At 43.0% G+C, this 132,663-nt stretch overlaps 1 long non-coding RNA gene across 1 annotated transcript; it reads left to right on the top strand.

The window, feature by feature from the left end:
* Positions 1-11,853: 11,853 nt before the first annotated feature.
* On the top strand, positions 11,854-66,418 carry LOC307213794. The gene is made up of 3 exons (XR_013837693.1): positions 11,854-12,330; positions 37,435-37,555; positions 66,306-66,418. It is a non-coding gene; the product is annotated as an uncharacterized lncRNA (long non-coding RNA).
* Positions 66,419-132,663: the final 66,245 nt, after the last annotated feature.

Below are 132,663 nucleotides of genomic sequence, written 5' to 3'. Positions count from 1 at the left end.
AATGATTGCCTTAGCACAATGTTGAATTCCGCTCACAATGCTTAAAAAGGGCTATAGTTTCATATTACAGTTCTAATTTGTGGTGGTGGAGGAGAATTTATGTTGAAAATACAGCCATTGTCCTTTATTTTTAATAGATGCAAAGTAATAAATCCACAATCCCGCTAGTATAAATTAAGGGGGATAAAGCCTCTTCTATTTGATGAGTATTTGAAATGAGAAAGCCTTCCTTCCAAGTATATAAATACGGAAATCAAATAAAAGTGCTGCCAGCAACTGGACAATGCTAATAGAAAAAAGGGACAGCTAATTAATATCAGTGAGAGGACTATGCAAACTCATGAATCCTAATTTCTTTGGCTATAATCCTCACTGTTTCAGATAGATATATGCATATACACAACAAATTCCAACCACATCCTTGGGATTTTGGGTGCTTTCAGACTGTCGCTATTTTCGGATGGGATCCGATCACATGCTGACAAATTCAGGTTGCATAATCAAAGCTGATTTGCTGCTCTTGTGCAGCAGACCCACTTCTTCCTCCAAAACTCAGACTTTTTCCTTAAGGAAAGTGACGGGGAAAGGCACTGGAAAGCGTGGGATAACATTTGCTTCACACAATGTCATTTAACCTTTCTATAAACAGTCTGACTAATGTCCACACAGGCAAATGAGGATGAATGCTCAATAAACAGCTCATGTGGAACTGACCTTTGCCACAGTGTGCTGAACTGCAGACTTTGGGCACTGTCCAGAGGGGTTATCTCCTGCACAAGGTCCAGTGATGCATATGAGAGTTATTCACTGAGTGTGCTCCCATGCAATTCCTATGCATTTCAATGGGATGCCAGGTAGAGATATTCACAGTGGATTTCATTTTAATCCAAATGTAAATCAAGACAATTTTAAATACCCAAGGACAGAATGAGGATGAAGCATTGTTCCTTGATCTTTGTCAGCGCTTGATAACTGTACAAGTTCCTTTTGGGCACCTCATTTCATGCCATCCGAATACCTATCTATGCAGACGCACGCTCAGAGAACACAGTTCAAAGAGCGGTATACTCAGACATTCGCAAGCCATAACCTTCTGGAGAATTTCAGTTTCTGTGGAGCCAAGGAACATTAGGAAGCCAATTCCTCCCAAGAGCACGTTTATATCAATCTAAAATTCATTTTGGCTGAAATATTTATGATTTTTGGAAGGGAGGGGGCAGCGCCGGAGTTCGGCTCAGTCAGATCAAGTTAGCTGAAGCTGCCAGTGTTGACAGTAGTCGAGATCTCCCTGTCCCCTACCTCCCTACACTTAAATGTGCGTCTCTCCCAGAGTCCTTCCTTAATGCTGTAACATAATTCATTAGGACAGCTTTAATGAGTTGATAATTAGTCTGGAGGGAGGGGGCGAGGGGTGGGGGGAGAGAAATGCTAGACAGAAAGAAAGGAAAGGAGGCTGGGGCAGCATAAAGAGTCCTGAGAGAGCTCTTTGTCAACAAAATGGATCTGCCTCGCAGGCAGTAAAACTTTCAAATGACCTTCATGTCAAAGTATTAGGCTGCTGGTCTTTTTTCCTTTTTTTTGCTAGATGGTATATTCATAAACATAAAAAAATACACATATCATTCAGAAGGCACTAAAGTGTGCCTGAAAGATGTGGCGCAGCCCCTCCCTTCCCCCATTTATTTTTAAGGAACTGAGGTAGCCTTCATGCAATGGAAGGGGGAAAGTAACATCTAATATTGCTGCTTTTCATCTAGACTGAAAAATGACATTAACAGCAGGCTCGTCTTTGTTTTCTAGGTTGCCAAACAAGGCACTAAAATGTACACAGAGCTGAATAAATTTGAAGATAATGGGAAACAGATCTGAAGCCACAGAGAAAGGAGGTTTTAGCTGACTTCACAGAAAATTGCCCATTTGGGTTTTTGGACTGTGGGAAAGTTAGAAAATGGCCACTCTGGCTATTTTTAATATGCGGTGTAGAATATGGCTGGGGATATTATAAATAGAGCCTAGGGTTTGTTGGTGGAAGACAGAAATGCCTGGTGTGCTCTGGTCCATGGGGTCACAAAGAGTCGGACACGACTAAACGACTAAACAACAACAACAAGGGCTTGTTGATCAGAAGGTCAGCGGTTCGAATCCCCATGACAGGGTGAGCTCCTGTTGTTTGGTCCCAGCTCCTGCCCACCTAGCAGTTCGAAAGCACTTCAAAGTGCAAGCAGATAAATAGGTACCACTCTAGTGGGAAGGTAAACAGCGTTTCTGTGCGCTGCTCTGATTCACCAGAAGCAGCTTAGTCATGCTTCATCTGAGGACCCTAAAGGAAGCAGACAATCTCATATGAGAGGAGGTAATCCTTGAGATACTCTGCTTGTAAGCTATATTTGGGGTTTTAAAACAGGAGTGAGGAACTTTTACTGTCCAGGTATTTTTGGACTCCAACTCCGATAAGCCCTAACTAGCCTGACCCCTGGTCATGGATAATGGGAATTGTGGTCCAGCAACATCTGGTAGACCACAGATGAGCTACCTCAGTTTTAATACCAAACAGAGTCTGTATAATTCAGCCAACACTGCTGGTTTTACATATCTGGCCATTTCCCTTTGCTTTCAGCGATGGTGCAGGACCGACTGATTCCTGCTAGTTGAAACAGGCAAAATGAATTTTTATCTGATATAAATAAATCAGTGAATTGGTGGGCAAGCGAGAATGAGAGGTAGAGAAAAGGAGGAAATGGCGTCAAAGCACAGAAAGGCTGTGACACTTGCGCTAAATTGAAGTCAACGTACTACTGTCAACTTGGGAAAATACCTCTTATCTAAATTAGCTTGAGGCAGGGTTTTTATGGCAGTTATAAACCCCTGGAAGTTTGTATTTTTAATGGAGGCATTGACAAACCTTAATTATAGCAGTGCAAGTGCCTTTCTAAACAGCATTTTAAAGAGGTGAACAACAGAAAAATGTGCCAGAACACAAGTCAGTTGTTTGATAGTATTTGTCAAGTAATGGTGTGCCATGCAGGGAGGGCACGTTGTGAAACGACTGATCAACGTGTATTTGCTTTCTTGAAATACACAAAGGCAAACAGAATTAATCTCGTGGCTTTATTTGGGTGGCATGGTTTATGCTCTGTGCAGAATTGAGCTTAACTGATTCATAAGGCAAAATATAACCATTAAATATCCTGCTGTGTGGCACAAAATTGCAATGCTATCTACCTACTAATATATATATATATATATATATATATATATATATATATATATATATATATATATTTCTCTCACCCTAAAGGAAGTGGGGAAGATCATATGAGAGGAGGTAGTCCTTCAGAGAGGGCTTTGAAGCTGAAGTGGGAACCTGTGCCCTCCAACCCCCAGATGATATCGAACTAAAGGGAATGTAACAGGGGTTCCATCTTGCCCTTGGGATTGTCGGTGTCCCTGCCACTGCAATGCAGTCGTGTGATGTCACACACCTGCGCGTCGTGCTTGTGATGTGACACACATGACGTGCAAGTGTGTGCGTGTGATATCTTGTGCCCATGTTGTGGGTGGTGAGGGTGGCTCCTATTCCTCCTCCTCCTCTCCACAGCCAGTGTGGCAACCTTTTCCATGGGGAGGGGCTTGGACTTGGAGGCAGAAAGGGGTGCCTCTTTGGCTGGCTGTAGAGGATGGAGCTAAACAGCTTCTCTTCAGAGGAATATGCACATCTCTATTGCATTTTGTAGATTCTCTGAGGATCTACAATAGACACGTTCTCTGGTCAGAACGCATAGTCTCTAAAAACATGCATTTTTTTCCCTATTTCCTATTCCTATATATATATATATATATATATATATATATATATATATGTAATCTCTCCAGAAGCCAGCACTGGCTTCTCCATTGGCTGCAAAGGCAGTGGGGTGCCTCTTGATCATCCACCATCTGAGGTGGCTGCCTCATCCTACCTCATGGGTGGGCCGGCCCTGCATGCCACTACTAAGCTTCTTCCTAACTTTAACGGCAACAGAGGTGGGGACAGTTTTTATCAGAATTGTGGGGGGGGGGGAGGGATGGTTTCAAACTTTCTTCTCCCTGAAATCCCCAGCTGAGAGTGTTGAGAACAGGGTTGGATGGTGGAAGAAAGTCCATCTTTAGCTAGGCCCTTTCTTCCTGCTACTGAGCTGCCCAATGGGAGTGTTTGTTGTGAGCTATGTAAGATTACACAGCATGCCAAAAGCAGCCTGGGGAACACAGATGGCACACTTTTGAAAAATAAATGGAGGGGGGAGGCATTTTTCTTGGAGACAATTATACTTAAGGGAGAATGTGCCTTTTACCCGGTAAGTGTAGCAAATGCAGTTGAGATCTGCACATTCTCCAAGGCCTGATGGAAATCCTTATCTGTGATTACTGTGACTGCACATCTTTGTTCCATCATGTTCCCAGTTTATGTCAGAAGAAAGAAAAAGAGGCAGACCCATTGGGGGGGCATCAAAATAAGGCCATTTCTTAGAAGGTCTCCATTGTATGCGCATGGGCATATGTATGCCTGTGCCCACAAAAGAGAGAAAAAGATTCATGAGCACCACAATAACTTTCATCGACAAAGAAAATTCTTTTTGGGAACTACTGGAGGCTTCCCAATAACAGTAAAAGCGCCAGCAGCCAGGCACAATCATGTTAATGCATTCACTATCTTCCTCTAAAAGGATGAAGACATAATTTAATTTGGAGGCTCCTGGTGCTCTGAATTCCCCTTGCACACTGACACAGCACGTTGCCAGACAGCCTTTTGCTTGCTTCCCTTAAAGGTGACCCATTAAAGAGGCAAATAACCAATTCTTTGGACAACTGCAAAGACTTCTAATCAACTGATGGGTTTTCTGGTCTCGCATGCTAGGACTCTTCACAGGCAGTGGGAGTTGGGCTCAGTCCTTGGAGTTTGAAATAAAATTCCAGGTGCCTGGCTGTCCCTCTCTGTATAGCCAGCTGCCACCTTTCTGCGTCCCTGGGAGCTTACCTTTCTTGCTGTAGCTATTTTTGAACTGCCAACACTATAAAGCTACATTCACAGGATGCTAAAAATTGCCGTTCCATTATGGGGAGGGGGAGTAAGGTGCCAAGCAGCGCTTTTCAGATACCTCTCACTGTAGCAGCTACACACCAGTAATCCTCAGAGAGGATTCAGTGTATCCTCTGAGCTTTACCACCACAATTCATCATGTTACCCACACCACTGGGCTATCTATACCAGAATCAAGAAGAGAGGACAACAGAGGAAAGAGCAGAATGGGAAACAGTTGAGACTGATTTCCAGTCTCTGAGGAGACTTCCTGCTTTCTTAAGTAGTGACAGGTGGTACAAACTGGAGGTGTGGTAAGCTCCTTCCCCAGTAAAGTCAAACTATGAGTGATACTTAAGAATAAAATGCAGTAGAGACAGGAATAAAAATGGATAAGATAAGAGCCAAGAAGGGGGGAAAATATGAAATTGATAAAAATTGCCTCCCTTTCTTTGTTATTTTCAACCTCAAATATACCTGCTTTGTTTGGTGTGTGTGAACGTCCTGTTGCCTCTGTCCCCCTCATCATTAAAGCCCTTCAATATCATATTCTGTTTACACAGAATCATAGCACTGTATTTTTTTAAAAAAAAATTATATTGAATGATTTTATATTACAAAAAAATTACAACCATACTACGACAAAATATAATTGAGAAATAAAAATTACATACATCAATATTTTGTTTGTTATTTGTTATTTACCGTCTTATTTCCTCCCAAACATCCCATACAAAACACACACACACACAGAAAGAATAATAATGATAATAATGAAAATAAATATTTTCTTCAATTTTGACTTCCTGTCAAGTCCCTTTGCATATGTTTTATTGTACAAGTGAATGTACACAAAACAATAAACCTTTCTATATAAATTTTCCAATACATTCAGAAAACATAATAAATCCTTAATTGTTATCCACCTCCTGAATCATAGCATTGTAGCGATGAAATGTACCCCAAATTCATCTAGTCCAAGCCCCTGAAATGCAGGAATCACAGCTAAGTGATTCCAGCGTGATGAAGGAACAAAGTTATGCAGATGAAGAGATGGAAAACGGGCTATGGAAAATGGGCAGGCTGATTCTCAGTGGCTGAAGGAAGCAGGGGTGAGGACCAGGACCCACACCTATCTTTCCCTGAACCACATCCCTTGGTCCTCCGTAAGTAAAATGCTGTCATTCATTTCAGTCAGTGGAAAAAGAGAAAAAACAACAACTGCTGCACTGTGCTCTCTGCACAGAACATATAGAGAACATCCAGCCCTGGGAGGCTTTGTAGGAGAGCTGCTCCAGAAGAAGAACTGTGAGAGGAGATACAATTTCTGCCGGCCACCAGGCAATGGCTTCCCCACCTGCCTTGCCCCAGCCTCCAACCCTGAGAGTCTTTCTCTGACCATAAACAGCATTGGGAACAGCATAAGCAGCTGGGAAAAGAAGAGTTCAGGGATATATTTTTTAAAATAATTTTACAAGTTGTGTGTCCTTGTTTCTCAATTTGATCCTTTTACATGGTTTTGTATGCTTTGTGGTATTTTATCATTATGATTTGCTGTTATTTTTATTGATTATAGATTAGTAATTGTTTATTGTGACTGATAAGTGCAAACTGTTTAATTATTATTTGCTGATGTTGAATTTTACTGTTTACTATCAGATTTTAATGGAGTATTGAATATTGCTTTATTTGATATAAGTTCCTTATATTAAAGTAATTGTGACTTTTTTATTGGATCAGATTATTACTATTGTTTGATGTTTTATTATGTTTTTATATGTGCTGGAAGCCGCCCAGAGTGGCTGGGGTAACCCAGCCATATGGACGGGGCATAACAAAAATATTGTTATATTATTATGTGCTGTAGCCTGCAGTAGTGGGGCAGGAGAACTGAAAATAATGGCAGTATATTTCACATCTGGCAACCAATGCGCCCCTTTGCTTTCAGATAGCACATGGGTAGACGAGTCTAAAAATCCTGGGACATCAATTTTTTCATCTTTCTAGTGGCTATAGTGACTCATTTACCAGAAGTAATGTATTTAGTGTTAACTCTAGAAGTGTATATTCAATTCTGACCAAACTAAGCCTCCTAGGGCACAACATACACTTCCAGAGTTAACGCTAGAGGGCTGAGAAAATTTGTGTCCCGGGTTTTTTAGACTTGTCTACCCATGTACTATCTGAAAGCAAAGGGGTACATTGGCTGCCAGATGAATATTTTTTCAGCTCTCCTACCCCACTACAATAGAGTCCTTATAGTACGTAAGGTGGTCTTTAAGGTATTATTCACAGCTTTATACACTAGTATAAGAACTTTGAACCTGGTAGCAGATGAGAAGCCAATGCAGCTCTTTTAACCCCAGTGTCAGGTGTTGTCTGTAGTCTGTTTCTATCACCAGTCTAGCAACAGCAATCTGCATTGGCTGAAGCTTCTGGGCCAGACTCAAGAGGAGCCCAAGAGTATGCTATAATATCAGAGTGTGTTATAATAATAGATTCAGGTAGGTAATCGTGTTGGTCTGACGCAGCTGAAAAAAATAATTTTTCCCCCAGTAGCACCTTAGAGAACAATTAAGTTTGTTCTGGCTATAAGCTTTTGTGTACATGCACACTTCTTCAGATACCTCTAAGGTGCTACTGGACAATTTTTTAAAATTTGTTATAATAATAGTTTAGCTATTTTAGCTCTTTTAAGTTTCAGAACAATTAACATGCATTATCTGAGTTAAACACTAGAATGGTTAACAGTCCCTATAGAGGGAGCAGACCACATCACTTCCACAGCACCTTGCAGCACTGAGGTTATTAAATAGCACCAAACAAATCCATAATCTCAACCACAAGCCGTTTGCTCAGCTTCTGGTTCATCTGGTGAGTTTTCTTCTGATACCAGGAGCAGGAGGTGGTTGTTTCCGGGAAAGCCATGCTGGAATCTCAAGAGTTAAGCATTCTCGGCGGGTTTAGAAAAATGGCTGGAAACCTAAACTAAGCAATCTCCACCACCAAAAAAAAAAGGATTGATAATAAAAAAAGACATTTGGGCCATTTGATCATAAATAGTAGAGTTCACTAGCACAAGAAATCATGCAGACTGTGCAGGGAGACATAAAAACCACTGAATTATGTATTAATATGTCATATAAAAGGAAGAAGCACTAAAGAAATATTGTAGGAAAAATAAATAAAACAGCATTAAAAGTGAACATGTCCCATTTGGTCAGTTATTCCAAACATAAAACAACAAAAAGCACAGTTTGGAAGTTAACAACACTTTTAATTTTAGTACTGACCTCCCCCTTGCAAACCGTGCGGAGGTGTGGTCAGAGCGTAGTCCTGAGGATTGATTTTCTGTCAGAGCTCATCTAAATCAGTGTGCGTTTATTTCCTGTTTTTTTAATACAACTTGGAAGCCGAGAGATGTATGAGCTTGCTGATATTAAATTAGAACTGACACAACCACAAAGGGGATTTCTGGATGAAAATAGCCTCAATTGAAAACTTCTGGCACCAGTGTGGAGCTTGGCTTCCCCCGCCCCCGATGTAAGGTTAGCTGTGTGGGGAGGTGTTCTGAATGGGTGGGTATGAAAAACGGCATGCAAGTTTATCCAAGGCTGTCTGCACAGAGACAATGATATTAATGAGTTCCTGTATACCAGACACAGATAAAGTAGCACTGGAATAACGGAGTTTGACTGATGTTGCTGCATCATGTCTATGCTTGTACCCCAATCCAAAGCCCCACAAGTGCTTGAGTGCATATGCAGATGTTCTTTGGTGGATGAGGCAATTTCACAGGCATGCAAATCAAGGGTGGGGTAACATTTTTTTACAGCCTGAGGGATGCATTCAAGGTTGGCCAGTTCTTCTGGGGCCACATGCCAGCGGCGATCGGGGCGACAGTTGTCACATGGCTGTCACAACACATAAGGATTACATACCCCTGTAAACCACATGTGCACACTCACCACACACTCTATACACACAGAACCAGAAATAAGACACACACAGCACACATTATCAGAGAAGCAGGGGGTGTATTTTCCTCCCCATTGCAGTGCTGGCCTGAGATAAAAGGTTCCTAGTCACCCAGCACAATGCTTTGGTGAGCAGGGAAAATGTTTACTATGTCCTTCCGAGACCAATCTCTGAAGAGTGGACTGTTTCCTCTCCTTCCAATCACAATGCAGAGACCACAACTGGGCCCTTAGGTCTGGCCTGAGGATCAAAGGGCCAGAAGCCAATGGCATTGTAGCACCCTGCTTGTGGTTAACGCTTAGCTGGAATGAAATATTCAACGCAGCAATAGAGAAATTAAAATAATAATTTATTTGTCAGACAAATAAATATGAGGCACAGTGGTATATGGTTACCAAGCTCTGGCCTGGCCTCCTGCCATTCTGGCCAGCACTTATATTTCCTTAATCCAGCCCCCTTGCTCCTCCTGTGGCTGCCTCTGTCCAATCAGCCTGGTTGAAATTCCTATTGGCTGTTTGCTAGAACCAATCACAAAAGATACACCCATTTCCTCTTGTCCTTTTATGGGAGACAAAAAGCTATATATTCTTCTATCTATAAATGACAAATAAGTAGTAATATATCTTACATGTGTCTCAACAAGGAACCTTAATTACCAGCTCACCTCGCCCTATTGCCCTCCAAAACAGATGGTTAATCTTAAATTTTTATCTTAAACAGATGTCAAGGATCTTGAATTCACATCATCATTGAAAGATCTCCTTCTCTTGAAGGTCTTTTAAACAAAGGCCTGACAACCATATGTGTGCTCTAATAATGTTTCCTGCTTGGCAGGGGGGCTGGTGGCTGATGGCCCCTGTGATCTCTTCCAACTATATGAAATAAGAATCTAGCATAAGGATTTAACATTTCTTAGCTTCGAATTCCTTTGCATAATTACATTCAAGCCAATATATTTAATACATAACATAAATAACCTTTTAAAAGGAAAAGAAATCTTAAAAGGATCTCAGTTTAAGAAAGAAACAACTTTAGAAAAAGACTTCCCAAAATACTCTCTTCCTTTCTGCCAGCTAGATGCTTTTCCATTGCTCTTGACCTTTGAACCTTAGGAAAATATGGCTCAAGTTTAATGGGAGGCACATGGTTTTATTTTACTATTTACCCACTCTTAATTATGTTTATCTCTTTTTTTTATCTTCTGTAATATGTAGGGTCAGTGTAACCTTGGCTGTCAGCCTGTAATTCCCTTTGACTTTGAGAATTGTTTTCTGCTATAAATCATTGCCAAGGTTCTTAGGCAGCTGCTCTTCTGCCTGGCATGAACATTTGAAGATCTTTAAGCTCATTTTAAAATACAGGCCCTGATCAAGCCTCAATAAAAATGCAGGCTATGATTAGATGCCTCAGCATCATTGAAAACGGGCTGGTGATCAGGTTTTGGATCAAGCAGATCAAGAAGACGAGGCAGTGAGTCATCTGACTTTGGGGCAAAAAGGCCTGGCATGTCACAATTGGCTCATAGGCCAGCTGACAGTATTAAGACTGTGGGCGGGGGGCGCATCTCATTTTTATTGTAAACTTGCCCTGTGATCCTTGGATGAAGGGTAGTACAGAAATTTAATAAATAATAATAAATGCATAATTGTATTCAGGTATAAAATTCAGCGTCTTGATCCACAGAGCCTAATCTGCTCATGCCCTGCCTAAATCTGTTCTAGGGGTTCGCCCTCAAACCTCCGGAGCACATTTGGGGAGGGGTCATTGGGAAAGCTAGTTGAATACAGCCCTCAGATTCATTTTACAAGCAACCCCCCCATACGCACAATCAGTATGAACATGGCTTTGTATATGTGCATTGCGCTGAACCTGGAAGTGACCCAAAAATGTCACAAAAATGTTACAAAAAGAGGCAGAATGGGGCAGGGCAGGGTGGAGGTGGAATGGGGTGTTTGCAGGCTTTTTTATTGGTGTTTCAAATATACACAATTTCACTAACGTATGCAGTGACTTGGAACATTTAACATGGGGGTTGCCTGTATGTTTGGCATGCGGTCATCATGCAAGTCCAGTACAGTCTACGTATTAACAGTGGAGTACCTCTTCCCTGAGAATTTCCCCAGTTTTCTGAGTGACCAGATCCAGGAGGTAAGGTGTAAAGAAGAGGCAGGGATGCATACAGACTGGCAACTGGAAGCCCTGGTTTAGCGCCTTTCCCTCCTAGTGAAGCTGCTTACTGACTAGCTCAAATCCGTGCAATGAATTCCGTGAGTGGATAGGATTTTAATTCCAAATTATGGATGTACATCACCATTTCAACTGAAGTTCGGGAAACAACATTCCCTGGCCCTCTGAGTGTGTCTCTGCAGCACTGAAATTGGAAACGGAAGAATCAAATTAATTTGAACAATCTGTTCTTGTCTCTTCATCTGTTATGGCTAATGCTGAAGGTAATTTAGGCAGGGATCATTCAAATAAGGCAAGCACTTGTTAGTTTTTGTTTCAATCGGAGTGGCACTCTTGTCTCTCCTCAAAGGGGAGAAGGTGGTGATTTATAGGGAAATGGAGATGCGCATGTGGGAGGGGCTGCTTTCTGTCACGCGTTCTCTGACTCATCGGGCTTAGGACTGTATAGGTGGGAGGCATACAGATTCTCTTTCTAGACTTGAGCTCATAAGTGTATGTCTGCCTGGCTCTGGCATGGAGCCGATGTATTTATTATTGCTCTCTGCACTTCCTCCTGGAAATGACTCTTATTTTTAACTTTGGCAAGGCTGACTCTCTACCTCCGGAAGCAGATATGTGGGTTGTCGAGTGCCACTGGACAGATGTCAGCGTCTATTGTTATTCCACTCTAACTGCCCCTGGGATGAGATTAGGGGCCATTTGTGGATATCCTTCAGAGGAAGTTGCCGGCTTAATGTCTGGATTCAAGGGAAAACTGGATAGGGCCAGGCATCAATAAAATAACTCGGTTGTCTTCAGTCTTTGTTCATTGAAACAGAACTGGCAGGGTTCTTCACCATATGGTGTCTTCCCCCAGTTCTTCCACTGGCCTGTAATTGTCTTTCCAAGTAGCTTCTGCTGTTCTGTATTCTGGTTCATTTGACAATCTCTCTCCAGCACTTTTCCAACTCAAGTCTACAATTCACCAATCTGGGCCAAGTTCATTTAGGGAAGAAAACTAGTAAAATGCCTGGCTCTTTAAACTTGGCATTTTACACTTACAGATGGAGGACTTCCTGCAGACTGCATCTGGCTTGATACTCTTATTGCTGGAGTGAGGCCTACGTGCAGTAAGTATTACTTGGCATTCTTTCTTGCTCGTTGGAAATGTCTTTGTGTCAGGGCAAGAAAATGTTCAGAGTCTTGGTTTTGATCGGAAACAAAGCCTGGGTTTAGAAATGCCTTGCCACCAGGAGTGGCCGAAAACGGTGTTTCTTTTCAGCTTGTTGTGGAAGTCCTGCAGAGGGATGACTCAATGCCTTTCAGTAGTCAGCAAATCCTTTCCCAGTTCTGGCACCAGACTTCAGGAGCAGCCAAACTCAATGAGTAAAAAGAAGGCAGAGCCGTTGCCATGAAAACTAAGTTCACCTCAAAAGCTGTCTTGGGTATTGTAGTGTGAAAGGCGAGAGGAAAGATGGGAAACTGAAGGTCATAAATCAATAAGGAAGAGGATAACCATCTACCAAGACCAGGGGCTGCAGAGGATATCAATTCAGGTGCGGAAACTAGAAGCTTTGGGCACATCTATAGGGCTGGGCTGGACATTAGGACCATAGAAGACTGCTTTATCAGACTTAGCTCTGTATTATTTATAATGATTGGCAGTGATACTTGAAGGTTTCATACAACTGTTATGAGGTTTTTTTTTGGGGGGGGGGATGGAAATGCATAGGCTTTATGCCCGAGCTCCCTTCTAATTCCTGAACCCAGCACACATACAATACCTGGAATAGCCAGGTTAGCTTCTGGGTCAGGTTATGGCTCTCTAAGTATGGGCAATTAAGGCAACAAAAAAGTGGCTCTGTGCCAGACAGCAATTGGGTTGGTCCCACTCCCTCAATTTGCTGGTAGTTTAAAAAGGCCAGTGCCAAGAGCTGAGATGTGTGTGCGTTAGAAGATAGAAGCAAGGCTGTTGGCTGGGCAGCTGGGAGACAGAAGCATGCCTAATTTTTGCTGGAATCCAAGGCTGTGGCTATGGGAGAAGCAAGACCCTGTTGGAGTGCTCATTCTGTGAACCCCTTGCATCGTAGGCTCAGGTTGTATATATGTGCAAACAAACCATATTTCCTAAATACACCACAGTCTCCACTGTCCCTTATTCAAAGGAAACTGAACCCTGAATAAGCACCTGGAACCCCTGGAATCTCACACCGCTCAGAGGTAGGGTTGGCATGCGACACAGGGGTCTCTTTGAGCCTTACTTGGATATGCCATTGTTTGAACTGGGGACCTTCTGTATGCAAAGCAGATGCTCTGCCACTGAGCTATGGTCCTTCCTCTAACATTGGGATGCCATGCAACTTAGTCTTCATTATGATGTATGGAAGTGAGAGCTGGACCATAAAGAAGGCTGATCACTGAAGAATTGATGCTTTGGAATTATGGTGCTTGAGGAGACTCTTGAGAGTTCCATGGACTGCAAGAAGATCAAACCTCACCATTCTGAAGGAAATCAGCCCTGAGTGCTCACTGGAAGGACAGATCGTGAAGCTGAGGCTCCAATACTTTGGCCACCTCATGAGAAGAGAAGACTCCCTGGAAAAGACCCTGATGTTGGGAAAGATTGAGGGCACAAGGAGAAGAGGACGAGATGGTTGGACAGTGTTCTCGAAGCTACCAGCATGAGTTTGACCAAACTGCGGGAGGCAGTGGAAGACAGGAGTGCCTGGCGTGCTCTGGTCCATGGGGTCACGAAGAGTCAGACACGACTAAACGACTAAACAACAACAACAACATTGCTTTCCCCTCTGCAGGAATTCCTTATTTTTCTCGTCCTGCCAATGCTGCCATCATCCCGGAGCATAGTTTTCTTTACTTCACCCACCACCCCACCTTTGAACAAGCACAATGAACCATGAATATTTTCAAGAATGGAAGTGGATCAAGGTCAATCGGATGCCATCTTACTTCTGACCATAAACACAAAGTAATGACGCAGTGAGGTTTTCATGCTTTATTATAAATTCTATATTAAAATATTTTTGGATTCATATACTTTTGGTTGTTGTTAGAAAAACCAGATGCCGACATTCTTTCGTTACAATGCAGAAATGATCACCATCATGTGACACAATTGAAGTAGTCATCCACCAGCTGTACTGTGTGTGCTGTTCCTAAATTAGCACAAAATGTTGAATTTGCAGCATTTAATGTGTGATGATTGTATTTCCTAGAGACATGTGACGGTGGAAGGACATGCTGCAAAAAGACGCCAGCAGTCTGGAATTACAGTAAAAGCCACAGTCCAGTATCTGCAGAGTGCAGAGCATGACCTGGGCATCAGGGAACCAAAACCTCAATTAGTTGTATTGGGGAGTCCAAATTGAGCAATGCTTTAAAAATCAACAGGATCTTAAAACGAATCCCACACGTAACCTAGCAGCGAGCAAGAAAAACCATTAGACGCAGCAAATAAGTTCTTTGAGAAGCTTCAGATTGCATTAAAGCCAGGACAGCTGGATCCTCTGCCACTTTCCGTCTGCACAGGAAGGTATTTGGGCAATCTGGTAAATGCTTCTGCCTGTTTCTTTTGCTATCTTTAAATAAATATTGCCTCAGCAACCTTTTTACCCACCAATTTAATAGTCACAGAGGGCCAATTTGCACAACTACTTTCCTCACTTCCTTTTTGGGTCCAGATTCCATTTTATTGGCAGCTTGTCTAAGACAGTGGTCATCTGAGGGCACAGAATGCAATTTGGCTTGCTGTCACTAGTAAATTCTTCCAAATGTCAGTTGAGTGATGGTTTTATGCACGTGAGCGCCATCTACAGGCTAAAGATGGGGACAACCCCTATCCATGTCGCATGGGTTAGCATTTAGAAAAAATTCTAACTAACCAGCAGCTAAGGAAGAAAATCTTGTTTCTCACTTTAGAAGTTGTGTAAGAAAGATTCAAATCACAAAACCATAGTGGGTCAATATTCAAGATCCAAGATTCAAATAATTGTTTGGGCATCAAGATTAAGCAACAACAGGGTTGTTTTGTGTGTGTGTTTACCTTGTTGGAGGGTCTTAGTCTGTGCTGGTATACAGTGCATAGTACTGGGGGAAATGCTGGAAAGGGTAACCAAGATGATTAAGAGGTTGGGACATCTTCTCTGCAAGGATTGTTGTGGGCATCCGTCTGTCTTGGGAGACAATGGAGGAGTGCACCGTTAGGGATAAAGTCAAAATGTTGCAAGGTTGTAGCACCTGCTGTGGCTGTAGAGACTGATAGGGGAGAGACATGTTTTGTTGCAGTTGGGGCAGATGAAGGCTTCTTCTCTCTCTCTTCAATGAAAGGTTAAAGCATTTAAAGAAAATACTTTTTAGAAAGAAAGATGAGTAAGAAGGGACGTGATAGATGTTTAAAAGTTTATGCATGGTGTGGTGTGGAGAAAAATAGATAATCTTCTCCCTCTCTTATAATATTAGACCTTAGGGTGACCCAATGAAATTGAGTAGCACTGGATTTGAAGAAAAATACGTATTCACAGGTCCACATAATTAACTTTCTGAATTTGCTGCCACAAGACAATAATGGCCGCTCCACTAGCAAAGCTGATCTTGAAAGGGGATTAGAGAAATTAGAGAAATTGATGGAGGAGAGGTGTATCAGGGGCTATTAGTGATGACAGCTGATTGGTTCAGAGTCCACAGGCCTCTGAATACCAGTTGCTGGGAGGCAAACAGCAAGGAAGGAGGCTGCCTTCCTGCTTTAATTATGGGCTCTATACCAATCTTGGTCCAAGACTGCAAGTAAATCAGGATGGCCAGTGTTGGAAAGAGGATGATGGAGTTGATGGGCATCTGCATTGATCCAGCAGGGCTCTTCTAATCGTCTGTTTATTCTTGCATAGTGACAGCACACAGGGCACCTGTCTTGGCTTGCCAGTTGCAGAGTCTGTAGTCAACGTATGCAAAAGTTAGGGAGTACAGCAGTGGGTTCTAGCAAACTGAGGCCGTATTGCATTGGTAGAACATTTGCTTTGCATGCAGAAGGTTCAATATGCATTAGGTCCAGGCAGAGATATACAAGTTCAAAACATCTGTAGAATACCGGGGCTAGATCTAGACACATCAAAGAAGTGCTTCAGAAAAATGCGTTGTAACCTTTATAATGAGAAATCGGAACTCCACAGCGCTGTCTGGTATCACATATAAAACACATATAAAGCACTTTTTCTTTACCAGTCTAGCTGAGTCCTGGGTTAGGGAAGTCTGCTGTGCAGCATCCTACACTATACAGCTTTCTACGGTATCACAGTTGCATACAGCAATACTAGCCATTCTGGCTCAACATCTAGAAGGCCTTGGAATAGGTAGGTTTTCTGTAGCCCTCAGAACGTCTTACCCATTCACTGCTTCCTTGCCTCTTCCAGGTCTGCATAAAAGCTTTACATTGCCATTACACTGCATCCAGTAATGATGACACATGTTGGGATGTTTCACTGGCATGGTAATTCTATTATCTGACCCAGCACATTTATTTCCCACTATAAAGGCTCAATTTTCAGGCCACAAGATCTCATGCTTACTATAAAGTAATGCGTTTATAGCAGCATATGAAGTGATATATGTGCAGTTGAAGCTCCATACCCAGATTTATTAAGAGACATTAATTTTTTCTGTAAGAGCATGGAATATGGTCATAAAGGTCGTGTTCCACATCTCTCTCTTTCTTTGTGCTCTATACCCCCTGGTGATGCAGGATTGGGAAGAAAAGGGCATAAGACACAGCAATAAATCTTTAAAAGTGTGTGTGTGTGTGTGTGTGTGTGTGTGCATGTGCATGTGCATGTAGAAGAGCTAATATATCATATTGTTTTTAAATCAATTTAAAATTGATTGAACTTCAGCTACAATTCAAAGATCCTCTATGCGAACAAATGAAATGCTGAAAAGTTCCATATTTAATGCTAGAAAAATTTCACTTAAATGTGTTTGGCAGACTTTTGCTCTGTACAGGAAAAAATACATTAGAATTTGAGCACTGTTTGCTTTTAATCTCTTGGCTGAACTGCTTCAGTGACATGGCCAGAAATCACTATCTTGTTTTAAACACAAATAACTGAAATTGACAGTGATCACGGCATCTATGTCTCCACCTACTTACCTGTATTTCCTCAACTAGACTCCGGGGAAAACATTCAAATCCAAGGGAGAGAGGAAAGGGAAAATACTTCTCACTGATCTGCACTGTAAAAAAAACCCCTGTTGAATATGTGGGGTGCATTAGGTATATGAAGCTTCCATTGATGGAGAAGTTCTGAAAACAGTGTAAGGGTTTCTTGCATCCCACACCCTGTAAAGACAAATTCTGCCTTTGCAAAGGGTCAGATAATAGAATTACCATGCTAGTGTAACATCTTATTGTGTTTGGTCAAAATAAAACATACATTTGAGCTCTCCCGAAAAATATATCCTTGATCTAAGAAAAAGTGTGACTTGTAGATACAGTGGTAGCTCAGTTTTTGAATGTAATCCGTTCTGGAAGACCGTCCAAGTTCCGAAAACTCAGTACAGAAGCCATGTGGCATGTTCGACTTCCGAGGCGAGTTCAACAACCGAAGCATCTACTTCCGGGTTTACGGCGTTCAACAACCACAATGTTTGTCAACCGAGGTACCACTGTATATAAATATAATGAGATAAAAAATGATTGACATAACAAGTTTCTCATTTCATGGGTGAGGGAAGAATGTATAGTTAATTCTACATTGCTGATGTGGTACTGTGATGTACAATGATTTTGCATTTGATGACCTTTAGTGAAATTATCATTATGAACAAAACATAACTGACCAATTTCTACATAGTAGATAAGCTTAATTCCATTAAAAAATATTCAAAGGAAAAAAATGTAGACCATGTATTTTATTGAAAATGCTGATATTACAGTACTTGACATGCACTGAATGTTAACAGTATGCTTGGCAGCAGTACACAGAGCAGTGAAGTGACAAATTCTCTGCCCCAGGGAGTCTGCAAATCACAAAGTAAGAAATGGCACACATTCAACAAGGGTGTTGTTGAAATTAGGCAACAAGACTTCAAGCTCCAAGCAGACAGGTATAATATGAACTGTTTCATGGGCCACACTGGCAAAATTTCCATCATCCATCTCAGCTGTTTCATATTGGGCTCTATTTTGCTAGCTGTCTAGTTCATTTCGAGGCCTGCTGTAGCCTAAAATCTGCTCACTCTTGGAGCATGGGACTTACGCCTAAATGCATCAGTGCAACTAAGCCAGATTGCAAGCTAATGCAAAATAGATGAATGCACATCATGAATACATGCTTGTAAAGGAATGGACCTGCACAATCAGTTATACTGCGCAATACTTATTCTGACCTTCCTTCAAGAAAGAAATTAAAGTTCTGTTAATGTACAACACGTTTGACATGTACTTGATCAGGCTTTTTGCCATGCCAGAGCTGAATTCCTGAGTTTCAGGCCTAAATGAATTCATTTTTTATATCTCTGTTGATTCAGCTAATGGGTCAACTATTGAAGGAGAGTTTGGGGCTTACCTCCTGGGGGAGGGTACCTAATTGGGCCAAATCAATGGTCTAAGTTCATATCAAGTGCGAATTAGGTAGGGTCTCATTAAAATGTGAACCAAATAGAATTTCCCTCCGCATGCCTACAGGATATGTACGGTATGTGGAGGGGCTGGTAGTAAGGAAAAAATGGCACCATCTTGTCAGTTCTTGGAACTTTCTTAGAGATCCTCCTCCTACTTTGAGAATCACACACCACTCCTGAACTCCAGAGTATATTTCTGCGCTATTTGATCAGCATGAAATAATGTCCACTTTGCCCACTAACCTGCAACTAAATGGGAAACTGTCTTTGAAAAAAGAGGGGAATTTGGAATTGACAGAATTATAGGCCCCTGTGTGGTTCTTTAGTCAGTTGTTCTGTGTTAAACCTTTTATGATTCTTTTAAAAAATAAACTGCACACATTTATAGTGCTATGCACTGGTGAATACTTTTGTCAGAGTTTAAAGCACATAAAGTGATCTTTGGGATCAAGTTACCCTTGTGAAAGTACCGTGATCAAGTAACCCATGTGAGAGTGTTGTGAAGTGTATGTGAGTTTCTATGAGGTGAGACACATTGATAACAGCAAGGGACTTTATTGAACTAACAGAACAGAAGAACAGGGGCAAAGCAACTGCTTATGTATTTTTTTGAAGGCCTGGGCCACTTTCTCTCTCTCTCTCAATGTGATTGGCTCCCAAGCTGTGAATCGTAACTCAGGGCTTAAGAGCCAATGCCAGTAGCCCAAACCTTGAAATGTTCTGTGATTGGATATCATGAATCAAATCACAACACAGGGGCTCAGAATCTTTAGTCCAGACTCACGCTCAGGCAAACACAGACCACTGAATACATAACAAAGTGACTAATTATTGTCGACCCCCATGACATTCTCTCTGTATGAAGGGAGTGGGTGGCGCTGTTGTCCTAACCACTGAGCCTCTTGGGCTTGCCAATTGGAAGGTTGGCAGCTCGAGTCAATGTGACGGGGTGAGCTCCCATTGCTCTGTCCCAGTGACATTCTTTCCCATTTCTTTTTTCAGTTCCATATGCTTTTCAAGGCTCAGATTATTTTCACTGAATCCAGCTTTTACACAGAACCCTTGGAAAAACAAACTAAGTATGTGTGTACAGTGGTACCTCTGGTTAAGAACTTAATTCATTCCGGAGGTCTGTTCTTAACCTGAAACTGCTCTTAACCTGAGATACCACTTTAGCTAATAGGGCCTCCCGCTGCTGCGTTGCCACCGCACGATTTCTGTTCTCATCCTGAGGTAAAGTTCTTAACCCAAGGTACTACTTCTGGGTTAGCGGAGTCTGTAACCTGAAGTGTCTGTAACCCGAGGTGTCAGTAACCTGAGGTACCACTGTTTTTTATTTCTGTCACTCATGGAGGGAAGACTGATTGGAGTGGGGAGAAATGCACAGAATGGGTAGTGCCCACATAACTTGGTAAACAATCCAAATGTGTCCATGGACCTAAAAAGGTTGGCAACCATAAATGAAAAAAGACAAGCCTATGTCCAAAGCAGATCACAATCTGAATTACAACAGGGATGAAGAATATGACAAGGGTTACAGATGGATAGATGCCAGCTAGTTAGATGTACTAACCTTCCTTTTGTTTGACGTCAAGGAATATGTTATAGTCCAGCCTAAGCAATGTTTGTATAAAGTGTTTGTAAGACAGCTCATGCTAAATACCGTTTTTTAAAGTCCCTAACATGCATATCAATTAAGTGTTTAGGAATTGTTCCCCCTGCAAAACAAATATATCTATAAAATTTGATATTTATTTAAGGTCTAATTTCTGAATTCAGCTTCTGGTAGGAAAGAAGCTTGATTTCCTTTGTTTCCCCCCAATTATTCTTAGACTGAAACTTCCCAAGTGTATAATTGCAACTGAGTCATTGATGCATTGCAAAGTGACAGCCATTGAGGCTTATTATGGGCTAGAATTAGCCATAGGTCTCATTGTTTGAGTTTAAAAGTAACATTTTAAATGGAAAGTCCCAACTATTCATTTAATGTAGATCTAATATGACAGATATTTGTTCATTAATGAGAAATACCCACCACTACATATCAAAACGTATTGTTTTGAGTGTGTGGAGAGGTTAGGCTGAATGCCTGTAGCCACTTCTAATTCCTGGATCTGGCACAGATTAAATTGCTGGAATAAGTGGACCATCCTGATAATGGCCTGCTAAACATGGGTCAGTAAGGGAACAAAGGAAGTGGCTTAGTGGGAGAGAACAAATGGGTGGGCCTCCCTCTCTCAACTGTCTGCTAGTTAGAAAGACAAAAGGTCAGAGGGGGGAGTTGAGTGATGTGATCTAGAAGCTGGATGCAAAAGCCACAGGATGGAAAGGCAGGGCAGATTTCTCTTTGAATCCAAGGCTACGGCTATGGAAGAAGCAATACCCTTTTGGAGTGTTCATGCTGTGGACCCCTCCAACACAGGATCGGGTTGTATATATATGTAAATAAACCTTAAAGCATAAAGACACCACAGTCACCACTGTGCCTCATTTCCAAAACTAAACACGAATCATGGGTAAGCACTTGGAACCCCTGGAATTTTGCACTGCTCAGAGATTGGAGTGGGGTGCAACAATATTAATGTTGGAGTTCACAGAGATAGATCTACAGTCGTACCTTGGTTGACGAATGCCTTGCGACTCAAACGTTTTGGCTCCTGAATGCCAAAAAGCTGGAAGTGAGTGTTCCGGTTTGTGAACGTTCTTTGGAACCCGAACGTCCGACACAGCTTCCACAGCTTCCAGTTGGCTGCAGGAGCTTCCTGCAGCCAATCGGAAGCTGTGCCTTGGTTTCTGAATGCTTTGGGAGTCGAACAAACTTCCAGAATGGACTCCATTCAACTTCTGAGGTACCACTGCAGTTGATTGACCAACTCTCCATTCAAAATTGGCATTAGTAAAAACTGGTAATTGAAAACACACTTAAGGTTACATCCGAGGGAGGAATTCAGTATGGCTTTATGGCAATTGCTCCATCAGCACAAGCATTTCTGCTTGCCAGATAAAATGATCCCCTTCTCCGGGGGGGGGGGGGGGAGATGATTAATCACATTCAGGACCATGGAGCATAGCAAGGTATGTGTGTGTTAAAACTTCCTCTCATCTATGCCAAGGTCCCAATTAAAACTGCTCCTGAATTTGCTCTTTGCCCTGGGAGAGAAATTGCCTCTTACCCCAAGGTCAGATTCCATCCCAGAACAAATAGTTTCAGGAACAGGGGCAGTAATTTTCAAAAGGGCTGCGGTAGATAATAATTTAATTATTTAATATTTATATCCCGTCCAACTCCCATTTCTCCATGCTGTGGTCCTGATCCTGACTGCCCCTCCCCTCTGTGTCTGCTATTTCCTCTTTTTAAAAGTGACATGTAAAATTGAATCAGGCTCCTGTCATCCAGCTTGACCCTTGGTCTACTCTAAGAAAGAGTAGACCTTTGGTCTACTCTAAGAAAGGTAAAGGTAAAGGACCCCTGACAGTCAAGTCCATTTGCAGACGACTCTGGTGTTGCGGCACTCATCTTGCTTTACAGGCTGAAAGAGCTAGCGTTTGTCCGCAGACAGTTTTTCCAGGTCATGTGGCCAGCATGACTAAGCCGCTTCTGGTGCATTGGAACACCGAAACCAGAGCAGCGCATGGAAACACTGTTTACCTTCCCGCCAGAGCGGTACCTATTTTTCTACTTGCACTTTTTGGCGTGCTTTCGAATTGCTAGGTTGGCAGGAGCTGGGACAGAGCAATGGGAGCTCACCCCGTCACGGGGATTTGAACCACTGACCTTCTGATTGGCAAGCCCAAGAGGCTCAGTGGTTTAGACCACAGCACCACCCACGTCCCTTTGGTCTACTCTAATGGAAGCTAAAGAGGAATTGGGGAGTGAAATTAGGGGACGTTTTTGAGCTTGGGTCCAGCTTAACTGGCACAGCCATTAGCTTAGACCATTATCTTTCCTTGCACCTGAGAAGGGCTTGATTAAGGGAAGCATTGTGTGCTGTGATTAACAATGGCCTTGCGTTTTGTTCTACAGCTCCATTGTTCTTTTCTAACCCTCAAAACCAATGAGGAAGGAAGAGAGCCAGGGGAATTGTGCAGTTTCATGCTTCCTGTCAAACATCCCCTGCTGGCCTCCTTTCCCAACTTATGCTGAGGCATCTGCTGCAAAGGGATGAGTGCCCTGCTCTGTCTCAGCAGATCAGTGAATGCCCCAGCAGTTTCCTGCCCTTGTATTCAACTTTCCGTCCTGCCTACTTACTACCCAAGTTCTAAGTCAATGCTGGGGATGCACAATGAATCTGATTTGATGACATGGCCATTCTCTTGTGTTCTGTGAGCCGCCAGACAAGTGTTTCGCATGATCTTGCCTCAAGGGCTGCAATGCACTCTTGTTGTACCGTCTAGTAGGCCTGTATTATTATAGTTTTTTTTATCATGTTTATTTCACTTTTCATTCACATCTCCTCCTATCTTTTTGATTGTTAGCCTCTGGGCAGATTTCAGTTCTCTAGCCAAAGATGCAGCTTTACATTGAATTAATGGGTGTCTCTCTGCCAGTTAAGAAGTTAACAAAATAAAGGAGTAGGTGTCACTCTTTTGCTTATGGTGGGGAATTGACGACATGCTGAACCAAGCGCAACCACACTCCCCGAATCTTAACCAACCTGATTGCACCGTCGACACTGTTATTTCGACAGCCCTGCTCTCCCGGCATCTGGCATAATTGGAAGCAGCAGCCAGCAGGTATCAAATGTCAGTATGAATTGTCTCCTGCTGCGTGAGCACCGACTATGAAATTGATTTGCTGTCTCCACCCCCCCTCTTTTTTTGCACAGTTTCGTAATGGCAGTAATGCAAAAAGTCCAGCCTGGGCAAATTTACTATGGAGTAGATGTGGTTAAAAATACCTGCATGGTAATAAATTAGAGGCCAACCTCCTGCACTCAACATGTTGTCATAATGAAATTGTCATAAACAAAAGTGGTGTTAGGATTTCTGAACATGACACATCCTTTTTGCTCACTAATAAATTGCACCAATGAACCTCCAAACAAGTCCGGATTAATCAGTACACTACATATGCTGTGTATCACAGGTGTTCTGCAAAATCCATTGAGGAATTGAGAGCTGAATGGTGAAAGAGATTCTCCCTGCTCCTCTCACGAAAGAAAGAAAGAAAGAAAGAAAGAAAGAAAGAAAGAAAGAAGGCTGTGTTGTGTTTCAGAGAACTGGGAAATGAAGGAAATAAGGAGTCTAGAGACAGTCCCAAAGAGACATTATTATTATTATTATTTATTTATGTTGTATACCGCCCTTCATCCAAAAATCTCAGGATAAAAACACAAGATAAAAACACAAAACAAGAGCAAGAGCAAGAACAAGAACAAGAACAAGAACAAACCAACAACCCCCTCCTCCCACCAACACATTTCAAAGAATATAGGATCTCAATCAGCCCAAGGCCTGGGGAAAGAGAAATGTTTTCACCTTGCGCCGAAAGATATGTAATGAAGACACCAGACGAACCACCCTGGGGAGAGCATTCTACAAACAGCCAAGGTAGAAGGCACTCCTAGCCACTGAGTTAACTTGTGCATCTGGCAACACTGATGGAACAAGGATCAACCCGTTTACATACCTGTTCCTTCAGAGGGAGCGCAACCCCATTCAGGATGGGCCAACCTCAAAGTTTGTGTATTTGAGAGCCACCGTCCACAGCTGCACCTGTGATGCAATTCTGGTGTATACAGGAGTTTTTCCAGCTGTAGGCCTGGGGGAAAAGGTTACCTGACAGAATACATTCCCACTGCACAGTCCATTCACCATAGGTGCCAACTCCCTGTGGCCCTGGGTGCCCGAGCACCCACAAAGTTCCCTATGAAGGAGCTGGGCATCCACAAATTTCAGTGCCAGGGTCATGCACCCATGGTTGTGGGGCCTAGTTGGCACTCCTGCCATTCACTAAGATCTTCAGAGGAGGCTCACAATGGCTTAGATTAGGGCTTTATATGTGTTGGTGAACCAGGTCCACAGTATAAAACCATATTGTCACCCAGGACATTGTTCTCCAAATCTCTCAGATTTCAGGAAAAAAGAAAAAAGAGAACTAAAATCCAGTCTTTTTTTGCTACCTCTGAAGTGTTACAAATTATCAGACTTCCAGTGCAACCCAACACAGAAAGCCTGATACAGTCAAACCTCAGTTGTCCGTTCTGCTTCCAAAATATTCGACAAACGAGGCGCGGCTTCCAATTGGCTGCAGGAGCTTCCTGCACTCAAGCAGAAGCCGTGGCGGATGTTCGGCTCCCAAAAAGCGTTTGAAAACTGGAACACTTACTTCTGGGTTTTTTGTCTTCAGGAACTGAAATGTTCCAAAATGGAGGCATTTGGGAGCCGAGGTTTGACTGTAGTTCCTCAGCAAATGAGTACCATATTGAAACCTTATTGTCTGCAGCTGCAGCTGCTTCCATGGGTCTGAGATTGCCGTGAGTGGGGCAGGAGGAATCCGTATTGCAACCTTAGCTAGTAACACAAGGGGAGCCTGTTTGGCCTATTATGTATATATAATGTATGATGGAATATCTAATGTATCCCATCATGCCCTCATGTATTGCTTTGCAACTGATTGTTGGAGCAGAAACACAATTAAACTCTGGCAGCAAGACCCCGCTGAACACACCAGATGTTCTCATCACTTTTCTCCACTGTTCTCATTTTCTAAACTGAGAGGAAATTCAATTATCAGTGCTCACTCTCACTTTTCTGAGGCATTTTATAGCTGTTCCTGTGGAATTTGATTTGTTTCTATTTGAAGGTGATATTTTTATTTTTTTAAAAAAAATTCACATCATTCAGAATATAACAACGCACATTTGTAAAGTTTCCACATGAACCAAAATAATGTGTTTTATACAACAGAAGATATTGGTTTCTGTCTCTTAGAATACAAATTGGACTAATGTGTAAAAGAGTTTGCATAAACTATGACTCTGAGTTCATGTTATGTCACAGAAATCGGTGTTTTAGAAAGAATGGGGATTCCCATAGTTCTCTGGTTATCTTACAGGTCTGTGCACTAGAATGTATCCCTCACTTCTTGCCCTTATGTAAGGTCTGTGTCCTGGCCATCGCTGTCAGACAAAGAATTCAAACTCCCACCTGTGTTTCTGCAAAAGGCTTTAATGCGTAAATCAGAGCAGCACCTAGGGGAGGCACAGGTTGCAAGGTGCACCAGGTACATCATAGGTATAAACACATGGCTAAGCACAAGTTAAGACATTGATCCAATGAGCGGCATCTCCTCACCTTCACCTTCCATTTTAAGAGCAGGGTGGGCACAGCTCTCAGCATGGCATGCAGCCAGAGTCCTGGGACTGGGCAAACAAATAGACACTCCTTGGTGTAGGCTAGTTCTGTGAGGTTTGCCCATTCCAGCACTGGAATCTCCATATCCTTGGAAACAGAGGTGGTGTCAGTGCCAGCCCAGCACCTGTTTTACTATTTTACCCAAAAGAGCGAGGCTCCTCAGTGAGAGGAGGAATTAGGGGTGGGTCTTTTCTGCAGTAGCTTCCCCAAATTTAAGAAATAATAATAATTCCCCAGTTAAAACTGATCCTGGACCAGGGTTGGTTAGCCATGCAGACCCTTGCATGGCCAATCCCAGGCCTGGACTATTGCAATGCACTGTATATGGAGCTGCCCTTAAGGTTGGTTCAAAAGCTATAGCTGGTGCAGAATAGAGTAAGCAGGTTGCTAAGTGGAACATCCTCTTGTACATATAGGACACCTGTGCTGAAAGAGCTGCACTGGCTGCCAAGTAGCCAAAATGTTTATGGGTTTTTTGCTGACATATAATTCCCCAAACATTTAGGCACAAGGTTATCTCCCCACCATACAGACCTGCCCATCCATTAAGATATTCAGAAGAGATTCTATTCATTGTATTGTAGCCTGTGGAGGTTCATCTCACAAAAACTTGGAACAGGGCCTTTTGTGTGGTAGCACCTTGTCTGAAATGAGCTTCCCTTTGAGATATGAACTCTTGCTCTAGTGCCAGGATTCCCAAACTGCTCTGTGGATCACCAGTAATCCGCAAGCTTTGTTCAGGTGGCACGCAACATGCCTGTTGAAATACAATTAAAATAATAATAATCACACCACTTCTAGCACAGAACATTACAATTGCTACAGCAGGCAATTTTCAAGTGGTTCATAGGGGAGGGAAGTTAGGGAACCATTGCTCTAAGTGTCTTTTGGTTGCACTGTTTGCTCTTCAAGTATCGGGACAATCGAAGAGGGGGAAGAGGGAGGTCCTCCAGCCCCTTTCCTCCTTGTCCTCCTCCTTTGTAATGGTTTAAGGTATCCAGATCTTTTCTAAAGGGATTTGTTTTAGAAATGTTTGTTATTACCAAATGATGAAAAAAGTCCCACAGCAGAAGTACAATAAGCAGCTAGGGTGAAATTTATAAAGCAATGAAAGAAAAACAAATTTAAAAGCTCAAAATGTAATAATCCAGCAACAGCAAAAAGCAAGCAAGCAAACAAACAAACCCTGTACGATATTTTATAACCCATTTAACTTCAGTCACATCTTAATACACTTTTATTATTTGTTTCACTGGGTTCTGATTCCGGTCAGACTCGTTATGCTGCAGCTCTTTGTGAAGTAGGACTGTCAAATAAGCGACTGGTTTTATAGCCTGTCCCCACTGCTACACCAGATATTAATTCAGTAGGTGGTTACTTGCTGGTTCAGACCAACATCACAAAAGTGACTGTCAGTGCCGCTGCTCTGGGGACCTTACAGGGGAATTCACATAAGCAAATGCTTTGATGAGAATGAGGGGTGAGTGGGTCTGTGCTGGAATTAAATATGGAACAGAGCTGTTGTGTAGGAGTTTCATCACATACCCAGCAAGCAACTCAGCCCATATTTATTGTGCCACTGAAGAACTTAAGCAGTATGATATGTGTAGGCCAAACTGTATTTATCAGTTCTGCTCTTATTCCACCCATCCTTCGGTAAATTAATGCTCATGTTATTCTCATACCAACCCTGCAAGCTAGATTAGGCTGAAAATGAATGAGTGGTCTAAGGTCCTCTCGACCCACAGTCAGCTTTATTGTGGCTGAGGGAGGATTTCAACACAGGTCTCTCTAGTTTGTGTCCAATTCTTTGTCTAGCATATTTGGATTCAGAGGTACAAGGAGACCAATTGCCCACATAGCCAGTACAGGCTACCCTGACAGGCAAAGGTTATATAAAGCAGAGGTGGGCAGCCTGTGGCCCTCCATATTCAACTCCCATCATCCCTGACCTTTTGTTATGCTGGCTGGAACTGATGGGAGTTGGTCTTCAGTGATATATGGAGGCCCACAGATAGCCTGCCCTGTTCTAGAAGATCAAACAGGCTCCAGAGGCAGGGTGGTCTGTACTAGGAAAGGGTCTGATTTTGTATGAGACAGTTAGTTGTTGACATTTTAACCTATGTTCTGCTTTGTTCCTGTGTGGAACAAATCTGCACATAAAAACGGTCAACTCCCCTGCCTCAGCTGAGGAGTACTTATAAGGTATACTAAGGGCTGTTCTTTCTTTTTTTTAATTCCTTTAAACAGTGTGAAGCGCTTGGAGCAGCTTCAGATCACAGCACCTCCACCATGCCAGGTAAAAAAATGCTTTTAAAAATGATGCAGGAAGTGACCATACATTACTTACTGTGTAATTCTATGAACAAAGGACCAAAATGTTGTGTACCAAAATGTTGCCCCATGTTGTACAGTTGGTGGCAGCCATTTTGTTGTATGTTCAGTGGCCCTACCCAGGAGTGGCATGTGGTCACTTCCTGCACCATTTAAAAAACATGTTTACTATTCTATGAAGCTGTTCCAAGCAGCTTCCCATCTATAAATACAGGAGGGGGAATACAGAACAGCCCTCAGTACATCCTGTAACTCAACGAGCTCTCCAAAAGATCTAAGGACTAACGTCACTTCCACGCCATATATTTAATGTACCCTTATACCTCATGCCATAGAAAAGAAGAATCATGGGAACTGTAGTTTGTTAAGGGTATTGAGACCTGTAGGTCTATGGTGTTGTCAGTACCCTTAATAAAATAGAGTTTCCAGGATTTTTGATGGAAAGCGATGACTGTTAAAGAAACACAAGAGTGCATTAAATGTATGGTGTGGGTGTAACCTAAATCTCAGATCTGCAGTCACCATAAAATCTGGCCTGGATTACAATTGTCTGCCATCCTTAGCTAGCTGTATTGGTACTTTTTGAGAGCCTCTCACTTGGGATGCCAAAGACTTTATTCATTTTCCCTGTCCCTGAGTGATGTCCCCTCCCTTTCACTGGAACATTTTACTAGCAGAAACTAAGTAGGTCTCACTCTCTGGAGATTTCAGTTCTATTTTAGCATACAGTATGTGGTATTTTAATGGATAGTTTAATCAGCTGGTGTTATTGGATTGCTATTTAATGTTTCGTTGCTCGTTCTAAACCTTTTAATTCATTTATCAGATTTATATCCCACTTCCCGTCCTGAAGGCTCTGAGTGGCTTACTGAAATATTTAAAATTGTGTGTTTCTTTTTTTAAGAAAAGGAAAAACAACAACCAAGAAATGGAATCTCCCTGAATATTTCTAGACACCCCCCTCCCTAAATAGCCAGTGCCAGTTGAGGCAGTTGTGTCACATATTCTCAACTGAGAGGAATGTGGTGTAACCTTCCAGTAGCTCTTAGTCCTCTGACCAGTGACAGAAGCCAGCCTGTCCTTCCCCCTCATTTATAGAGCCACAGGGCAGGTGGAATTCTGATAGAATGCTATCTGAATTCTCCCTCAGTGGGAGGCTGAGAAAGCTCACAGCAGCTATTGCTCCTCTGACCAATACCCTGGGCCTGCCTGAATTTTCCCTGGCTCTAAGGGTGAAATGGAAAGCATGCCCTAAACAGCTGGAGACCAGGATAACCTGCTGGTCTATTCCTCTATGAACCCTTACAGTAATGCGGTGTGGTAGGTGGCAGGCAACAAAGAATCAGTCTTGTGAAGCCTGGCCTCTTGACTATCCATGCTCCATCCATTCCCCAGGCCCCCTGTCTGCTATTCTTCAGAACAATACAGGACCTGTGAGGTCTTCTTCATTTCACAGAATGGATTTGGAGGCTTCTCCTAACAGAACCGGATGACAGCTTTCACTGATTCCCCCATCTGTCCTCTGTGTCACTTTCCACATAAGGAAATCAGAAGAGCTTGCTAGATCAGGCCAATGAGCCCTGTCGCCCCCTGTGGTTTCCAGCAACTTGTATTCAGAATCATGGCTGCCTCCAACTTTGGAGGCAGAACATAGTAACCATCATGTGTACTAGCTTTCGATCGCCCTCTCCTCCATGAACTTGTTTAATCCTCTTTTAAAGCTAGCTAGGTTGTTCCCACACTGTTTGTGAGGGTCCCCCAACATTCCAGAGCAGATTCTTGTAAGGGGTGTGTGGGTGGCTGCAGTGGAAAGCGTAGATCAGCAAAAATTGCCTGCACCCTCCCACAAATGGGAGTTTCTTTTGAACCCAACACCCTTTTGCAAATGGAGAGGCAATGTTGGATCAACCCACTGTCTCCCCCCGCAGCCTTCAATGCCATTTGCTGCAGCAGCTGAATCCATATGATAACATGTCAGGTCTTTCTACTGCAGAAACGTCTGTGGCTTTATGCATTTTTATGATTCTTAGTCACCTTATGAGTCAGTATGATGATGAGATGGGGCATAAATATTTAACGCACAAAGCATTATTATAGGATGCCACCTCTCATTTCCCTCTCGCCTATCCTTGTCTCCGCTTCTGTAACCACAGATTTCTCTTCCGGGAGGGAGGTGGAAGACGCTCCCTGCAGCTGCCCCATCCTATGACCCTGGCAGGGTTTTCTTTCCTTCACTTTAAGGGGCAGCTATTTAGAAATCTAAATAGAATAAATGTGTTCTCTCCATGGACCTGTTCCCAGAGCGCAACTGGCATTACTTTCAGAATCTCTCAATTCCACCATTCCGTATCCCTTCAAACCTATCTGGGTAATAATTCCACAAGCAACAAATTGGATCAAATTCAGTATTTAAATCTATCGTGGCAAGCAGAATAATTTCTAACAACAGCCCTGGAGAATCTTAATGCCTCTTGCCCTAATTCTCTCGGATGACCACTCAACTGTTGTTCCTCTCTTCCCATTGCAAGATTTGTGGAGAAGAATAGCCCTTCCTCACTTGCACTGCCTCGCCCTCTTAGATCCTTAAAGGCAGGCTGTCAAGGGGATTAGCCTTAATGGAAGTTGCACAGCTGAATACGCATCTGTGCTTCTTGCTGAAAGCTTACCCCTCAGCCATTGTTTCTCTAGCTGTGCAATTTCTCCAAGTGCAAGGGGAGATTTCACACACACACACCTTCGCTCCTTCCAGATTCTTAGTTCTCTGGAGCACATTGGCAGCACATGTGCTCCATTTCAGATTCCCCTTGTAAGCATTTGATTCCTGGTGACATAAATATGACACATACAGATGCAGAAACTCTTGACCTTTTTCTTTGTGTCTGTGACTGGAGTGTGCAGTACAAAGAGCTTCCTGCTGAACTCCATGCAGCTGCCTTACCAAAAAACCATGCAAAGGGAGCTTTATTTGCCCTGCTTCCCGTCTAAGATTGCCTTGGAACCGCCCCACAGCATTCCTCAGCAGGCTGTGGTCTATGACATCACCATTCAGGCTTCTGAAAGATCCCAGCCTGTTTGGACATGGCATCCACGGAACGGGACTATATTTCAATGTGAGGTTCTTGGTGTTTGTTACTCCAAATAAATCACTTTCATAACTGGCCATAATCTGAGCCAGTTTATTTGGGTTTAGTTCCAGGATTTATTTCTCAGCTCTGCATTTCTGAAGTGCTCAAAGCCATCCTTGAGCATGTGCAGAGCGCCTTTCAGTTAAGTGCAACAAGGTGCAGCAATGTCTGAATTATAGCATCTTCCAGAACAGAAATTAACTGCTGCTTCATAATAATCTGGCATCTGGTGTATTAGAGCAGCTTCTGTGATTTAGAGCCCCTGTGGATCCTGTTGCCTGGGGTAGTCACTTCACCTTGCCTCATGGGTGGGCTGGCCCTGTCTCAGTGCTCCAAGTGGGATGGAGATGGGCTGTGGGGCGGTTTTTCTTTAGATTACACCAGATCTGAAAAAAGGGAGATGGTTTTGAGTCTTTTTAAAACAAAGCAAGGCAACATTGGACTCCGTTCTATCCCACTTTCAGCACTAAGTGTACCATACAGATGGGTTGACAGGAACACCGACCAGTTTTGTAGCACCTTACAGACTAATTTATTATGGCATTATGTTTCATAAGCTGCATTTTCTAGCATTTTAATACAATTTTAGGAATGCAGCCTCAAAGACTTGACAGTGCACTAGACTGGATTTTTCAAAGATCCACAGTGGGCCTACTCCTCCTTAGCACCTGTCTTCTAATTCTCTATTTAGAGATGCTAATGAATTAGCCTGCAGAAGAGAAGACTGAGTGGCAATATGATGGCTAGGTTCAAATATCTTAAGGGCTGTCACATGGAAGATGGAGTAAGCTTGTTTTCTGCTGCTCCAGAGTGTAAGGCTCCAACCAATGGATTCAAACTGCAAGAAAGGAGATTCTAACTTACGGTAATGTTGGGACTAACTTTCTGATGGCGAGAACTGTTCAACAGTGGAACAGACTACTTCAGAAGGTGATGGACACTCATTCATTTGAGGTTTTTTTAATGGAGGTTGGGTGGTAATATGTCTGGGATTCTTTAGTTTTGATTTCTGCATTGCAAGGAGTTGGACTAGATGTCCCTTGGGTTCCCTTCCAACACTTCAGTTCTATGGTTCTATGCATTTCTTCCAGGCTATGCTCAAAGAAGAAACTTGGTGCCTAGTAAAAAACCAGCCATGAACGAGGTGAGACCATCTTGGCTGTGAGTCTGGAAGTCCTGCTCCATGCCTTGCAGGCCTTTTTCCCATGTGGCCTGCAAAAATGGGGATCTGGACTGACTCCATCTACAAAACCTGAGGCTGCTGAACAGACTCTTGGGCTGGAATGTTGTTTGCTGTTGTTGCTGTACATTTTTTGTCTCTTTATTTTAGATCTTCTTGTGATTTATGTGGAAATGTTCCAGTTTGGCTATGTATTGTTTCAATGTTTTATTTATTGTTTATAACTACCTTTTGTTAAAAGGGACACGGGTGGTGGTGTGGGATATACCACAGAGCCTAGGACTTGCCGATCGAAAGGTTGGCAGGTTTGAATGCCCACGACGGGGTGAGCTCCTGTTGCTCGGTCCCTGCTCCTGCCAACCTAGCAGTTCAAAAGCACGTTAAAGTGCAAGTAGGTACCACTCCGGCGGGAAGGTAAACAGCGTTTCCGTGTGCTGCTCTGGTTCGCCAGAAGTGGCTTAGTCATGCTGGCCACATGACCTGGAAGCTGTACGCCGGCTCCCTTGGCCAATAAAGCAAGATGAGCACCGCAACTCCAGAGTCGCCCACGACTGGACCTAATGGTCAGGGGTCCCTTTACCTTAACCTTTTACCTTTTGTTATGCTGTAGTTACACATTATTTCATGCTGAAAGCCACCTTGAGCATGGTTTGAACTGTGGAAAGGTGGCATACAAATAAAATTATGTATGTATGTATGTATGTATGTATGTATGTATGTATGCATGCATGTATGTATGTACAAGTACTGGAATTCTTCTGTCTTGGAATAAAAACCGATCTGACAAAGGGTTCTTGGTTTCTCTTTCCCTTCTCTCTCATTCGGCCTCCACCAAATCCCACACACCCTTTCCTTTCCTGATCTTTTCTTGAGTCTCAGGTTGCATAGGGAAATTATCTGTTTTAGGAAAGAACCCTGATCCATTTCTGAGGTGTTACAAGGTTAGCAGGGGAAAGTGATCTCATATCTGTTCACTGTATTGAGAAACATGATGCCTACCTGGACATTTTCATAATCGCACTCCCACTGCTGTTGTGACAGTGGCTAGCTGGTTATATGTAAAAAAGGTATTCAAAAATTGTTTGGTGTAATTTTAGATGATATGATGTCCCAGTTTAAAATGCAGAAGGGAGCCAGCATCATGTGACAAAGCAGCTGCCTTCAGACCACAATTTGGGAACCTCTGTTTCAGGGGATTGGCAAGTAGTGCTGGAAACTTTGAGGTCAGTGGCTGAAATCTACACAGTGGTGTCATCAGATGTTAGTCTGCAAATTTTGCTAATCATTAGCTGTCTCTGCCCCCTTACGCCTGAAGTGTTTGTTGTCTGGGACTGTATTCTTTTTTTAAAAAAGTTTTTATTTGATTTTACAAATTCATTCACATTCATAATCACAAATAATAAAAATTACACAAGATTCTTCTGAATCTCGAGACTTCCCTCCTCCCCTCCATGGGTTCTTCAGGAAGCTTTTTAAACTGCATATTATAAGTCCATCTAATTTACAATCCTCCATTGTATCCAAGGTCAATATATCATTGCAAGAATTATTTACAACCTGCCAAAGAGTTCAAGTGTTTACTGTGATCTTTCAGATATTATATAAATTTATCCCCTTTACTGAAGTTTTGATCCTCCTGATTTCTGATTTATCCGGTGAATCTTGCCACCTCTGCATAGTCCAATAATTTCATCTGCCAATCCACCCTGGTAGGTATCTTGTCATCTTTCCAATTCTGGGCAAGGAGCATCCTTGCACCTGTTGTAGCACATATAAACAGTCTTTTCAGTTCCTTCCAGACTGAAAAGTCTGGGACTGTATTCAGATGAACAAATGCAAACTGCATTAGGTGCTTTTGTGTGGGGGTGGGGGGTGTTCAGGAGCCACACAACTTACCTTCTGTGCTTTTCACATGTGCATTCCATATACAAGCACATTCCCTACTTTTTCATCACAAACAGTAAAAGACAGGGGAGTCCTGCTCCAGATGGAGCATTTCTGTGTCTTAGATATCTGAAAGGGGCCTTCTTTTTAATCTACAGTTTGTGGCTTCTTATCCTTTATTCTACCCGTACTAGGCATTTTGTACAATGTTCCTTTCTGTTCTGAGTCATATAATCAAACCCACTTTTAATCTGCTGTTTCCGCATTTCACCCCCTGTGGCTAGGGAATCTGAACACAATTCTCCATCCTACCCATACTTTTGGTTCCAAGCTAATCTACAGCATATTCCAGTTTTTGGAATGCTTATATATACTTTATATATACAGTGGAACCTTGGTTTTTGAGCGTCTTAGAAGCCAAACTATTCGGAACCTGAAGGCTGAAAACCTGGAAGTGAATGCTTCTGCTTTCAAATGCGCCTCGGGAGTCAAACAGCTTCCGAGGTGGGTTTCTCCATTTTCTCAATGGAATTTGCCAACCGCCCATTGCATCTCGGTCGTCAAACGTTTCAGAAGTCGAACGGTCTTCTAGAACAGATTACCTTTGACAGCCAAGGTTCCATTGTATATACAAATGAGAGTGAGAGAGTGCAGTACGTGTACACTTTTGAGAAATGAAAACTTATTTAGGGCAATTTGACTACAAAAATCACTAAGTTAATTTTGTGTAGCTGTGTTAGATATGTCAATGGCAATTGCTTAGTAAACTGACTATGGAAAATTAAACTATTGACTGTGGAGGGATGGCCCCACGTATTTCTGCTTTGCCTCATTTTCTAAAGTTCTCACATTGGCTTTGCAAAGATCTACTACTCACAGAACCTTGTCACCTTCTGTCTTTCTCAGGACTTGTAGAGCAGGCAGGCAGGCATTGCCTACCATGTATGTTCTACTTATCTTCAGCATGCAGCAGTCATGCTTCTGCCTGATGAAGATGGCAAAAAATACTTTAGCTAGTGGGTTCTTTTTCTGTTCCCTGCTTAAGTATCTATCTTGTCAAATGGTACACTATCAGAAGAAATAAACCAGACAAAAACCAAACAGGTGAATTTTCTCTTTAATTCAGAAAAAATACTGAACTCTTCCTTTTTAAAATTCATCATGACTGAAATATTTTAGCTTTGAACTTTTCTTCCTTCCAAACCAAACTTTAGTAGTTCTGATTTAGGGATTTCTGTTCAGTTTCCAAGAGCAGATTTAGGTAAGGGCAAGAATTTTTTTGCACCCCTTTAAAAAAGAATACATATTGGAATACATATTGAACTATTCCACTTTGGAAGGTTTTTTTTTTTTAATGCTTTCATCTCATCAGATCTTTGGTTTCTGCTTCTTCCCAGGACCTTTTGAATTCCTGCTGTCTGGAAGCACAAGCCATTATGAAATCACACAGCCTTCATTCTGGTAGCCTTTCCCAAAAAGTATTGGCTCCAAGACACTTTCCTCTTTGAAGCATGAAAATATTTAAAGAATGACTTCAGCGGGACATTTTTAAATGAAAGAGCTTGCTGAGAATCCATGCAACCATGGAAGACCATAATTACAACAGCAGATTTCAGACCAGTCAATTTTTACAATCAAGGGTCCACAAATGCAATTATTGGCAGGAGCCAGGTGTTTCTAAGAACATCCTCAAACTGTGCTCAATGCATATTCATATATATATATATATATATATATATATATATATGCATGTTTCTGGTTTTTTTCTAGTATTTGTTTGCTTGGATAAAGAATGTCTCCATCTGGTTATTTTTGATAGCCTGATTATATTTATAGCTCAAAGGAACTTCACTTTTGAAAGTTGGATGACTTCACAATTTGCATGAATTAGAACTTGAAAAACCATCCATCAATGATGACAATATCAAGTGATGATTTCCAGCATGTGAAACAGCTATTGCTGTTAGTGATGAACAAATCTGTTTCATCCCATTTCTGAATCAATCTGCACGAAAATTCAAAAAAATGCATTGTCTCACAAAATACGCATTCAGATATGTATCTTATCTTAATATATACATTCATAACCTATTTCATTCTAAAATACACATTTTAAATAACATTTTGGTACATTTTTTGAGTTGAGATCTGTCCACCACAACATTCAAAGAATGAAATCCAAAGCGTAATTATGATCTGATCCACACATTATTCCAGGAGCTATAGATCAAGTCAGTTTGCATCAGAGTTGACTTTTATTGAATTCTTCAAGCTTCCCTATTGCTAGTCAACAGATGAAATGTCATGACTGATGGTCACCGTTTATCATCACTTCTCATTGCATAGTGATTCTCCCATGATAGACACATTTAATGAATCAGTATCATTGGCTGGGGTTATATACAATCACCACAGCATTGTCCTCTCAGAAGAATATTCAGGAGAACCTGAATAGGCCCCAAAGAGGTGAACACCACCTCTCTTGTCCTGAAAACCCACCTGTGTTTTGCAAGCTGTATTGGTTCTCACTCATGCAGAAGGCTTTATTCCACAATCTGCTAGTGTCCAAATGTAAGTCTGGTCACAGGTTACTAAGTCAAAAAGTATGGCGGAGCTCTAGAGTATATGGCTAGGCAGAAGCTAAGATGCTGACTCAACATTTCTCTCTCTCTCTCTCTCTCTCTCTCTCTCTCTCTGCCATACCTGCTGGGACCAGACATCATCAGCAATGACTGTTCGCCCGATACACCCACACACACCCCTTTTGAAGAGCAGAGTGGGCACCTTCATTCATGTGGCTGATGTCTGAGGCTCAGATCTTGGCAAGCAAGCAGCCTGCCAAGTAGGGTGAGTGTGTGGAGGAGGCAGTCTGTGCTGGTGCACTCGTCTCCTTGTCCTTGATGATGGAGGTAGGTACGATGAGACCATCTCACTGTAAGATTTATCTTTTAGTCTCTCCACTGAAAGAGGTGATTCTTTACTGGCAGAGGGGTGGTGCTGAAGGCAGTGTTTGATCAGTTGGGATGCTGCACTTGGAGTATCCAATGACAATGCAACCTATTTGCCCCTTGCCGTGAGTCAGAGATCACCAATGAGTTCTGCTCACTGTCCCCCCACTCTGCTGGTCCCCTCCCCTGGGTTGAGTCCCTTCAGTGCTCCAGTCTTGTCCCACTCTTCCCTGTCTGACCACTCTCACCAAGGCATCTCCCCTTGGCCCATGACACAAGCACTCCTTGTCACAAACACTCATAAAATCCCTACCAATCTGCTTTACAGTATTCAGCAATCTGCCAGTAGTTCCCTATCCATCTCTCTCCCCCTCCCTTTCCCCCATAGCTAGTGCAATCTACACTGAGTAGAAGTTGCTCTCTGGCCTTCCCAAACCTTGCAGTTCTTTTAATGGAAGTTATCAGAGAATGAACTGGGATTTCCTGCAGTCCAGGAATGCATTCTACCGCTAAGCTAATCACCATCCCAGATGAGCTAACGGTATAGGATAGTTTACTTGCTTTAAAATGCTCTAATAATTTGTTAATATTATGTAGCATTAGTCAGTCCTCTACACATCTTATTAAACCAAAAAACAAAACTGCAGTAATGCACAAGCCATTCTTCCTCTGCTACACCAGAAATGCTGCTGATGGACAGAAGAGCATGTTACTGATTAGATCTGGACCAGCGACTCACAGCCTGGGATTATAGTTTCGGCAATTTGCTTGAGTTTGTACAACCCAAATATCAGATAACATTAAGGTTTACATTTTCTATGGAACGCTGTCTCGAGAATATATTGATTCCTAGAGTATCAGATTACTCCAGAGCCAGAGTAGGCCAAAAGGAGAGTTTTGCTCCCCCCCCCGCTGACCTTTGAAAAACAGAATTGTATGACTACATACAGAGACCCGAGTGACCTTCAAGAATCCAAGCAGGGCCTCATGAATTACAGTGCACTTTAAGTGAGATTGTAAACAATAAGGTGAGGAGGGAAGAATAAAAACCCAGAAGCAGAATTTTAAAGGAATTCCCCAGATAAGAAGAAACTGCAGATTAGCAGTGTGATGCTATATACCCCCACTTAAAATGAAGTCCCATTGAGTCCAATGGGGCTTACCCCCAAGAAACCAGGTACAGAATTGAAGCCTAACAGCAAAATCCTAGACATGGTTAGTTAGAAATAAGCCCCCTTGAATTCAAGGGGGCTTACTCCCAGGTTAGTTTGCAGAGGATTGCACGGGCAGATTTTCCAACTCAGATGCTTTTTATATGCAGCCCTAGGAACAATTCAGTGGGGTTTACTTTTCCTATTGTTTGCCATTTTGTTAGGGCTAAGATTCTTCTTTCATCTCATGCAGAGAACCTCTGTTTTGCATGTTACCTCACATCCTGATATCTTATTCTTACCTCATCAGGAGACCTTTATAAATAAATCTCACAATTCATGGCGTCCACTTTAAATTCACTTTGGTAACTCATGAGCCATTTGTACGAATTACATGCTTATGTGCCAAACCAGACTGATGCATACTGTTCTGAAGCTTCAGGTAACTTGACAGTGGCAGGGAAGAGAGCTGGATTTTTAGATGTAGTATATACCTCATAGAAATGCCTTTAAAGGCCTACACGTCGTGGGATGTAGGCAGCATATACACCATACATTTAAAGTACATGGCTTCTACCAAAGAATCCTAGAAACTGTAGTTTAAGGGTGCTGGGAACTGTAGCTCTCTGAGAGGGTGGACTGTAGTTCTCTGGATTCTTTGGGAGGGGAAATGTGCTTTCACTCTAATTTCAATGTGTGGTTTCTACTCAACCTTAGGTACTGAAGTTCCTACATCAGTCTGCCCCTGTGTTAAGATGATTGGCAAAGGCTGTTCTTCAGATACCTCTACAATCTGAGATGAGGCAGCTGGTGACCACAGGTATAGCTTTCCAGTAGTGACAAGGAACATTGCTAAATACCTAAAGGGCTCAGGGCATGACTCCATGATGCAAATTTCCATAAAATCTGCACATCTGAATGTATATGTAAAGAAGCAAAAGAAACAAATGCATAGTCCTAAATGCTTTTAAAATCACAGTCTTGCACTGACTTAAACAGAAGCTCTCCCATAAGTGCTACAGACCTATATGTCCTATGGAAATTCAGCTTAGAAGAGGTGCAATGCAGAACTTCCCAAAACAGAACCATCTTCATTAACGTGGCTTCCCTTTGGTCTGCATATGGAGAGTGTTGGCTTCTTATATTGTACACCAGGGTGTCTAGCAGCAAGTGCTTTGTTTAGAAGTCACAGAGGGCTCCTTGTCAATGTGTAGTTGTGACTAGATCATGATGCAGTTTCATACCCTCCAAGTTTTCCAAATATGCTGGAATGGTCATGAAAACCCTTAAGTCATCACGGCTTCTCATTTGGTCACAGATAGCTTTCCGGTTTCATTCCCAAATAACAACTGAGGTAGTCATTGCCTAAAGCAATGACTGGGGCTGGTGGAAGTTGTAGATCACAACATCTGGTAGGCATCAGGTGGAGGAAGGGTGGCCTGGAGGAATGCTCTAGCATCCAACATGTTTGATGGAGATGTCTGAAGGCACATCATGGACACAGCTCCATTAGAAATTAGCAAAACAGCTTGAGCAGTAGATACAACACCTTCCATAATACTGAAATGAATTTCATGAATTTCAATTCATGAAATTTCAAAGCATTTTTCAAATGGAAGTTTGACTTGAGTGGTTAGATCTCTAGTTCTTGCTCTTGGTGGGCTGCAGATCCACCATTTGGCAGAAAATACTCTGTGGGTGAGGGATGGAATTGGGTGCCACCAAATCACATGGGTCCATTGTCAAGAGCTGGGCATTTCCTACCACCACAAAACTCTCAAGATGTCTAACAACATCTCATTCCACTTTTGAAAGTTCTGCTATGTATCATATAATCAACTGCATTGTGCAACTTGTTAAAACTAATGTGAACTCTTAAAGCTTGGGGGGGGCTGTGTTTTGTTTTTTTATTAAGGCATCTCAGGGTGGTGTTTTTTTTTGTCATGTCAATTTATAATATTGACTTTCTACCCGTTGTCTAAGTATTTTATTTTTTTCTTCAGAGGGCTGGCACTAACTATCTCTGCAGTTATCTTTTTTTATATTATCGAGTAACTGCTTTCCCCCATAATGATGTGCTGTGTATGCCACGGCTGGGCCTGAAAATACAACAATGCCATAAATTAGAGAAAGCCAATGATTGATTTAGGAGTCCTATTATTTTTACCATAACTCTGCTAGTGGAAATCCAGGACTGCAGTCTTCTACTAGACTTTCACTGCTATCAATGTCTTTGAGATAAGCTTTAAATAACCACGGGATAAAAGCACACACATGCACCCTGGACAGCTTTATGAAGATAATAACAGCAATTAAACCATGATTCTTTGGGGAATCTCAACCTTCTGCAAATCACTGATGCAAATTTTTAAGTGAGATATCCTTGGAAAGATGTACATTGCACAAAAAATAAAAACCAAGCTGATGAGCTTCCAGAGGACAAAGCCGTGTGTGTGTGTGTGTGTGTGTGTGTGGTGGGGGAACAGTCATTGCTGACGTCTGGTCCCAGCAGGTGTGGCAGACTTGCTAATCAACCTGATCACAATTACAACTCAGTCATGTCCCTAGAATTCTTCCCTCTGTTTTCCTGTTGCTTTCCGACAGCTGCTATGCTTAGCTGCCCTGCTGCTTCCCAAGCTACCATGAAGCCCTTCTGGCAACTGAAGGTAGGCTCAGAGGCTGTAGGTTGGTGCATGAAATTGGAGCAGCTGAAGACAGCAACTGTTGTGAGGAAGCAGGACTTTGATAGCCATGGTTTCTCAAAACTCACCACTCACTGTGCTTGCACACAGAAAACTGTCCAGTTGATGATGGCTGGTGGGAAAAGGTCCCATTTTTTTATGTTGTGAACTGCCCTGATATCTGCAGGCTGAAGGGTGGTGTACAAATTTAATAAATAAAATAATAAATAAAGGCAGAGGGGATGGAGAGATCTTTGTTGTTGGCATCTATCTGTCTTGAAAGACAATGGCGTGCATCTCCAGGGGTGAAGTCAAACTGCTGTGTTAGCAGCACTGAAGTGACGTCCCTGTGGCACAAGCCCTGGCAGAGTGTATGAAGGTCCTGGGCTGCCCCCTTTGGCCTTGCTGATGTAGTTCAAAGGAAAGCAGAGCAATATGTTTGGTACCAGCTTGGCTGCAGGAGCTGTTGGGAGGTGGCATCCAAGATCCAAGCTGTTGGGAGGTGGCATCTTAAGACTCCATTCCGGATTTGTGTAGGGTCTACTGCTTAGATCTTTCTTCTCCCGGAGATATCCCATGAGGCAGCGGAGGTTTAGGATTATAGTTTTCCTTCTCCTAGATTAGCCACCTTCCCGGGATGATGACCTCATCTGCCCCTCACTTCCCTCTGCAGCATGTGTAGAAACCACTTTCTTGACTATTGGACCCACTATTAGTCCTGTCTGCTTAATCCTCCAGAGCTTGGGGAGTCCCTAGCTCACTGAGTGTTTGAGACCCATCGGCTACCCTCACCTGGTTTAGCCAGCCAGTCGAATCCATTCCCAGGGTGTGGCCTCCGTCACATCCTGACAGCTTCTAAGAGCCACAGGTGAGTGTTGGATGGGGACTAAAGGTGGGCAGACTACCCCAGAAGGAGCACAACATGTCCACTAACACCCCAAACACCTCAATGGAGAAACCATTTTAAATTTTCTGCCTTTTTCCCTAACAGGGACTCAAAGCAGTTTACAGATAAAAACAAGAATAGCTAAAACATAGGAAAAGCATGAGCCCTTTCATTAAAACCAATTAGTTCCCCAAAACCTGTTAGAACAAGAAAGCCTGCACCTGCTGGCGGAAGGAAGGGCAACAAGGAAGGAGTCTTGATGGAAGAGTATTGAGGACTGGTTATTTCTTCACACTTGCCCATCAATTTCTTGAAGTTATGTACAGTGATGATGATGCCAAACCAGTTAATTATAACTGTTTGTAATGCAAATCTAGCCAGTTCTAATTCCCATATGTATAACAACCCCTGACTCTGAAGTTCCAGAATTGTAACAGGCTCATAATTAAAAATGAGGTTTCATGTTCTGCTTTCCTGTTTTATTGTGGCTGTATGATGGCTCTCCCTCTTTGTCTGGACTGCTGGAAGAGAAACAGATCACTCTTGCTGGAGATCTGAACCAATCACTTCTAGAAAGCTTTCAAAATTACATCAAGGTTGCCCACCCCTCTGCTAAACACCCATCTAACCAAGGTACACTTCAATAACGTACATGTGTATAAAAACCAACCACCACCATGATCTGAAAGCTAAAAAGAAAAAAAGCACTTTTATTTTTTCATTCCACTGGGCTTGTAAATATGTCTAATTCTGAATCCCAACATAGTTAGTTATTTAAACATACTTTAGAGAGTGTGGCTGTTTGGAAAACAGTGGTCTTTGTTCCTTGTGTTATTTGTTTTGACCATTAACTCATTAGCAGGAATAAAAAGAATTATAGCAGGCAACAGGCAACAGATAGGATAAAGGTACAGATAATTTCAGACAATAGTTTGGTAATCTCCTTGACAGAACTAGTAGAGTCTTCAAAAGAAGTACTGAATGAAATCCTCCGCCAGTGTAGCAAAGCATCATGCTATTTATTAAATGAAACCAAATTTGAAAAGCTAGGTTTGCGATACAAAAAGCTCCAGGAGACAGTCCTGTTCTATTCCATGGAAAGAAGTCTCAAATAAACATTTGGGCATTAACTTATCTGTGGATTTAAAGACTCTGAGAATAATTATGATCCATAGTAAAGAAATCAAGAAGGATATCAGGAGATGGAATGAGATGAATTTATCATGGATGGCTCAGATAGATGTAGTAAAATCTAATGGCCCTTTGAAATTGCCTTTTCTGTTTCCCACATTACTTATTAATGTATCAGATAAAATATGTTTTTTAAAATGGAATAAGATGTATTAAATTTATAAATAATGGGAGGGGGTAGAATTGAAAATTCTTGCAAAAGAGAGATCAATATAGGAGTTTGAATATTCCTGACACCTGGAATTGGTGGCAATCATATATTGGATTAGGATGCTGGATTAGATATTGTTGATCTGTGGAACAAAAAGGTAATGGGATACCCTTGGAATTCACATTCATGGTCAGAGCAAAAGAAAAGACCAATGAATATTGATAATAATCTAATACTATACTTCTTATTTTGGAACTTGGATGAGATTAAGCAGAAAATTGCTTTTGATTTATCTCTAAAAAATATAATATCTTCAATGAGCACTCTAAGATAAGAGGTAGTTCTATATATATGATGAGTTATGTGTTAAAATTATGGAATTCCCTCACAAAGGTTGTTCATCCAGCTTCTTTTATGGTTGTTTTCGATACCTGGGAAAGGCAGCACTATTTTAGAGAATTTTGGAAGTTCTTTGGATGGGGAGAAGGGTTGTTCCATTTGGTTTGATTATTTCCTGGATATAATGTGTCAGGGAACTGCCATCAGAGACAGAGGTGGAGGGAAGGCTCCAGAGCCACGCCGGAGAGGGTCCCAGCAGGGAGAGAGGCAGCCCAGCTGCTGGGGAAGGAAATCAACGTAACACCAGGAGAGAAGGGGGGCAGATGGGGGAATCGGAGAAAAGGCTCCAGGACTCTTCAACGGAGACTAGCGGGGAGAGCACGGGTACTCCGCTGCCCACACTCTCCCTGCGCAGAAGACTTCCGCGCAGGGAGAGTAGGAGGAGACTTGGCGTCAAAGAACTTTTTTGCTGGAAGAAGTTTAAGAAACGCCCACTGACGGATTCTGCCAGCGACTGAGACAGCCACATAGTGAAGGGCTGTCCAGACAGAAAGGGTTCAACCAGGCAACCAAGCCAAGAGTGGCGGCAACTTACGCATGAGCAACCCCCTAGAACCATTACATAATGCTATTGTCAGGGACTCAGCGGGAGCGCAGGGAGGAGAGGAGATGGAAAGCGAGGGGGAGCAATCCGAGGGCAGTGTAGGAGAATATGACAGCAGCCCGATAGATTCCATGAGCCTCTCCAGCGAATCGGAAGATTCACAGAAGGGGGCGCCGATGGGCAGGGCAAGGGGCGACCCAAGGGGGACACCCCAGAAGCAAGGGGCCAGCGGGGACTCCCAGAGCAGCAGTTGCAAATCAGGACCAGCTTCCCCACCAGAGCGTAGTGGGGGGGAGGAGTCCCAGGTGTCAGAGCCCACATATGCACCACCAGCGAGAGAAGATGAGTCAGGGTGGACCACGCCTCCATCGGAGAGCGAGTTAACGGTTAAGAGGAAAGTTGCAGGCTGGGCGCGCACGCCAAGTTCAAAGGTACAGGCGAGCGGCACAGAAGGTAGCCCGGATAGGGAACCAGGTCCTAAAGCCCGCCGGAAGGAGGGGCAAGAATCGTCAGGGTCAGCGTCAGAGGAGTCCAGGAAGGATGAGACCCTAGCGGGCAGGAGGGCCCAGAGGAGAAAGGAATTTAGGAAGAGGTGGAGCAAAGCGAGAGTCTTAAACTGGTGTGGAGGGGGAGGAGACTCAGACAGGACTTCGCCGGTCTAAGGTCGGGACGTAGAGCTGCACGCTGCGGCTTTAAAATGGAGACTGAATCTCAATAAAGACTTTTGTACATAACTACAGCCTAGCGTTGGTCCTCTGTGAGCTGGGACCTGGAGGCAGCTCTGACAGTAAGTCCTGTCTCAAATTTCAAAGAACCTCGCAACGTGAGAGGACGCAGCGAGGGGCGAAGATTGGTGCTTCGCGAGCTCACAAAAGCAGCACAAGATGACTACAGAAGAACGACTGGCAGCTTTGCAAGAAGCCGTGGTACAACTTAACGCAGAAATACGAGCGGCAAGGAGGAGAGAAGAGGAATCAGATGCTGTCTGCAAGGATCTGCAAAACAGGTTGGAAATGTTGACTAAACAGGGGCCACCGGCAGCCAAATCAGAAGGGATCGGGCTCGGGAAGAGAGGGGGGAGCCTGGTGTCGCATTTCGATGGGAGTCTGCAGCAATATCCTAACTTCAGAGCAGACGTAGTTTTTGCGCTAAAGTTGCTGGAGAAGGACTTTAGAGATGAGCAGGAGAAAGTAGGCTTCATACTAACGCATCTCCATGGAGAAGCTAAAGCATGGTTGCGCAATCTGTGGAGAGATAATGATCCAGCCCTCCAAAACGCAAAAGCCTTCATTAAGGCGATGGACGATTGTTTTTTATCGGAGATAGATGTAGATGTCGCTAGAAAAGAGATTCACGGTCTGAAACAAGGCAGAGCCACTGTAAGGCAATATCATTCCCGCTTTTTTGCATTGGTCAACGCGCTGGGATGGGAAAAGGACTCAGCGTCCGTCAGGGACCTGTTCTGGGAGGGGCTCAACGGGGCTGTGAAAGACGAAATCGCAAGGGGGGAGAGGCCACGGAGCACTCAAGAAGTGGTCCAGAAGGCGTTGACGATTGGTGTGCGGCTGGAAGAACGTCCCTGGAGCAAAGATGAAGGGCGTTGGGGACGCACGCCAGCAAGGGCACCTCCTTTCTTCCCCAGAGACTCAGCGCGCGCTCAATCCACGCCTCCACTGGGAGGGGGAGAGGAGCCGATGGAGATAGGTGGTGCCAAGGCTCAGTCAGCGACCAGAGCCCTCACACCAGGAGCAGCCAAGGTGAAGCCTCCTAGAGGGAACAGGAAGTGTTACATCTGCGAAAGTGCTCAGCTTTTGGCAAAAGAGTGCCCCCAGAGGCTCCACAAGCACAATGCAGCCTCAGCAAAAGTAACAGAAGCAGCTCAGCAGAGGGAACCGCAGCAGGGAAACGACGAAGTCTGGCTGGAAGCAGAGCCGCTGGGGCCCAGCCAGACGAATCAGTGAAGCAGTCCCCAGGAATCTTACAGCCCACAGACCCCCTCCCGCCCAAACCAGTGGTGCAGCTCACCGCAACACTCCAGCTTCCCAATGGGCTCACCATGGAAGTGCCTATTACCATTGACTCTGGTAGCAATGCAGACTTTATGGGGGTGGATTTAATCAAGCAACATAGCATAGCGCTCCTGCCTGCCACGATGCCCCTGAAAGTAGTGACAGTCGATGGAAGAGAATTGCTGGGGGGACAGGTGGTACAGCAAACGCCGCCAATGGTGATGCGCATTGGAAATCACCGCGAAGTCATCAGCTTCAACGTCACCCAACTGTCAGACACGCCCATAGTGTTGGGCATGAGCTGGTTGGACAGGCACAGCCCGGCATTGGCATGGTACCAGCGTAAATTGACCTTCTGCTCCTCCTACTGCGCAGAACATTGCATCATGACTAACCAGGAGGACGAGGGGCAAGAGGATGACCCACAGCTACAACTGGGCATGCTGCAAGCTGTACCCGACAAGTACAAGGCGTTTTTGGAGGTCTTCTGCGAGAAGGAAGCGGACAAGCTGCCTCCCCACAGACCCTACGACTGCAAGATTGACCTCCTGCCGGGGGCAACGCTGCCGACCGGAAAACTGTACTCCATGTCTGAAGACGAACTGCAAGAGCTCAGGGAGTTCATAGATCACAATTTGAAGCGGGGATTCATCCGAGAATCCAAAGCAGTGGGGGGCAGTCCTGTTTTCTTTGTGAAGAAAAAAGACACGCCCCAGAAGAGGCTTGTAGTTGATTTCAGAATTTTAAATTCGAAAACCAAGCCCACGGCTTTCCCGATGCCCAAGATCGACGACTTGCTCGCGACGGTGAGGAAGGGACGCATCTTCACCAAGCTGGATCTACGAGGGGCGTACAATCTTATACGCATGCGGGAGGGCGACGAGTGGAAGACGGCCATGTTCACGCCCTTGGGCACCTATGAGTATAGGGTTATGCCTTTCGGTTTACAAAATGGCTCCCACTGCTTCCAAGCCTTCATGCATCACGTGTTAGCGGGGCTCCTATACAAGAAGTGCGTCTGCTTCCTGGACGACATTCTGATCTTCTCGGAATCGCAGGAGGCTCACGAGAGAGATGTCAAGGAAGTCCTGCAAAGACTACGGGAGCACAGGCTTTACGCCAAGCTGGAGAAATGCCAGTTCGACATGACGGAGGTGGATTTCCTGGGCTACAAGCTGTCCGACAAGGGAATCGCCATGGACAGCGCCAAGGTACGATCAGTACTGGACTGGAAGAGCCCGCGCAATCGGAAGGAGGTCCAGAGGTTTGTCGGCTTTGCTAACTTTTATCGCAAGTTCATCAAGGGTTTCGCTATGCAGACGGCGGCCATCACGGACACCCTCAGCTCCAAGAAGAAGAAGTTCATCTGGACGGACCAGGCGGAGCAGTCCTTTCAGAAACTCAAGCGTCTTTTCGCTTCCGAGGAACAACTGCTGCATGTGAACCCCAGCAAGCCCATGAGGGTGGAGACGGATGCCTCCGACAGAGCCGTGGGGGCAGTCCTGTTGCAGCGAGACCCGCAAGGGGATTGGAGGCCGTGTGCTTTCTACTCCAGGAAGCTCAGCAAGTCGGAGCAGAACTACACCATCTGGGACAGAGAGTTGCTGGCCATTCATGCAGCATTCAAGGCGTGGCGGCACTTCCTCATCGGAGCCAAACACACGGTGCAAGTTCGCACGGACCATAAGAACCTGGAGTACTGGCGCACGGCGCGGTTCCTGAACCAGAGACACATCCGCTGGGCGGAGTTCTTTGCGGATTTCGACTTCAGGATAGAATATATCCCCGGAGACAACAACGTCATGGCTGATGCGCTATCCAGGAAGCCGCAGTATCTGGAGGAAGCAGCACCGGTAGCGGCCAAACACATTTTCGCACCCAAGGCGTGGGCATGCGCTTCTGCCACAATAGACCTGGAAGCGATACGGCGCGAGCTGCGAACAGATTCCTTCGCGCGCTCCAAGATGGAGGAGGTGCGCAGCGGCACGGCAAAGGACGACAAGTTCCAGATACGCGACGGACTGCTCCTCCGCAAGGGGGCCATCTACGTACCGGGAGATGAACTCCGCGCGACAGTACTGCAACAGCTACACGACGCACCCAGCGCCGGACATTTCGGCAAGGAAAAGACGGTGGAATTAGTAGCCAGAGACTTTTGGTGGCCCAAGATGCGGGGAGAAGTCGCGGAATACGTCACGAGGTGCGACACCTGCCAAAGGGCCAAGCCAGTACACAGACCGCCGGCGGGACTGTTAGAACCGCTACAGACCCCGTCCGAACCGTGGGAGAGAGTAGCCTTGGACTTTGTCACTGACCTGCCCAGCTCGAGGGGCAAAACAGCAGTACTCGTGGTAGTCGACATTTTCACCAAGATGGCGCACTTCATTCCTTGCGCGAAGGTGGCCACAGTGGAACAGACAGCCAAGCTGTTCATAGACCACGTGTTCAAGGTACACGGCCTGCCACGGTCTATCCTGTCTGACAGGGGGCGCCAGTTCATCTCGAGTTTCTGGCGGAAGCTGATGGGGATCCTGAACGTCAAGGTCAACCTAGCGTCGGCAAGACACCCGCAGACCAACGGACAAGCGGAGAGGGTCAACGCCGTCATGCAGCAGTACCTGAGATGTTACGCCAACCAGCAGCCCTCGACCTGGGTGGACTATCTGCCCCTGGCCGAGTTTGCCTACAACAACACACAACACGTGTCCACGGGGGTGACACCGTTTTTTGCCAACCACGGGCGACATCCCAGGACCTTCCCGGGCTTAGAGAAAGAGGGGGAGGGGGAGCCACAGGGAGCAGAGGCATTGGCAGAGGAGTTACAGGAGGTCCATGAACAGCTCCGTAGACAGTTAGACCTAGCAAAACACGTATACAAGATGCAAGCAGACAAACACAGAAGAGTGGGGGAGGACATACGGGTAGGGGACTGGGTCTGGTTAGCGGCCCAGGCAGTGCCGGCCAGATCCTTAGCTAAGAAGAAGCTAGGACACAAGCAGTTGGGCCCTTACCTAGTCGAGGCACAGATCAACCCAGTGGTTTTCCGTTTGACACTACCGGAGGGTTCCAGAATGCACCCGGTCTTTCATAGATCGGTGCTAACGCCCTACAAGGCACCTCACAGGTTTCAGGAGCCAGGAACAGCTCCCAGTCCGCTTAGAGATGCACCCATGACAGGGGGGTCGCCGAGGGCGGGGCCACTCAACGAGGTGACGGAGATTTTGGACTCGAGATGGGGGGAAGAGGGAGTCGAATATCTCATCGCAAGGGAAGGTGCCCCGGCCAGCGCCAACAGCTGGGTGCCGTACTATGCGGTGGAGGAGCACTACCTCAAAGACGAGTTCCACGCACTCTTCCCACACAGGCCCATGCCGGAGGATTATTTTGACGAATATCTTTTCACCCCCACACTCTCAGCCAGTACGTTTCAGGGGTTCTCCTCGGTTGAGGAGACGGTTCCAGAGACTACCTCGCCGGAGGGGTCGGTCTCAGACTTGGGTGCGGAGCGCTCTTATTGGTGGGACACTCAACCCGAGGAGGAGTGGCGCAGGAGACTGCTCAGAGGGCCCTGGCACGCAGACTACCCAGAGGAAATGGGGGAACAAGGGGGCATGGACGGGTTGGGGGAGGATCCTGGTTTCGAGCACGCCGGCAACGAGATGGAAGCGGAGGAGAGCGACGTCGATGTACCCGTCACGGACTGGCAGCATGCCAGGGGGGAAGACCGGTATCCGGCATGCACCCCCACAGCATTGGAGCACCCGGAACCGACGCCAGAAGAGGGGGAGGGGGGAAGGGGGGGCTTCGAGGGGGGGATGGATGTCAGGGACTCAGCGGGAGCGCAGGGAGGAGAGGAGATGGAAAGCGAGGGGGAGCAATCCGAGGGCAGCATAGGAGAATATGACAGCAGCCCGATAGATTCCATGAGCCTCTCCAGCGAATCGGAAGATTCACAGAAGGGGGCGCCGATGGGCAGGGCAAGGGGCGACCCAAGGGGGACACCCCAGAAGCAAGGGGCCAGCGGGGACTCTCAGAGCAGCAGTTGCAAATCAGGACCAGCTTCCCCACCAGAGCGTAGTGGGGGGGAGGAGTCCCAGGTGTCAGAGCCCACATATGCACCACCAGCGAGAGAAGATGAGTCAGGGTGGACCACGCCTCCATCGGAGAGCGAGTTAACGGTTAAGAGGAAAGTTGCAGGCTGGGCGCGCGCGCCAAGTTCAAAGGTACAGGCGAGCGGCACAGAAGGTAGCCCGGATAGGGAACCAGGTCCTAAAGCCCGCCGGAAGGAGGGGCAAGAATCGTCAGGGTCAGCGTCAGAGGAGTCCAGGAAGGATGAGACCCTAGCGGGCAGGAGGGCCCAGAGGAGAAAGGAATTTAGGAAGAGGTGGAGCAAAGCGAGAGTCTTAAACTGGTGTGGAGGGGGAGGAGACTCAGACAGGACTTCGCCGGTCTAAGGTCGGGACGTAGAGCTGCACGCTGCGGCTTTAAAATGGAGACTGAATCTCAATAAAGACTTTTGTACATAACTACAGCCTAGCGTTGGTCCTCTGTGAGCTGGGACCTGGAGGCAGCTCTGACAGCTATGTATTTTTTAAAGTTATATTGTGTACTTCTATGTTCTCAAGGCAGCTTGAGGATTCCATGATTCCAAAGGTGAGGTATAAGTATTTTAATTTGTAAATAATGCCCATTGGTTTTATTTAATTTCTTCCCACAGGTCAGGGAGTGGTGGTGTTTGGAGACCCAGAAAGCTCTGGATCCTTTCCATCCTTGCCTACTTTTGTTCTGCCTCCCACCAACATGCCCTCTATCTGCCCATGACATGCACCTTTTCTGCCTTACTGATGTTGATGCTCCAACAGAAGATCAAGGGCCCCTGAAAGTACCATGGTGTAGGGAAGAGGAGACATCCAACACTGGCTGTCCTTCTCTAGAGTTTAACAACTTTTTGTGGCCTTAGAGAAGGAGATCTAATGTTTCTAGCACCCTCTGGGATGGCTGGGCCATTGAAAGTATCTTAGGATTGAAGGCTAAATCTTTAGCTGAACATAAATTTACACCTGAATGGGGAAGGAACTGAACTATAATATCATGTTGGATATATGTATATATTTATTCAAGAGGGTAAAAAGTATATAGCTATTGCTTTAAGAGAAAAATAATTTAAGGTGATGAAAAATGAAAAATAAATGAAACAATGACCAAACCGCTCTTAGCTCGAGAAAGATATGTATATATCATCAGCCCTTTGGGGCTCTCTGCATTTGTTGAAAAGCAGTAAATAAAGAAACATTAATTATTATAATCTTACACAAAATAATCCTTGTTGAAGATTTGGATAACCTCAGGCAGACAATTGTTATATTTGGTGGGCCTGCCCTAAAAATGTCTGGTTTCAGCAAGCTATAACTGTGATAATAAAAGACAGACCAAAAGTTCTCATTAAATCCAATAGTTCTTCTATGTTATATGAAGGAATCTTTTGAGACAGTAAAATGAAAAATAAATGATTAATTTGTTCCTAAAATCCAGGACTGAAACAGAATGTAAATAGAATACAGTGTTACCTTGTTTTACAAACTTAATCTGTTCCGGAAGTCCATTCTTAAACCGAAACAGTTCTTAAACCAAGGGGCGCTTTCCCTAATGAGGCTTCCAGCTGCCAGTGCCCTTCCACAATTTGGATTCCATTCTTAGACCGAGGTAAAGTTCTCAAACCAAGACACTATTTCTGGTTTTGCAGAGTTTGTAAACCAAATAGTTCTTAAACTGGACTATTCTTAAACCAAGGTACCACCATACTGGGGAAAGGCCATAGCTCATTAGTAGAGCATCTGCTTTGCACACAGAAGGTCCTGGGTTCAATCTCTACCATCTGCAGGTAGGCTTAGAATAGACCCCCATCTACTGGAAAGCTACTGCCAATCAACACTAACAAAACTGAGCTAGCTCAACAGAAGTCAGCTTCCCATGTTCTTATGTTTTATCTAGTGAAGCTTGGCTAGGAGGATGATGAACTACATTGCTGGTGGCAAAACTTACCCATTTATGTACTCAGCTATAATCCCCATGGAATTCAGTGGGTTTACCTTAATGTATATAGGATTGCAGCCTTCCAGAGGGAAGGGAAATAAACTCATACATGGAGAACTGGATTTAGTTTTTAGCCCACTAGAGATTCAGAAGAATTGTTAACTAGGGTGAAATTATTCTGTTGATTTTCATCAAGGGATGTGCTTGTTTATGTACTATATGTACACATATGGAAATATTTGAATAATTTTCAAAAGCATGTGAACTATGTGGATGGGAGAAGGGAGCTAAAATCAAGTGGGCGATGCCTTGTGAATGGCATTGAAACATGTCTACTTCTGAACAGCCTGCACTGAGTTCTGTGAGGTTGCCCCCCCCCCCCAGAATTAAGGTGAGTAAATAAGAAACTCTACATTTGATGAAAAGGTATTTGTGTGTCCCAATCACCTCTGACAGCTACAGCCCAATAAGCTAGGTGCTAGCATCTGAAACTAACTTGCATTAGTGATGCTCAGTGGGTGGCAAGTCTTACAGCTGGTGCTCTGCTTGAGGAAGGAAACTAGCAGTAAAAACACTTTAAGCATCGCAGGAACGTAGCCCACAGGAGGGCTGCATGTCTCAGGTCCAACTGTCTGGTCCCATCTAGGACTTTATTAGTGGCCACCCACGGAGTATTGCTAAGGCAATTTTGCTTTTAGCATTTTGAAACTCTTTGGCTCTTCGTTCGCCAGTATGTTGATTCAGCAAGTCATCTGAAAGAATAGGGCAATAGTGGTGAGGAAATTAAGAGTTCAGTGTTTGGGTTGAATAATTAGCACAGTTTCCTTTGTGATCTTTTGGCAATAAATTATTTCCTGCTCTTTATCCCTCTTGGGGACCCAAACTGTAGAGTGAAATGAAGCGTAGCGTGGGTTGTCAGCACCCGGGGCAAGGCAAGTAATTTGCGCCCCCTAACCCGTGGATTTGCGCCCCCTAACCCGTGGATTTGCGCCCCCAACCCTAACCCCCAGATGTTGCGCCCGGTGCGGCTGCCCCCCCCCCGTACCCCCCACGCTACGCCACTGGGTATGGAGGCAGGTTTGTAGCACTGCTAATGGCATGAACCAGGCCTGATCTACATTTCGTTCCACTTCTGCCCGCTTGATAAAGCAGCTATGTACTGCCCCATAGATAAACATAACAAATTAGCCCCTAATAAGCTTGAAGCAAATATTTTATGTCTGTATTTACACAATTTATAACCCTCATAATCAACGGCTATTTAGTGTCACTATTTAGCATCTACTGATAAATACAAATATACATAAAAAAGATACATATATCCTCTGCAGTGGTCCCACTCTGGGTTGAGTTCCCCATGCCTGCAATTTGCATTGGGAGAGGAAGCTCCCATTGGAGTGAATAAGCAAATAAGTTGGCTGTACAAAGCTGCAGGCGCCACTCTGTTGTGTTCCTCATTAAATCTGACAGGATTCTTGGTCTATCCTGTAAATCTGTTCCTACATATTGCTACTGGTGTGGAAACCCCCAATACATTGTGTCCAACCCCCCCCCCCTTGCATCAGCGCTGCATGACTTCCATTTATGACTCACGTTCTTTAATAGGCCTGTCATGTTTCCACTCGCAAACTCTTTCGACAGCCTCTTGCCTGGATTCTGCTTCATGCTTCTATGGACTCACTATGATCTCACCTCTATCAGGATAAATGTAATATATACATATATATTTATTTTAAAATTGTGCTAGTAGTAATAAATACAGGCAATACAGTTGACATAATGATGGTTAACAGATGAGAAAGAAAATGCAATTAGATGCAGCGAACCTCATGAAAGGATAAATTGTCAAGAACATTTAGAAGAAATTAGCTGTTCACATGCCTCAAAGTGCAATCCTATGGTTCCTCAGAAGGCATCTCAGGAACCAAAGAGATTTTGTTGATCTCTCTCCCTTTGGGTGTTGGTCTGCCCTAGGAAACCCCCTCCTAGCTGTCGAGGAAAGTATCTCTGCTGCTAGTGTCCCACCATTAGAAAAGGTGAAAAGAGGGCAGAAAGGTGGCAATCCAGGGGCATGTCAAGGACTGAGAGTGGGTAAGAGCCACCTGTTCCCCTCACAAAGCTACAATTCCCAGAGTTCCCTGGGAAGAGGGGTTGACTGTTGAACCACCCTGAGAACTGCCATACTATTAGAGGAGTAGGGATCTCCTAGCAATTTGCAGCACCCTTAGCAAACTCCAGTTCCTAGTACAGTGGTACCTCGGGTAAAGTACTTAATTTGTTCCGGAGGTCCATTCTTAACCTGAAACTGTTCTTAACCTGAAGCACTACTTTAGCTAATGGGGCCTCCTGCTGCCGCTGCATCGCCACTGCACGATTTCTGTTCTTATCCTAAAGCAAAGTTCTTAACCCTAGGTACTATTTCTGGGTTAGTGGAGTCTGTAACCTACAGTGGTGCCCCGCAAGACGAACGCCTCGCAAGACGGAAAACCCGCTAGACGAAAGGGTTTTCCGTTTTGGAGGCGCTTCACAAAACGAATTTCCCTATGGGCTTGCTTCGCAAGACGAAAATGTCTTGCGAGTTCCTGCGGGGTTTTTTCCCCTTCCCCCCCCCTTTTCCTAAGCCCTAAGCCGCTTATCAGCTGATCCGCTGATAAGCCGCTTATCAACTGATCCGCTAAAAGCCGCTAAACCGCTAATAGCGCTAATCCGCTAAGCTGTCAATGGGCTTGCTTCGCAAGACAAAAAAACCGCTATACGAAGAACCTCACGGAATGGATTAATTTCGTCTTGCAAGGCACCACTGTAAAGTGTATGTAACCTGAAGCGTATGTAATCCGAGGTACCACTGTATTATTTGGGGGAAGCCATGGCTGTCTAAAGTAGGATCATAGAATTGTAGAGTTGGAAGGGACCCTGAGGGAATATCAACTTTACATGTATAATGCAGATATGACCTGAGTGTGAGGTTTATCACTTGCAACATTGCACTGGACTTTGAGCCTTAATTTTTTTCACTTCACTTTTAATTTGTATACCGTCTTTCTATTTTACAATACTCAAGGTGGTTTCCAAGCTGAAGAAACAAAGAATGTACACCTTACAACAATCTAATCCAATACAAAAATGTGATAATAAAACAATTGTTTATGGAGTTTAATTCCTGCCCCTACAGCCTATGAATATTGTAGACCTTAGGATACCTGGGTGATCTCTCTCTCTGTTTCCTGATCTCTCTGATGGAGCATAAACATGGCTAAAAGACCTATATGGTCTGGAGGGATCAAAGAATCTAAGAGAATCCTGGCAAAATGAACCGAGTTCAACACAGGATAATGTGGGACTTCTGCAAAACAGGGTTTTTTTTCTTGAATTGAGTATTTCCTCTATTTCCACCACATTTTTCACTTTTATAATATTCAAACTGGGCTGGGCTGAAAGATCCATGCCCCTTGGTATTATAAGGTCACTTGAGAAGACATTTAGAAGTTTTAAAAAGAGACTTCCAATATGACTAAATAAGCAAGAGAAACTTCAAATGGGTCTTTCAGGGTGGTGATGAATTACTGTTATGTGTTTGTAGGGATGAGATGTTGTCTGTTGATTAATGACCAAGTGTGGTGCATCCGATTTAGTTATTGGAGGGACTGCTTCATAGCCACACTCCACTCTTGTAGAAACGGGCTTTGTTTTGCCCACTTATGAGATGAATTCATCCATCAAGAGGGTTCTTTCTGTCAAAAACTTAAAAGGAACATATGCCAAATGGCTGTGGGAAAGTGGTAAGTGCACTCTTTAAACTGATTTATTCAGTCCCGTGCATAATCAATGCAGTGGACATTTTGTTCTAAGTGTGCCTAGATGGGTGACTATGGATTGCCAGGGTATTGAACTCTGGTATAATAAGAATTTCCCAAAAAATAAATTTTAAAAATAGCCTCTTAAATCTTTCCGTTTTCCAGGCTACCACTGAGACGCGAGATCAGGAGCATTCAATTTGTGTCAGAATCAATTCCAATCAGCATTTAGATGGCTTCGGCTGTAGGACAGTGAGTGGAGTATGGAAAGGATTCCCCCCTGCCCTTTTTATTGATGACTTGGTTATGAAACATGGGCTGAGATCCTAAGTACACTTGCATCAGGAAAAGCATTCTCCTGAAATCAATGGTGTTGACTTCCAAGCACTGGCAGGAGTGCCAGAATATTTAAAGCTAGGGTAATAGTACCAGTGCCTCTCATTACAGCCAGTAAAGTCAACAGTGCCTCTGGATAATCCATTTGGACAGTAAATTATCGTGTATGTCAAAAGTACAAATCTAATACAATTTCAAACCTGTTTAAATGTTGCGTTACATGTTGCCGGCATGCAGCTCTGTGCTGGGGTTAGAAACATCTCAAATAAATGCCTTAAAATTCAACAGAACTACAGCAGGTAAAGGTAAAGCTAAAGGACCCCTGGACGGTTAAGTCCGGTCAAAGACGACTGTGGTGTTGCGGCATTCATCTCGCTTTCAGGCTGGGGGAGGTGGCGTTTGTCCACAGACAGCTTTGACTAAACTGCTTCTGGTGCAACAGAACACCGTGACGGAACCCAGAGCACAAGGAAACGCTGTTTACCTTCCCGCCACAGGGCTACCTATTTATCTACTTGCACTAGTGTGCTTTCAAACTGCTAGGTAGGCAGGAGCTGGGACAGAGCAACAGGAGCTCACCCCGTTGTAAGGATTCGAACTGCCAACCTTCTGATCAGCAGGCCCAAGAGGCTCAGTGGTCTGGACCACAGTGCCACCCGCATCCCTAGAACTACAGCACACACACACACACACAGAGAGAGGGAGATTTGGGGGCGGGGAAGAGAACTTTTATTTGAGAAGGATGCCAACTGCTACAGTACATCTCATGAATAGGAGTCTTACTAGCTCCAAGGACAAATTTGGGAGAGATGGTCAGACAAAAGATGTGTTGGGTTTGATAGTGCAGAACATTGTCTTGAATTTTTTCTAAAGAGCTTTTTAAACTAAACCAAATGGTCCCACTTAAACACAAAATGAAGAATCTCAGAGCATTTGTGCCTTTGACAATACAACATAAATGATCTTAAACAGATTATTTCCAGCTTCATTTTAAACTTTCTCGCATTAAGAATTGTGCCCCCCCCCCAAAAAAAAACTTCTTTGATTTACTGTTGGTAAAAGTGTTTGTCAGAATCCAAAGATGTGGGAAGGGTACATTTTCCCAAGGCCTAGAGATCTTGAAAAACCAAGCTGCCACTTCACTACAATGGAAGGAGAACTGAGGGCGAATGGTAGATTAAAGCAACCATATAATTTGTCTTACATTCAGTTCAGTCCTAAAATGTGTGACACTAGAGGCTGGGGAAATGGAAGAACCTTCAAGATATCTACTTCACAAATATCCTACAGCTCTTTTAGAGAGGTTTCCGTGTGAAATATTGAATTTTAAAACAAAATGAAGTCTACTTTGGAATAAGATTTGCAAAAAAATAAAAAATAAAAAAATAATTACAACTATTTTTTTAGTGAAGTGTGCATTACCTACAGATCTTTTGCACACTGCCAGTGTTTCTGGCAGAAGCTAAAAGGAGTTTTAGCAAACTAGAAATCATCAAATACTACAGGAGATCTACTATGGGCAAGAGCAGTTAAGCTGTCTATCAAATCTGACCTTGTAAGGAAAACTGACTTGGGGGGAATAATCCATGATTTTGCAGTGAAGGTCAGAAAGCCCAAGCCTTACATAAAGGTTTGCAGCTGCAATAGTATAATATTTAAAAACAAAACAAAACAAAACTTTAACAGGATAATCATACCTTTATTAGGAGCAAACAAATTACAAGGTAGTCTGTGAACTCATATTCAGGCTAGATGTTATGTTAAACAAAAATAGCACGAGAGAGAGACAGCAGGGATGTGTTGGGACGTAATAGAGAAGCCCCAGTAGCTTCAGAATTAAAATAGAAAATTTTCTTTCAGGACTTTCAAGATTGAATGTGTACAGAATGGCATTGTGGCAGACAGCACTGTCTTTAGGATATGTGGCGCCAGGGTGCAAAGATCCGCCCAGTGCCCCCAAATTAAGTTTAGCTCCCAAATTAACTTTTATTATGCTTATGTCAGAAACCATGCTTACGCCTTATCTCTTGTTTGCGAAAGAAAGTTTATTTACAATAGACTTATATTTAAGTATACAACACCACCACACTTAAACTTATAAGCATTGTTAGGCACTTACTTAGGAGAAACATCAGTCGTGTCAAAGTTGCTGCTGACCCCGCTGCTGCATAGCAGCTCAATACAATATGTAACATAATCGTTTGATGTAAGAGTTAATTTCATGTGCACGGTGCCGTTGTGAATGACAAGCGCTGTCGCTGGCGCGGCGAGTCTTTGGTAAATGAGCACACAAAGTCAAAAGTCCTTTAGTGAAACAGTAGGTATACATTTTGGTAATACTTATGTATATATGTATTTTGTTTTCCTAGCTTGATCAAAATTAAGGTATTTATTATTTCATAACAGGTAGATAGCTAAGAGCTTAGGTGGCTTCAGCGGTGGGCGCCTGGCACCCCCCAGGATTCAGCGCCCAGGTACCCCGCATCCCTTGCACCCCCAGGTAAAGACGGCCCTGGTGGCAGGTCCAGCCCACAGATGAGGCAGGGTGAGGCACCTGCCTCAAGTGGCAGAAACCTAAGGGGTGGCACCTCCCTTGCCTCCACCACCTGCCCTGCAGCCTCCGCTGCCAGTGGTGAAGCAGCGGCAGCAGTGGCACCGGTTTCTTGTGAGACATCGTGAGACTTTGGCAAAATCTGACGAGATCTTGCCAGAAGCTGCTGTCGCTGCTAGGCCTTCATGGACAGACGCTACCTCCACTTCGCAGGTGCCACCACACAATGCAGTTGAGAGAGCTGCATTGCCAGCAGTGGGGTGGCAGCAAGGGGCCAGGGAAGCAACAGGGGGCACATTCCCATTTTGCCTCAAGTGACAAAATGGGACACATCCCCCTGTGGTATGTGTGTAGGTTGGAGCTCATGTTACAAGTTTGTAAGGCCCCTAAAAACAATCCCTTAAAAACTGATGTGTCAGTGATGATGAGTCAATTTACTGATTATCATTTTTAACTTGAATTGAAACAGGCATTCATCAGAAGTAAAACACAAATAATTGTTATTCAAGATTTATAACTGACTGAAGTATCCTTCATGAACCCTGTTCTTTAAAATGATTCTAAGTTTCATGAAAAATAAGATGGAAAATTCCATGTTGAATTCCACCCCTGGAGAAATCAGAGCGAATAACAATGATAAAGAAGGTAGCTGAGACAATTTGGATTACATAATCTTTCTTCTTTTTGCTACACTTTCCTTTGGCTCAGGCAAGCCACAAATACACTTTCTCCTTGCATTCGTTTAGCAGAGCAATCTCTGTGCCGCATTGATTTTCAGCATATAAGTAAAAGCTTGGTAAAATATCACTGTCTCTATTAGATCCAACATTTTGGCTTCCAGTCTTGATTAGAATGAATTTGTGGGTAAAAGAGGCATCGTTGCTGAAGAGATGGAAGAGATACTGTATTGGGGTCTGGTAATAATGGCGTGGGGATAGAGATCATTACTGCAGAGGTGATGAAAAAATATGAAAATTGGTATGAAATTAGAGGAAATGAAGCAGAAATTCTAATTTATGTAGGAGCGATCTCAGATGGATAGGAGAAGAATGAGTTGTTGCTGCAAGTTCGAACATGAGTTACAGATTTTCAAAGCACAGTCAAAAGACCCACAATAAGTGTGTGTGAGAGAGAACGAGAGAGTGAGAGCGATGTAACAATGTTGGTATGATAAATCAGGTACCAACATGCTAACCCTTTGGGTCTCTGTATCCCTCCTCTACTTATGTGCCAACATGGGAGTCTCCTAACAGCATCCTTAGCAAACTACAGCTCCCAGAATCCTTGGAGGGCTGTTTAAAGCAGTATCATAGTGCTTTAAGTGTATGGTGTGTGAATGTAGCCAATGTAAACTCAAAACACAATGGATGGAAGTTAAAGGTGGTCTTCTGTTCTCCAGAGGCACCCATCCATTCATAGAAGGTTCAGTTCCATCCAGGCTTTGGTGCTTTAAAGGTTTTTGCAAATGAGAGTGTATGAGTGAATGTGCATAAATCTCTCTCTCTCTCTCTCTCTCTCTCTCTCTCTCTCTCTCTGTGTGTGTGTGAAAGAGATAGATAGATAGATAGAGAGAGAGAGAGAGAGAGAGAGAATTTTCATAATTCCCCCCTTCTTCCTGAAGCTTCCCCACCTTGGAGGAAGTGTTCAAGGGTTGCAGGGGCTGCAGAGAGAAGGAGGAGCTGAAAAAGGAGAGAACCCTGTTCCATGAGTTTGAATTCCCCTCACCAAATGGATTGATAGCCGTCTATATCACTTCATTTCTTATCTACTTCTGATTACTCTACCCATGAGCCCCTTTCAGGTGTTCATTCATGTAGAACGAACATGCTGATTGGATTTATTTATACGGCCATAGACCCATTGTAAAATACAAGTGGACTAACAGATCCCAAATAATATGGAGTGTTTGCTTTTGGTGTGAAGCATAATGCAAGCAAGACATACAAACCGTTACATCTGTTCACTCAGACTCTCTCTTTGTACAGAATGTTAACATAACATCCAACCGTCTACCAGTGAAATGCCTTAAAAGTGGGAGGATCAAATCCTTCCTAACTCCACTATGATATCTATTATGTATTTTGGGAAATGGTTTGTCTGTTTGTTGTCTGTAGGTTCAGCCACCACACTTGGCATGAACTTTCCTGAGGTAGTTATAGCTCGTGGTTTGGGAGAGCTAAACCACAAACTTGGGTTTAGATGACATGCTAAACCAAGCAGTGACTTAGCTCAGGGCATCCCAGCAGCAAAACAACTGCAGAGGAACAAAGTGACCACGATCTCCTCCCTGAGAGCTAGAATGTTTGTGCGTTAATGCCAAGCATGCCAACTCTAGGGGGTTGAGGTGTCTTCGGCCCTCTCAGTATCTGTTGGAAGGGGGCAGGACCCCCTCATTGTTGAGGGGGTAGAGGAGGGCAAGCATGGAGATGAGTGCAGTGCAGCTTCATTGGCTGGCTCCTCCAGAGTGCTCGGCCTTCTCCAAACAACGAGACAACACGTGTGTATCGCATGTGTGATGTCACACACATGTGCCACATGTCACACCCCTCAATCTAGGGGGAAACTTGGCACCTCTGGTTCACACTAAGCCAAGGTTTGGCTTAGAGCAGGCCCCTGCATTTCTTTAACTTTGCCTTCATTTCTGTACAGCTGGAGGAAAAGAATGAGCAAAGAGCTGACTGTTTAGCATTCATTTGAATTAAGCTTTGGCAAATGCCAGATGTCAACCTCCTGCTTTACCTTTGTTTGGGGAAATGAAAAGGTGTTTCCCTTATGCTCTTCTTTTGATTTTCCTAAGATAATAGGTTTTATTTTTGTTCTGTGCATTGCACCCAAGAACTGGTTCATTTGCAAGAAGGCTGCCAGGCATCTCTCTCTCTCTCTCTCGCCTGACTGCAGGAAGGGGTTGTTATTCTCTCCCTCCATGGAAAGCCCAAAGGCTACATTTGTCATGCAGTCACTTTGTTGTGAGTGCGTAATTAAATGTACAGCACTTTGGGATGTTCGGAACTATAAAAAATTACCATAGAAATTCAAGTTGTTGAACTTCCTCCCCACTTCCAATAGAGAAACACAAATGCAAACAAAGCAGACCTAAAAAGGTTCCTAGGGATAAAAATGTGAACACTGGTATATAAATAAAACATTAGAAGGAAAAGAAAATACTTCCGGAAAACAAATCAATAAAGAAAAGAAGTCATTTGGGGAAGCTGATCAGAAGAGAGAGGATTTTTCCTGCTCCAATAAAATAAGAAAAATATGCCCATTAAAGACAAACTCCCCCATGGAACCAAATCTCGGTGCCTCAACTGGGTTGTTAAAATCAGGTGCGTGCCATGTTCACCCTGGGGGTGGCCACAAAATGCTCCATCTATAGACGCCAGTGCTAAAGCTCTAATTGAAATGGTTGGCACAGAGTTTCCTGTGAATGACTATATTGGAGAGACTGGGCAGAATCCAAAAGAAATTTCTCTGAATAGGCCTTGTATGGGACTTGCAGAAGTCACTCCCCAACCAGCTGCCCAGGGCACATATGCCCCCTTGCAGAAAGCAGTGGATGGGCTGGTGTGTAGCTGCTGATCATTTCATGGCTGCTATAGCTCAGCGACAGAGCATATGATTTGCAGGCAGTGGCATCTATTGGAAACATGAGAATGACCTCTGTCAGGGTTTAGGTCCTGTTTAGGCACAGGGTTTAGGTCAGGATTGGTCCCTGGCATCTTCAGGCAGGATAAGGAAAGTCTATTATTTGAAATCACTGAGAGATGCATTAAGAACATAAGAAGAGGCTGCTGGTTCAGGCCAGGGGCCCATTTAGTCTAGCATTCTGTTCTCACAGTGACTAACCAGATGCCTGTGGGAAATTCATAAGCAAGATTTGAGCACAAGAGCACTCTCCCCTCTTTTGGTTTCCAGCAACTGGTATTCAGAACCATTGCTGCCTCCAACTGTGGAAACAGAGCATAGCCAACATTCCTCCACAAATTTGTCTAGTCCTCTTTTAGAAGCATCTAGGTTGGTGGCCTTAGTGCCTCCTGCGGGAGCAAGTTCCACACTTTAACTATACACTATATGAAGAAGTGCTTTCTTTTTCCCGTCCTAAATTTTCCCTGAGTTGTACTGTAATGAGAGGGGGACGACGGACACTTTCCTATATCCACTTTCTCCAGGCTATGTATAATTTTATAAAATTCTGTCAAGTCACCTCTTACTCATCTTTTATCAAAGCTAAAAAGTCCCAACACTGCAACCTTTCTTCACAGGATTATTGCTCTATCCTCTTGATAACCCTTTTCCTCTGAACCCTTTTCCAACTCTACAATATCCTGTTTCCGGTGAGGTGACCGGAACTCTACATACATAGTACAGCTATACCTCGGATTACAGACGCTTCAGGTTGTGTTTTTTCGGGTTACGGACCCGCTGAAACCCGGAAGTACTGGAACAGGTTACTTCTGGGTTTTGGGGCTCACGCATGCGCAGAAGCACTCTAATTGCGCTTTGCGCATGCACAGAAGCGCCAAATCGCAACCCATGCGCATGCAGATGCTGCGGGTTGCGAACATTGCAGGTTTGCTAACGTGCATCCCACACGGATCACGTTCGCAACCCAAGCGTCCACTGTATTCTAAAGGTGGTCGCACCACAGATTTGTATAATGGCATTGTGATATCAGTAGTTTTGTTATCGATTCCTTTCCAAATGATCCCTTGTCTTTTTCACAGCTGCCACATGCTGGGCTGACATCTTCATCAAGCTATCTAGAACCACCCCAAGGTCGCATTCCTGGTCCATCACCTTCAGTTCAGACCCCATGAACGTATATGTGAAATTAAGATTTTTTTGTCACAGGATACATCACTTTACACTTTATATTTTGAAGCATTCCCATCCCCACCCCCCACTTTCTGACATAGTTTGTTTTAAGCTGGTAATGTGTACACATCCTTGGTTTAAGGCAGCTTTCCATGCTCCTATGAGTTCACTGAAACTTACTCCAAAATCAGTGCACATGATGGCAGCTTTTAAGGAGAATACTGATTTAAATCCTTCCCTCGGCTAAGCTAAAGTACTTGAATTTAAGTGGAATTAGTCCCATTAAACTGATCAATGTGATTGATTGGCTTCAGTAGAAACACGCTGGCATAATCGGTTTGTGGATTGCAGGCATCAACATAATCTCTTATTGGGGGCGGGGGCGGAAATGCCCCTAAAATTACTAGGCATTGCACACCAGGAATTGAAAACCACATGGCCCTTCCCACAGGTTTTAAATCTAAAAATGACCTACACATACCAGGAATGAGGTACAGTAGAAATTTAGTAAAAAGTTTTCATTTAATGATAATCATCCTTTGGACTGGCAGTTTTGTTCATTGTGCATTGTCACCTGACTGTTCTTTGTTGTCATGACTACCATCACTCTGCCCCACCGTCTTTAAACAATGGACCTTATGAACTTAAGGCCTTGGAAAATGCAACAGAATAAATTAAGCATTTCATTTGTGATATCTGGGAAGATGTCCTACACAATTACCTTACTGGAAGGCAAGGCAAGGACATTATGGTGACTGCTACCCCAAAACGGTGTGTGTGGAAGCATCTGAATAATGGATTCCTAAACAGTTTCTCCCCTGACACCCACACCCATACTGCTTTCCTTAAAAGACTTAGAGTGTCAAATTACAGCCCTTTGATCCAATGGAGTAGACAGACCATGAGTTCTCATGTGACCCGACTGATCTTAGGTCATCAGATTTCTCATCCTGTCATGTGCCAGCTTTAATAGGCATATCACTGCTGTTGCCCTAAAGGCTCGACATGTGCTGTCATTTAAAGCACAGAACAAGTCAGGTAAACCTCTACATAGTCTGACCATTTGCTAATGCTGCTTGTCAGAAGAGGTGGTTCAAGCAATAATGGGTGTGTTTTTTCTCTCCATCCACTATGTTTATGAGGTTTTAGTCACATCATTTATTGACTTGTTTCATACAAAGGGTCCCAACAGCTAGTGTTACAGGCCCATGAAATCCCACAGGTGCTGTTGTGTGTGTGTCTGGATATGCATTTTTTAAAACTTGTTTTATACAAGGGGTCGCATGAAATCCCACAAGTAGTGCATGTGGGGCTGTGGAGGAGAGCACTGGCTCAATACAAATGATGTCCCTCCTAGTACTGGATTTAGGGTGGTATAGGAAGTTCCCCTGCACACAGTGCCAAACCGAGGGGGTACATAATACTACTAATACTACTAATAATAACAATAATCATAACAACAATAATAAAGCAATTTATATTTATACAGGTGCCTACTGAGAAGATGCAGAAAAAAGCAGCTGTACCAAAAGGAATTCTTGTGAAAATAAGATATATATATATATTTTTTGGGGGGGGGGGCGAATGCACCAAATTTTGCCCTTGCTCAGGGCACCATTTTGATGTCAGGGACTGGGCAGATGAGGGGGACTGGTGGAGACCGCCACCTCAAGAGCTTTCTAGAGAGGAGGTAGTAGGAGAGAGTATGGAGTGGTGGTTTGAGACAGATCACACCCCAGAAGAAAAAGAGGGAGCTGGGAAATAATGGGTGACGACAAACAGGAGCAAGGTAGTGGTGAACACAGACAGGAGTTAGATGTGTTAGAAACAGTACATGAGCCAAGTGACATGGAGAATTTGCCAGAGCCACCTCTTTTCCCCAGGACAAGACGTGTACTGTGTGCCTCAGAGCAGAAAGCCCCAAAGAGAATTGTCCTCAGCAGGCAGCAGGAGGGATCTGATTGCTAGGAAGTATTTGCTGGGGATTGGAGCAGCACTCTGAGCAATGTCGGCTCAAGCGAGAGGGTGTATTTTCCATGTCTTCCTGTGTACCTGTGGATTAAAATTAAAGAACTGAAAAGCTCTCTCTGCTTCTCTGATTTCACTAGGCAGATAGCCAGTGAACTGTTGACGGCACGCCTGACAATTACCAAAGTCCGTCCCTGCCCCTAAAAAGTCATAGCACATAATACCCAAGGTCATGTTGGCACTTGAGGCAGAAAACCCCACAAGCACCTCTCCTCTTTCCAGGCAATTATCTAACAAGAAATCAAATAAGTAAAAATTTGCTGCCCTATCTGAGGGAGGCAGTGGAAGACAGGAGTGCCTGGCGTGCTCTGGTCCATGGGGTCACGAAGAGTCGGACACGACTAAACGACTAAACAACAATAATCATGACACTCAAAATTTGCCACCTGAGGCATATGTCTCACTCTGCCTGCTGGTCTCTAGTCATGCCTATAACAGCACTGGGTCTCCAGGCAATAATTGTGCTTATAATAATGATGTAAATATGAAAGATTATACCCAGAACAAACTTAGTTGGACTCTAGGGTGCTACTGGACAATTTTGTATTTTTGTTCATTTATTTTGACTGCAGCAGACCAACATGGGTACCTACCTGAATCTTTATCTGCTTTTTGCTACATATCAATAGGATGCCAAAAGTATACAAGCAGGCTTTGATAATTCCCCTCCATCAGTTGGCAGCCCCAATGTTTCAGTGGAAAGTTCTTTTGTGGGACTGGGAAGGAAGCAGAGGAAATATTTGTGGCATAATATTTGCTGTGATGGACAATTTGGTAGTAGTAGACTGTATATTATAATCAGGATCATTCAGTCTCCACACAAAGTACTAAATTTATTCCCATGGAAACTGGTGTTTGGGTATGAATAAATAGACTGCCTCTTGACAGTTTCCTTTCCTTTCTTTTTTTGTTAGGATGTTTTGTGGCTGCCATTGAGGAAACCAAACACACGCGCACACACAGAGAGAGGGAGGGAGCTCTTTACCTCAAAGCAGCTGCTAACACTTTTCCTAGTCATAAGTTTGCAATTAATAGAACATCGAGTATTTGCCATTTTGCCAAGTTAAATCTGTTTAAATAAGAGAGTGATCAAAACATTAGATGGAATTATGTAGTGTGTGTATGTGTGTTAAGCATAAGATGTTTTCTCTTACCAGCATAATATATTTATTTTTAAATGATTCTTATCCTAGGATTATGAGTGTCTTTTTGCAAGGGGGAAAATATGTTTGGCATGTGAGGAAGGGAGAAGGGCAAGGAAACAGATTTAGACTACAATCCTAGGCATGACAACTGAGAAGCAAGTCTCATTTTGTTCTTTCCTCTGCAAAATACACGGATGGGGAATCTGTGGCCTTCCAGAAGTTGCCCTGACTACTGACCATATTGCCTGGGGCAGATGGGTAATGAAGTCCAGCCAGACCTGAAGGGCTACTGATTCCCTCCCATTGCCCTAAGGAGCCCTTCTGGTTTTAAAATCTGGCTGAACCCATGAAGCATGTATTGTTTTCCTTTTATTTTATTTTAAAAGCAAACATACTGAGAGAGAAAAAAACTGATTTGGGAGGGGGGATATTATTAGGTTATTGTTCTTATTTTTACTATGAATTTTGTGGTTATTATATTGTCATTTTTTGGGACGTGGGTGGCGCTGTGGGTTAAACAACAGAGCTTAGGACTTGCCGATCAGAAGGTCGGCGGTTCAAATCCCCATGACAGGGTGAGCTCCCGTTGCTTGGTCCCTGCTCCTGCCAACCTAGCAGTTCGAAAGCACGTCAAAGTGCAAGTAGATAAATAGGTACCGCTCCGGCAGGAAGGTAAACAGTGTTTCTGTGCTCTGCTCTGGTTTGCCAGAAGTGGCTTAGTCATGCTGGCCACATGACCCGGAAGCTGTACGCCGGCTCCCTCAGCCAATAAAGCGAGATGAGCGCTACAACCCCAGAGTCGGTCATGACTGGACCTAATTAATGGTCAGGGGTTCCTTTACCTTTATATTGTCATTTTATGTTGCGAACCACCTTGAGATCTTCAGATGAAGGGTGGCTTACTACTACTACTGAGAATGTAACATGCCATGTAAATTTTACAAACTGGCAAACTTTATGGTATTGCTTGCACAACTCTTTGAAATCTCCTATTCCCATTTGGATTGAGGGCCTGATCCTGAAGGGTACAGAGCAACAGCTGCACCTGCTGTATTAGTTAGATATGGCAAGCATCCAGTATCTTTCAGCTTCTGTTCCTTTATCGGCTACTAGCAGGTCACAGAAGGGTTTTTCCTCCTTCCTTTTCTGAACTGCAGTTAGTGGAATGGTTTCTCCTGGAAGAAAAGTGAGAAACTGCAGTTCTCTCTCTGAAGAAAAGGCAGAGAGGAGCATTCATCTTACCAGACTGTCCCTAACCAGCTATTCTCAACATATGCAATGAAGTGTGGTGTAGTGATCTATTAATAAATAAAATAAAAATAATATTTTCTCAGTGGCCTGTCATTCAAGTCTGTTCAGCCGCAGAGCCGTATCCTAACTTGCTCCATGTTCTGAAGGACAGACAGCTGGTTTTGCATTTGGAATATTAGACGACACTGCAGTGCATCCATTTTGCTCTGGGCTGACTCACCAAACTTTCGGCTTTCTCTGTGAGGAAAGAATACACTCCCTGTTTTTTACTGCTCCGTCATGAACTTGTATGTTGCTGGATTCTCTGAAAGAAAGTTGGTGCCATTTGGCAGTCTCAGTTCACATTCATTACTTACTAATTTGAGGTGGGGTGAACATTTCTCATCACCAAGCCATAAAAGGAATTAAATACTGATTAATATTTAATCTTTTCTCAAGGGCTGTTTGTTGGCTTTAGATCAAACCAAAACACAATAGGAGCCATGCTAGTGACCTCTGTACAAAAATGTGCTGTTGTTTTTCAAAGGTTAGTGAAATGAAAAGAGAGTAACTCATTGAAACAGTTTTCCTTTAGCAACAAATCACACTGCACTCAAAATATTGAGTGTGTGACAAATGTATTTATTTATTGTATCATTTTGTGAGGTCCTGATATGACCTTAAACTTGAGGGACCTTTTTCTTACAGTGGGAAATGTATTCATTCTAAGAGTTTTCCTTCATGTGGTGTTGGGGAGGGGCACTGAAATGTCACCTTTAGTTAAGCTTGCTATCTTTTTCTTCTTCTGTCAGGACTACTGTGCTTTTCAGAGCTGTGTGACTTGCTGAAATTTCTACCCCATTACTGCATCTGCATACCAGGATAAGATTCAGCTGTTGAATTTCCACTTGCCATGTAGCTATTAAAGTCACACAAACCTTATTCTCCCTGCCCCTTGCATTTAAAAGCTGACAAACCGTTAATTTAATGATCTTTAGTATACATTAATTTTTGAATTTTCCAGCTTTCCTGCTCTGGTTATTTTGGCTTCAAACCTGCACTCAATTATTTGCACTCATTTACCTGAACAAGACTAACAAATGTTCAGATATGCTCTATGATATATACAAAGTTGGAAGGGCTGCAAGGACTAGACCTGGACTGGCTAGAGATGCACCTGTCCTGAAAGTGGCATATTCAACATAGGAAGTAAACTTTGCCCTTCAAATCATAAACACATTTCAAAAAGAAGCATTAGTTCAATAGTTCAATACTCCTCTCTCAGGCAGGTGTACACAGAATTACCATCCTAGCAAATTCATTTTATTTCCAACAGTCAGGCTGAGTGTCACTGCCTACCTAGCTAAAACGTACCACCCAGACAGAATGTTAAAGGCTTTAGCAGACTTGGAGGAATGACAGATTAGCAGAAGTGTGAAAAACTTTAGGGGGATAACAGACCAATGAGGATTGAGCATGCTTGGAGGGCACGAAATGCTGACTGACAAGGCTGAGGTGAGAAAACTAAGTGGAAAGAGAAACTACTGCACTCCAGGCCACAATGTTTTGTTGCTGGCCCTGCTTGTCGCAGAATTAACTTTTAAGGAATGGATGTGGAAATGATGGTTGCTAAACGTTGCTGCTGGATGCTCCGCCACAAAGTTGGTGCCATAGTCGCTGCTGAAGCTGCTTGTTCTTATTCACAGATGAGAAAGATAAATAAAATGCAAAAGGTGTGACTGTGACAGGTCAAAGTCTTTTAAGTATCCTTGAGCCACATGCTGAGGTTTGTCCCTATGAAATGAATTATGACTGCAAGCAGTGGGACATTGAAACTATAAATAAGTGAAACTGATATGCATTTTTAGTTCCCAAATAGGAGATCTCGGGTGGGTAGGAGGTAGACCATACAAGAATGAAGTCAGTCCATCTCTCCATGGACACATGTGTGCCCCAAGGGAAAGGTCTGGCATATTCTGGGGTGTCAAAGATGAGAAAGATGCCAAAACACTATCAGTGATCAGAAGGGGAAAATGTACTCCTGCCAATTGGCTGAAGATGAAAACATGGTGTTGATTTGCACTAACAACTCTTACTACAGGTTACTGAGGCCGTGGGCTAGTGCCCTTCACACATTCAGAATAATCCCTTTATGAATGTAGCGCCAATTGGTGACTTATGTGAATGAACCAGCACAAATAAAAGACCACAAACAGAAATTTCATACCCGCTCCCCTTCCATCAAACACAACAATGTTCTACAGATTCAGTTCACAAAGATATCAGAGGGTCCTCAGGCATGGGCATGATCAAATGATAAGAAATTGTGGGCCTTGTGAACCAGCTCTGTATGCTCACACAGACGAAGGACTCAGCTATACAGCTGCAAATAAAATGTTTTAAGTGTGTTTTAAGTGCAATATACAATGTGACACTAGATGGCGATGGTGAGCCTTATGGGAAATTCAATGTTTTTTTTTTAAATGCTTAAAAAAAAGCATTTTCAGAATTTTTTTTTATATGTGTGTAGATTCCATCCAAGTCAATGCATGGCTGTAGTATTGTGCTGAAAACTTCTCCCTGCTCTACACTGATTGGAAGTGCCTAAGTAAAATTTAATTGGCAGAAAAGCCTTGCAGTATTCGCAATACATGAAATGTAATTCAGATGTCCTGGGTGTGTGACAAAAACAAGAATAGCACAACATAGTCCACTCATATTGTGTCTTCACTACCGATTCTGAAACTGCAGTCACCATGCATAAAAGCCATGTGGGAGGAGGAAGCGAAGGAACTTCTATTTTCTGTCCTAAAGCTTAATGTTTTACAATTTCCTGTTTTCTTTGCTTGAGAACTAAACAAAACTGCTTGCTGTTTTGTCCTGAAATAAAAGGGATCTGCTTGCCTAGAAATACCATGATTCATAAGCCTCTTGCACCTGTCACACTCCCTGTTTTGCACCCAGTGGGAATACATTCTTTTCCTAAGCTGGCTTCTTCCTCTATAACCAGAGCAGGAGATAAAGTTACATGTGTCAATTAAGTCTTCAGTACTGCTTTGATCTTTGCTGGTTATTTTTATTACAACGATCTTTTCAAAATGTTTTAGCTGAGTGATGTAGCCTTAAATCGAAGCAACTTAGTGGGTGGGTGCGTGAACGAAGAGTTTTTCTTTTCTTAAATCCATAAGGAATTGAGAAACAAAACACCATTAAAATGAAAGATGGACTAAAATCTATGCACAATGTGGAAGTCAGGTGTGTTTTGTGCCAAACCAGGCAACTTAAATTACCTTAAAATAAAAATATAGGATTGATTTGTTTGATTTATTTACATATGAAGAATTTATTCAGTTGAAAATTAATGTGCTAAAATACTTTCTTTCCATTTTTATGGAGCACAATTCCAAATGCTAAGGCAATCTAAGTCCCCTTGATTCCAATACAAGAGATTTATGCATGTGCACTTAATTCTGCCATAGAAATCAATGGGGGATAAAAGTAATTAACTTTTGCTGGATTGTGGCCATTGAAATATTTTTTTTGAAAATTTAGTTGGTATATTTGCTGCGAGTTCTGGTATTTGTGTGAAAAGATAGCCATGCTTGAAAATCGCTAGTGTTGATTTCAATAAGAATCTATGGTCCTTTCAGCTACTGATTATGCCATCTGTCAAAAATGCTGGTGTGTTCTGAATTTCCACACTGCAAGGAAATATTTTAAAAATTAACAATACTTTTTGGGGAAGAAACGAGTAGCTTTTTAATACACGTATATTTTATTCTAAAGTTATATCACATTAAATCTGCAATCCTATATCTAGCACAAAATCCAACTGAATAATGGGACATACATCTGCCTAGATTGGTCCACTAATCTATCAACCTCTAGCCAATATTTTGGGATTTGTGTGCAATACATTAAAATAAACAGATTTCATTAATGAACTTCTTTCATTATGTGAACGTTTAATGTTGTAGTTTTGAGATTTCAATGTACGGATAGCAATCTCAATGCAGTGGGAGGTGTTCATTAGTTTCACTATCATGCAGAACATGTATGGAAGTACAACCCCCATCACTCCTGACCATCAGCCAGGCTGGCTGGGGCAATGAAAGTTGGGGTCCCATAACATCTGGAGAGTGCCCCACTCCTGATGTAAAACCCTATGCACAAATTTGGTTTTGTACATAGACGTTTTCTGGAGCTGAAGTGAATCGAAACTCTTCATTTTGGAGATCTACAGCCCTTTGGATTGAGACATCTCTGTCTCTTTCTTGAATATGTAATATGATGCAGTTCTCACTGGCAATGAAGTTACAAAATATTGATGCTAAAACCTCAGTTGATTAGGGCACTAAATCCATTAATCATGGGTTAAAATGGATTTATCCCTTTGCAAGCTTATTTGGAACATATAGCTTCATGGTGACTGATCTATGCCCCATATCTTCATTGAGGCTATCACTCCAATGTAAATTCATATGAGATTCAAATCAAATCAAATATCTTTAATACGGTCAATGACCAGAAAACCACTCCAATGTAGTATTTTCTTACTGTTATAACAAGCAGTGATATCTGCTGGTGCTGCTAACAATAGTTGCTCCATTTTGGATTTGTTAGTGAACACCCCCACCCCCATGCTAATCAATGACTATTCTACCATCTATCTAGCTATCTATCTATTGTGGCTGGGGCAACCCAGCCAGATGGATGGGGTAGAAATAATAAAACAACAACAACAATCGTCGTCATCATTTCTATAGCATTGACAGAAGTTGGCAACTGCCAAACAGCTCCCTGCATATCAGGGCTTCTTTGGCCTCACCTGATGAAATGTATGGATAATTTCACACTCCTTTTTCCCCCTGCCACAGTTCCTGTTATGTCAGCGCTAGGATGACACCATAGTTTTTACAGTGTATAATGGAGGGGAAGAGAAAAGACGGACATTTCTGATGGCATGACTATTCCCTCACTGTTCTCTTATTTCTCACACTAGCAGCAATTACAAATGCAAGCTCTTTCGGCCTAGAGACAGGCCATCTGCTAAGTCTAGTTTGGAGGCAATCCGTTGTGAGTCAGAGCCACCCATATGATGGCAGTCAGGAGGAATCCTGACAATTAAAAATACTGAGAAGCACAGAGTGGGTGGGATGAGAGTTACAGAAAAAGGCATAAAAACCAGGAGATCTGTGTCTTTGTCCTGTGGTGCATTTCGGAACATGTCCCATGAAGAGAATTTCTGCTTAGCATCAGGAGACACCTTCCCTTCCATGTACTTTGAGGATGCTATTTAAAATTAGCAGGAGATAAGATTGGTGGGGCTATGTTAGATATTTGTAAAGGCTGGTCAAATACTGTGGTGTGTTCTCTTTCTGATAAATGCCTAGATCAGCCTTTGCCAACCTGGTGCCCTTCTGATGTTTTAGGACCTCAACCCCCATCAGCATCAGCCAACAAGACTTGTCACGGCTTTGCTAGATAGATACAGGTCTAGGGATACACACTCAGGGTTTGTGAAGAAGCTTTGAAGAATGTTTAATTGTTGTTTGGATAACATTGTCAAGTGACATTGTTGGGTTGCATTAGCATTCTCCACCACGCAGCCGAAGAGGGAAGAAGTGATGTAACACGATACGCCTGCCAAAAATCTAACACGCTTCTTTAAAAGTCAGAAGGCATTAATGCACTTACTGAATAATTGACCCACGGAATTTATGTCAAACAGCACTAAATTATTCACTGGCCCCAAACGTGCAGGCAGTGCCCTTAAAAATGTACGGGGAAATGTCAAAGAAGCACTTGCAATTATGTACAAATGACTTTATTTATTCAGCCTGCCTGGAACTTGTCTGCTGGGGAACAAAAGTGGGCTTGGGATAGTTAAATAAAAGTCCTAGCTGTATTCCAATCTCCTGTCCCAAAAATACCTAGGAAGTGAGAAAGCCAGAGTTAATTTCAGTTTGGATGTCATGAAACCTAATTTTACATGCTTACTTTGTCCAGGTTCTCCTCCCCCAGTGTTTAAAGGACTCGTGCTTAGATATTTGGTTTTCATTTTCATGTTAATTCCATATCAGCATCAAGTCGCTCAAGATTGGGGTATGGCATCCCATAATGCACTGCCAAAGCTGTTAAGGGCCCTGATATTCTATACCCTGAGGCCTCCAAGCATCTCTCTCTACGTGTGCATTATAAGATAACAACCTTGCAGGATCAATTTTGGTGTGGAAAATAGGTTTCCTGAAGAGCGGGGCACCCCAGTAGCAGGAGTCCAGACCTCTCAATTACTGCGTCTGGCTCCTTTCCCCTTGAAGGGCAGCACGCTGAACAGCCACACCATGTATGTATTTTTAGATGGTTTAAAAAGGATGAGGACAGGTTTGAGATAGCTTACCTTAATTAGTCCCATTCCTTCTCCCCTTCATGTATTTCTATCCCCTAATTATACTGCATGCCACCCCAGGAGAATAAGCCAGAGCCCAGAGATTAATACAAAGCCACAGGAGGAAGGCAAAGACCCTTTGCGAGCTTAGACACATTGGCAAACCTACTCCGATAGGCTTTGGATGCTAATATTTTGATACATTCATCAACTCCTCAGCATCTGTGGCAAGCAATATTTACACTTTTCAGGCCCCACCAGGAGCAAGTGCTCCTATTACTCCTATTAGTCCACTCAATTTTCCACCTGAAGTACCACATTAGTTTAGCTGTGGGTTTGACATCTATTTTTCAGGGGGTTCTGCCTTTTAATCACGAGTTTTATTTAATTGTATGTTCTCCTTCTCTCAAAGAATATGCTAGGAAATCTGTTATGCATTGTCAATCAGGTCCGATTCACTTGGCTGCCCTCCTCATGTTTATTATCTCGGGCCTGATAAGAAAGCATTTCTGAGTGTGCATCTGGGTGTGTTGAAGTGTAATTGTTTATCTGTTCCACGGCAACTTTATTTAGACCAGAACATGCTGTGATGCCCTCACAAGTACAGGAATGTTGTACAGATTGTATGCAAGCACATGCTTTCAGGGAAATGATTAGCATTTTTCACAAGGGTGTACTATTCAGAGCTCTCCGTCTTGCCACTGTTGCAATAGACGGAGACAGTGGGGTTTTTTTTTTTACACACGGCAGCTGAAAACATCTTTAAATCTCTTTCACACACTTTGTATGCCTGAATGTGATCAGTTTGGGTTAGAAAGTTTATTTTTTTGTAGAAATGCTTTATTGAAATGTTCATATTACATATATAACATATACTGTACATCATCTTACATATACAAAAATCTCAACCATATAAACAAAAACCTTATACCATTAAGATATTTACAGAAATTAAATTAAAGTTGTATTTTGATATCTCTTATATTCTTGTCTGTTTGTTAACATAAATTAAACAGAAAGAATAAACTTATACTTCCTGTCATTTCCCGAAGCTTATTCTCTTTCTAATAGTGAATGTACATATCGTTATTAGCTTGCTCTTTGTCTTTTTATTAATACATTCTTACAACAATTTGTGCCTTTTACCGTTTTTCTCATATATATCTTTAAACAAGGGTCCACTGAATGCTGCCATAGACATTATACTGCTGTTGTGGTTTTGTAGATATCTCCTATACTTATCCCACTTCTGAACAAATATTTGCCTTGAATTGCCCCTCAGGCTCTTAGTCAATTGTGCCATTTCTATATATTCCTGAAGCTTGCTTTGCCAGTCCAATATAGTTGGAACATTTCCCCCATTCCAATTCATTGCCACCAATGTTCGGGCTGTAGTCTTGGCATATAAAAAAAAAATTCTCTAAGGTTTTTGGGTATGTCATTGCCTAAAATGCTTAACAGAACTGAATGTGATCAGTTTGGGATAGAAAGTTTCCTATGTGGTATAGCTGCCATAAGGACAGCCTTCCAGATTTTGTGGGGCAGCAACCTGCCCTGACACATGGCATAAGTTTTTGAATCCGTGTATTGTATACACCTACATATCCATTGCCAAAATCAAAACGAACACTCAAAAACCTCTAAAACGTGAGGAAAACCTGCTTCCAGATCCATGCGGTTTTCTTCCACTCCCTCAAAGAAAATCAAGTTCACTTTTCGTTATCAAAATCACTTTTCCCCCTCTAAATTAAAAGAATAAAGTATTCCTACCAACAGACAGAAAAAAAAGAAAAAAAAAGAAAAAAAAAGATTGTTTCATTTGAGTCAGGGCACATCAGAGCACAGCAGAACATATTTGCAGTGCATACCTTTGTCCTAAAAATGTGAAGCAATAATCTCTGTATCGCACCAGTCTAATCATAACCAGCCTCCGTTATGTTGCCTGAGATTAGAAAGAGTATCTTTCCAGGTTTGGGGAAGGATCAGAAGTCATAACCAGACAGGCACAGAGCCCAAACTTTTCATTTTAGAAATTCACTGACAAACTCACAGGAAAGCTTGGGGTCCCTTCTAAGTCTAAGATTTTATGATTCTAAGTAAGCTAGAAATAATAGTCACAGCATTTTTCTCTGTATTTGAGGTATGCTCTGAGTTTAAGCTCGGGAACAGCTTGTTGGAAGCAAATCCACACACCTTTCCCGGAAATACTCTGGAAAATAGTCTAGAATTGCATGTGGCTCAGATCAAGCTGCTCTGCCCCCACCCAGTAGCTGCTGCAGCTTTTAATGAGTGAATGCCGGGAAATGGTTAATACAGGTTGTTGCAACACACACACAAGCCACCCACTATTTCTCCTCCAAATAAATGAATGAATGAATACAAAGCATAACAAAACAAGCTCGTCAAAGTAGGAAACGCTCCCTTTTGCTACCTATGGGGAATCCCAGACTTCAAGGAAATGCCTCTGAGCATGCTATAGTTTAAAGCGACATGGGTCTACTCTTGAAGCATTCCTATTTTCTCCCATATCTGCTATAGTGGCTGTGCTGGGTAGGTTTCAGAACATCAGATGGAGTAGGTGCTTCCTAACAGGGCTACAATTCAGGTAGCCCATTTAATCCCATGCCTTTTTCTGCTTAGAGATGCATAGGAGAGACCTCTTTCACATACCTCTACTTCAAGATTGGGATTGGCTGAGTGGTGCAGAGAGCTGATTGGCAAGAGAAGAGGAGATTAACAGAAATACCTCTGTAACTTTGAGTAAATATAAAATGTATGTGGGACAGGAAAGAGTATGTCACTTTGGGAGTTTAGGGAGAATTTGACATTTTCTGTGGGACGGTTGTGCCCCATTAGTCCCAGTGAACCAGTCTCCACTATCTGATGGGCCACAGGTTAACTATCCCTTCTCTAACTGAAAGGCTGTCTGGCCAAGTCTTGTTTAAAGAGCAATAAGGAAGACCAGAAGTATCAGGTTACCTGGTTACAGTCTTTTCTACTATGATGAGATATAATGCGTTTCTATTTAAATTATAGTAATTATTTCTAAATGTGCATCAATGCGTATCATGTGATATGGAAATTACATGGAATTTGATATGAAATTATATACATTATCATAAGGAAGTTTTATGGAAATTTGTGCCCTCTTTTTAATGATGAATTTCCTATTTTTGATGTTGCATAATTGGCCATCTTTTCCACTGGTCTCTGGAATCCTCTTGGGGCTATGGGTTCTTTGCTATGGGCCCAAACAATGACTTGGACTAAAAATAAGCATTTTTTGGCTACATTCCAGATCCTGAACCAAATCAAGGCTGATTTGGCTGGATCAGGTTGAGACTGCTGCAAATTGTCCTGGGTCAGATTGGGTACACCCAGAACTATCCAGTCTGTCAAAAGAGGGAGGCAGTGTGGCAGCAAGGAAGTGGGAGGGTGAGATGTGCAGGCTGCATGCATTCCTTTATTCTGTTAACACAGGGGGTGATGGACATGTTCATTTGGGGACCCTGTGCGAAGCTGTCATAAAATGGTCACCCCCAAAATGATCTTTAGCTGGAATTAAAACAAGCACTGTCCTGTGTATCCATATGGGAACCCATGCAAAGACGGAAGTAATAGGCCCATGAGTACTCACCTGATGCTTCTCTCTGAATATGGCCTTGAAGACTGGAAGACTGGAAACACCATAATATGGTAACTTGATACCCATTCCACTGAATCAGTCCTGAAAGATAGTCTATGGTATCAAAAGTAGCTGAGAAATTAAGTAGCAGTAACAGCAGCAAGAATATTATTGGCCCAAAAATGGAAGCAAGAAGAACTACCAACATTAGAAGAATGGAGGATGAAATTGATGGACTATGCAGAATTAGACAAGCTAACAGGAAGGATCCGAGACCAGCGAGACCAGAGGTTTACCGAAGACTGAACTAAATTTACTGAGTATCTGAAAAGTATTTGTGATGATCAGATTACGTTTGTAGGACTACAAGAAGTTCTGTGAGGAGTAATTTAAGAAATATTGTAAAAATGGAAAGGGAGAAATGATTTGCTAGAAAATGTAAAGGCAATATTAAGTTAAGAATTGCAGGAGAAATAATCAAGACGGAAGGCTATCAGAGATGCTGAAGGAAGTCCAAACAAGGACATATGTATAATATTTTGTGTGGTATGTCTTTAAAATTTTTGTATGCTAAAAATTCATAAAAATATTATAAAAACATATGGTAACTTGATACCCATTCCACTGAATCAGTCCTGAAAGGTAGTCTATGGTATCAAAAGTAGCTGAGAAATTAAGCAGAAGTGACAGGGTCACACTTCCCCTATCTCTCTCTCATGATAAAAACCACCCATCAGGGCAACCAAGGCCAAATCAGTTCTGAAAGCAAATCTGAACTTGTTAAGCAAGAGATGCCTGCTTAGGGTTAGTCAGACATTAGGAGATATAATACCTGGGCCAACCCTAGACACACTGGCATCCAAGACAAACCACAAAATGGTGCCCCCTCCCCACTGGGGAAGAAGGGGAGGAGTGAAGATTAACATCAGGAACTAAGGGAGAAGAAAGATCTACATCAGCATCTGCTGCCTGAGGTGGTCACTACATCTTGCCTCCTGAGTGGACCAGCCTGTCTTATATTACTATTCTTCTCCATGTGCCCTTCTGTTTACTGAAGAAAGTTTATACCTGGCCTTTCAATATGAATTCAGAGACGTGTTCATGAAGCCTCTTACCATCCTAAGAGCAAAAATTATGAGGGGTTGATTAATGATTTGAGCTGTAGTAGTTTTCCTTTGCTCTTTCTTATGTTTGCCAAACAATCAGTAGTACCCTGTAGCCAGAATTGTATAATACCTGCTCAGGTTTATTTATTTAACAGAAAGGGCTACAAAGCAAATTGGAATCTAGTGGGAAAGCTCTGGAAACAGAGCAGTTAATATAGAAGCAAGCCAGTAAATCATGCAACATGAGAAAGCCAAGTAGCTTAAAAAAAATAAACAATATGTATAATATGTGAGCATACGGCTAATTCCTCCCTGGCTTCTTACTGACACCTCATAAAATGTTCAAAAATTACCAGCTTCACCTTCAAAAGGCACGGCCCCAATTGTGTCTTGGCCATGACCAACATAACCCAAAGAACCTGCATAAGAGCTGGCTGGCTTACCTAGTCCAGCATCCTGTTCTCACAGCAACCAGCCAGGTGCCTATGTGAAACCTACAAGAAGGAGCTGACTTCAGCACCACTCCCCCCAAATGTGATTCCCAGGAAGTGGTATCCAGATGCATATCAGCTCCCATACTGGAGGTAGAACATAGCCATTATGGGTAGCCACTGATAGCTTTTCCCTCCCTTGACTCCCTTAACTTTACCTTGACTTGGGACTGTCTGAGGTCTTTGCTGCATTCTCATTATGATATTTATATGTTGGTCCACAAGTTCCATTTGATATAATGGAAGATATTTGACACGGTTTACCCAAACACAAGGCAAAAATCAAGGAAGGAGCGCTAGAAGATTCACACCACAAGTAGATGAATGCATTGTTGTGTCCATTTTTTAAAACAATAATATTGATGGAAGATACAATGCATTGGACTGGCTGGCAGTTGGGTTGGAAGGAGGTGTACCTTCACCATTCCCTGCCAACTTCTGCCTGCAGAGGGATGGAGCATCACTCTTCCAGCATGGAGCTCCCTCTTCTGTTTGCCAAACATACAGGCATTTGGCAGTGATACCTGCAAGTTGTCCATTAGAAAGCCCCCAAATAAATCATTCTGGGGGTAGCAGTGGCCTGAAGTGGCCTAAGATCCATTGGGCCCTGAGCCAGCTCCACTACCATCATGCAGTTCCATCAGGCCCAATCTGGGTCCAATTGCTGTACCAGCTCCAGGCTTACAGAACAATTTGCATCTTCCTCCCTGCATCTTTGACCCTGGCCAGTGGGTGCAGCAGGTCTGCAGATGCAGTGGTAGTCCCATTGCTCTATTAAGCCCCACTAGGCAGAAGCCAGGAATAGGATTGCACCATTAAAGCAGGAGTTTCTTACTATCTCTTGATAGATTCTTTGTATTCCGTGATACATTCTTCCTTGCACATCAGAAAAAGAGTAACAAGAATACATTAACTTTATGGGGTGGGGTTCTTAAAAAAGCTAATATTTAAATGGATATTGCATTGGTTTTGAAGAATTACAGAGGATATTGTATTTTTAATGGCGGGTCATTCAGAACATTAGTCATTGGTTCTTGTGCAATAATTTATTTAATTTGATTACTCCTTTAAGATATTGTAATGCCAGGTATTAGCAAATCTTTTCCACCCAAAAATGAGTTGCAGGTGTGGAATTTACTAAGATGTAATACCAAACATCAGGGACGCAGGTGGCGCTGTGGGTTAAAGCCTCAGCGCCTAGGGCTTGCCGATCGAAAGGTCAGCGGTTCGAATCCCTGCGGCGGGGTGCGCTCCCGCTGCTCGGTCCCAGCGCCTGCCAACCTAGCAGTTCGAAAGCACCTCCGGGTGCAAGTAGATAAATAGGGACCGCTTACCAGCGGGAAGGTAAACGGCGTTTCCGTGTGCAGCTCTGGCTCGCCAGAGCAGTGATGTCACGCTGGCCACGTGACCCGGAAGTGTCTCCGGACAGCGCTGGCCCCTGGCCTCTTAAGTGAGATGGGCGCACAACCCCAGAGTCTGTCAAGACTGGCCCGTACGGGCAGGGGTACCTTTACCTTTACCTTTTAATACCAAACATCAAGTATAGTGACTTTTAAAAATGAATTTGTTGCATTCTATCATATCTTGCTTTCTCAAAGTCCAAAACCAGTTGTTCGAGTTCCAGCTGATCTTCTGCATGAAAGCATTCTTACAGAACACTAAGGACTGTAGACCTTTTCATTGGTGACGGCAATTCCTGGAAGGTAAGAGTCATCAAAGATTTTGAAATAGCAGTTACTTTGAAGACCTGCAGGACAGAGTTCAGGGAGCACACTCATCTTTCTAAAGCCCCCAGTTGCAGGATCAGAGACCATGAAAGGTAGGAGAAGGAGGTGGAGGAGGGTTGAGCAAAGAGGGGTGTCACGGGGCAATTGGCAGTTTTGGCAGGTCAGTGGCCTGCTCCATAGGTTGGTTTCTGTTGACTCTGAGCAAGGACTCCTCACAAGTCATATCCTACTCAAAACTAAAGTCCTACTGTGCCCCCAATGTTTTGGAACTAGAGGGAGCTGAACAGCTGCCGGTAGAAGAAATGGCATCAGGGGGATCTGCTTCAGTATTAGACAAAATATTAGAAAAATTGGAAGGCCTAGATAAAAAAGTGGATGAACAAACGGCTAAGATCGATCAGACCAGAGATTCTGTCAACAAATTAACTGAGCAAGTTGCATCAAATGCACAAGCAATTGGCAAGTTAACTGAATCCACTGCAGAAAACCTGAAATTGGCAGAGGAAGCTTTCCAGAAAACTGAGGCACTGGAGCAGGAGGTAAGACCACTCCACAAGCAGGTCGGGGAACAGCAGGCCTACTTGTCTATGATCGAACTTCGGGCCCGGGAAAATAATTTAAGATTGAGGTGTGTGCCAGAACTTGAACCTGAACAAGGAAATTTAATTGACTTTCTGACAAAGGAATTTTCTAAGTGGTGACCCTTGAAGGAAGAAGAGGACTTTAAAATTGTGACGGCTTTTAGACTTGGGAAATTGACAAGGAAGGACAAGCCCAGAGACTGTTTGATCACTTTGAGATCCAAGGAGAACAGAGACAAGATATTAGGACTACACTACGGAAAGTCACTGGAAATTTTGGACAAAAGAGCAGAGATTTACAAGGATATTCCTAGACAACTTCTGAACCTTAGATCCACCTATCTTGAACTAACAAGGTTGCTGAGGAGTAATTCAATTATTTTTAGGTGGGAATTTCCACAAGGACTATCGTTCACGTTTAGAGGGAAGAAGGTGAAAATAAAAACAGCTGAAGACAGAGACAAATTCTTGAATATTTATGGAGAGGACCTTCAGAAAGGGATTGGAGAACCTTCAGGGGCTGGACCATCCCCTGCATCTATACCTACACCCTTGGGGCCTGAAGACCAGGACAAAAAGATACCACCACTAGAGAAATAACAGATTTACTCAGGATGTCTCTGCAACTTTTGAGTTGGAACATAAATGGTGCCAACATCCCTGAAAAAAGGAGGATATTCCACATTCTGAAAAAAGAACAATTGGACATTATTTGTTTACAAGAAACACATGTGACTAGGCTTCATAAAAAAGTGCTAATAAATAAAAGATTAGGCCAAGAATTTATCTCTTCTGACCGAGTTAAGAAAAGAGGCGTGGTGATTTATGCAAAAGAGAGCCTGTCACCAAAATTTCTATTCAAAGATGAACAAGGAAGGATTCTGGCAATTGAGATTCAGAACCAAGGAGAAAAGTTTTTGATATTAGGAGTTTATGCGCCAAATGACGGAAAATCGGAATTCTACAAGAAGTTGCATGAGATAATGCTGGACTATCTGAACTATGACAACATCATTATGATGGGAGATATGAACGGCGTGGTATCAACTAACATGGATAAGCCACACAGCCAAAACATAACAAAAGAAGGCAGACTACCTAAAACATTCTTTGAATTCACTGACAACATGGACTTGATCGACATCTGGAGAACAAAGAACCCCCTAGGAAGAGAGGGAACTTTCTTTTCTGAAGCCCAATTGACCTGGACAAGAATCGACCAAATTTGGACAACTAGAGGCCTGGCACCTAAGATAAAAAAAGTGGAAATCTGCCCAAAGACTTGCTCCGACCATTGTGCTGTAAAGATGGATATGAGACTAACTCCAACCGGCTCCTTCAGATGGAGAATGAATGACAACTTGTTTAGAGATCAGGAGATTATTAAAAAGGCCCAAAAAGCTTTGAAGGACTATTTTGAGATTAACCTGAACACTATGGTGGAAAAAAGAACCGTCTGGGATGCAAGCAAGGCGGTTATGAGGGGGTTTCTGATACAACAGAACACTATAAGGAAAAAAGCACAGAATGAGAAAAAAGAAGATTTTGGAGAAAATTAAAGAAGGTGAGAAGAAATTAAGATCTAAACCGAAATCAAAGGAGATTCTAAGAGAAATTAAACTTTATCAAGCGCAATATTCCAAACTGATAAATCAGGAAGTGGAATGGAAAATTAAGCTAATGAAACAGAGATCCTTTGAATCAGCAAATAAATGTGGAAAGCTGCTAGCATGGCAGCTGAAAAAGAGACAAAAATTGAACACGGTAACAAATTTAGAAATTGAAGGGAGAAATATTCAGAACCCAGTAGAAATTAGAAAGTGCTTCCAGAGATATTTTAAGCAATTATATACACAAGGGCCGCAAGATGAATTGGAGATAGAACAATTTTTACAGAAGAATGGTCTACCAAGGTTGTCTCTGCGAAATAGAACTATCCTGAATTACAAAATAACACTACAAGAGATTGAAGAAGCCATTCAGAACATGCAATTGGGCAAATCTCCAGGACCAGATGGTCTCACCTCCAAGTATTATAAGACATTGAAAGATTATTTGATGCACCCACTAATGGAGGTTTGTAACGAAATTATGGAAGGGAAGAAGGCACCAGAGTCGTGGAAAGAGGCCTTCATCACATTGATACCTAAACTAGAAACCGAAAAGACACAACTCAAGAATTACCGCCCTATCTCCCTCCTGAATGTGGATTACAAAATATTTGCAGACATTTTAGCAAGCAGATTTAAAAAAGTCCTAAATGAAGTGATCCACAAGGACCAAGCAGGCTTTCTCCCAGGTAGACATTTGTTTGCAAACACAAGAAATATTATTGATATCTTGGAACTCTTGCAGACAAACATTAACACAAAAGCAGTTTTGATATTTATAGATGCGGAGAAAGCCTTTGATAACATTTCTTGGAAGTTTATGAAGAAAAACTTGGAAGGAATGGGAGTGGGGCGGGGGGTTGAGAATGGGATAGAGGCAATCTATTCAGAGCAGAAGGCAAAACTGATAGTAAACAATGTGGTGACGGAAGAGTTTAATATTGAAAAAGGAACACGACAAGGTTGTCCTATCTCCTCTTTGTTATTTATATCGGTCCTGGAAGTGCTCTTAAATATGATCAGAGGAGACCGGTTGGTGGAGGGTATTCAGGTCGGAGCGAAACAATATAAACTTAAAGCATTTGCAGATGACCTAGCATTGACCTTACAGGAGCCAGAGCCCAGCACCAAAAGGGTACTGCAATTGATTTATGAGTTTGGTCGGGTGGCGGGATTTAAACTTAACAAGCAAAAAACCAAGGTTTTGGGAAAAAATATGACCCCTTCAGAATCAGAAAGGTTTCAGAAAGAGACAGAATTAAATGTGGTTAAAAAAGTTAAATACCTAGGGGTAAGCATAACAGACAAAAACAGGAACTTATTCAAAGATAATTATGAAAAATGTTGGTCTGAAATTAAAAGGGATCTAGAAATCTGGTCAAGATTGAAACTTTCCTTGTCAGGACGTATTGCTACTATTAAGATGAATGTATTGCCAAGAATGTTGTTTTTGTTTCAAACTCTACAGATTGTGGACAAAATGGGGTGTTTTGAGAAGTGGCAGAGAGATATTTCTAAATTTGTCTGGCAGGGCAAAAAGCCCAGAATTAAGTTTAAGATATTAACTGATGCTAAAGAAAGAGGGGGCTTTGCCCTGCCAGACTTAAGGTTGTACTATGAATCAGCAGCTTTCTGCTGGTTGAAGGACTGGCTACTTCTTGAAAACACGGATGTTTTAGATCTGGAAGGATTCAACAATGCTTTTGGATGGCATGCATATTTGTGGTATGACAAGGTTAAAATACATAAGGCTTTTAAGAACCATGTTGTCGGAAAAGCAGTATTCAATGTCTGGATAAAATATAAAGACTTACTGGAAAACAAAATCCCAAGGTGGCTATCACCAATGGAGGCTAAGGCCCCGAAAAGACTCAATATGGAGGCCAAATGGCCGAAATATTGGGAAATAATAGAAAAAGACGGAGATAATTGGAGGTTGCAGAGTATGGAGAAAATAAAAGATAAAGTGCGAGATTGGCTACATTATGCTCAGATTAAAGAAGTTTTTAAGTTGGATAAAAAGATAGGATTCCAGGTGGAAAAATCAAAGTTAGAAACAGAACTGTTAGAACCCAGCTCTAAGATACTCTCAAGAATGTATAACTTGCTGTTAAAATGGAATACACAGGATGAAACGGTCAAATCAGCTATGATAAAATGGGCACAGGACATAGGGCACAACATTATGTTTGCTGACTGGGAAAAGTTATGGACTACAGGTCTGAGATTTACCGCATGTAACGCCTTGAAGGAAAATATTTTGAAAATGATATATAGGTGGTACATGACCCCAGTCAAGCTTGCAAAGATATACCATTTGCCTGATAATAAATGTTGGAAGTGTAAAGAAGCTGAAGGAACATTCTTTCACCTCCGGTGGTCCTGTCCTAGAGTGAAGGCTTTCTGGGAAATGATATATAATGAGCTGAAAAAGGTATTTAAGTATACCTTCCTTAAGAAACCAGAGGCCTTCCTTTTGGGCATTGTTGACCAGAGTGTGCAAAAGAAGGACCGAACCTTTTTTATGTATGCCACAACAGCAGCAAGGATACTCATCGCTAAAAGCTGGAAAACTCAAGATTTGCCCACATTGGAAGAATGGCAGATGCAACTGATGGACTATATGGAATTGGCAGAGATGACTGGCAGAATCCAAGACCAGGGAGAAGAATTGGTGGAGGAGGATTGGAAGAATTTTAAGGACTATCTACAAAAATATTGTAAACTGTATGAATGTTAAGAAAGATGTAAGATCCGCAATAAGATGGTTCCAACAAATTAGTTACAAAGAATATAAATTTAAATGTGACTGAAAGAAAAGACAAATTTTGGATGAACAATATGTTAGAACTAGAGTGTTTTAAATTATAAGATTTGAGATTTAATATTGGATAATTAAATGATATAAATTGAATTAAGTGAATAATTTGCTAGAAAAATCTATGTGTTTAGAAAGCAGGAACAAGAGATGTGAGGAAGTCCAAAGATGTGAATGAAACGTGGTTAATGAGAAAGATCTTGTTGTTATTTATGTGGATTTTTGTTTTATAAAATTAATAAATATTATTATAAAAAAAATTAATAATAAAGTCCTACTGTTGAGCAAGGCAGAGGAAGTAGGTAATAAGTGTGCCTGATCCACCACTGAGCAGAGGGTTGGACTAGATCTCTCACAGCTCTAAAATTCAATGAAAACAATACTTACACATTCAGAAGGAGAAAAGGGCTGAGTTGTGGACAGATCCATGCAAGTCTCCTTTCCAGTCTCTGGGCATTTTGGATTTGCCAGTTGGATTTGCTATATTTTTCTGTCAGACTCGAGGATGGTAGCATGTCAAAAAAAGGCAGTTTGGTGTACATCACCACATATAAAATGAAGCCTGAACTTCAGGTTTCAGATGCCACTTTGCATGAGCATTACTAGGGAGGGAATGAAAGGCGGCAAAATGGAGGCTGTAACAAAATGTTACTGACAGATGTCATCACTGCAGTAAGAGCACGTGATCAGCTCTCCCCAAGTAGATGAATGGTCCATCTAGTTCATTATCTTGTCTGTGACAATGATCAATGTCAGTTGTTTCAGGGGGTGGAAAGCATAAATACCAAAAGGCCTTAGCTATACAGAAGGGCCATCAGAGAGATGGATTCCTGACCCTAGGCTAATGATCAGCAAATGCCAAGCAACAGAAGGGGAAGAACAGCACAATTGTATGTCTGATGCTGAAAATAAGAGAACAAAGGTGTACAATCAATCTCTGTTGTTATCTTGCCTTCTTCCCACCCAGCCCCAGTATTGTTTCAAAGTACTGGGGTATGGTATGAGTTCACAAGATGGAACCTGAAGGTTTAGACACAGATCCCTTACTGCTCAATTCATAAATGTCAGGGAACTGCCATCAGTGCCGGAGGGAGAGAGCAAAAGCCAGAGGGGTTCCAGAGAGCGTCCAGGGATCGGGAGGAGCAGCCCATCTTCTGGGGAAGAGAATCAGCGTAGCACCAGTGGAGAAGGGGGGCAGATGGGGGAAGCAGCGAGGCGGTCCCATGACTCCTTGCCTGGGACCAGCGGGGAGAGTAGGGGTCCTCCACTGCCCACGCCCTCCTTGCGCAGAAGGCTTTCGCGCAGAGAGAGTAGGAGGAGACTAGGCATCAAAGAGCTTCTTTGCTAGAAGAAGTTTAAGAAACGCCCACTGACGGATTCTGCCAACGATTGAGTCAGCCACGGGTGAGTGGCTGTCCGGACAGAAAAGGTTCACTTAGGCAACCCAGCCAGGTGTTTGCACCCAGCCAGGGAGATAAGCACCGGCTTACGCACAAGCAACCCCTAGAACCATTACAATAAACCACTTCACCCAATAATCCAAGCATTTTTACTTATTGACCTTAATAATTGGACATCTTAATAAGAGAACATCTGGGTGAGCAAAGGGCTGCTTTTCTTTTCCTCTGAGGAAACATTGTCCCCTTTGCATCACTTTGAAGTTCTGTTTGAACTCCGATGAGTTTGAAGACAAAAAAGCTGGAGAAATTGAAAAAGTAAACCAAAACCTGCTGCATGAATGCAGTTTTTTCTGGTGATATTAATAGGGCTGACTCACTGAGCGGGAAAGCACTGTTGACCTGCTGGCCAGTGTCTGCACAGCTCCTATGAGATAGCTGTTCTAGGTATTGTGATTTATCGAGCCAAATGCTACTAGGCTACTAGGGAGGGTGGAGAAATTTGGTTCAGTTTTGATTTTAATGTGAACTGGCCTAGTTCACACCTTCTGAAAGAATATGGGAACTGAAAAACAGTTTAAAATTTACACTTCTTGGAATTTTGTGATGCAGTTCCCTAACCAAATAACGTGTACAACAATGTGTATGCGAAGGGAAAGTGTGCATAAAAGTCTTACATTAGTGAAAATATCATACAAAATACATTATATTAGGGGAAAACACTAAGATGTGCATACAAATAAAATGAAATTTGCATTAAAGGCTGACAAATTTTCATGAGGACTTAAAAAAAAAATTCAATTAATGCAGACATGTGGAGAACTGAATTTAAGACTGGGGAAAAATGAGAAACTGAAACTGACAGATCCAGCCATCCTTAGTGTTAGCCTACAAACAGTGTTGTGATGCTTCCTGGTTTTGCCACTTTCCTGGGACAAGCATTGTGTTTCCCAGTATATAACTCATACACTGTGTTTGCATCAGTGTGCTGTACAGGCCCAGATTAGATTATACTCTACCTTTACACTGGTATAAACAGATAATTCACAGTGTAACTTCACCTTTAGTGAGTGTGAATGCATAACATTTAAAAACAAACAGAAAGGGGAATGCTTGTTATATGCTAATGGTGGAAGTTTATTTCCTCATTTGTGTTTACAAGCTCGTCTTCAGCTTGTGGTATGGGGCACTCTGGTGAGTTGTGGCCTGATCAGAGGTAGGTCATAACAGGTGCATTAAAGGTAAAGGTAAAGGGACCCCTGACCAGCGGCGTAGCGTGGGTTGTCAGCACCCGGGGCAAGGCAAGTAATTTGTGCCCCCTAACCCGGGGCAAGGCAAGTAATTTGCGCCCCTAACCCCTAACCTGCCACTGCTGCCAGCTTCTTCTTGCTGCTGCCTGGGCTGGTCGGGTGTGGTTCTCTCCCGCGCTCAGCGCTGCGCTGGGCGGCCGCTGCACTGTCCCTCCCCCAGATAGTCCCTCCCTCGCTCTCTCTCCGCTCCGCACCGCAACGCACGCCTGGCACCCTCCCCCTCCACAGTGGGCGGCGACCCGGCAGCTTGGATCGGATTCGCACAGCCAGCACTGCAGTGAGAGAGAGTGAGTGAGCCAGGTAGGGGCAGAGAGCTGCGAGTGTGAGCGCTCCCCCCCCAATGTTGCACCCGGTGCGGCTGGCCCCCCTGCACCTCCCACGCTACGCCACTGCCCCTGACCATTAGGTCCAGTCATGACCGACTCTGGGGTTGCGGCGCTCATCTCGCTTTACTGGCCGAGGGAGCCGGCGTTTGTCTGCAGACAGCTTCCAGGTCATGTGGCCAGCATGACTAAGCCGTTTCTGGCGAACCAGAGCAGTACATGGAAAAGCCGTTTACCTTCCCGCTGGACCGGTACCTATTACCAGTACCTATTTATCTACTTGTACTTTGTGCTTTCGAACTGCTAGGTTGGCAGGAGCTGGGACCGAACAACGGGAGCTCACCCCGTTGTGGGGATTCGAACCGCCAACCTTCTGATCAGCAAGTCCTAGGCTCTGTGGTTTAACCCACAGCGCCACCTGCATCCCTTAACAGGAGCATTACTACCATGCAAACAAAGGATTAAGAAATGGATCCCCAAATGCCTGTTTGGATTAAAAGTAGATTCTGGGTCTGACTTATTATAGTTTTGGCTTTTGGTCTTCATTCCACACCCATTGTGGAATCCAGACCTTCTAGATAAAGAATGGACAGTGTTGTTATCTGTATTACCAGTACAGAGGAATTATTAGAAATGAATAAAGTCCAGTTTTCCTATCAACTCTCACCTGACTAGAGGCTTCTTTTAAGCAAAGCTCCCAAAGGAGTATACCATAAAAAATCCACTAAAGAAATAATGTAATAAGAATTAGAACAACAACAACAGCAACAACAATGACATCAAATGTTAGCTGTGCATATAGGTTTTTCAGTGATTTGTTCTTACATCTTCATTTTTAATTGTACTGGAAGCATTTGGCCCAAGTGAAATTATAACTGTGAGGCGTCTCTCACATGGCTTCAAAATAGCACAGGGTCACACATGGGACTGATGCCTATCTTTAAAGATCTAATGTTGTTTGCCATTTCTAAAGCCCTTTTTCGCTTCGTAGCTGAGCAATAGCTTGAATGTGAGCTTCCTGCACCAATGGAAGTATTTTAAAAATGTGACCCCTAGTTGAACTCTGAAGTGGTGCAGTCCATTCTTTAACCGAGGTTAGGGGGCTACTATCTTATTCTGATGCAGGTGCAGTTTGAACCAAAACCTTTCTCCCAGTATAATCAGAATGTGGGTTGCTTCACATTTCCTTTCCATATAAACAAAATGTTGAGTCCTTTCAAGGAATGGTAATATACTTTAACCAATTTTGGGGGAAAACCCCCCCTGAATTTTCCGCATTTAAAATCAGTGGATAGACTCCAATTGCTCAAGCAAAGGTGCAGGCTTAATGAGAAGTTGGGTGATTTTTGCTAACCTGCCACCCTTTTGAAGACCCCAGTGACCCCAGAAAATCTATTATGGTGGGTCCCACAACCCTCCATCGTAGATTTTAGGAGGGGTGGGGGTCACTGAGGTGGGAAGGGGAACGAGCAAAGAATTATCTCCACTATTCTTCCATTAGTGGTCTACTGGATCAAATGTTATTGTACTAAGACTAGGATACCAACTGGATACAGCCCAGCATAGGTAAAGGTAAAGGTACCCCTGCCCGTACGGGCCAGTCTTGACAGACTCTGGGGTTGTGCGCCCATCTCACTTAAGAGGCCAGGGGCCAGCGCTGTCCGGAGACACTTCCGGGTCACGTGGCCAGCGTGACATCGCTGCTCTGGCCAGAGCCAGAGCCAGAGCCAGAGCCGCACACGGAAACGCCGTTTACCTTCCCGCTGGTAAGCGGTCCCTATTTATCTACTTGCACCCGGAGGTGCTTTCGAACTGCTAGGTTGGCAGGCGCTGGGACCGAGCAGCGGGAGCGCACCCCGCCGCAGGGGCAGGGATTCAAACCGCCGACCTTTCGATCGGCAAGCCCTAGGCGCTGAGGCTTTAACCCACAGCGCCACCTGCGTCCCGTATATGCAACAAATACACTTGTTAAAGTCACTTTGTATGGTTCTGCATTTGTTTTGGCTATAAGTTCTTCTTGAAAAGCATCAGGGACATGGAATTATCAGACTTCAACAGAAATACATTGTGTGGCCTTAATTATTCAGCGACTGCTGCCATTTTTCATAATCTGTTAGTCTTTATGGTGTTATTAAATGTGTATTATTGATGAAATGTTTAATTGAAACAGTGGAACTATGCAAGTTGTTCCCTCAGCAATTACTCTTAAGTAAATTCTCCCTATGTTGGCTAAAATCTTAGGGGAACAAATTGTGCCATCCAATTATCAAGAGAAGAAATACTTGCAATTTTAAAACTTGCTTTTGGTCTTACTTTGGTGCACCCTCTATAGTTTTAATAAGAAGACTCTTTTTTATTTTGATTTTAAATGTCTTGTTAACAGTGTGGGAGTTATAAACACTATAATAATTTCCCCACTTTCATATTTAAAAATAATATGCCCTCTAAACATTTACATTCAAGATTTGTTTTTCTTCAGATGTGTAAATAACACATAGTAATTTGCATCTCATGCATAAATCTCACTCCTGTTGAATGCAGATTCCCCACCCTCCCACCACCTCATATTTATGGCAATTTAGCGGGCTAATTTTTCCAAGGAGAATTTGAGGGAGGGGGCTGTTATTTGTGGCTGAAAACATAATCTCTTCCTGCAGTTTTCTTCCACTGAGTATTAAGCAGCTCAGAGCTGATTACCAGATCTTTCATTTGCAGTTTCACTGCAAGTGTTTTACACTTTAATTTTTCCCAGATAAAACCACCCAAAATATTTCTTGTTTATACACATGTGTAGTTCAGTTCAGGCAAATTTTCCCCATTCATAGGGACTACTCATATTCACAGAACGTCTGCCTCGCTGTTCGTATCCCACTACAAATCGCTTGCGGTCACTATCCTTAAAAAGGGTGGTGCTGACATCAACAATTGGCTGTCAGTTCATTTCTGGGCACAATTCTAATTGCCCCTGTTAGTGCCCCTAAATGACCAAGACTCTAAATATCTGAAAGACCACCTCCTTCCTTACAGAACCTCCTGGATTTTAAGACAAGCAGAGGGGGCCCTTTTGGAAGTTCCATCTCTCTTAGAAGTTCTGTGTGGTACTGGCCTGGGAGATCGCATCCTCTGTATCAGCCCCTAAATTGTGGAATTCCTTCCTGATCTGTTTTTGTCACTACACAACTTTCAATGAATGCTTTAGATGCACCTCGTTACCCTGACCTCAGGACCCACCCTATTCCTGCAATTGTGATTTAACTGGTTTTTTGATCCTGGATTTTAAATTATTGTAACTCTGCCTGGGACTTGCAGATGAAGGGAAGGTAATAAATTTGCTGCTGCTGCTGCTGCTGCTGCTACTAAGTCATGCAATATCCACATGGCTGTCTCAACATCCAGGCAGTGACATTTTCTTTTTCACTGAATATAACATTGCCTTTAAGCTAGCATAGTCTATGTGACTGATACAATCCTATGCATGTTTACTTGGGAGTAAACTTGTAAAACACGCACAATTAAAAAGGTGTCCAACTAACTAGGGTATTTTTTCCTTGAATTTAAAAACAAAGAAAAAGAAGTCGTTAAAAAAAACCTACAGGTGACATGCCACATCTCAGAAGAGACATTTCCATTTTCACACAGTTGGCGATGCATCTTTTAAGCAAGTGTGCTCATCATCTAGAAGTAAAGAAAATACGCTTTTTTTGCTTCAGCAATATTGTTCTTACATCCATCCAAATTTAATCAATTAACAGTGCAAACATTTACACGTCCCCTCAGAAGTAAATCCCAGTTTAAACAGGGCTTGCTCACAAGTAAGTAGTTATAGGATTGCAGTCCAAGATTCAATCCTATACATATTTAACTGGGAGCAAGTCCCACTCAACTCAATGAGACTAATTTCTGAGCAGTTGTGCAGAAGATTACACTGCATGATTTCTGTAATGTGGTATCAACTCTGCTCCTTGGAAATTAGTACTACCGCTGTATTCAATGGCACATACTCTTTGGTAAGCACAGGACTGCAGGACAAATGTCTTAAAAAGCAATTGTGAAAGTGGGAACAAGACTAGCATTGATATGAGTGGTTAACTGCAATGCATATCTGCTTCAAATTGTGGCGATAGTTGTGTTTTATCTATAAGGTTATTGTCTATGATGATTATTATGCTCAAATAATTCTTTTCTTTTGCAAACAGTTGACTTTAAAATAGGGCAAGATTTTGTATAGGTGGCATTGATTGTAAGACTTTTCTTTTCTGCTGTTAGAAATCTCCAAGACAAAGAACTGAAATAGCCATAGACAATTGCTATAATTTTCTATAGACTGATTCTCACTGAAGTCATTCTGAAAATCACCGTTTCTGAATACGGTAATTTCTAAACAGTATTCCACCCTTGATCCCTCTGCCATAATGATTCATTTGCCTCTGACTATATGCATGATTGAAATTCCCAAAGGTCTTAAAACTTTCTGTTCAGTCACTGGTGTTTTGTGACAGTTGCCTGGTTAAACTAGAGGCATGATTCCAGGAGATTGAATTTCACTTCTAAGAATGTTCTAGAGTGGAAAGAGAACTTTGCACACATTTTAAAAATTGAAACATGTTCAGAATGTTTAAATTCTGAACCTTTTGATTTTGCTTTTAAAAGGATGGACAGGTTCTTTGAAGGGGAAACAAGTCATAAAGATTCTTTATTTTAAAGTTTGATAAAATATTTTCTTCTTTTTTTGTAAATTACAAAATTATCATTGTGTACTGAAAATAAAAGAATAACCACTTGAACAATACCATCCTTCAGAATATATTTTTAATACATTTTTGAAGTAAGAGTATTTAGAATCAACAATATTTTTCCATCTTACAACTTACATTACCATCAGCTTCTCTAATTGGGAAAGCTGATTTTAAAAAAAGAAAAAGAAAAAAGCAACATACATACTTAATTTTGGGTAGCACAATTAAGTTTGGTTCACTGATAAATTCACTAGATGCTAATTGCAAGGTAAGAACAAAGAGGAAGAATAAAATTCCCCCTTCAGGCATCATAAAGAATTACAGGTCCCACTTCTACCTCAGTTTATCAGACTATGGGGACAAAGGACAGGAGATGCCCTTCTCTATCATGGGACCATGTGTGAAGTCTTGGGCATTTGGGTGACCATCATTTGAGACATAATACTGAATTAAATGGATCTCTCTGATCTGATCCAGCATGACAATACCTGTTTTCTTCTTTAACACTTGCCATTAGGAACAGTTTTGAATGATCTTCATTTCCGGTGCAGCATCCTTTGATTTCAAAGGGTCACTTCTATCTTTGATTTACAGACCTTCTCAAAGCAAAATGGATTAAAGTTGAACCAAATCTGGACAAAAACATTTCCTCAAGCGTATTCTCAGAACACTTTTTTTTAAAAAAAGACCTTTGAAAGCTTCCCCCCATCACATTTTGATATTGCATAATATTCACCATTGTGGATGCTGTTGGAACTGAGGATGTTTAGGCGAGAAGGTACAAAGTTCGAAACCACACATTAACACTTGCTGCTGAAGCCTTGGAAATGATCTGGACTTTAAAATAAGCATATGTGAAGATGCTGACATTGCAGATGAAGTTTTTTGTTTTTTAAAAAACTCCATTGCATTTCAGATTTGCATGCTACAGTGGTACCTTGGGTTACATACGCTTCAGGTTACATACACTTCAGGTTACAGACTCTGCTAACCCAGAAATAGTGCTTCAGGTTAAGTACTTTGCTGCAGGATGAGAACAGAAATCGGGCTTCAGCGGCACGGCAGCAGCAGGAAGCCCCATTAGCTAAAGTGGTGCTTCAGATTAAGAACAGTTTCAGGTTAAGTAGGGACCCCCGGAACAAATTAAGTACTTAACCTGAGGTACCACTGTATTTTGTTCTGGAACTAGCACTAGAATTGCATGGAATGACATTAATTTGCTCCTAGCCTGACCATCCATGGGGTGAGATGGATTGGATTGGATTGGGAGCTGGTGCCCAGCAGGAGGGAATCACGGCATCACATTCAGGTTCTAAAATCAATGTTAGAATGAACAGAATGGATGCAGGATTGTCACAAGCCTGATATTGTGGGCCACACTGACTCACCTCTGCTGGCCTGGCTCAGGCTGTTAATCATTAATGCCACTGCTGTTTGTCAGCTGACCTTAACCACCCTTTGTATATTGCAGCTCATTATTCTGGGTATCCCCTGTGTAAATCCTTCTGTAGCAAATATGCTGCTACAAAGAATTGCCTTTCTCTCTATTCAAGGTGGTCTTTTATTGTACAGATATTTTATGTCATGCTACCAGGTGTCCGGGCAACATTGGCTTGAAATATATATCTTCCAGTTAAAAGTCTATTAAAAATGTGTGTGTGCTTTTTCAAAAGCTATACTGAGCATCTTCGCCGCATTCCCCTGTTGACTGTTTTACTTTCTGCAGATAAAAATGCAGGCGGCTTTTCTTTTCAATCCAATTTCATCCGAAGAAGCAAAGAACCTCACATATGGCCACAGAGGTTTTCATTCCCCCCTCTGTTTGCTGCAGTTTCTGCTAGTAGATCACGTCCCCATTATACATGTGCTTGTCAGCCACCAACTCTGCAGGCAGAGGTGAAACTGGGCACGGAGTAGAACACAATTTTCTTTTGCTCAGACAGGAGGAGATGACGGATAACATGATCCTGACCTCTGAAAGTCATGGACAGCTTGCAGGGATGGTAACATGAGCTGGGGCTTCTGGCGATCATATCATAATAACACATGCTGGTTTTGTAGCAAAGGCATAGTTTAAGTGGTGGTGGCAAGGGAGGGGAGGGGGAATTGATGCTAAATTAAACTGGCTTTGAACTTTTTCAGACCTAGAAATGTATTATTCAGCAGGAATGTGTGTGATGCATTGAGAGCGTGGGAGGGTCATATTCTCATTAATCATCCAGAGGACCAAAAAAAAAGGTGGGGGATGGAAATTATTTTGAGACAGGATTTGAGAGCTAAGGACCTGTGAGAGGAAAGGAATAACTCAGAATAGATTGGTGGGGTGTGTGGTTTTTTTTTTGTTTTTGTTTTTTGGGGTGAATTATGCTATGCCACAAAATCTGAGATGGCCTCCAGGTTGTTTGGTCACACTGACGTGGTATTGGCATGGGTATGATTCCTGGTATCAGCTCTTAATTAGAAACTAAGTAAGTTAGCATGGGGCCCAAATAATAGGTTGCTGATCAATCCTTCAAAGGTAAGGGACACTCTGGACCGATGATGGGAAATGAAATTAGAGAGGGGACAGGGGCTGGAAAAATATGCAGGGCAGAAGCAGAGCTCATTGCTCTGTAGAACTGAAAGTATTGGAATAAGCAACATATTTTCCAAACAGGTGATGACTCTTACAATAAAAATAAAAATATGGGGATAAGGTGCCTGATGTACATATATCCATGCCCCCCCCCCCAGAAAAAAGCACTGTGTATATCCATCTCTGAAGCTCAGCAGATTTGGACATAGGAGATGACTTGGAAACTACGTATGGAAGGGTGGAATGCAAGGCTAAATAATTTTGTTATTTACAAAGTAGTACTGTATGTGTCTACTGAATTTACAAATCTTTACTGTTTTTCATCAGTTTTTATAGCTGCATTATCTCAGTGCTTCTAAAATATCTGTTATCAGCAAACCACTGTATAACTTTGCATGATGCCTATAGAACTTGTTTTATGAGGTGCCTAAAAATATAACAAAGCTTCTTTCATATTCAAAACAATTATGTGTGTGTGTGTGTGTGTGTGTGAGAGAGAGAGAGAGAGAGAGAGAGCATTTTTACAGACAGAGAACTAATTTTAACACAAGAGTTCTTACATATATACATCATTGTGCCCCCAACAAGAACCATGATCTGGTTCTGTAATCACAGTCTTTTTTTCTGGACTGAGTGGCTGCTGTCAACCTAAAAACACATTGCAAGAATTTTACTACTGGCAAACTAAGACTAGTACTTCACTACCTCATTTCATATCCTCCATAAGCCATCCATGTTGGTGGCCATTGCTACTTTTTGAAGGAGCAAATTCAAGTAAGTATAAATATATGTCAACTAAATCAATAAATCACTGTGTTTCATATATAGATTGCTATCTCTCTTGAATTCTGAAAAGGCGAAGGATGGCTAATGTACCAATCTGCCTTTTGAGGGGATCCTTCAGGAAACACCCTCATTCCTCACTCCCCCTCCTTTTGCCATTGTTCACTTTATCCTCTCTCAGTCCATATATCTCAAAGTTGTAAGGGAAATCTGTAATAATTCTAATTCATCTTCAAGCCTTCTTTTAAAAGGATTGCTATAGATGTCCGAAATGGGCATAGAGTATGGTAAATGGAAGAAATTAATTAAGAACTCTAGAAATAGGGGAAAGAATAGACTCTGTGCACGCTGTATACTTTAAAATTGTTCTACCCTAAGAGTGCCTTCAGAAAATGCTGCCCACATTTATGCATTCAGAATCTTATGGTGATCCAGGATTTATTGACATAGCAAATCTTCCCTGTGAATTAATATGTGCTCATTTTTAAGGAAGGCTTATATGCTTCTATTTACTTAAGGGCCTTTCCTCTACAAAGATGTAGTACATTCTGTCTGAAACCTTTCCATGACACCATCTCTAGAGGCACGTGCTGTACTTATAATATATTGCACTTTATCAATGGATTCTTGCAATGCATGCGACAGATGCTATATATAACTCTAGGTTATGCTTACAAGTTTGACCTATCTGCTAATAGATAGGAAGAAAGGCCTGGATTGGTATGGAAGAATGAAATGCTTGGGGATTCATTTAGACCCACTTTGTATTTTGATCCCATTTTTTTATAATAGTAGACAGGCATTTCCATTTTCTCCAACATGCAGTATAATATTTCCCATGCATATAATGCTAGGAAAGCTGTACCTGTTGAAATCCTCAGTGACTTGTGCTATTAAAGGAGTAGAGCCTCAGCCAGTAGTGGTGGGGAGGAGGTAGCTGGCGTGTTATGCTCTGCTGAAAATATTGATTGATCAGAGGCTTCAAGAAAGCGTGTTCTCCATAACAGAGAGCACGTGTTGCGGTTGGGGAAACAGGCCACCCTGCAGTGACTAGGCAAATTTGGTGAGGAACCCAAGCCTTTAAGTGGTTAACTTTGGGTTGCTGGGGAGTTCTGATTGTTGCCAATTTGGAGGAGGGGTCAGAGTCTTTAAATACAGGGACCAGACGTAGGACGTCCTCTTGGCCATTTTGCACCGGATTACCCGCCCTTCCTCCCTTTTATAGGGTGGTTTTTTCATATCGCTTGACCTTGCTATGCCTGTCATGGGGTCGTTCGCCTTGGTGCGGGGGCCTGGTAGGAATTTTGCCATCTGGCTGATTGGCTGGTGCCATTTCGTTTTTGCCTACTGCGTAGCAAATCGTCACAACTTGTAAGGTTGGCGGTTAGGCATTGGTTAAATTGGTGCTTGGAGGGGTAAGTGCCTATCCCTCCAAATGATGCGAAGGGAATTCCGTTAAAGGAATCCAGGGGCTTGCCATTCTTTTCGTCCTTGTCCCCGGAGTTGGACTTGGGCCGTGCAAGCCCCACCGGAACATGAGGGTGAGAGGTGATGGTCTGTGTCCCAGCCTCATTTTCTCACCCAATACTTGTTTCCCATGCTGGCTTCCGCTGGTGTCCGGAAGGCCAGCTGGCTTCCGCTGGTGTCCGGAAGGCCAGCTCTGTCCCTGAGGGCAAGGACAGATAGTCATAACCAATGCCTAAGCAACCACTCACATTTTTTGTATTTTAATAAAGTTGTGGCCAAAATTATGCCAAAAACCTTAAACAAAAAATCATGTGTGAAGCGTGAATTTTTTGGTGGGTGGCATTGTGGGACTCAACACGCAACTCATTCCTTTTGACACACGCTGATTTATTTAGGTGTGACCGCATCACAGAATTGATGCTGAGTAGCCATGTTTGTCTCTCGTAGGGGGGGGGGGAGAGGAACAGTCTTGTGGCACCTCAAAGACTAGTAAGGATATTATGATATCAACTTTTGTGGACTGAAGGCCACATACGTTGCATTCTGGGATAGCATGGAATATTCCAGCCATTACCAGTAACGTACACTGATGCTGTACAAGCTATATTACGGACACCAGTCTCTGGGCATAAAATTTGGTGATCTGATGTTTCAAATCTTCTGCAACTCTGCACAGCCACCACCCACAGAAGTTGTCCTTTGAATGATCCTTTAGAGCCAGCTGTTGCATTCAGGAGAACTTTGCTTATGTCATATGCTCAGGCTAAATGAATGGGCACGTAGCATGGATTTGCATGTAGTTGAGAGGCAACTGCAGGAGGAAGGAAGCAGCTCCAGTAAGGCCTGTCATTCTCAGGGATGACCAAGTGTTTGGACACTTTAGAGAGAGCAGGCAATATAAGCTCCTCTTCAGTCGTTATTGAGAAACGAGTCCGATTAGCTGGGAAGCATGCACTTGCCACTGATGCCAGGGGAGCAGGCTGTCATGTTGACACAAAGCTACCTGACTCTGCATTGCACATCAAATTAGGAGAACACATACAAAGCGCTATAATCCCCACTCTCTGTTCCTGTGCACTGATTGGTAATAATTACCCTTTGCAGTTGGGGGTGGACAAAGATAACCCAAGAACTCTCAGGTTAATTATTTTTCTTCAGCACTCTGTAACAGTGCTGATGTTTTAATAGCAGGCAACCTTTTCGTGTTGGGAACCTTGGAGATTTGAAATTGGCAAGAGCAAAATACCATTTATCTCTTTGGACAATAAGTAATTGTCCTGCAAGGCCTAAAGTGAAGTAAAAAAGGGGTTTGTTGGCAAGCTAACACATATTCGTTTTGCTGCTTCAGTCTCCCGTACTAAATAAATGCAGCAGTAACTGCAGTTTTGCACTTGGAGTTTCTGTCACTCCCATCAGCTGGAGAGTTTATAAAGTTGAAATGGAGAGTACCTAATTGTCAGGAAGCCAGAATAATTTCATTTGGTGTCATTATTCATACATGATATATTCCCAGCATGCATTCTCTTTGATTACTTACACACACAATGCAAGTATGCATATGGGCCAATACATTTCTGATCACTGTGTCTCCTCATGGCAACTCCTTAATGATTTTGGTGTCAGAGCTAATAGCAACATCTGATAGGAGATCTGAGGGCACTGATGATCCTTCTAACATTTAATGCATTCATGCAAAACAAAGAGACATAAGCCTATTTGAGAAAATAAAGTATGTAGCAGAGGAAATGTCAACTGTACAATTCGTGATTAAACCAGCAAACACAGCCAAAACTTTGCCAGGACATAATGTATTCCAAAGATCCATGTCATAAGAAGATATGTAGTTATGTGGCTCAAATTAAGCACTCATTTCACTGTGACATCAAGAGCCACGCTGAGCTATAAATGTGCATTCATGCTTTCAAAATCTATTTATGAAGGACAAAATAAAATCAGTGGAAACATAATGTATATTTAAACCAGAATAATGGAGCAGCAGAGGTTGTCAGAATACTTCTTGTCATTGTGTTGTTGATTACAATAATTTGTATTTCACCTCTCTGCAAAAAAACTTGAGAAGAGTCCCATATTCTGTTCTCTAAGTGGCCAAGCAGATGTCCATTTATAGCTTTCTAAACTGATTGGGTGAAATGCAGTGCATATTTAGGGAAGTTTTTAATGTTTAATGTTTAACAGACCATTGTATTTTAATATTTTGTTAGAAGCCACCCAGAGTGGCTGGGGAAACCCACCCAGATGGGCAGGGTATAAATTTATTATTATTATTATTATTATTATTATTAGTAGTAGTAGTAGTAGTAATGTTCATATACTTTAGGGGCGGCAATGTAATGCTTGTGCGTGCCAGTGTTCCTGCCAGTACATCCTTTGGCTCTTGTGAAGATCTCCATAAACATTCCCATAAATCTCCACAACCCATGAGAGATGGTTTGCTTTTCCTGCTCAGTTTCTGGGAAGGGAAAGGAGAATGTTAGCCGCTTTGAGACTCCTTAGGGTAGTGATAAAGTGGGATATCAAATCCAAACTCTTCTTCTTCTTCTCAGCCTCTGCTAAATTGAATATGCCCCCTTCAACATGCCCACATTTCAGAGCAAGCCAGGATTGGACATTCTGTTCTGAACGGAGGTAGTGGCGCCCGGCCTGTGTAATGCCCTCCCATCAAATGTCAAACAGATAAACAACTATATGACTTTTAGAAGACATCTGAAGGCAGCGCTATATAGGGAAGCTTTTAATGTTTAATGTTGTATTGCCTTTTTGTATTTTGCTGGAAGCCTCCCAGAGTGGCTGGGGTGGCTTCTTCTTCTTCTTCTTCTTCTTCTTCTTCTTCTTCTTCTTCTTCTTCTTCTTCTTCTTCTTCTTTAGGGTAGTCTGAAACTACCCTATTTGTTTCCCTTTGCATCTACTCATTATGCTAGGGTCAGGGTTGAATGATATCCATTCAATATGTTTTGTGAATATTCTGTGGACAAATAGCAATCGAATCTCCCTTCCCTGGAAATTTTCCATTTTGGAAAAATATTCCCCCTGATCATTGCCTAGCACAGTATAAGTATAAATTTAGTTGTTATATTGCTTAAAGGTAAAGGTACCCCTGACCATTAGGTCCAGTTGTGGATGACTCTGGGGTTGCGGCGCTCATCTCGCTCTATAGGCCGAGGGAGCCGGCGTTTGTCCGCAGACAGCTTCCAGGTCATGTGGCCAGCATGACTAAGCCACTTCTGGCAAACCAGAGCAGTGCACGGAAACACCATTTACCTTCCCGACAAAGCGGTACCTATTTATCTACTTGTGCTTTTTGGTGTGCTTTCGAACTGCTAGGTTGGCAGGAGCAGGGACCGAGCAACAGGAGCTCACCCCGTTGCAGGGATTTGAACCGCCGACCTTCTGATTGGCAAGCCCTAGGCTCTTTGGTTTAGACCATAGTGCCACCCACGTCCCTGTTATATTGCTTAGAGATGTACAAAACTATTTTTGGTATGTTTCACTTTCTCATGTAAACTATAATTCCATTCTGTTCTGTACCATTTCGGCATAACTGCAATTTTAAAAATAAAATAAAATAAAGCAGACATATTCTTTAAACATGTATTTAAATGCCTATTTCCTTCTAACACACATATTTACTGGCACATTTTCTCTCAAAATATATATTTATCTACATGTTTTCTCTCAAAATATCTGTTATGTTTAAAGTACTGAGAACTGTCTTCCAACATGAGAGAAGTGAAAAATCTGTTGAAGATCTCAGTTTGGAACTACACATTTGTCTGAGAGGTTCAGATCAGGATATTTTATATAGGAAGACTCAATCCTTCAAACATCCTTATTATAATGATGCTACTATTATTACTCATAGAATGCCGCAAACCCGGAAGTGAGTGTTCCGGTTTGCAAATGTTCTTTGGAACCCAAACGTCCATTTTGACTTCTGCGGCTTCCAATTGGCTGCAGGAGCTTCCTGCAGCCAATTGGAAGCCGCACCTTGGTTTCCGAACATTTTGGAAGTCAAACGGACTTCCAGAACAGATTCCATTTGACTTCCAAGGTACGACTGTTCTGAGGTAGCATTCCCATGGCAGCTTAATTTCCATATTGTAGCTGAGCTATTGTGGCATATTAGCACAAGTTTATCCCTCGGTTCCATATTATTTGATGTTTTATTCTGTTTAATATTCTGTTGGGAGCCATCCAGAGTGGCTGGGGAAACCCAGCCAGATGGGCGGGGTATAAATAGTAAATTGTTGTTGTTGTTGTTGTTGTTGTTATTTGCAAATGGATTTTTATTTATTTTATTTTATTTTATTTTTGCTTCCAGGTAGACAGAAACTTTCAAGATAAAGGTGTCTGGTCCCCTTAATGAAATATTTATTTTCAGACAGTCCCACCATTAAAATTCCTTTAAATGTATCACAGCTGTCATAAAATATTCGGGTGTAAAGTTCTTAAACTGAGAAGACCAGAAACAGTCACCACCACAATCCATGACATAGAACACAGCACCTGACATGGCGTTCATTGCCATCTGCTTCTATCATTAAAAATATATGGAAGAAATGTTAAAAAGCTATTAAAAATAAATTTGATCTGTCTACACATTTCAGCCTTTCCCCACATGCCTTTCCATCAACAGCCTCCTCTGTGTAAACACACTTTTTGCCTTATACAGTGAGGAGATAATTATACAGTCTCAATTAGACCCTCAATCACTGAACTATAAACAGCTAGTGGTGCAGAACTGTATCATCTCCTTTATAACTGCACAGCCCTTTCCTCTGAATTTAATTTCCACAGGAGTATTGTACACTCATCTGAAATACATCATCTTCCCGAAGGCTGTGTTGATGGGACAATTCTTCCGATGCGTTCATCTTTATCTTCAAAATCATACTTGGCTACGCATTGCCAAAGAAGCAAACCGTGTTCTTGCAAATATGAGGTTGACCCCATTGTGCACCTGTTGCCCTTAGATCTGCTTGCCATCCTACCAAGGAACACAAAGCAACATTTTGGCCATATAACAAGAATGTCATTTCCCTTGCGCTTGATCTGGAAGCAGCAGTTAGCGCAGAATGCTGCAGTACAATTGCTGACAGGAGTAAGATATGGTCAGCATATAATTCAGAGAGCTGAACCGGTGGCCACTTTGCTACTGGGCCAGGTTTCTACAGTGGTACCTCAGGTTACATACACTTCAGGTTACATACGCTTCAGGTTACAGACTCTGCTAACCCAGAAATAGTGCTTCAGGTTAAGAACTTTGCTTCAGGATGAGAACAGAAATCGTGCTATGCCAGCACGGCAGCAGCAGGCGGCCCATTACCTAAAGTGGTGCTTCAGGTTAAGAACAGTTTCAGGTTAAGTACGGACCTCCGGAACGAATTAAGTACTTAACCCGAGGTACCACTGTATTGTTATTTTTAGTATATACAGTGCTTAACAACAACTGTTTGCAACCCTAGATTAAGTGGCTTTCAGACCTTTGAGCTATAATATATAACCTATAATTTTAACAATGAGAAATTCATTTGATGTTTGTACTAGATAATAGTACTGATTCCACAGGATTCTTTTCCTGTGCATTTCAATGTCAGAATTCAATAGGAATTTCATTTGTCATTGAAGAGTAATTAATGCTCATTTATTACAACCCTGCTTTTTGTTTCAGCTCAATGACATTAGTTGCTAAATTTCCTAAATAATGTATGATTGTCTGAAATGCAACATGTAATTAGAAACTGTAGTTCCCGAAGACAAGAAAACTTTTGCAATGTGTGCTGTGGTTAACCCCCTAAATCACATGTGTGCTTTTCCCCAAGGAATTGTGGGTATGGTTTTATATATTGATGCTTCCTTTAGCCTCGCAGATAAACTGTTTTTCCAATTGTTTACATATCTTAGAAACTCTTGCATTTAAATAGCTCATTATGCAAATATTTATAAAATATGTGGATATTTATTTATTTATTGTAACCTCCATTCAGTCAGTGAGCTGAGATTTTAACGTCGAAACATTGTCTGCAATGTTAAATGTACTGTAATGACGTATGAGTGAATATCGCATGCAATGCGAAAATTGTAGACAGCATGCTGATACTGTACCGTGTTGGAAGAGATGGGACAGCTCAGAGTGGCCTTCGGTTTTTTTGGAGCTGCACACCGAGTATTTATAACATTCAGTTTTGATGAGAAATTATTCAAATGTCCTTCTTTTCAAAACGAATGCAAGGGTTAGGTTAGAAGAGGATTGGCTTCTTAGTGATTTTAGAATATCAGGAGCTGCTTTATACTGAGTCAGATTACTAATTCATCCAGCCTAGAACTATCTCCTCTGATGTTCTTTTCACACTTTACATTTCTGAGTGCACACTCAAGAGGTACACTTCAAAATACATTGGTACCTTGGGTTACGTACGCTTCAGATTACATACGCTTCAGGTTGCACACTCCGCTAACCCAGAAATAGTGCTTCAGGTTAAGAACTTTGCTTCAGGATAAGAACAGGAGGCCCCATTAGCTAAAGTGGTGCTTCAGGTTAAGAACAGTTTCAGGTTAAGAATGGACCTCCGGAACAAATTAAGTACTTAACCCGAGATACCACTGTACGCAGCGGGAATATGAAAAATGGGTGATTTGAAAACGTGTGGCTGTGTACGCACCACATGTTTAAAACACACACCTGGTTCCTGGGAAGCATAATTTATTAAGAGTGCTGGGAATTGTAGTTCTGTGAGAAGGTAGGTGCTTCGGTTGTGCTTTAAATGTATGGTGCATACACAGCTGGTATCGTATAAGAGATGGGAGAGAAATGTCGGGTGGAATTCAACACCACACTGTTATGACCATCAGTACAAGCATTTCTGCTGGCCAGAGGGAACCATCTCCCCTCTCTTCCCCCTGTGCAGTGTTCTGGGAGATTCTCCCACACCTCAGAGTGGCTTTGAGGAAGTCCCTGGTGGCACACAGGAGAAGAAGAAGGGGATTTCCCTATTGCGCTTGTGGGAGTCCTTGTATTGGCTTCTGCTAACACATCAGGTTAGTTGAATGTTGGTTCACTTTTCAATGCAAATGCACCAATTATCCTTTTCCAAAACAAGAAATACAGTTATCCTTCAAAATGTATACCTCTTTAAGTTTTGCAATGCAGTTCTCAAGCCACAAAAAGTGCACAAAAATGCATGTATTGCAGACACCTTGAGAGAGCTGGGGTTGCTGCTATTTCTTGTTGAATGCACACTTGCACCTGGTTCATACTATCAATTTCTGACTTAGTAAGCCAGGAAGTGCACAAGCTGGGTGGGTGGGTGGTGGGGCATGGAGTTTTGCTTCTGCTTCCATATAGGCGGCTGAAGAAAACAGGACGCATCTCTTAGACAGAGTTTCCTGTTACATGCAAACCCCCAAACTGTGTCAAAACAAAAAAATTCCTTCCAGTAGCACCTTAAAGACCAACTAAGTCAGTTCTTGGTATGAGCTTTCGTGTGCATGCACACTTCTTCAGATACACTGAAACAGAAGTTTCCAGACCCTTCTATATAGTGAGAAGGTGGGGAGGGGTATTACTCAGAAGGGTGGTACAGGATGGGCACATAGACACCACCTTATACCGTAAACCAACTGACCGACAAACATATCTACATGCCTCTAGCTACCATCCCAAACATACCAAACAGTCCATTGTATATAGCCAGGCACTACGTTACAGCCGCATCTGTTCCAATTCTACAGACAGAGACTCTCACCTAAGAGATCTACAGCAAACCTTTTTAGAACTAAAATACCCAGCAGATGAAGTTAGACAACAGATCAACAGAGCCAGACTGATACCCAGAGAGAACTTGCTGCAAGACAGACCCAAAAAAGAAAATAACAGAACACCTCTAGTCATCACATACAGCTCCCAAGTTAAAACAGTACAACGCATCATCAGAGATCTACAACCTCTCCTGGACAATGACAGTTCTCTTTCTCAAGCTCTGGGAGGAAGACCTTTCATTGCCTACAGACAGCCACCCAATCTTAAACAACTCCTAACCCACAATAATACTACAACCAGACCTAACACGGATACTGGCACCAGAGCCTGCAATAAACCCAGATGCCAACTTTGCTGCCACATACACCCGGACAACACCATTACTGGCCCCAACAACATCACACATACCATCTCGGGACTATTTAATTGCCCATCGTCTAACATTGTGTATGCCATCAAATGCCAACAGTGTCCTTCAGCTCTCTATATTGGACAAACAGGCCAGACCTTACGCCAAAGAATAAACGGACATAAATCGGACATCAGGAATCACAAGACAGAGAAACCAGTAGGAGAACACTTCAATCTCCCAGGACATTCTATACAAGATCTCAAAGTAGCTGTTTTACTACAAAGGAATTTCAGAAATAGACTGGAAAGAGAAGCTGCTGAATTGCAACTTATCACCAAACTTAAAACCATGGAGAGACCTGGTCTGAACAAAGACCTTGGATTCTTATCTCATTATACATGACAAAGCCATTTTTCACCTTTTCACCCCTTGCTTTTTCCTGTAAGACCTATTGCAGTCGTTAAGAGTCATCAACAGGCTCATCACAGCTATCTGCCAATCACCCATTCCCACCACCCTTCTGAGTAATACCCCTCCCCACCTTCTCACTATATAGAAGGGTCTGGAAACTTCTGTTTCAGTGTATCTGAAGAAGTGTGCATGCACACGAAAGCTCATACCAAGAACTGACTTAGTTGGTCTACTGGAAGGAATTTTTTTGTTTTGACTATGGCAGACCAACACGGCTACCTATCTGTAACCCCAAACTGTGGATAATCAACCATACACAAGCCAGTTCTCAAGTATCTTAATATCCTGGCTTGTTTGTTCCCCATTAACCATACTTTCCAGGTTTGCACACAATGGGAAGCTGAATGTTTTCCAGCATTGTCGGGTCTTTCTTATTAAGGGTGGGTGGAAGGTTAGAATCTAAATCTATCAACTAAATAAAAAAAAGTCAAGAACTATACAGATTCCATGATCATATTGCACAGTGACAAGACAGGGGCGAATGGGTGCAGGTTGGTGTTCCCCAAATATCTTGCTGGAAATGTACCATATGCATGCACTTAGTAATCACTGAAGGGGGGTGCCTGAAGATCCTTATCTGTAGAAATGCCTTTCTTTCTGAATTTAGAAAATGCATCTGTCAATCCTCATATTTAGCTTAGCCACCTGTCCTTCAAAACAATGTGTGTTTCTCCATCTGACATCTCCCCACAGATGTCCCATAAGGCTTAGATGCTATTTCCATTGATAGCCCAGCTGCTGCGTTTCCTGCTTGGCAGGGGGTTGGACTCGATGGCCCTTGTGGTCTCCTCCAACTCTATGATTCTATGATTCTATGATTCTATGCTGCTGCTTCCAAATCACCTTGCCATTGCAGGACCCACCCACCCCTCTACTCCAGCACCCAGCCTAGTTCCAGGATGTTGTGAATCTCAGACAATATTTATTTATTTATTTGTCGGGAGAAAATAGACCCCATCTTTCCACATATAGAGGTAAAGAGGAACAATACAATATTAAAGTCAGATGTCCATCCCCAAAAGGACAAAAGAGGACACATATCTGTATAAAATCAGTGTATGCTAATTTCTATGCATAGATGCAAATGTGGAAATAATTACTATTATTTAAATAGAATCTCTCCAGGTGTGAATTGTGGATGTGACATTTCAAAGCTCCTGCTCTCTCTTTTTATGGTCCAGAATCTTTAAACTGGACTGGAGCCCCATCTGCACGATACATTTAAAGCACTATGATCCCACTTTAAACAGTCATGGATTTCCCCAAAGCGTTCTGAGAATTGTAGTCTCAGTGCTGAAAGTTGTTAGGAGACCCCTACTGTTGAACCATCTTGGAGCCTATGATCAGCAGGAGAGGCTCTGTTGGTGGTGCCAAAACTGGGTGCTGCCCGGTTGGGGCTAATCAACTGCAGGGCCTTCTTGGTAGTGGCTCCCCATGTATGGAACACTTTCCTTGCTGTAGTGCACCTGTCTCCTTCATTCTTAATATTCAAGAAGAATCCAAAACATTTCCATTCACTGAGGAATTTGATGGCTGAAATACAGTGTTCCTGTGAGAGTATGTGCTTGTTTTCAGATTGCTTTTAGATGCTTTAAAATGTTTGATTATTTTTTTTTTAAGTATCATTTGATCATGCTTTGCTATTTGCTGCCCTGGGCTGGGAGGAAGGGCAAGACTGAAATGTAATAAGCAGTAAATAAATAATAAATGCTTGTATGCATTTATTAAAGTATTCATGCTCTATCAGTGGAACCACCGCCAAGGGTGCTCACATCGATGGTTAAAACAGAGAAATGAAAGGACAGCTGAAAACTTATAGAAACAATAGCACAAAATAACAGCAGGTGTGGTGGGAGTGGGGCACCTTAACACAGAGAAAGAAACACCAACATTTCTCAATGTATAAACTAGTGCTGGGCTGCAATATTTCATTTAGTTATTTTCCTTTCTCAGTTTTTGTTGGAGGGCAAAACACCCAGATTTCTTTGTGACTCTTCTCCTTGTATTGTAAGGAGGCTATAGTCCATCCATCCAAAAGTGAGAGGTTTCTGCGCATGCATCACACACAATTCACCATGCTCTACTGAGGCCGGCAAGGTGGAGCACAATCATAGTTCACAGCAATTGAGAAGTGGGAAGGAGCAGGGCTGGGGAGGAGCCTGACCTAGAGAGAGAGCCAGATTCAGGAGCCCATGGACCACATTTGGCCTCTGAGCCTCAGGTTCCTACCTCCGGTCCACACTGACTGGCAGTGGCTCTGTGATTTCAGAGTGGCAACTTTTTCAGCCCTGCCTTGAGATACCAGGGCTTGAACCTGGGATACACTGCATTCAACACAGGTGCTTTAAACCCCTGCATGCGATGCTTCCCTGATTGCAGCAGATAAATCACTCACAAACCACACATTTTTGGTGGCTTAGCAGTCTCCAGTCCTCGCTCATTGTCACCTCCCTGTTTTGCGGCACATGCTAAAATATCAACATCTTCTCTCCATGCAGTAGCATGGATGAGGTGTGCTAAGCAGTTGAATTGAGGGAGAACTCCAGCAGTGTGCTTGGAACGTCACCAATCCTGTCCACCGGCCAAGCAGTTTACTAACTGCCTTCGAGGCCATAGCGCTGCCCCTCCTGCTTGCAAAAGCACCAACTTGCCACATGTACTCTGTTCAGAGTGGTGAGTTTCTAGGCAAAGAAGCAGAGGGGGGCAGATCTATCTGGAAGCCTCTGCCGCTAATCCCAGATGTGTGTATGGCAGCTGCAATGGGAAATTCTGAACATGCTTCAGGTCATCATTTTCCATTAGTCATTCACGTGCATTGCATTCAGTGCAACATGGCTAAGCCATGGCTCAAATTAAGCTCCGAGCAAAAGCATGTCTGGAATGGGATCGCCTCGTTTTCCTAATATTCATCGACCCAGCATATTTTTATATTTGCTATTTTTGCTTATCCCAAAATGTAATGTCTCTCCTTTCCCAACACACAGAGAATGCTTCCAGTTTATTATGGCAATCAGTGCTTTCGGGACATGCAAGTTTCTTGCAGCATCCATGGGACATCGCTGGCATCAGAATGCCACCCTGAATCACTCCTCCTCTTTAATCTGAATGGCGCTGTGGTTTAAACCACAGAGCCTAGGACTTGCCAATCAGAAGGTTGGTGGTTCGAATCCCCACACCGGGGTGAGCTCCCATTGCTCAGTCCCTGCTCCTGCCAACCTAGCAGTTCGAAAGCACGTCAAAGTGCAAGTAGATAAATAGGTACCGCTCCAGCGGGAAGGTAAACGGCGTTTCTGTGTGCTGCTCTGGTTCGTCAGAAGCGGCTTAGTCATGCTGGCCACATGACCCGGAAGCTGTGCGCCGGCTCCCTCGGCCAATAAAGCGAGATGAGCGCCGCAACCTCAGAGTTGGCCACGACTGGACCTAATGGTCAGGGGTCCCTTTACCTTTACCTTAACCTTTCTGGGGGAAAGCCAATACATTAAAAAAGGACTGTTGCCAACAACCCATAGCTTCCCTGGAAAGAAGGACAGGGTAGGCATTAAATCAGTAAAATAATAAATATCGTTATGGCCATTTACAATATGAGGCCCCCATCTGGAAACACCCACATTTTATATATCAATGTCTCTTCCTCCCCTGCCCTTTTGCCACACAGAACCACACATCATGTACATGCAGACAACACACATCTCTGCAGCTTGTAAATAGGAAATGAAGTTACAATCCTCAGAAATTATAATGGCAGGCACACAAAGACCTCGTTGCTGGCACAGAATTCAATTAACAGATAGCAATCACCCTTGGGTGACTGTGTGAGGTAGAAATATACAGGCATGCTAATAAGTAATATCTTAAAGCGAAGGCGTTTATCAGCTAGCAGCCAGACTTAGGCAAGAGAGCGGGCAAACAACATTGCTCTGGGATATTTAATAAAACCTGCTCTCTTCATTTAAGGATTTTGTGTTTAATCATTTGGTAACATTTTAGAAAACGTTGAGGCTGCAAACATCTCAAACAGAACTGCTTAGGTCAGAAAACCTATAGTTATTTACTGATATGAAAATAGCCACAGGAACAGAGTGGATTCTGGGTTGATTTTTAAAAAAAGAAAAATAACAATTCTTCGTTGCCACCTTTCTGCCCCACTGAGCCTCTGAGTCACATGTACTACATGAATCACAGCCTTATCTGGGGAAACATGCCGAAGGTGTTCATTAATACTGGCTAAGCAAATGACCGATCGGCTGTTAAAATAAAACTAATACGTTAACTCCTGATTTGGTTGAGCGTCTGAAATTAAAACATTCTTGCCTTCCCGTTCTTTCAGCTTTATTTTGTATCGAATCCTGGGTAGAATTTAGGAAACTGCTGAGGAGAGGGAGCCCCTCAGATCAATCTTATGAAATGCAAACTTTTTTTTAGTTTGTTGGGGCATGGCTATGGTTAGGGGGAGAAGATACACCCCAACCCCATACTCCAAAAAAAAAGTCTGACAGGCTTCAGTTGGGTGTCTTCGATTGGATGCTTTGCCTTGCCTCCCCTATGCAGAAATTAGTCTAGTTTAAATTAGTCTTGTTTTTTTTAAAAAAATCCATTGGTTCCTAATTGCCACATGAGTAATGATTTTCAGTGGGGGAGGGGTCACAGCAGAGGAAAGAGAGGTTAAGTCTCTAATCCCTCATTGCTACCCCCCACCACCACTTTGAATTAGGCATGAAAGAGCACCTCATTTACTCCAGTGGGATGCTATTTTAAGTCCTAACATGTTTAGGGATGGGCATTGAGGGGTGGGCATAGCTAGAAAGGGAAGAGTTAACTGTTCTCTTCTCAATGAATGTCTTCTTCTCACTGAATATATTCTTGAAAAAAGGATTAACACATTCATATTTTTTTTTTTAAAAAAATCTCACTTTGTCCTTGTTGATGAATCAACAGCCAAGGGGCAGTGCTTACATTGCACAAGATAAGTCAAAACACGTGAATCAGCCCCTTCTTTACTCAATGATGAAAGGGGTGTGTGTGTGAAGAAGAGGATTGGCTTGCCTTGTTTTGCTGAGGATTGGGCATTTTACAGAGACTTTCAGTTTCAGCAGCTCAGGCTTTCTAAATTCATGAAATGTATGATAAAAGTAAACGACCCAGCAAATCTGAACAGCCTCCCCTTGGGAATGGAGGACAAGTGCCAAAGCCATTCCAGAGACAGGCTACTAACTGAATAACCTCTGACCTTTATGGGGCTGTAAAATGGTCCCAAGAGATCTGTTCGGAAGGCAGCATGAAAATGTTCAGATCAGGCTTCAGCCTCAATTTTTGTTTTCCACTGAGGGCTGCTTATGCTGTTCATTTCATTTTTAAATTTCATTTTTTTAAAAAAAACACTGTGGACATATGTCTGTGAGCTGCCCTCCTGCTCTCACCACACATCAGTCTTCCCTTCACTTGGAAGCTAGTTAACTTGTCCAAAGTTCCTTCCCCTCCACCCCCAGCTCCAAAGCCAGTGCTGACTGCTTACACTTTCTCATGCCTTTTACAATTAGCTGGATTTATTCCCATTTTTCCCTGGTGATGTTCCTCCCACCCTCTCCTTTTTGGCAGCCCAAACATAGGCTTCCACAGAAAGCCACAGTGTCCTAGGATAATTGAAAGTGGCCCATTCTCAAAGATACCCATCATCTCATTGTTCTTTCCCCTTCTTTTTTGCCCATCACTCCTTTCCCAAACAAACAAACTGAAACAAAAAGCGAAGGCTCATATCTGTTGTGGGTGGTGACTCACACACTGACTGATTTCAGAAGTCCGTTGAATTTTTTTTTTCATATGCAAGATTTCACCGGGAAAAAATTATTCAGCAGGGAGAAATGGGGAGAGAGGAAGTAGCTGTCTGTTCTATTTTTGTTCAGCCCTGGAGAGCTGTGTGGTGTCCCCCCCTTTTTTTAAAGAAAGGCACAATGCCTCTACTTTTTCACCAAGCATCACTGCTCTGCCGCTGCCCAGCTCCTCTCATTTGCATTCTATTATATGCTCTGAGCTGCAGATCCCCTCTGTCAAGTTTTTGCGGGTGTACAAAGCTTCCTTGGGAACATGTTGTAGCTTCCCAGTTCCTGCATTTGCAATTCTGCCGTGTGTTTCCCCTACACACTCCCTTCTCTGCGAAGCAATGAATGAGCCCGTTGTGCAGGCAGCTGGATACGTCAGTTTCTAAGAAGGTCATGCTACCAAAGTAACTGTAACAAGAAAATTTAAATGGCCAGGATGACATTTTTTCAAGTTGCTACTGTGTTATTTCCCGTTTCCTTTGAGGAACGCTGATTGTGGTTGGATCTAACTTCCCAAGGTCTGGCAGGATCACTCAGAGTTTTCTGGATGTCTTTGTTGTTGTTTTCCTTCCTTCATCCCAGTACTTAGGACTGAAATCTAAGTACAAATTGATGAAGCTGCTTTTAAGTTCAGAGAGAGAGGCTCAAATAAACCACAACTGTGGCTCCTCGGTCCCCCTGGGATGTCTGATTCACAATCAGCCAATGAAGAACCTCTGCCTGGAATTACTCAATTTGGGAATGGGATGTGAATTACACTATCTGATTTGTAGATCAGCAGTAAAGGGGGAGGCAGGTAAACAACAGGTTTTCTCAGTGCTGTTTTTCTAGAAAAAGAAGTGCCAGAATGCACCGTGAATGCCTCCTTTGTGGGTTAAAGCCTCAGCGCCTAGGACTTGCCGATCGAAAGGTCGGCGGTTCGAATCCCTGCGGCAGGGTGCGCTCCCGCTGCTCGGTCCCAGCGCCTGCCAACCTAGCAGTTCGAAAGCACCTCCGGGTGCAAGTAGATAAATAGGGACCGCTTACCAGCGGGAAGGTAAACGGCGTTTCCGTGTGCGGCTCTGGCTCGCCAGAGCAGCGATGTCACGCTGGCCACGTGACCCGGAAGTGTCTCCGGACAGAGCTGGCCCCTGGCCTCTTAAGTGAGATGGGCACACAACCCCAGAGTCTGTCAAGACTGGCCCGTACGGGCAGGGGTACCTTTACCTTTTAATGGCAATAGCACTCACTTGAGAGGTGCCGGAACTGAGTTCCCGTGAGTTTTGGCTGAAAAAAGCCCTGTTTTTTAAAAAAATAAAAACAGCAGCAGCAAGCCTAATTTTAGCTATCATTATCCATACTTTTAAGCCTTAATAAAATTAACCCCAAACAAGAGACCAACTTGTGGAAACAGTGTAGGGAACTTGGGGGATGGCTGGCAAACTGATCTCTATAAATTTACCCATTTTTATTGCTTTGCTTCAATATTATGTGGACTGCCTAATTTCTCTCCATCTTCATTTGCTCTCTCTTTCCAAGAAAGGAAACCACATCTTGCTGTTCACTTCTCCTTGATAGAACTGATCACATTCAAATTAATTGCTCTGTATTACTTAATATTTAGACTGCAAAATAATAATAAAATGATAGGAATGAGAGGGAGATTTTTCAAGAAAGAAGGAAATGCAGAGTCACCATGAAGCTGGAAAACATATTAAGAATGTATGAATTAATCTTCCAAAATAACAGATTAATTTAGGGTTCAGTCCTATACCTACTTACTTGCGAGTATGTCCCATTGAATTCAGTGGGTCTTGGTTTTGTGTGAACATCTAGACAATTGTGCACACTTACATGGTGTAAGCCCTACTGAACTAAGTGGGACTCGCTACTGAGCAGACATGCAAAGGAGTGTGCTCAGGAATGCCTTTGGGCTGGTAGATTTTAGATATTATAATACACATCTTAAGTATGGACCCTAGAATATTATGCAGGAGTGGATGAAAAGCAAGTCTTGAAAGCCCAAGTCCTTTTTGAAGACACTTTAAGAAGAGCTTCCTCTTTGAGCTTACCTTCAGAGCTTTGAGACAGATTCAGCTAACCTGGTGTACTAGCAGAAGCCAGCGCAAGGATTCTTGCTAACGCAATGGAATTTTCCTCCTCCTTCATGTCCCCATGCCTCATTCAAATCCATTCTGGGGTGTGTGTGTCAGGAGTACCCCCCAGAATGGTGTTGGGGGATCATTCTATCAGGTGTGCAGGAATACTTCGACTGGTGGAGCAATCACCTTAATGCAATGTTGAATTCCATATTCAGGGCTTAGTTGCAGAGGGTAGCCATGCTAGAAGCAGGGCAGAAAGGTTCCCACATCTTCAAAAATTGTGTCGAAGAGGGAATTTCACACTGAATTGTAAGCAACCCCTGCAGAAATTCCATTTTCTACACAGCTATTTAAGGTGACCTCTTCTTCACCAGGCTATACTGTTGCATCAGAAACAACTTGCAAGCATCTTGCGTGGCACCTTAAAAACTAGGCCATAATAGGATTGTAGCCTCAGAACCTTCATTTCTAAAGCTTTACGATGTTTATATAAAGGTTTTCCCGGTGCCATTTTTGTGTCAGTTTTAAAATAATTGAATCAAAAGTAATTGTTGAACATTTCTGCGACTCCATTGAGCAATACCATGGCCCTTGAGGACACTGCAGCAAGTAACCTCCGTGAAAAACATCCACCTTTCTATTTTTAGAAAGGCGTATTTGTACCAACAGCTGTTGCTTCCGTTTCACATGATCTATGCTAACTGCTGCAAAGTTTCAATATTGTCTGAGGAAAATGCGTGGTGTGTGAAAAACGTCCTGTTGCTCTGTAAACGCCATTCAGCTGAAGGGCAGAAGATTGTGGCAAAGCAACTGGGCACGATGCTTTAAAGAAGCATATATTCTAGAGTCAGTCAGTTCTTGCAACAGAAATAGAAAGTGACTGGATTTTCTTGCCGTCACGAGTACATAAGGATTGCTCTGCTGGAGCAGACCAAGAACCTATGTAGCTCAGCATCCTATTCCCCCAAGTGTTCAACCAGAAGCCTATGGGAAACCTACCAGCAGGACCTGAGGGCAATTGCACTTTCCCATCACTGTTCCCCAGGAACTGGTATTTTGAGACATGGGACTTTTGACCCCTAACGTAGCATGTAGCCATTGGAAATAGTATTCATTATCCTTATCCTCCCAAAATTTACATGATGCCCTTTTAGAGCTGTCTAAGTTGTTGGCCATCACCACATCTTGTGGAAGCAATTTCCATAGTGTAACGGTTCATTTTCACGCAGGTGTGCCTGCCTTTCTGTCATACATAGAATAGTGCCTCCGTATGGAAATGGATTGTTGCCTGCAACTTGTTTTCTATTTTTCTCCCTCACTCTAAGAAATATTGCTGTCCTGCATCTTCAACTACAGTGGTACCTTGGTTTACAACCATAATCTGTTCTGGAGGTCTGGTTGTAAACCAAAACAGGTTGTAACCCAAGGCGTGCTTTCACCATTGGGGCCTCCCCCCACCAAATTCGTTGTAATCCAAAAAAAAAAAAAAAGAGAAGGGTTGTAATCCAAAAAAAAAGAAACACACACTTCCGGGTTTGACGTGGTTGTAATCCAAAACGGTTGTAATCCAAAGTGGTTGCAAACTAAGGTACCACTGTACTTGAGAGGACTTAAAATTCCAATTAAAATAGCAAAACAACAATCAAAGCAACAATAAATTACAACATCTAACCATTTAACTAAAAATCCCCAGAATCCTGAAATATTAAGCGTGACTATTTCATGCAATGGAATGCTCACGAACATTCTCATAATTGCTAAGAAGCAGGACTTTCAATGTAGCTGCCTCTGTGCTGTGCATTCCTGTTTAAATATAGCAGGTGTGCACTGTCTGCACTTTCTGGAAACAACTAAACATATGTTTGTTTTCATGGGCTTTTGCAATTGGATGAGTGGTTCTCTGCCATCATGTCTATTTTATGTATTGCTAGATATAGATACACACACACATGCATAATCTGTTGTTTATACTGTTTTTGCTATTTTTATTGTATATAGTCATGAAACATTTGTGTAAAAGATGACTATATAATTATTAAATAGTCAAATAATCAAATATTAAATAAAATCATCATCATCATCATCAGGCGTTGAAATATGTGAGCAATAAAGTAGATGTACTGTGGCCTGTATTCCCCACAACTAATATATTTATTGAAATATTTTTATTCCACATTTCCATTGTAAAACAGCTCGCATCATATTAAACCAAACAAACAAAATATGCATTTCAGTGGTAAATTTTCTTGGAAAGTGTGGCACTTTAAGGATTGATGAGGGCAGGGGGCAAGCTCCCCAATGCTTGTCATTTCCAAGCTTTAGTGAGAAAGCTTAGGAAAAACCAAATTAATTACAAGACATGTTAGGACGTGTTCACCCATCATTAAATGGGACTCAAAGGTGCACTTAAATGCTTAAGTAGCATTAACTTCAATGGGATGCTGCAGTTAAATATTGATGGGACCATGCAACCATTTTTCCACCTGAGCCTTTGAAGAAAATGAGAGGGACATTTCTGTGAAGGATGCTAGTGACTCCCACAGGCTGAAATGGATCATTTGTGATGTTTGTTCCTGACCTATAATTTTTACAAATAAAATGCTCTCCTACCTTGGTATTTGTGGGGGAGTGGTGGGGGTGTGTGGAGATACTTTGTGAGATGCTGCCACACCCAGAGGGAAATGATATATTGAGTTTGCAGGAAAGGGAAGGGAGCCCATGCTGAACAAGAAGACTGTTGTGTCTTTCAGAGCTTTGTGGGCAGGAAAAGTTCATCAGGTGTGGCTCTTTCTAATTGCAGTGCCACAGTGAGTCACAAGTCACACTGACAGATCTTTTGCTGCCATTGAGCCACAGGAAACACAGTGGAATGGGATAGGTTTGGCAGCCCTACTGTACTGCAGACTTGATAAAGTATCAAATAATCTTGTGGCAACTTAGATACACAGCACAAGTTATTTGGTCTAAAATCTACTCCATTAGATGCCCGAAATGGTATTTACTGGTATGGGGAGGGTTGTAAACAGTGAGGTCACAGGGAAATGAAATGCAGGCAGTAAGGTCAGTGACAATTACGATACTATAGGATAATCACGAAATTGAAAATTACATTCTTAGCAGATACTTTGATTATATTAAGAGTTCTAGAGCACATGCACATCTCTGGATCACATCCTATAAGTGCAAGAATGTGCTTTTGTGGGTAAGTGGGGGGAAATTGAAGAGAGAGAGAATGCTATGCAGTTTCTATGTTTACATTCTCCATAAATGATTTTTGAAATTCATTGAGCAAAAGCACACTTCAGGAACCCTAAATAATAACAGTGAATTCATCTTCCTTCTAAGTTTATGCAAAACTATTGACCTTGATCTGAAGATAGACCTCTTAACATAATCAATACAGGTGCAATCAGATAAGAACATTCTACTGTTTTATTAAAGTGTATCTAATTCAAAACTCAATAACTCTTGCAAACCCTTAATCAGAGAAGACACCCTGGGAGGCATTTAGGTGAATGATCTTATAACACTTGCTCTTTCTTCTTGTTAGGGTGGCATTTAACACAGTGACATGTCCCTTACTTTCTGTTTACCATTCCAGCCATAACTCTTTCTCTCTCTAGCTATGCTTTTCTAGATTCTGATGCATTTATTAAGACTTTCATTTAACAAAATGAATTTCCAGCTTCTGAATCTGGTTGTTTTTTTAAAGGAGGAACATTAGAAGAGCCTTGCTAGGTTAGACCAAAGGTCCATTAATCCAGAATTCTGTTTCCACCAGTCATGTGCCTCTAAGGATGCCAAAGAAGACACATCTTATTCAATCTAGGTGTATCATGATTGGATTATGAGTCCACATCAGAACCCACAGTCCTGTGGATATCTTTACAAGGCTGTCTGGCTTGCAGGGCTGCCCCTGCCCTTGTCAAAGCTATTTATTGCCTTTCAAAAAGTTGGTCAGATGCCCACAGCCAGGAGTGGTTGGCATGTGTGTCTCCCTCCCATTACATACTTTGATTACAATACAGTCCTGGAAGAGTTTGCATAGGCAAACTCGGCCCTCCAGATGTTTTGGGACTACAACTCCCATGATCCCTAGCTAACAGGACCAGTGGGCAGGGATGGTGGGAGTTGTAGTCCCAAAACATCTGGAGGGCCGAGTTTGCCTATGCTTGGGCTTGATGATATTTTGTCACTTTCAGTGGGCAGTGTATGGGTATAGCAGGCCTACCACCATGTTTTACATGAGGGCAGTCATGTTTTTGAGCCTTGGAGACTCAAATAGAACTGATGGGACTGTCTTAAAGCTCTGTGCAAAAGGGCTCTTTGAAGCAGCTCCAATATACTCCTTTAAATGGAAGGGCAGGTGGTGATGGGGGGGGGGGGGAGAAGAATAGAAAGAAGCCTGCATTGCACAGTCTTCATCCTCCACTAGCTTAAGCAGAATAGTGGAGCAGTTTCAAAGAACACCTTTGGAAAGGGTTTTAACCCCTTCCTATCAGCTGATGAGAGGGGATTAAATCATGCTGCCTTGGCTGTGTGAATCTGTTTGCTGCTAACATGCGAAGCTCATTGCCACTCTGAATACATTTTTACATTAGGGCAGCCATACAATTTCCCCTGAGAGCAACATATCCTGCCAGGGGAACTTGTTATATTCAAAGCACAAGGTAGCTGCTCCTGGCTGTGGCTGTGAAACCTACAAGCCATTCCAGACTGTGGGCAGCTGGATGACCTGTTTTTTGATCTTTTTATAAAAGCAGCAAATAGCTTTTTCAAGAACAGAGGCAGTGAGTGCTCTGTGTATCCTCCCCATGTGTAACTGGGACAGACTGGGATTTAATGGGTCAATTCCTCCCTATCTACCCTGAGCTATAATACTTGTTTCAGGGTATAGGGGACCACTTTCCACTTCCTTAATTAATGAGTCAAAGAATATGCATTTTCTGTCATTATGAATTATTTCCATTGATTAGGTCTTGGGTCTCTTTGATGCCTCACCTTTACACCTAATGCCTTATATTGAGAACTGGTTCCACTGATACTTTCTGCTTTCGCCTGAGGTTTGAGCCATCTTTGATTGGAAAACATTATCCCATACATCAAGCCAACCTGGTCTTAATCATCTGAGGGGAGCATCAGACATAATATTTTAAAGTTTTTAGCTGCATTCCCACATCTAGTTAGATTGCTCAAATCCCATTAAAAGAATGTATTGCTGCCGGGGGCTCATATCATTCTCACGTCCACAAAAACAAGACAACCTCTTGTCTCAACAACAGATGTGCATGTCTGGCTCCTGCACATAGCCGTGAGCTGTAATACCCTGGAAACATCTTCATATTTCATGGGTCTGATGGTCTGATGGAAATTCAGTTCCATTTATTATTGATTTAGAGCAAGATGCATGTCATTCCTTGAGGCTGCATGAATTGCTCATGACAGCCTTCACATGAATGTAAAATTTAACATGAGAAACAGACTGGTGTTCCTTTGCCCTTCCTAATTCAACATGTATGGTTCTTGAATTATGAAATGTCTGTGCTGGGATTTCAGGCCAGAGTCTAACCTTTTCCTAAATGAGCTTAAAATGTGTCCAGAAGGAGAGATGGATCTGTTCTGTGCTGTGTTGAAAAGCAGAGATGAAAATGTGTTTGAGGTTGAATCCTGACAAGGCAGAAGTACTGTTTTGGGGGGACAGGTGGCACGGTGGTGTGAAGGACTCCCTAATCCTGAATGGGGTAACTGTGCCCCTGAAGGACCAGGTGTGCAGCCTGGGAGTCATTTTGGACTCACAGCTGTCCATGGAGGCGCAGGTCAATTCTGTGTCCAGGGCAGCTGTCTACCAGCTCCATCTGGTGTGCAGGCTGAGACCCTACCTGCCTGTGGACTATCTTGCCAGAGTGGTGCATGCTCTGGTTATCTCCCACTTGGACTACTGCAGTGCACTCTACGTGGGGCTACCTTTGAAGGTGACCCAGAAACTACAACTAATCCAGAATGCAGCAGCTAGACTAGTGACTGGGAGTGGCCGCCGAGACCATATAACACCTGTCCTGAAAGACCTACATTTGCTCCCAGTATGTTTCTGAGCACAGTTCAAAGTGTTGGTGCTGACCTTTAAAGCCCTAAACAGCCTCGGCCCAGTATACCTGAAGGGGCGTCTCCGCCCCCATCATTCAGCCCGGACACTGAGGTCCAATTCTGAGGGCCTTCTGGCAGTTCCCACACTGTGAGAAGTGAAGTTACAGTGAACCAGACAGAAGGCCTTCTCAGTTGTGAACCAGACAGACGGCCTTCTCAGTAGTGGCATTCCTGTGGAATGCCTTCCTGTCAGATGTCAAGGAAATAAACAACTATCTGACTTTTAGAAGACATCTGAAGGCAGCCCTCTTTAGGGAAGTTTTTAATGTTTTAATCGTGTTTTAAATATTCTGTTGAGAGCTGCCTAATCATCATCATCATCATCATCTCAGGAAAAAAATGCAGGTCCCATTGCAGGAGCAACATCATGGGTGTTTCTAAGACTAAGGTGAAACTGGGAGGCTCCCTTGTTATTTTTGGTATTGACTATTCCCCAGTTTTCTGCAGTTCAACATAGCAATGAAAGTTGTGAAGCAAAATCCTTCTCCCCTGTGGGTGATCTCCACGCACTTTTGAAATGTGTGCCATTCTTTTCCGGGAATGAAAAAGCTGTTCCCTTCAGGGTGGAATAAGGAAGCCATTGTGGCGGCCGCACAGATATTTGGCTAGGGCAGGAATAGGAGAGTGTGCAATGCATATTCATGCTGCAGCGGAATGAACAATTGATGGGGGAGGGCAGAGCCACATTCCTGATGCATTATTTTGTGCACAGTGACATTCAGCAGTTCTGCATTAATCTAATAAGGCCATGGTCTATGAGCAAGCACTGTGCTTATGCCTTGCTGGTTTGGCTCTAAATGATTCCCACACCCCCTGGAAAAAAATAAGGATACTGGAGATCTAATTGGAAGTGGGAGCTTGAGCTGCACAACAAGCCTTTAAACTCTTCTGGCATTTAACAGAATTTTCCGTAGTGCTAAAATAGCATTTCCCCCCACCCTGTCATTTTGACATGAAAAATATTAGTGAATATTTGATTTTACCGTGGAACAAATTAGGGTAATAATAAGCCTTTGAAAGGGGAAGAAATGTGCACCAACCAGTTTAATCTCATTTAAAATGTGCATGTTAAAAATAGTGTGTGTACAGGAAATGCTGCCTGCTACTTAATCAACAGATGGTTATTTGATGAGAGGCATGTTTGGTAGGTGTAATGTTTGACACTCCTTAGCATTTGTTTAGCTCAACACACTTTTAATGCAGGTATCATAATCATGCCCTATGTAATTCAGGGATTTGGAATGGCATGAATAGTCTTGTTCTGCAAGACCTGCTAGGTGACCAAAAGTTCAATGGGCAGTGCTAGTTCTTTGCAAAGTCACCTTGAGAGTCTCTTGACAGACAGAACCATTGATTTCTATAGAATCACTCCTTTCAAGTAAGGAGAGACAAACCAGTCTATTTTCAGCCTGTGTCACTCATGTTCCATCCCGTTTCAACGTTAAACTGCTGTTGATATGTATATTTTAAAACCTGCATGAAAATTTGTATTTTAAATGTCTTTTTAATGCATTTTTTTCTGTCAATATGTGCATTACTAAACACATTTCCCCTTAAATGATGAATCTTTTAAATCAGATTTTAATCTGTTTTTTTGAGCTGAGAACAAAACATTCAAGAAGTACAGAAGCAAGTGGATAAACATTTGCTATGTTCTACCTCCACTGCTGGGTACGATAGACCTCTAAATACCAGTTGCTGAGAATCCTATGCAGGGAGAGCACTGTTGGACTCTAGTTTGTGGGCTACCCATGGGCATCTTATTGACCACTGTAAAAACCAGGATGCTGAACTACATCATTTATTGATCTTCCTTCCTTCCTTCCATCCAAAGGAGCCCAGGGCAGGAAACCACAAAGTAGTAAAAATAGCACAATTAAAATAAAATAAAAACAAATTTAGAACAATTAAAAACAATCAAGAACTTCTAAAAGCATTTTAAAGATGGCCTTCACAGCTAATAATAGATGCAATCTTCTTGTGTTCAAAGTCTAAGAAGTGCAGATCAGGTCTGTTTGTTTTAGGATCCACAAAGATCCACAAAGATCAAGGTCTGTTTGTTTTAGGATCCACAAAGATCCATTCTTATCCTGGGGCAAAGTTCTTAACCTGGAGCAACCACTTCCTGGTTAGCAGAGTTTGTAACCCGAAGCATCTGTAACCCGAGGTACCACTGTACCTTGAAGTGCCCACCAATGGGATGTTTTGTTCTGGTGGCAACAGCCACTGTGTGTTTCATATAAACACAGTTCCGTTTAGTACTAATCATCACATATAAGGAAGGAATATTAAAAAGGGGAATCATAGAGTTGAAAGATTCCCGAAGAGCAGGAGAAAATAAGCTTGCTTCATCTTCCATGTGGCAGCCCTTAAGATATTTGAAGATGAGAGAATGGAGAATCAAGGGCATAGGAAAGAGGGATGCGGCTCAGGGCTCCACATTGCCTGAAACAGCAGTGTGGGGCTTGCGTCCGCTAGGCAGACCCCATGGGCAGCTCGCAGCAGGGCCCCCCTGGGCGGATTGCCGCCCTGCCCCTGTGGGTGGATTGGCCTGCCCCCACTGCTCTGGGTGCCGGAGCAGCTAGCTACGCCCCTGTGGAGAATCACACAGCGGCGTAGCGTGGGTTGTCAGCACCCGGGGCAAGGCAAGTAATTTGCGCCCCACGCCGTGGCCCCCCCCCACCAAGCCTCTATATTCTGCGCTTGTCAGGCTTGGCTGCTGGCCCTCCGTGGCCTGGCAACGGACTCAAGAGACCAGCCGTGGCGGTGCTGGAGGGCTGGTCTGGGGCCCAAGAGAAGCCTCGGAGAGTTCTCGCTGGGTTGACCTCGCAGCCTGGGCTACCCTACGGGGCTGTTGTGAAAGGCGAAGGCGAGCGGCAGCGTGGCTCGCAGCGGAGCAAAGGGCACGACCACAGCGCCGGGACATGCCCTTTGCTTGTGCCCCTTTCCTGGGGAGGCTGAGAAGGGCGCCCCTTTGTTGCGCTCCCCCGGGAGGTCCCCCTGGAGCAGAGCCCGCCGCCTGCGCTGGCAAGGAGGATGAGCCCAGCTGGCAGGCCGGCCAGAGAGGAGCCTCGTGGGCAGCAAGTGGCTGGCTCCTTGCGGGCGGCAGCGGCGGCAGCGCAACTCTCTCCCGCCGCGAGAGGCGGGCAGCAGCCGGGCCTCGGACCTGCAGCCAGGAGCGCTGCCTCTTCCCGTGCCCCGAGGGCTCCCCGTGCCCAGCAACCCGGGGAAAGCGCCGCACCACCTGTGGGTCCGCCGCCTCGCATCCGCTCACCTTAGTCGCTGGGTGAGGCAAGCGCTCCTGCCTCGCATCCGCGGGGGGTTCGCGGCCAGGCTGGGGCGGGGCCCCCCCTGGGGCGGGGGCTGCTCCTTGCTTCCACCACTGGCCCCTGAACCCCAAGGCTGAGGCTCATGGCACGCACCCCGGCTTGCAGCTCCTCCACCGCCCTTCCAATGGGGCAGCGGCGTGCAGGGAAGAGCAGGCGCGCTCTCTGTCCCCAGCCGAAGCCGAGGGGGGCTTCTGGTAACCCTGGGGCGGGCGGCGGAGGGGGGTCGCTGGCTGCAGCCGCCTCGCCTCGCCTCCGTTCTCCTCTCGAATCAGACACAGACGGCTGCTGACAGCGAGGAGAAGGGGCAGGGGCGGAGAAGCGCGGCGTGGGCAGCGGGTGGCGGCTGGGGGGGCTCGCAAGAGAAGTGCGCCCCGTGGGACTGAACCAGGTGCCTCTCCTCGGCTCCCGCAAGGCGACGTGCCCGTCTTGTGCTCTCTGCAAAAGGCACCAGATCAAAGCGGCGAATGGTACAGATCCATGCCATGCCCCCCGCGGAACAGTCGTGCCCCCCACATCACAGGCAGCTCAGAGTTAAACTCTGCGCCCGAGGCCCTTCAGCGACTCTGGAGGCGGTGAGTGCGCCCCCCCAGATGTTGCGCCCAGTGCGTCCGGCCCCCCTGCACCCCCCCACGCTACGCCACTGGAATCACATTGTGGGGGTGGGGGTGGGGGGAGTCAATCAGGAGGAGTTAATCCATACTGAGGTTGTGTTCACACCCCATCCATTGTGAACCTGTGTGAACAATCTGAACATGGACATGAGCTTCTGCAAAGAGAGAGCTCTGTGGCGGCAGGGGATGTAGCAGACTGGTGCACAGAGGGAAATTGACTTCAGTCAAATTTGCTTTCAAGCAAGTGTTTTTAAGGCTCTAGATTTAGATGAAATATTTGTCTTTTAAAAAAGACGCTACGGCCACTTCTCCTTATCAAGAATTCATCCTGTTTCATTTGCACAAAATTTGTGAGGAGGTTAGAGGAAGCCAGCTACTCATTCTCATTTGTTTGCATCTAAAGTTAGATGGCATTGCATCAAGCAAACACTTTACAGTGGATTTCTCCATCGCTTGCCTTATCACAAAAAGCCAGGGTTTGTTTGCTTTTTGAGAAAGCAAGTTTGCAGCGCAAGAAGAGTCCCCAAACCAGCTGTAACTGAACAACCCAAATTTGCTGGTATATGAGTGGATCTCATTTGGAAACTAGAGATTTTTTGGAAGTGCCCTATTACAGCAAAGACAAAAAAGTACTAAGCAAAATGCTCCAAGTGGGAAGGGCTGTGCCCTTAACTTTCACATGCAGGGCCTGAAAGTGACAGCCTTCCCTTGTTGCTTGTCCATGGAATCTATATTCCGAGGTAGTTTGCCTCTGAATGTGGAAGTTCCATTTTGCTACCAGGTTCACTGATTCTGGGGCATTGCTGGAAGCAGAACACTGTGTTAGTTAGATTATCAGCTGGTCCAGGAGTATGTTACAAAAGTGGCTCCAAAGAAAATGGGCTAGTTGTGCAAGGGCTTTTGTTTGTTTGCTTACAGAATAAGGAATAGAGTTTTGCTAGTCAGTGTGGCTATCCAAAGGTGGCTACTAATAGCCTTGAGTTAAGTGCCAACTCTTAGGCGCTTACACACCAAGGAAGCATTTCTCACTTCTAGCAGATCTCACTTTGTGGGGTTAGAGGATGAACTTTAGAAATAAATCAAAAGATGCAGGTGTGTACATTGTCCAGGGATGCTTCTATATTAATTTGACTAATTAGGCACAAAAATTCAGGCTGTGAACATCTGACATGAATTAACTCAGCAAAACAAGTCCTTTCTTTCAGGGCCCTATATGGAATGGGGAAGAATGGCACAGCCAGCGGCCTTGTGTTTAAAAGGTTTTGGTTGAGAATGTGGGTCACCGTGGGGTGGGCTTATGTGGCACGCAAAAGAACACAGTCAAAAGGAGGCTGTCAGAAAAGCTCAATGACTTTGCACAAGTCTGGGCTCATGAATAGAGGAAGGAAGGGAAATACCTCATCATCAAAGATTCCACTGTCTCCATGGTTAGCGGCTCTTCCAGACAAAAAATGTATGACGCATTTCATATAATCTCTCTGTACAATATAATGAGACTGTCACAGGGATGTCTAATGTGACTCTGGTAGTCAACAATCAAATGTGGTCAAGGACTGTCAGATTGCTTTATCGCACATGTAACTTCATGAGAATTTCATAATTCTCATGAAAATATTGGTGGAGATTTTCTTTACTGTGTTGCCCAACAGGTGATTTGGGGAAAAAATACACTTCCCTTGCCTTCAAAGGCAATGTGAAAAGGTTTTTTTATGTACACAACAGCAGCAGCAAGAATACTCATCGCAAAGCATTGGAAGACACAAGATCTACCCACTCTGGAAGAATGGCAGATGCAAGTAATAGAATATATGGAGATGGAGGAAATGACTGGCAGAATCCGAGACCAGGGAGAAGAGTCGGTGGAAGAAGATTGGAAGAAATTTAAAATTTACTTACAGAAATATTGTAAAATTTTTGAATGTTAATGGCATTGAAATGAACTGAATGGGTTCTAGCAACGAGGTTAAAAATAAGATTGGATGGATAATTAGACAAATAAATTGGATATGAATTTGCTGAATTAATTTTCAACAGGGATACAAAAAAGGGAGATGTGAGGAAGTCAAGAAAATAAGTGAATCAAAGATGAGAAGTAAAAAGAGGGATTTTTGTGTTTTTTCTTCTTTTTTCTTAAAATGTGTTTTTTCTTTTCTTTTTTGAAACTATTTTTTCTTTTTTCCTATGTATTTTATAATTTTGTATTTTTGTGTACTTGTTTTTCCTTTACATGCTTGTTGTCTTTTCTAAAACTTAATAAAAATATTTATTAAACAAAGGCAATGTGAAAAGGTGCTCTTAAAACATTTGATTGGGAGAGTGCCTTTCTACACTTACTATTTATAGTGGAATAGCTGCTGGTTTGGGAGGTTGGGGGTTGGCATGGGGCCGCATGAAGTTGGCGCCATTCAGCTCGTATTCCAGAAAAAAACCTACTCGAAAGCTCGCTTTTTCATTTCCTGGGGGAAAATAAATCTTATTTTTGCGAAAGATCTGAAATCGATCCTCAATATTTTCAGTTGTGTGGCATCATCCCACTTTTTGTGTGGAGAAGGCAGTGGTTGGTGGGGGTGATTTGGGAGACGTCCATTTCATGTCAGTTCCCTCTGACTGCTGCGAGCTGTCACTTTGCTAGCTATGTTCAGAGGACAGATGTGACAGATAGAGATGATGGTACTAAGTCAAAGTATTGCCCATGACAGCAATCAGGAAAAAAAGTCATGACAAGACTGCAGTTGTTGAGGTTCACCATAACTCAGGCAGACATGTAGTCCCTCTTTTAATCTCCTACACACCTACAAGAGTAGTATCCTACTGCATTAAATACAGTTTTTTAAAGCCCTAGTAGGGTTGTCCCCTAAGGGACGCGGGTGGCGCTGTGGGTTAAACCACAGAGCCTAGGATTTGCCGATCAGAAGGTCGGCGGTTGGAATCCCCACAATAGGGTGAGCTCCCGTTGCTCGGTCCCTGCTCCTGCCAACCTAGCAGTTCGAAAGCACGTTAAAGTGCAAGTAGATAAATAGGTACCGCTCCGGCGGGAAGGTAAACGGCATTTCCGTGCACTGCTCTGGTTCACCAGAAGCGGCTTAGACATGGTGGCCACATGACCCAGAAGCTATACGCCGGCTCCCTCGGCCAATAAAGCGAGATGAGCGCCCCAACCCCAGAGTCGGCTATGACTGGACCTAATGGTCAGGGGTCCCTTTACCTTTACCTTAGGGTTGTCCCCATGTCCATACTCATGACTTTGACATTCACTGGCTGGAGGAACATGTGGGCTCATTAGGATTGTGATTGCAGTCATGGAGCTTTTCTCAGTTTGGGAATGACGTATCATTAGTGTGGAAAGGAAAACTGCACACTCACTCACTAATAAAAGCAACATGTGAGTAAAGATTCAGAAGATTAGCTACAAATTCACTCTTATCAGCCCTAGGAAAAAGAAGAAGATGATGATGACGCACCATGGAGCCCACAGGCACCTCCATCACGTTGACATCAGCAGGCATCCTGATGTCAACCCAGGAGTGCCACAAAACCATGTGGCCTGGGCACCTAAGGTTGGTTACGTGCCTCCCAAGTGAAATAGGTTGTATACAGTGCTTTGATTTGCACACAGCTGAGAAGTTAGTATTTTTCTAGCCTGTATCTTGAGATCTGTGCAATGCAAAGGTGTTCATATGCTTTTATCATAAGAATGGCTCCCGATACGGAAATGCTATATGCAGTGAAAGCTCTTCGTATACAATTGTGCAGGAATGTGACATTTAAGCACAGGATCTGGTTGAACAAAAGCAGGTTTAATATTTTTAATAACAGGTTAATCTTTTTAGTAAGAGTTGGGTAGGCTTGGATTTGTTTCTATGGAAGTCCTTCTCTTTCTAACCACCCCCAGTTTTCAATGAGTACTTTCCCAGAAATTTCCTAAAGCAGCCTTGCTGAATTTAGTTCTCTCCAGAAGTTTTGGACTAGAGCAGGCATAGGCAAACTCGGCCCTCCAGATGTTTTTGCCCTACAACTCCCATGATCCCTAGTTAACAGGACCAGTGGTCAGGGATGATGGGAATTGTAGTCCCAAAACATCTGGAGGGCCGAGTTTGCCTATGCCTGGACTAGAGTTTTCATTGACACTAGTCAGCACAGTAGCAGACGGCTGGTCGAAACATCTCACTGGCTCATCTGCTAGCTGTGCGGATTTGCAGTACCCATCCATTTGCATGAGTCTGTTCTAGTGAGCTCAATGGCTACTTGAACAGTGTAGTGGTGCCTGAGGCAGCGGTGATTAGATTAGTCAGCTTGACAGGAAATCCAGCATCAAACAAGGCTCAGGGGTGGTGTACTTGAGAAACAGCAGACCATGTATTGGACTTGGCCTGCCAACAGCCACTTCCATGGATAATAATCCATAATCCTGGGTTGCAAAGCCAACCATTTTCTCAGCACAAATTATTCAGACTCAAATGGGCTGTTTTTAAATTTTATTTCACATATTTATCATGTTTTATATTTATTTCATATTACATGTACAGGGAAGCAAGCCCAGTATTTATAACTGTCAACCATTAGAATATATACGAGAAATTCCAGAAAATTCAGTCATCCTTACAATTGGAGCTGGATGAATGGGATCTGCAAAGGAATGATGTGGAGTTGACATCCAGGTTTTGATATGAGTTTTGAACAGTTTCTCTCTCTCTCTCTCTCTCTCTCTCTGTGTGTGTGTGTGTGTGTGTGTGTGTGTGTCTGTATTCCCTGTCTGGACAGTCTTAACACATATTAAATGATGGAGTTGGTGGTAAAGGAAATACATGGCATAAGGAAAACACACTTGATCTAATAAATATCCCATTCCTGACTAATTTTGGATTTGGGCAAATGGATTTCAAAAGTAGTTTATTAAAATAAACTCTTGTAATTAGAAAAGCAAGAGTACAGTTATTGTTTTCCTAACCCCTAATTGCTAACAGACATCTATTTAGGGTACAGTAGTACCTCAGGTTAAGAACTTAATTTGTTCTGGAGGTCTGTTCTTAACCTGAAATTGTTCTTAACCTGAAGCACCACTTTAGCTGATGGGGCCTCCTGCTGCTGCTGCGCCACCGCTGCGCGATTTCTGTTCTCATCCTGAAGCAAAGTTCTTAACCCAAGGTACTATTTCTGGGTTTGCGGAGTCTGTAATCTGAAGCATCTGTAACCCGAGGTACCACTTTATTTATATGATTCCTCCCCCCCTCTTCTTTTCTACGGACAGTTTTTCACATTTTTCTAGTTTTTCACATCTAGTCGCTAAGGGTCTAGTCGCTAAGTTTTTCACATCTAGTCGCACATGATCATTTTTAAACTGTAATGATTGCAGCTCTCATGGTCTGCTGGCTCTCATAGGGTGCCTTCAAACCAACAGTGGATTCACAGCAGCTCACCATTTTCTGGCTTGGTCAACATTTCCACTCACAGTCAGTCACTGCTTTGCTGGTTCACCAGCTCCGTCAGCAATTCAGCTTAGGGTGGCCAAAGAAGAGGAAACGCTTTGCAAAAAACAAAAGCAAAAACAAGTTACTCCCATGGAGTTCAATAAGGCTTGCTCCCAGTATGTAAATATAGGAGTGCAGCCTCAAGCAATTTGATTCTAGTCCTGTTAATGAGCAAACACATTCTTTCACTGCAAAGTGAGCCATGGATAATGATGGTGGCTAATTCGTGTGGTGAGATTATTTCCACCTGTATACAGTGGAACCTTGGTTCTCAAACACCTTGGTACTCAAACAACTTGGAACCCAAACACTGCAAACCAGGAAGTAAGTGTTCCGGTTTGCGAACGTTTTTCGGAAGCCGAACGTGCTCTGCTTTGAGTGTTAAGCTTCCGTTTCAAGTGTTACGCTGACGTCTCTCTGTTTTTGCTATTTATTTTGCGTTTTTGTGCCTGTGTGGTACCCACTTCAGCTACTGATTGATTGATTGATTGTGTGACTGCAGTACATTGTTTATTGATTTCATTTTATGGATCAATGGTCTCATTAGGTAGTAAAATTCATGTTAAATGGTTGTTTTAGGTCTTGCTTTTAAAAGTCTGGAACGGATTAATCCATTTTGCATTACTTTCTATGGGAAAGCACACCTTGGTTTTGGAACGCTTTGGTTTTGGAACAGACTTCCGGAACGGATTAAGTTTGAAAGCCAAGGTACCACTGTAATGCTAACATTTCCATTTGAATTCCCTTATGGTTGTGGCTTTGTATTTCACAGTTGACCTCAGAACTGTGGGACAGAGCAAAGGTGGGGACCTAGACCAGGAAGCATCTCTAGGAAGGCCACCATTTGTTGGAGAAAGAGATCAGTGGCACAGAACCTCAGGGAAGCACCCAAAGCAGACACAGAAGTGACAGGGAAGTGAATTAAAGTAGCTTAAATCTGAGGCTTACATGCAGATCAGACTCATTAATAATGCAATGGAAATATTTCAGTCACTTCAAGTAGATAAAAGCTTGTTGTTAAGGCATTATCTACCTGAAGTGACTGAAATATTTTGCATGCTTAATTAACGTAACTGG

The sequence above is a fragment of the Podarcis cretensis genome (genome assembly GCF_951804945.1).
Source record: "Podarcis cretensis genome assembly, chromosome: 3".
In the NCBI taxonomy this organism is placed as follows: Eukaryota; Metazoa; Chordata; class Lepidosauria; order Squamata; family Lacertidae; genus Podarcis; species Podarcis cretensis.
The sequence above is the reverse complement of the archived record's forward strand: the minus strand, read 5'-3'. Positions and strand labels throughout refer to the sequence as shown.